At 36.9% G+C, this 118,368-nt stretch overlaps 4 protein-coding genes across 5 annotated transcripts; 3 read left to right on the top strand and 1 right to left on the bottom strand.

The window, feature by feature from the left end:
* Positions 1-43,322: 43,322 nt before the first annotated feature.
* LOC132031615 (serine/threonine-protein phosphatase 7 long form homolog) lies at positions 43,323-44,552 on the top strand. The gene is made up of 4 exons (XM_059421582.1): positions 43,323-43,367; positions 43,460-43,624; positions 43,753-44,190; positions 44,283-44,552. Exons 1-4 carry the CDS (start codon positions 43,323-43,325, stop codon positions 44,550-44,552), a joined length of 918 nt encoding a protein of 305 aa, XP_059277565.1.
* Positions 44,553-44,578: 26 nt separating this feature from the next.
* LOC132069248 (uncharacterized) lies at positions 44,579-45,492 on the top strand. Its single transcript, XM_059462657.1, has 3 exons — positions 44,579-44,899; positions 44,993-45,061; positions 45,339-45,492. Exons 1-3 carry the CDS (start codon positions 44,621-44,623, stop codon positions 45,441-45,443), a joined length of 453 nt encoding a protein of 150 aa, XP_059318640.1. The 5' UTR covers positions 44,579-44,620; the 3' UTR covers positions 45,444-45,492.
* Positions 45,493-66,254: 20,762 nt separating this feature from the next.
* Positions 66,255-73,571, top strand: LOC132069247 (carotenoid cleavage dioxygenase 8 homolog B, chloroplastic). Its single transcript, XM_059462656.1, has 6 exons — positions 66,255-66,618; positions 68,056-68,799; positions 70,055-70,251; positions 72,423-72,612; positions 72,733-72,835; positions 73,279-73,571. Exons 1-6 carry the CDS (start codon positions 66,328-66,330, stop codon positions 73,422-73,424), a joined length of 1,671 nt encoding a protein of 556 aa, XP_059318639.1. The 5' UTR covers positions 66,255-66,327; the 3' UTR covers positions 73,425-73,571.
* A 639-nt stretch (positions 73,572-74,210) lies between these two features.
* LOC132029717 (probable transcriptional regulatory protein At2g25830) lies at positions 74,211-83,598 on the bottom strand. Of its 2 annotated transcripts, none has more exons than XM_059419044.1 (7): positions 83,399-83,598; positions 83,174-83,322; positions 82,261-82,322; positions 81,922-82,078; positions 81,521-81,798; positions 79,988-80,111; positions 74,211-74,778 (listed from the first exon to the last, which is right to left on the bottom strand). In XM_059419044.1, exons 1-7 carry the CDS (start codon positions 83,484-83,486, stop codon positions 74,683-74,685), a joined length of 954 nt encoding a protein of 317 aa, XP_059275027.1. In that variant the 5' UTR covers positions 83,487-83,598; the 3' UTR covers positions 74,211-74,682. The 2 variants fall into 2 exon arrangements, with proteins under 2 accessions (XP_059275027.1, XP_059275028.1); XM_059419045.1 differs by having other exon boundaries at positions 79,988-80,108; positions 83,399-83,597.
* Positions 83,599-118,368: the final 34,770 nt, after the last annotated feature.

The raw sequence follows: 118,368 nt of genomic DNA, 5'->3' as shown, positions 1-118,368 counted from the left end.
TCTTTGGGTTGTATCATTACTGCATATCTCCAAATTTGAAGGATCCTTCTAATGGTTACTGATTCCATAGCACCTGATGAGAGCTTGAAGTGTCTTGAGATGGCATCAAACCAACAGATTCAGCTTGCGTTCTTTTATATATTAGGCACATTTGGCCTTCGCTTTTGCTAGTTTATTTTCATTATGATTTTCTCTTACCACTTTGTGTATAGACTATTTTAGCAATGCATGCACCAATTAGTACTTTGCTACTTGGTTTTGATTTTTTTTTTTTTTTTTTAGTTTAGTAGAAGTGATTTGACTAGAAATAGAATAAGCAATGTGAGTAGTTGATTTTAAATTGGAGCAGAAGGCTGGTAGTTAGAAGTACTTACTATAGTCATAAATATGTTGGTTCTGAGGGACGTGAATATCATGTGACGTCCCGAAATTACTATAGCATATGACTTCCGAAAGTAAGAATCACACCATTTTCTTTTATTTTTAATTTTTTTCTTTTCTTATTTATATTAGAGTCTTTTCCTGTATTTTTTCTCTGATACCAAAGATTGAAAAGTTAGTAGTATTAATTGAGACACTCAATTTACTATGCTATGCACACCATAATGACTGAGATTTCTTGCTCCCTCCTCTCTTTTCAGAAGTGTTTATTCGGTCATGTCAAATATAATTAACTATGATCTACTGCTTTTACCTTAAAGATAACTTTAATGTTTTATGCTTAAGATTTAATTTATCATATAAACATAAATGTACAGTACAATACTTTTAAAGTAATAAAATAAATAAAAGACATAAAATAAACTACAATTGAGTTCCCTAGTCTAATTTTTTCTCCCTCTAAATTACCATCATCAGTTATTAAATATCACATTCATTATCATTATTGTGGCATGTTCTATTTTTTTGGATAGTATTTGAATGAATTTAATTGCAACTTTTTAGTACATGACCTTTTGAAAATCTATACTGAAATTGAAGTGTCTCCCAAATGGTTGTTGTTCAAAAATTTTGCAACTTGGCAAGTGAGTACCATTAGACAATTATAAAACAACTCATGTTGTGCATACTCCTTTATTAGCTTGTCATTTAATTCATTATATGATAGTTTATACTGGTCATTCATTCTATAGAATTGTGAATTGAGATAATTCTCATGTGTGCTCTATAAAGTCTATCAGTTATTTGGTTTTTGAATTTTAGACAAATTCTTTGAAATATGTTTTTTTAACTTTGTTACTAGTTCATGAAACATATACTTTGTTGTGAACTGTAAAGATTGAGGCTTGAATTTCAGTTTGTGACATTAACATTGTGCAAATATAAAAAAGAAGGTAGGAACATATGAGCAAACAAGATCCTTACAGAAAAACCCTGCAAATTTACGTCATTAAAAATCAAAATATATTACTATGAAACCTGCATATTAAACTACTTGCCCTTAAAGGTAATAATATTAACATAACTAAGCACAGGGTAAGAACATTAACGAACACAATCTGCATATTCCCTTCATTTAACAACTATACCAAACATAATAGGAAATAAACTTGACACTTCCTCCTCCAATCTTTTGCCTCTTTTTTTTTTTCATATCGGTTAGTCATCTGACGCTTCTCAAGCCGATCTATTTTTTATTCTCACTAAAATTGTTGAATATTTCCACAGAGTAAGGATAATTAAGTCCCTCAACAATAAGCTTCGTATTCAATTCATGTTGAAGTTCTTCGCCCAACTTTGATATATGTCTGCCAATATCATTAAAAATCATAATAACACGTTCAAAGGGCATATTAATATTTTCTTTGAAAGAAACAATCTTTGACTTCTTCGATAAGTTATAATTACACTTAAAGTCCTTTTTGCAAGACTAGTCTTGGTCTTTTTTAAGGCGCCTCGTACTCTGATTGTCGAGGACGGGAACTAGGATTAAACACAATAGTGAAAGAGCAAACATCTCGCTCAATAAATCATAATCTTGAAATGTATCATCGGACTCTGAACAAAAAAACAAATCAAGCTTTAACAAAATTACACATATAAATTTTCTGAATAAATTAACATCACATCTTACTGTGTTGGTCCTGTAGTCTCATTCACAACCTTCTACTGCTAGAAGTTTAGAAAACATCAGGATGTCCTGTAAAAACTCTTTCACCATTGACTTTATCTCACTTCTGATAATTTTTACATTTGCATGTTTCTACGTGTTGGCAACTAAATTGCCTCATTCAATATTTGTCATATCATTGTTGTTAGCGCAAAAATTCTTTTTGGATGAAAAAATGATGGCACTCCTCCGTGATTGTGCGTCGTGTTGTGAATTGAGAGCCATTTTTTACCTTTTCTGAAATAGACACAAACAATGAGATGACCTTTGCAACTAGATCAACCAACACAAATGTAAAACATATTTTTTTTAACCTTGCTTGGTTGTGATAGCGAGGTGATTGAATTTTCGTCAACTACCTCAAGCAAACGTTGAGGTATAGGCATTATAAATTGTACATATACAACCACAAATGAGTAAATATGCTTTTCCCTTTTTTTAAGACCTGGAATGGAGATTATCAGTTTGAGAATAGAAACTTCTTTTCAACATTTATTTTACCAAATTACAGAGTACTAACTGTAGAGATTGAGTTACATAAATAAACAAACAAATTGACATCCTCATACATATATCAATCCAACATAAAAATAACCAATCAAATTTAAAATTTAGCAATCTAACAAATTTCTAAGTAAGATGGCTTACACAAGAGCAAGGCCTCCAACATTAGATAAAGATTGAGGAATGGATCGTGTGATGTTATTGTTGTTTAATCACCTGTCTTGCTTTACAGTGAAGATACAAAATTAGATTCAAGTTTAGTTTGATAAGAATGTTCCGGAGACAGTGAAGATAAGAAAAAATTTTGAACTCACAAATAATTAAAATTTCTCACGTCTCCGAAAGAAGCTGGTATCTCACTATCAAATTTGTTGTTGGAGAGATCAAGTGCCTGAAGCATTTCTAAATTTCCAATCACATTAGGAATAGGATCATAAATAACATTATCTTGCAGCAATCTATACGAATAGATCAATCCAATATGAATAAAAAACATGACTAGGTAAAATAACGTAAGAAAACATTAAGAGAAGCCTATAGTGAAGAACTTACACATGAATTGTACCTCCTTTTTAAAATTCTACTGGGTTTTAAGTTTTGATATGAATATAAAGACGTATATATAGTAAAATTCTTACCTTCTACCTGTCTCTTCCATTTCACAGCATTAAGATCTTCTACTAGTCTTAGCATTTTCAAATCACCCTTTAAAATAAAATTGTTGGGGTTTGTAGCTCATATAAGTATTTTTCTTTTCTTTGCCTCGCCCGTATAAGGGCGGAATAGCCTGGGAGACCCCTGTACTTATCCAGTTTTGTCATGCCGGTGTTCGTACTTATGAGTTTGCCATCTAAACCCCCTATCATTTAAAACAGAGCATTTTAAACACTTTTCAAGCCCACTCATGATGCGTGTAATACAACCGATACACGTTGGATTCCATATCATTTTTTAATGACACGTAGGAAATGAAATGTCAAAACTTAAATTAAACCTCCACAACTTCATTTCACAAAACATTTTCTCTTTCTTCATCTTCTCCACCCCTTTCTACTTCACGATTTTGCAGATTTCACTGTCATTGAGAGATTTCCAATTTGTTTGAGAGATTTCCAATTTGTTTGAGAGATTTCCAATTTGTGATAAGTTTCTTCACCTCTTCGTAGTTTATTTATGTTACCTCCTTCATTTCCTTTTTGTTTTGTTTGTCATCATCTTCTTTATTGAATTTTAGGATTTAGGGATTTTTTTCAGTAATCAAGAGCCTAGTCAGAATGCAATCACAATATTAGCTTAAGAATCAATCAATACTCCAGATCTGTAACTCAAATGCTCCAGCGAAATTCAAATTTTCAGATTCTACTTTAACTTTAAATGGGTTTTGATGTGTTCTTCCACTTTTGCTTAACCCAATCCCTCAAAAGTGTATGAAAAATCTTGGTGTTCTTTGACAGTGATTTAAGTAAGGATGAGATTCAGATGATGATAGAAACTAAGGATGAGGCGGTGATGACAAAGATGGTGAAAGAGGAGGCAGCAGTTTGAAGATGGAGGGAGAAGACGACTCCCCTATTTTTTCTTCTACAAAATAGGTTATTTGTACATGGAATTTTAGACCCAATTGATTTCTTAGCTTTACAAGCGATTCGAAAAGGCTTAGATGATTTGCCAGGTTTGAATTATTTTTCCGTGTAACTTCGTCGAAGTTTACAGCGATGGAGATAAGTGAGGAGTCCGTTGTAAAATAAATTTTTTCTTTTCTTTTATTTTATTTTCTGCTTTTTTAATAAATTTGTTATTCCAGCATTTCTAATAATATCCATCCTTGTTCCTCCACGTTCTTTAGTACACGCATGTCCCACGCATTTGTACATCTCACTCTTATAAATGCCACATAAGCTACGTCAATGGTCAAAGGGTTTTAAAATGCTCTGTTTTAAAGGGTAGAGGAGTTTAGTTGGGAAACTCGTAAGTACGAACATTGGCATGACAAAACTGGACAAATAGAAGGGCCTCTCAGGCTATTCTACCCCCGTATAAGTGGTGACCTATAAGTGTTCAGTTAATCCAAAATCAAAATTAAATCAATAAAAAGATGGAGCATCACCAGGCTATTCCTAAGTTATGCCTTGTTTGCAACAAACTTTTGATATGTGCAAAAATTACTGCAAATCACAAACAAAATATGTTGAAACAAAGATTTTATTGATGAATATTGTGGGTACAAATCTGTTTATTCCCTTGATTCTTCTCTCCTAAAATTTCTCCATAATTTGAGGGGCGTTAGTATCATATTTCTCGAATATAGTAAGACCTCTTTGTGATGTATTTGATCTTCAAGAACGTCGGGTAGTTTGATGAAGACAGTAATTGATGCCTTGATCTCTTTGTGGTCTCAGAGATTTATCAAATTTTTGAGATCTGTTTTGATCTCTTTGTGAATACCCAAGAATTTATGAGATATTTGAGATGTCTTTTCAAGGGAGCTAGAGTTTAGGGATAGTAGCCTCCCAGAAACCTTAACAAATATTGGGCTCATCTTGTAGAGTCCCACAAAATTTTGATGTCTACAAATGCCCCCTACTTCAAGGCTTATCGGAGTGTAGACTTGCCAAAACTTAAAGACGAGACTTGAAGTACCCATAAAAATAGAGTTTCCATCTTTGTGGCTCCATATTTTATAGATTTGATTTGTGAGAGAAGAGATGAAGGGAAGAAACACATGTTCGAGGACAAACATGTGTTTAAGTGGTGGATGATGTAAAGACTCGTTAGGTCCCTAACAGATATATGACTCATCTTGTAAAGTCCCACTTGATGTCTACATGCCTCTATAAAGATGTTTAATTTATCCTGTAGTTAGGGATAGCAATTTATCCTTTATATTTGTAGTATCCTCTAAAGATTTAGCATAACATTTTTGAAATATAGGTCCTATTTAACTCTTCATTAGACATTGCTTTGTAAATATGTTGGGCACCCTTCAGATTTCACAAAATGTGGTTCCCGGCTGTACCTAACTTATCAAATGAGGGTAAGTAAAAACTATTTAAGTGGAATATGTGCCATGAAATAAAATAGGTACAAAAGAATATTATTTATGAAAAATGAATGTTTAAAGAATGTATGTATAAAGAATGTATAAAAGAGTATAAAAAAATATATAAGAATGTATATTAAAGTATATAAGAGTGTATATTAACAAACAAATTTGGAAAAACAATGAGGCCAATTTGACTTTTATTTTTCGGTCTTTCTAAATATGTAAAAGAAGAATGTTTGTTGCTATTGTAAAAGTAATTAAGGAATGGAGAAAATAATTTTGTATGGCAAAAAATATTATAAAAAGAAAAACATGCTTTCTCCTCTTTTTTAAGACCTACAATGGAGAAATCAGTTCGACAATAGAAACTTTTTTTCAACCATTATTTTATCAAATTTTAGAGTATTGATGGTAGCATATGGGTTAATTAAACTAACAAACAAACTGATATCCTCATACATATATCAATCAAACATAAAAAATAAACAACAAACTTTTAACATTTAGCAATCTAACAAATTTTGAAACAAGATGTAACGACCCGATAGGTCGTTTGGAGGATTTTATCCCTTTTTCCCAAATGACCCTTCTCATAGCTTTATTATGGAGTATTTGACTAGCGGGGGGGGGGGGGCATTACGAGGCCATCGAATAAGTATCGGAGAAGAAAATCCTATTTTTTGAGTTTCTTAGGTTTGGATTTTGGGAAACTTTGACCAATTGGGTAAATATGTCCAGAATTAAATTCCGACAGTTTTATTAGGTCCGAAACGTGAATTTTTGACTTAGTTGGGTGGTTGGTACGTCTCCGAGGAGTTCGGGAAGGTCTTGGTGTTTGGTTGCTAAGTTTTTGTTTATGAGAAAGTTAGAGTGATTTTGTGAAAAAGAGAGCCTTAATGATTTCGGATCAATATTTTAAGAGCATGTAACGTTATAGTCTTTTCGGCATTTTTGCCCTTTCCGAGCATTGGTTAGCTCACTTTTGACCTGAGGGGACCGTTGGCACACTTCTCGAGGTGTCTAGGCTTGATTCGGGAGACGTTTTGTGAAATATGAACTTTAAGCGAAAAAGAATTGACCCAAAGTTGACTTTTAGGTAAACGGACCTTTTTAAAAAATCCATGAATTTCGAGGGCTCCGGAAGGTCGTTTAGAACTTGTGTGTATTAGTCGGTTTCCAATGCACTCGGATGCATTTTGGGACTTGGGTTGGGAAATTGGAATTAAGGTATTGGGGGTTGACTCGGTCAACGAGACCTCCGTTGGGAATTCTGAGGCCACAAGCGCGTTCGTAGAGTGTTTTTATGTATGTCTATGTATGTGATATGTGAGCAGATGGCCTCAGGAATTAGTCAGAAAATCGGATTGAAGCGTGAAAACTTAGGTGGATTCTAGTGTCTGGTGCCCGCTTTGGCGGCACCAGCATCGCGGCAGCGGTGCCACTGGAGCGGTCACCCTACTATTGGAGCAGTCCTGGCCATTTGGGCTTGATCGCTATAGCGGTCAAGGCACCGCTGGGGCGCCTTAGCGTCGCCAAAGCGCGTGACGGACAGTGAGTTCATTTAATGAAGTGTTAAAAGCCATTAGTCTCTCATTTAATACCATTACAAAAATACAAATTTCTTAGGATCCGTTCTTGGAGATTATTGGGCGAAGGTTCTTGGTGGTAAGTTCTCCTAATCTTCTTTACTAATTCTCGATCCTAATCATCATGATTTCTCTCTCCTAGTAATTTTAATTTCAAGATAAAAGTGGAATTAATGAATGTTCAATCTAGGATTATTAATGATGAAATTGATGGAGTTTATGCAAGATTTCGTGAATCTAAGGTTGTTAATCATATATCTTCCATTATTAGAGTTGAATTCTTGAGTCAAAGAGCTAGGGTTTATACCCAAAATTGAGGGTTTTGCTTGAATTTCGAAATTAGGTGAATCCATGAGTTAAATTAGCAATTGGTTGTTGGGTTATGATCACCTAGTGCTTAATTTGATATTTTACTCCCGAATTTCCCGTTTTTACCTTGTGGGCCCCATTTTCCCAAATTCTAGGGGTTAGATTTGACCTAAATTGAATGATAGCAATATTAGTATCGTTCTTCATGATTTCTACTCTATATTTTGAATATTCCTAGACTTCTTTGATATTGAGGCTCAATGGAAAGACAAGTCAAAAGAGTGATTTGTCGGTGTTGCTGTTCGGCCATCCAGGTAGGTTATGACTTACCCTTGGTGAGACTTAGTGTAGCGAAGCATACATTTAGATTATATTGTCGGAGAAAGCATGTAAACCTTCGGGTATGAAGTTGAGTTGGATATTGTCTTAGGTTGGGCCCTGTTGCATGATTGGGGCTAGCCACCCCGTTGTGTTGTGACTTGATTGTTCTATTGTGTTGGCTTGATGCCACGTGCTGTCAGTAGATATTGGAATCTGTGTTTCCATCTTCATTGTGATAATGTAATATGTAATACCTTATAGGTTGATGTTGATACAAGGATAGAGTTCTACATGACTTGTGTAGTCTTTCATGATATTATTGGCGTACCTATGTTGGAACTTGTGGCACTGATATATTGTTGGCGTATCCATTGTTCGTACTTGTGATATTGATCTGATTATTGATGCTGATACATGCATTGCACGCACTCTCATGATATATTGTTGATACATTATTGGTACTTGATGAAACACTGTGATGAGTTGGGCTCGGTTTTTAAATGGGAGTGACATGAGAGTCCGATATCAGATGTAAGTCCCGAAATCGTGGATTGAGTGAGTGCATGGACTCCACGGGTCCCCCAGGGGGTGCCGGTGAGAACCCCGTAGGCAAAGATCCAGGTCTCGTCTGCCTGTTGCGCAAAGATCCGGGACGAGTAGCACTTAGACTTTGCGAGTCACCTTAGGTTGTGCTTTGTTAGATGTCGATATTTCCATCTGGAGTACATGTGTACACAACATTTGCATGGCATTGCATTGCATTCATACATTATTGCATTGCATTGCATCACGACTTATTTTGACATGCTTTGTTGTTGTTACTTGTGATGTTGGATTCGGATTGGTTATATTGAGACTTGGCACATTTGGGAGTAGATGCTCTACCTAGACAATGACGTGTACTTGGTTTCGATTACGTTTAACTTATACTTGTTGATTTATCGACCTATCTTGCTTTATTGTCTGAATTATGTTAGCTATACTTAGTTGGCCTATGATACCTACCAGTAGTGTGGTTTTGTACTGATCTGCACTTGTTGTATTCTTTTATGAATGCAGAGTACCAGGTTGGGTCTTCTTTCGTCTCTCGTGGCTGAGGGTCGCCTTCAGCATTAGCATCGAGTTTCCAGGGTAAGAACGAGTCGTTCGCCGCCTTGAAGACTCCTCTTATTATTATGTCTTACTTTTCTACTCCGAGACATAGGCAGATTGATGTATTATTATATTATTCCAGACTTGTATTATTTCTTAGATGCTCTTGTATGACTTAGATCAGACCTTGGGGGGTGTTTCCTTATTTTCGCACTATTTCTATATATATTATTGTGAGACTTACGTAATTATTCCTTTCTGCTTGCTTGATTTATTTATTCATGTCTTTACTTATCGTTGGCTTGGGGTTCGCTTACCGAGATGAGAAAGGTAAGTGCCCGCACGACTTAGTCAAAATGTGTCGTGACAAGTTGGTATCAGAGCCCTAGGTTACCAGTTTATAATACAAGAGCGTGTTTAGTAGAGTCTCATAAATCGGTACGATGAGCTCCGTACTTGTCTGCGAGAGGCATTAGGACATTTAGGAAATCTCACTTTCTTTCATTCTTTCGTGCTACTTTATTCTAATTGATATCTGGAAAGATCAAATTGGTATCTGACTCTTATCTCTTCTATCACAGATGGTGAGGACTCGAGCTACTATGGCCCGAGGTTAGGTGCTGAAGCCAGCAACTACGGCTGGCACCAGAGGGCGAGCGGCGGCCAGAGGGCGCGGCAGAGCTAGAGGCCGCGGGGCTGCCCCAGCCAAGGGCAGAGCTCCTGCGGTAGGACAGCGGCGTGAACAATCTCCGTCTCCCGAGCCTGAGTATCAGCCGGATCGAGGCCAGGCCGTAGAGGATGGTGTAGCCTCAGCACGGACACGGCCGAGGTTGCCCGGATCGAGTATGCGTACTTCATGGCTAGAGTCTTATCGTCTTGATGCCCGGCGGTACGCCGCTGGTGTTACTACTCCTGGTGGGGGTTCACAGACCAGAGTTGGGGAGCAGACCCCTAAAGCAGGGACCTACTCGGGTATCACACCCCGCTGCGGCTATGGCTCCTCGTATTGATGCGATACCAGCTCCTGGTGATGATCTTAGGCCCATGGAGGGCGCTGTTATGACCGTGTCTGATCAGGATCTTGTTGGGAGGTTCAGGAAGTTAGAGCCCCCAAGGTTTTCGGGTACTGCTTCTGAGGACGCTTATGAGTTCATTCTAGATATGCATGAGTTGCTACATCGGATGTGGATCGTGGAGACCCATGGGGTTGACTATGTATCCTACCAGTTTCGTGGTGACGAGAAGACTTGGTGGAGGTATTTCCTGGCTTCTAGACCTGAGGGTTCTCCTCCCCTGACTTGGACTCAGTTCTACCGGGCCTTCCTTGAGAAGTATGTGCCCTGGTCTTTGAGAGAGGCGCGTAAGAAAGAGTTTCTATATCTTGAGCAGAGGGGCATGTATTTGGAGACTTATGTGACCCGTTTTCTATATCTGGCCCGTTATTCCACTCTTTTGATCTCTACTGAGGCCGATAGGATCAGGCTATTAGGCTATCTACAGATTCCTTGTCTTCAGATAGAGTCTATGGGGGCTTCCTTCCAGTCCATCATCGAGCATGCTTCTACGGTTGAGGGCGCTAAGGCCCGTGCATTTGGTGGCGGTGACAAGAGACCACGTCAGAGGCGGTGGTGGTTCTAGTTCGAGGGGCGCCGGTCAGTTTTCTAGGCCGCATCAGCCATATTCCGACCGTCCTGTGCATTCAGCTTTACAAGCTTCCCCTAGTGAGCCACCCAGACAGAGGGCTCCTGAGAGTTCGTTTTCCAGACTAGTAGACAGGGCTGTTTCCTCCGGTTCTTCAGCTTCAGTTTATCAGCCTTCGTCCCCTCTGATTTGTTTTTCTTGTGAAGAAGTTGGTTATATTACTAGGAGGTGCTCCCGACCCAGATGGGATTATCAGTCACAGAGGACTCTGACATTATCCGGTGGTCGAGGTGGTGCATCTCAGAAAGGCGGCGCTCAGACAGGCCGCGGTGGTTCTCAGAGTTCTAGAGGCGGATCCCAGGCAGCTAGAGGTGGGTCCCAAAGTGCGAGAGGGGGATCTCAGACTGGACGTGATGGGGCCCGTTATTACTCATTTTCGGGTAGGCCCAAGGCAGAGGCCTCAGAAGCTGTTATTGCAGGTACCATTTTTATCCGTCATAAAGCAACATCTATGTTATTTAATCCTGTATCCACCTATTCGTATGTATCTGCATATCTTGTAGTTAGTTGAAATTTTCCTTGTGATAGCCTAGATGTACCTGTTCATGTGTCTACTCCGGTGATTGTTGATCGAGTCTATCGGTCTTGTTTGGTTACTTTTATAGGGTATAACACTTGGGTAGATTTGACGATTCTCGATATGGTGGACTTTAATATTATATTAGGGATGTCTTGAATTTCTCCTTATCACGCGATCTTAGATTATCACGCCAAGACAGTTACCTTAGCCATGCCGGGCATCCCTAGGCTTGAGTAGAGGGATACTCCTAGTCCCGCTCCGAAGAAGATTATTTCCTTCCTTCAGGCTAAGAAGTTAGTAAATAAGGGGTGTTTAGCCTATCTGGCTCATGTTCGTGATACGACTGTTGTATCTCCACCCCTTGAGTCCATTCCTATTGTGAGCGAGTTCGCGGAGGTATTCCCGTCGGATCTGCCGGGTATGCCATCCGATCGTGACATTGATTTTTGTATTGACTTGGATCAGGGCACTCGCCCTATCTCTATTCCGCCATATCGAATGGCACCTGCTGAGTTGAGAGAGCTTAAGAAGCAGTTACAGGAATTATTGAGCAGGGGGTTCATTAGACCGAGCGTCTCCCCTTGGGGTGCTCCTGTGTTATTTGTGAAGAGGAGAGATTGGACCATGAGGATGTGCATTGATTATCGCCAGCTGAACAAGGTTACTATTCGTAACAAGTACCCTATGCCTCGTATTGATGATCTGTTTGACCAGCTTCAAGGTGCTTTGGTGTTTTTGAAGATTGATTTGCGTTCAGGCTACCACCAGTTGAAGATCAGGGTGAAGGATATTTCGAAGACAGCCTTTCGGATAAGATATGGCTACTATGAGTTTCTAGTGATGTCTTTTGGGCTTACCAGTGCCTCGGCTGCATTTATGACTTTGATGAATGGCATCTTTAGGCCATTCCTTAATTCCTTCGTAATTGTGTTCATTGATGATAACTTGGTATATCCTAAGAGTAGAGAGGAGCATGAAAGCCATCTTCGTTCTGTTCTTGGGTTGTTGAAGAAGCATAGCTTGTTTGCTAAATTTTCTAAGTGTGAGTTACGTTGAAGTCTGAGGCATTTTTGGGCTATGTTGTGTCTAAAGATGGGATTATGGTTGACCCACAGAAGATTGAGGCTGTGAGGGGTTGGGCGAGGCCCAGTACTGTTACTGAGATTCGTAGTTTTGTGGGTTTGGCCAGCTATTACCATCGCTTCATGAAGGGTTTTGCTGCTATTGCTTCATCTTTGACCAGATTGACTCAGAAGGATGTCCTTTCGAGTGGTCAGATGATTATGAGGAGAGCTTTCAAAAGCTCGAGCTTCTTTTGACTTCAGCCCCGATTTTAGCATTACCTGTGGAGGGTAAGGATTTCGCGGTCTATTGTGATGCCTCTCGTGTGGGTTTGGGTGCTGTGTTGATGCAAGAGGGTAGAGTGATAGCTTATGCTTCCCGTCAGTTGAAGATTCATGAGAAGAATTACCCTACCCATGATTTGGAGTTATTGGCTGTGGTCTTTGCTTTGAAGATTTGGAGGCACAATTTGTACGGTATCCATTATGAGGTTTTCACAGATCACCGTAGTCTTCAGCATGTATTTACCTAGAGAAATCTTAATTCCAGTGTGGCGGTTCTATTTTTTCCGATTCGTATTTGCACTTGCCTCATTTGAAAAGGAAAATGTCCCGGGGAAGTACGGTTGTCAGTCTTACCGGGAAAAAGAAAAAAATAGTACCGGGAAAAAGAAAAAAAATATACTCCTACGTGGATGGTACTCTAAATGGTTATTATTTTAGAGTCGCCACCTAATTTTAAGGAAATTAGGAAAACCAGTTCGAAAAGGGTTCATTTAAAACGGTCAAATTTTAAAAGAATCCTAATCTAACCAAAGTCCGAGTAAGGGTTCTGGTGATCCCTCAGAAAAGGTGTTAGGCACCCCGGTATTAAGGATCCGTAAAATACGGTTGACCTACGGGTTCTAATAGTGTATTTTTTGCAAATATAAACTGTTTGTGATAAAACTGTTTTTTGTCTACATTTCCGCAAATAAAAGTTAGTCATTCATGCAAAATATCACATTTTTCAAGAAATGAAAATGGTAGAGTTTTGCCCAAAATTAGGCGTTGGCTTTCGGACTAGAACACCTAGGTTAACACCCAAAGGCCTTTAACCTAAGTAGAACACCACGTAAGCCTTCCCATTTTAAGTTTTTAGGTTTTAAAAGATTTTTAAGTGTAGAAAAATTATTTTTTAGGCGTGTTAATTTAGCATTTTTTTTAGTCCAATTTTAGAGCCTGTTTGGATGGGCTTAACAAAAGCAGTTTATAAGCTGAAAACAACTTATAAGCTGCTTTGGATAAGCTAAGCTAAATAGGCCCAATTATTTTTTTGGGCTTATTTTAAGCACAAAATGGCTTTAAGCTGGCCGGCCAAACACTCAAAAAAAAGTGAAAACAGCTTATAAGTTGTTTTCAGCAACTAATAAGCCAATCCAAATGGGCTCTTAGTCTTTTTATATTTTATAGTCCAAGTCTTTAAACAATTCAAAATAGTCCAAGAGAATCTAAATCAGTCCAGTGCAGGTCAATAGTCCACAGGTTTCAAAAATGTTCCAATCCGTCCCAAAAATTTTAAAATTGATCTTTTTCAGTCTAATTTATACTTAATTAGTCCGGCCTTTATTTTAAAATCGTGAGTTATTTTTAATTTTTTTCAAAATCAATTTTGTACAATATAAAAAATTGAATTTTTACTTCTTTAAATGGGGACAATTCTAAAGGTTCCAATTTATAAATAAATACACAAGTAAAATTGAAATTGCATAAAATAAGGATAAGTAATTGGGCTGACCAAGGCCAACAGAAGAATATAAATGCAATGTCCTCGCGATCCAAGCGTATGCTCCATTTTTTTCGCTCCAAGGTTGGTAGACTCGATCTAAAGTGTTAGTGGGCCTCGCAGAGACCCACCAACGAGTTGGATGGACAAAGTGTGCAAAAAGGGTATGAATGACATTAGAATACATCCATGAATTAAACTAAGTACAAGAATTAAATTATTACAAAGCCAAAAATTGAATTACAACATCATTGGGCCAAGCCCTTATAATAATAAATCGCATAGCATAATTTAGACAAATAAAGAGGACTCAAGTTTCAAAGACACGTATAACAGGCCCAATCACGAGCAACAGGCCCAAGCCATTCTCTTTTCTCAAATTTTTTCTAAGTACCAAACTATTACACGATATACCCCTAATATACCTCATATGGAGAGCAAAACCCTTTAAAGGGCATACCCTCCATATACACTAGTATATACTAGGTATTCAATAGCTATCAACCTTCAAGGTACCCTACTTATGTCACACAGAAAAAGCTCAAGTATACCATGACTCCAAACTTAAAGGTTTTAGCCGCTAATTAGGACTAACAAACAATCACAAAGTTTACTACAATTCACGAGTTTCAAGGCCGATCTAACATGTTCAAAACAAGAGTGTCATGGAGTAATTCATCTAGCACAAAAGGGAAAACCAAGCGATCTCAAGCAAACAAGCTACACATGAACCAAGTTCAAAAGCATTTTTCAGAGGTGTTAATGCAGAGGAGTAGCATAGAGATGCATTATCACATTAACTATGTTGCAAATTTAAATAAGAAGTGAAAAAGCACCAGTTTACTCTCAATGTGATTTTCAGTTTTTAGACCTTCCAAAATGTGCACTCAACAGGCTTTTAAAAGACATTTATGCAGCCACAGGTCTAAACTGAATCCCAAAGCCAAAATCCCAAGTTGCATTTTTTTATAGAAATGTAAAGAGGTTGGTAGGTCTTAAAATGATGCACTGATGGGTTTCCCAAACATAAGCTAAGGCAAAATCCCTAGAGAATCAACAATGCCAATTCTGTGAGGTATTCAAAACCTTAATAACTAGGTGATATCAAACAGCCACATAGAAAGTTCAATTTGGGTTTAACTAGGATCAAAATGTCTTATGAGTTCTTATCCTAAGTCAAGAGTCAAATCCAAAGTATAACTAAGTCTAAACAGTTAGCACACAAGCTCAAGTATTTTAAAATGGGCAATGATCTAGACAAGGTTTCAGATCTATAAAACAAACAAGGCAAAATTACGGTCAGGAAATCTCACAAGCAACAGTTTCATATACATAAAACAAGATAAGAGTCCAAATGATAGGGGGAAAACAATATCATAGAGAAGAGATGAGATAAGAGAGTGTCAGTTAAGCCAAAGAAATAAGGAAGGAAAGGGTATGAACACCAAACTATTTTCCAGTTTCAAGAAATCCAAGCAAATAAGGTAAGGTAAGAGGATCAAGTTGACAGGAATGTGTTTTTAGAGCTATCCCTAGATTAAACTAATGTCAAGCTTATTTTTTAATCTTTGATTACCAAAACAAGATACCGCAGAGCAATCATAAGTGTAGGAATCCATGTCAACCTAGTTTTTTAACCTATCACATGATTAAAATGCTCAAACGATACAAGCAGTAGGTTCTGGTAATTCCAGATTCCCCAGTTTCATTGGTTATGGTCAAAACAAGTTCAAGTTCAGAATTTTTCCAGGCAAAGGTTCAACTGCAAATCACAAAGTGTCTCTAACAACATCAGGTCTTATAGGGACATTGGTAAAATCTTCAAATGATAGTCTAACTCAGTTTTACTCCCAGAATCACACAGATGAGCCAAAGGTACAAAATAGAGATCAAGTAGGTACATATAGCAATCAGAACTAGTTATAACCAAAAGGAAATATTAAACAGAGGCACTAGCAGTTCAGGGAATCCAAAGTGAGACTAAAAAGGAACATGATACTATTCCTAGGTGCAATACATTATGTATAGTTCAGTTTGAATCAACAGATAGGGGCAACATAACATAAGAGAGAATCTCAAATTTCTCATATGGACAACAAAGGGTGGGGAATCACAGAACAAGTACCACACTTAGTCTTTTTACACAGTTTCAATCTTGTTTTAGAGTCTATTTACTTAGCTTTAGATGACCACACCAAATCAGAGATCCAGGAGACTATGATAAAAAACTAATATGGATACACAAGTCCCGAAAGGCAAACCACATAGGTGCTACAACCGGATGACCTACATGACACAAGATAGTGATTTAGAACTCATAAGCAAGACCAAACCATCAATTCATTAGCCAATTCTCAGTTCCTCTTATTCCAGTTCTAAAATAAGAAAACAAGTCTTTTACATTTCCCACCTCCTATCCCTTCTAACTGTCCCCAGAAACAAGATCAACGAATACACAATGCGTTCAAAACAATAAACTCTTCAGAGATTAGCAATACAACCTACAACTCTTTAAGTCCTTATTTTAAACAAGCATCCAACCCAAATAGGCTCAGAATTCACTAAACCAATTCAAAAAAGATCATTTTTCACATTTTTGAGTAACTTAGCTAGCCTAGCACACATAGACAAGCAAGATAGGATCCAATATCTCAAATTCAATAGCTTATTCTAAGTTTATTGCAACATTTTAGCAAAAGGTCACACAAAAACAGTTTTGACACAGAAAGCAAGCTCCATTTAGTTTTGAAATTCCAGATTCAAGAAGACAAATTAATTGCAAGTTGCAAGGAAGCACATAACCACAGTTCATCACTCCAAGATAAAAGACAGGTTCATCTATACAGCTTTTAATCCTTAAAGACCATATTTGGTTAGTGACAGTCTCAGTTTTCAAATAATAAGTCTAGGAAGGTGTCAAACTATGAGTTGGAGTAAATAGTGACACTCAGAGGCAAGTTCTTATCCTAAATGGACCATCATGACCCTACATAACACTTAAATAAACACTGCATGATCAAGAAAGCAAACTGCAAACAAGTTTTCCATATCAAGTCACATATCTCAAAATTTTCCACATAATTGTGTCAGTCCACAAAGAATTCAAAGATAAGAACTCACATAGGGTAGATGATCCTATTTTAACATACTGGAATGAGAACATAGCAAGTTATGTAATGACACAATGATAAGGTTCACAATTTAGACTATTCATAAGTGAAAAGAGATTAAACTAAGACTTTATAAGGTTCTTCCTGTTTTAGAGCTATTTTTTCTATTCTCAGATGCCTAGTTATGCAAATTCAATTAAGGCAAGCTGTTTTTTTAGGCAAATAGTTAGCCAAATGATCTAGGTAAGAACTTGGTTATAAAAAGGAAGCAGTTTACACACTTAAGATGTATAAAGGAAGATGAAATCAACTTTTATAAATTCTGAAATTTCACAACAAATATAACACTAACTTAGACCTTTTTGCTTATTTCTTCACACTGGATTCATTTATTCAAACTTATTTGACTTAAGGGGTCTTCAAAACAGAGTAAATGTTAAAATAAAGGAACTTTCCAACCCGTTTTATATCTTCAACTCTCAAAACTTCAAATAAACACACATAAGCCTATAAGAGCTGATTAGTACTTCATTTTAGCCAAACAGGTTTTAATTTGACAACCAGCCTTACACTAGCAACTTTGTGATTCAAAAACCTTACAAACTACATTCCAATTCAGTTTTCCATCTTCTTAAACTTGCTCAGTCAAATTGATAAGGTCAACAAGCTACTTAGTTTTCAGTTTCAAATAAAAAAAATGATCATGTAACAGATTTCCAAAGTTTCAAGTTTACAAGCTGACTTCTAGGTAGTGACTTAAGGTTTTGAAATCATTTTTTCACATAAATGAGGATGCACGATATAAGTCAAGTTAGAGGTCATTTACCCTATCATGTATCAGATTTTTAGCAACTTGACAACAAGAAAATGATAGACATAATCATCAAACTAAAACAGACCCTTCATTCATTTTAGGACCATGTAAAGATATCAAACACCTTAAACCACATCAAGCAAAAAAACTAACAACTACTGTCACGACCCAACCCAGAAATGTGACTAGTGCCCGAGGCCGGGCACCCGTACACACCCATTAACCGAAACAAAGATACAAATAACTTATATATATAGAAAAGTGAAACGTCGCCTGTGTCGTCACATGTATATATATATATATATATATATATATATATATATATATATATATATATACGATCGCGATCCACAACTTTCAAGAAATGATATCGCACACACCAGCCGGCAAGGCTGTCATAATACAGAGGGACGTCCAAAACACAAATCACACAGACACAACTGAACAGTAACTACCCACAACCCACACATATATGTCTACAGACTTCTAAGAGTACTAACAGAATCATATGACGGGACAGGGCCCCGCCGTACCCCTGAATAGACATATATATATACATATATAACGAAAGCGTCTGTACCAAAATATAGGCTCCGGAACAAGGGAGCGCTCCAGAATAGCTGAATGGAAATCCTAAGTTGGCGGATCACCGAAACGAGTATCTGTACCTGCGGCCATGAAACGCGCGGCCCAAGAAAGCGGGGTCGATGACGAAATATGTACTGAGTATGCAAAGCATGAAACACAGTAAACAGGATCATAATCGGAACAAGAAGTACAGAAAGTAAATGCAATATCCAGAATATCAAAATGCTTACTTATTAAAACACAAATCATGCATGGGGCTCAGGAATATGGTCGCCCTCCCGTCGTTGGCGCCATAACACATCATACTCCGGAAGATTTCATATCTCCGTATCCCCGTAACACATCATAACACCATAACACATCATAACATCATAACTCCAGAATATCTACGGTACCCGGCCCTCTAGCGAGGGGCTCGGTGAACCATAAACACATCATACTCCGGAATATAGCATAGTGCGCACGATGACATAACCGGCCCGGGACTCGGCGAAAGATGTAACAATAGTATGCACGAGCAGAGTCGTGAGAAACTATATGCAATTTAAAACATTTACAAAGACTCAATAGAATAATCAAAACGAACCATCATTTAAAAACCAAGACAATAGTCATGCTAAGTTCTTTCAAAAAGTCGTTAGAACTATACGAAGGAAAGTCTCGGGGACCACGGAAAAGTATCAAACCAATCCGAGCCCGCCTATGAAAGTTAGAGACATTACTCGTTATGGAATCTTCTACGAATGTATCGAAGCGATCCGAGCCCGTCTATGAAAGTTTCGGACATTATTCGACATAGAATCCTTTAGGAACAAAACTCTTTATGCAACATTTGAAATCCAATCATACAAAAAATATAAGGACCATAGTTCGACTACATTAACAAGGCCAACATTAAGAAGTGAATAAGAATCGTAGACATGCTCGGATCTTAAGAATAGAGTTACCCCGAGGCTCATATCATAGCCTACTTACCACTAAGACATGCCAAAAGAAAGAAAGGTTAGGCTTTACATACCTGTTCCACCTCTTATTAGCTACGCTTATTCGTCCAAGCTCGTAAGCCTACACTTAAAAGGATTTACACTAACGTTAGACTCTTTATTGCACACTCGTTCCAAATTTCAAATCAAACTGTTCTATATTCGCTACGAAAATCTAAAAAGATCTCCCCGTTTATATGCCTAGCCCAAAATTACAATTCAAAGAACCAATCAATAACAACAATAATACCAACATCAACTACACTATTATTCATACCAACATATTCCATAAACGTCCCACACGACGTTTTTCAACAAACAAAGAACAATATGCACTTTCTTCCATCCCAATCAAGGAGTATAATCTCATCAATACGCCAAAAATGTTAGATACCATTTTTATATGCGTAAATCAGTCCATCCACACGGCCACAACATGTTCAAAACAGTCCATAAACACAACAACTACAATACCACATTCTATGACCTTTTCTCCATAACTAGTTTCATTTTAAAGGCTTGCTAGACCTTCAAATAAACTCAACATAAAATATGGGATAAATAGCATACCTTATACTTGAAAAAAACTCAGCCACATCAACCTTCTCCAACGCCAAACTTAAGTAGAAGCAAGAACAATTACCTTTCACGGACTAGTTTGGCGTAATCTTGTTAAATTCTTGATTTATCGGACTATAATATTTGGGAGATGTTTTGAGAGGCTTCTAGGACTCTTTGGGATGTTAATATGCTGAAAAAAATGGGCTGATAGGGTATTTATAGCCCCCTAGGTCGGTTCCACCGACTTATTCATGTGGGGCATGCGAAGCATTTGGCAGCTTGGGGTCTTGCTCTTAAAATGGTCATAACTCTCGATTCCGACATCGTGTGAGGGCCCACGACCTATGGTTGGAAATATCTTTCAATTATCTATAACTTTTATTCTTGGTGTTTTTCCAAATTCCAAACTTATAATGCCGTTTTTGCCCCTCCAAGTCAGATCATCCGAAAACGTTTCCTTAAATCGTCCTTTTGGAGGGCTTATGTCCATATTTGGCTTATGGATCCTTCTTAGGACTTGCTCAACTTTCCATGTACTACTTGTATCACTTTTAATATATCCTTTATAAAGTCCCGACATGTGAGCCCCACCTTAACTCATGGTTTCGAGGGCTATTATCGAGTGATCATGTTAACCGATTTACTCCATACACTCTCCAAATGTCATGTATATGTTCTTATGCTCAGATAACATAATCTTCATCCATAATCCTGGTGTAACTTTGCTCTCCCCTGAGCTCATACTAAGCTGTCCACAGTCTTGATAACGCGAAATTTTCCAAGGTGTAACAACTACCTTCAGGTATAGAATCAATTCCAGTACAAAAACAAAGAGGAAAAACAAATGAAACTATAAACTCAACACCAAACAGACCCTGTCACCTATCTAAAGCTATTTCCAAAGCAAAAAATCCTTCAAACAACATCATGCCATCACTCATAACCATACTATAACTCAGAATCTACAAGTCCAAGCTTCCATAGTCTAAAAAAACCAATAGAACAGTAAGCAGAGGTTTCAAATAACTCTTCCATAATCAAATAGCCATTTTTAGTTCTAAACTATATTAAACAACACTAGAAACATTCAAACAACTCCATTATCTCATTTTACACACCTAAACAGTTTCAAAAGCTAAAATAGCACAACATGATTCAAACAATACAAATAACAATATAGGCTAGAAATAGAGTAAAGTAGGCTAGAATAGTAGTATTACCTTTTTGTAGGGCAACCTAAGGATCAAAATGGGGATTGAATCTTCAAACTTGAAACACCAACAACCAACAACCTTTAAACAGCCCTTAACTCTGAGATTTTTCCAAAAAATAGTAGTGTTTTCATATGGTCTTGTAGTGTATTGATATGATTATAGTGTATATTAAGTATTATTATATTTGTATAGGTATTTTAGGGGGGTAGTATATTAATATGTGTAAAGCTAGTATAGCAACTTAAAAAATTTCAACCTTAGCCGTGGGAATGAAAAGTTGGGGATCTTTTACTAGTCATGAACACTAGATATTTATAGAACACAAATGAGAACCCTAAAGAGCAAAATGGAAAGTTCTAGGTGTTCCCCCAAAACAGATTTTCCCCCCAATTTCAAAATATCCCCAAATAAATCAGATAGGACAAAAGGATTTTTTTTCAAAATTGTACCAATTCGTACTATTTCCAATCACAATTTCAGATAAATCACATAATACTGTGAACACCTAATTTTTGACCGAACTTAATTTTTTTTTTACACCATTTTAGCATTTAAATATTTCTTTTTAGGTTTAGATTAGATAGTTGATTTTTATGCCATTTTTTAGTAAGTTTTATTTTAAAAATTGAAAACTACAAAAATAAAGTCGCATTTTAGGATAAGTTTCATCTTTTATTTTTCAAAAGAAAAGGAAGTTTACAAAATATATATTTTCTTCCAATTTAGGTTTTGATAAATAAGCTAGTTATTTTTAGTAGCTTTGTTAGTTGCATTTTATTATGGACTAGCTATTTAATTTTACTTACAGTTTGTTAAGTTTAAAATAAATTATCTTTGTGTATTTTGTTATATTTTTAATTAAAGAAATAAACAAAAAAGAAAAAAAAGAAAAAGAAAAAAATTTCCTAGAAACTAACCCAAATCCCCTAACCCTTCACGGCTCACCCCACAAAATATATTCCTTACTCCCTCACGTCTTTTTGCTTACCCCAATCCTAATCCCAATCAAAAACTAACCCCTTAAACCCCTCAACCATAATTATCCTTTTAAAAACCCCTACTCCCTTAGGTCTCTTAAAACCAGCCAACAACATACAACTATATATACTCCCATATCATACAACGTACGGAGACACAAAAAGAAACAGAGAAAAAGGAAAACACAGCAAACAAAAAAAAAGGAGGTTTTCTTGTTTTGAAAAATTAAATTCGAGTTCGAGGTTTTCGATTGAGGTTTCGAGTTCGTGGACTTGAAAGTTAGCTTTTGTTAACTTTGGAAATCAGTAGATTGTAGTTGTCTTCTTGTGGGGAATTGATTTTCGCTAAAGGTAACACTCAATCCTCTTTTGTATGGTTTAAATATCACGATTATATGAGACCTTATTCCAATGTTATGAAATTTTTTCCTCAGATTTTGCACGTGTCTAATTGGTTATTATTCTTCAACGTTATAAGATGAAGTATGTTGAATTTTTGTACCGTTAAATCTAGAGTAAAATTGGTAAAACACATGATTATTTCTTGCATGTTTTTGGTCCATTCTTAAACTTTCTCTAAATATGAGTATCTTGGTTATTTTAATTTGCTGCTCACGTGTTATGATGCCATTTCATTAATATTATCTCCTTTATACGTTTATAGATTGTGATTAAATGCATGCGGTGGTTTTAAAAATTGTTATTAGCTTTAGTCGGGTTTGGATCTGTCTTATTTTAATTTAATGCTTGATGATTTCGAATACTTGAGGTTTAGGATTTGCGTTAGTTATTTAGATAGAAATAGAGAATAGGTTAAAGAAGTATGTGGCGGCCCAGGTCGTGTTTGAATGACAATTTGATTGTAGGCTATCGGTTTTGTTCGTACAGTTTTTTTTAATTTAAGGTTACTTTATTAATTACTGCTTGAGTTACAAATTCCAAATGTAAAAGAAGTACCATGCCGTTTCAGAAAAACTCAAAGCCTACTAAAGTTACTACCGCATTAATGAGTCCCACATTTGTGTAATTTGAAGCTAATTTTCTTTTGTTATTTTATTCAAATTGTACATTTACCTCTTTGTACATAAATATTGATAAAATAGTATTTGATTGTATAAGGGTTAAAATGTCACTCAATATTTGATACTTGCTTAAAATTTTAGGTTGTATATATTTGTTTGATTAAAAGCTTCTATTTGCTTTTCTTTTGCTTTTTTTTCTTCCAGAATTTATAGGAATCAAAGTTTATGTGCATTACTTTAAATCATTTTTGGAGTTTGTTGCACTACATATACCTTGTTTAATGAAAATTTACGTCTCCTATTTTTCTAGTGGGAAATAAATATTCCTTCTATATTAGGTATTGATAATTCCTTGTAATTTTCCTGGTATTGTTCTACATGCGTGATTTGTGTTTCTCTCCTTTCTTGTGCACGGTCCACTGTATCATTTAAAAAAAAAAAAAAGGCTATAGAGAATAGCATGCAGTTAGTTTATTTATTTTCTTTGATCTACTTTTATTTCAAAGTTTATTTAAACTCATGGCTCAGATCAAGGTAGTATAAAATTAATTGTGTTGGATGGCTGCATGCAGTTTTTTTTTTTTTTTTTAATATATAAATTTGAGGGGTTTTAACTTGAGCAAGAAAAGAAGAATGCTTATCTTCAATCTAATATGTTTGTTAAATAGTATACAACCTCAATGCATAGTGTTGGTTTATCATACGACAGTGTAGCTTCATGTTTTAGTTATTTCTTTCCTTGAGTTAAATACTAACCCATTTCATTTAATTAAAATTGGTCGTTGGGTGATGGGTGACTCAATTATATTCATTTGATTAGTATAGATTTAAGTTAGAATCGGACAAGTAGGAACCTTTGTTATGATATAGTAGAATTATTTTGGCCGAATATTAAATGGCTCTTCCAAGTTAGAATTTTATTTTGCTGGTTCAGTAATTGTGATAATTCATAAGATAGTTTTGAATATGTTTAAAACAAATCAAAGAAGGCGGAAAATAAGCATTCTTAAGTTCATAAACACAATGTATCCAAAAAAATAATTTAAGCCGAATATAAGTTGATAAAGCGACCGTCCTAGAACCACGGGACTCGAGGGGTGCCTCACACCTTCCCCTCGGTCAACAGAATTCCTTATCCGGACTTTTGTTTTCACAGACCAATAATTAAAGAGTCAACTTCCTTTTGATTAGGGATTCAATTAGGTGACTTGGAACACCAAAACTCAATTCCAAGTGACAACTCTGTAACAAATAAATAATCCCTTTTCAAAACGTTACTTCAAGTGAAAAAACCCTTTTTGAAATAAATTTAAACTTTAATAAATAATTTACCAATTTGTTTTTATTTTTCGTTAAAAAAAGGGGTGTGACAAATACAACTAAGAATCCAACTAATCGTACCCTAAAAATTCGAATAAAATCGAAAATCCTAGGATAGTATGCTTAGTCACCAATAAAACAAAAACCAGTACGTTCCAACAGCACAATAGTACCAAAATAGTACTCGAATTGAACGGACTCATGGGAAATTATCCCTGGGTCCTTCACTTTGTTGTGTGCGGTGCACAAGATGGCCGAAAGCTTGAGGCTCCGCCCATGCCAACCACACACATGAAGGAACCGAGCAATATCCCAATATACGAGTCAAATTCGAGATCAAAAAATACGAATTACACAAAAATAAACCTGGCAATCATGAGGAAACATGGTAGAGGACAAAAGCCCTAAAAAATCCGGCATAAAACAGCCATGAAACCCCGGGAATTTGATCGCTAATCAAAGCCTAGAAAAGTCGCCATTTTTGCCTGAGAAGAAAAGAGAAGGGGTCGGGGTAGAAATGAGGAAATGGGGGAGGGGGTGAAAAGTTATTTTATTAAACTTTTCACTCCCCCTTTTAATATAAAGCGCCCCCCCCCCCCCCCCCCCCCACCCCCCGAAGTTTTTAAAGTATTTAGAATGAACCCCCAATTTAAATAAAAGACCTTTTCCAAACCTTGTACCTCACTTTTAAAAATAAATACATCTTCTTTTTAAAACGTTTTCGTCTAAAACCCTTTTTGTAAAATGATTTTTGACGGAAACTAAATTTATAATACGTCGTTTTAAAATACAAGCGTTAATATGAGCCCAATATTGACATGGTTCTAGATAATATTTAGAAATGTGAAAAATGCGGTCAAAATGAGCCGTAATTAGTACGTTGTTTCAATTAACAATTATTTCGAGCTAGACGGAGCGGGATACGTATATTCATTTCAAATTATATTTATGAAAGTAAATAACTCGTAATTTTCTTACAATCGTCAATTTTTATGAAATAATAATTAAGATGCCATTTTCTGCATTTTTCTCGGGATTTTTGATTTTTTTAATTTTTTTAAGAGCATCCTTACTCCATCTTGGACTCGGGAACTTTGAAAATTAAAATACGCATTTTATAAGGTGAAAATTAGGTGTCAACATCCAGGCAGCGCCAATGGATGGAGCTCCTGAAGGACTATGACATCTTTATTCTGTACCACCCCGCGAAAGCCAATATGGTGGTTGATGCCTTGAGTCACAAGGCAGTGAGTATGGGAAGTTTAGCTCGATTGATTGTTTTCCAGCGTCCGTTGGCCATGGAGGTTCAAACTTTGGCCAACAGTTTCGTTCGAATTGATATTTCAGCCTCAAGTAGGATTTTGGCCTGTGTAAAGGCGAGGTCATCTTTATTGGATCGGATCAGGACTCATCAGTTTGAGGATGCTCAGTTGCGCAAGATTCGAGATAGAGTTTTGAGGGGTGAGGCCAAGAAGGCCATGATTGATTCTGAGGGCATTTTGAGGATTAACAGACGCGTGTGCATTCCTCGTGTTGGTGATTTGATTCAGTTGATCTTGTCTGAGGCTCATAACTCTTGCTATTCCATTCATCCGGGAGCGATTAAGATGTACCGTGATTTGAGATAACATTATTGGTGGTGTCAGATGAAGAGAGATATAGTTGATTTCGTGGCTAAGTGTGGAAATTGTCAATAGGTAAAGTATGAGCACCAGCGACCCGGTGGGTTGCTTCAAAGGATGCCTATTCCCGAGTGAAAATGGGAGAGGATTACCATGGATTTTGTTGTGGGTCTTCCGAAGACCCTGGGCAAGTTTGACTCAATTTGGGTGATAGTTGATCGGTTGACTAAGTCCGTTCACTTTGTTCCAGTTCAGGTTTTCTATACCGCGGAGAAGTTAGCCAAATTGTACACTCGGAATATTATAAGATTGCATGGGGTCCCTATTTCTATTGTATTGTATCGGGGTACTATCTTCACTTCCCGATTCTGGAGAGCGTTTCATGAGGAGTTGGGTAGCCGATTGGATAGTAGTACAGCTTTTCATCCCCAGACCGATGGCCAGTCCGAGAAGACCATCTAGGTGCTCCAGGACATGTTGAGAGCGTGTGTTATTAATTTTGGTGGTTATTAGGATCAGCACTTACCATTAGTAGAGTTTGCGTACAATAACAGTTATCATTCGAGTATTGGCATGACGCCTTTTGAGGCTTTGTATCATAGGAGATGTAGATCTTCGGTTGGTTAATTTGATGGATTCGAGGCTTGACCTTGGCGTACGGATCTATTGAGAGAGTCCCTTGATAGAGTGAGAGTTATTCAGGCCAAGCTTGCAGAAGTAGCGGCTCGCAGTCGGCAAAAGATGTACGCTGCGTAAGGTCCGAGATTTAGAGTTTGCTGTTGGTGACCAGGTTCTATTGAAGGTTTCACCCATGAAGGGTGTTATGAGGTTTGGTAAGAGGGGAAAGTTGAGCCCCATGTATATTGGACCATTTGAGATTGTTGACCGTGTGGGTGATGTAGCTTATGAGTTGGCATTGCCGCCAGGCTTGGCGGGAGTTCATCCAATTTTTCATGTTTTGATGCTAAGAAGTACCATGCCAACGGTACCTACATTATTCGTTGGGATGCTATATTACTTGATGAGAATTTGACTTATGAGGAGAAGCCTATTGCGATCTTGGATAGGCAGGTTCGAAAGTTAAAGTCGAAAGAGATTGCTTCTGTAAATGTGCAATGGAAGCACCGCCCTGTTGAGGAGGTTACTTAGGAGACCGAGTCTGACATGCGTAGCCGATCTCCCCAGTTGTTCACTGATTCAGGTATTTTTCGCTCCTTTTCTCTTATTCGCTCGAGGACGAGAGATGGTTCAATTAGTATCCGATGTAACGACCCGTTTAGTCGTTAAAGTCTTTTCGACATTTTCGCCCTTTTCGAGCATTGGTTATCTCATTTTTGACCCGAGAGGACCGTTGACACGCTTCCCGAGGTGTCTAGGCTTGATTCGGGAGACTTTTTGTGAAATATGAACTTTAAGCGAAAAAGAGTTGACCCAAAATTGACTTTTGGGTAAATGGACCTTTTTCAAAAATCCATGAATTTCGAGAGGTCCGGATGGTCGTTTAGAACTTGTGCGTATATCTGGTTCGGTTCCCAATGCACTCGGATGCATTTTGGGACTTGGGTTGGGAAATTGGAATTAAGGTATCGGGGGTTGACTTGGTCAACGAGACCTCCGTTGGGAATTCTGAGGCCACGAGCGCGTTCGTAGCGTGTTTTTATGTGTGTCTATGTGTGTGGTATCGCGGAGCAGATGGCCTCAGAAATTAGTCAAAAAATCGGATTGAAGTGTGAAAACTTAGGTGGATTCTAGTGTAGGTGCCCGCTTTGGTGGCACCGATCGCGCGATAGTGGTACACCGGAGTGGTCACCCCATCGGGCCGGAGCGGGCCCCGGCCATTTGGGCTTGACCGCTATATAAGGCGGTCAAGGCACCGGCGGCGGCTTAGCGCTCCAAAGCGGGTAAATGTGCAGCAGTTCATTTAATGAAGTGTTAAAAGCCATTAGTCTCTCATTTAATACCATTACGAAAATAGAGCTCTTAGGATCTATTCTTGGAGATTATTGGTGAAGGTTCTTGGTGGTAAGTTCTCCTAATCTTCTTTACTAATTCCTTGATCCTAATCATCATAGATTTCTCTCTCCTTAGTAATTTCTTAGTAATGGAAGATAAAAGTGGAATTAATAAATGTTCTATCTAGGCTTATTAATGATGAAATTGATGGAGTTTATGCAAGATTTTGGTGAATCTAAGGTTGTTAATCATATATCTTCCATTATTAGAGTTGAATTCTTGAGTCAAAGAGCTAGGGTTTACACCCAAAATTGAGGGTTTTGCTGGAATTTCGAAATTAGGTGAATCCACGAGTTAAATTAGCAATTAGTTGTTGTGTTATGATCACCTAGTGCTTAATTTGTTATTTTACTCCCGAATTTCCCGTTTTGACCTTGTGGGCCTCGTTTTTCCAAATTCTAGGGGTTAGATTTGACCTAAATTGAATGATAGCAATATTAGTATCGTTCTTCATGATTTCTAATCTAGATTTTGAATATGCCTAGACTTCTTTGATATTGAGGCTCAGTGGAAAGACAAGTCAAAAGAGGATTGATTTGCTAAGTTCTTTGCTCGGCCATCCGTAGGTAATGACTTACCCTTGGTGAGACTTAGTGTAGCGAAGCATATATTTAGATTATATTGTCGAGAAAGCATGTAAACCTTCGGGTATGAAGTTGGGTCGATATTGTCTTAAGTTGGGCCCTGCGTGATTGGGGCTAGCCACCCCGTTGTGTTGTGACTTGATTGTTCTATTGTGTTAGCTTGATGCCACGTGTTGTCAGTAGATATTGGAATATGTGTTTCCATCTTCATTGTGATATTGTAATATGTAATACCTTATGGGTTGACGTTGATATGAGGATAGAGTTCTACATGACTTGTGTAGTCTTTCATGATATTATTGGCGTACCTATGTTGGTACTTGTGGCACTGATATATTGTTGGCGTATCCATTGTTCGTACTTGTGATATTGATCTGATTATTGATGCTGATACATGCATTGCACGCACTCTCATGATATATTGTTGATACATTGTTCGTACTTGATGAAACACTGTCATGAGCTGGGCTCGATTTTTAAATGAGAGTGGCGTGAGAGTCCGATATCCGATGTTAGTCCCGGAATCATGGATAGAGTGAGTGCATGAACTCTACGGGTCCCCCAGGGTGGTGCCGATGAGAACCTCCGTGGGCAAAGATTCCTGTCTCGTTCGTCTGTTGGCAAAGATCCGGGACGAGTGGCACTTAGACTTTGCCAGTCACCTTGGGTTGTGCTACCGAGATATCGATATTTCCGTCCGGAGTACATGTGTGCACAGCATTTGCATGGCATTCATACATTATTTAGACTTGGCTCATTTGGGAGTAGATGTTCTACCTAGGCGATGACGTGTACTTGGTTTCGATTACGTTTAACTTATACTTGTTGATTTATCTGCCTATCTTGCTTTATTGTCTGAATTATGTTAGCTTTACTTAGTCGGCCTATGATACCTACCAGTACTCTGGCTGAGGGTCGCCTTCAGCATTAGCATCGAGTTTCTAGTGTGAGCACGAGTCGTTCGCCACCTTGAAGACTCCTCTTATTATTATGTCTTACTTTTCTATTCCGAGACATAGACAGATTGATGTATTATTATATTACTCCAAACTTGTATTATTTCTTAGATGCTCTGTATGACTTAGATCGGACCCTGGGGGGTGTTTCCTTATTTCCGCACTATTTCTATATATATTATTGTGAGACATACATAATTATTCCTTTCCGCTTGCTTGATTTATTTATTCATGTCTTTACTTATCGTTGGGTTGAGGGTTCGCTAATCGAGATGGGAAAGGTAAGTGCCCGCACGACTTAGTCAAAATGGGTCGTGACAAAGTACAAGCAAGTTCGTAGCATTAATTGTACTCAATTTGCACTTTTGATTTGTGTCCAGTGGATTTTGAGCGAGTTTCGGATGGTGGAACGGAGGTTTTTGGGACTTGGCTATGTTCTGGTTATGGTGCTTATCACTTGCGCAGGATTGGAGCGGACCTGCGCGAGGTGGGCCACAGGTGCGAGGAATGGTGAGGCAGGTGAGAGACCGCACCTACGGACAACTTACTACACCTGCGCCTTCGTAGATGCGATGGATTTCCCGAATCTGCAAGGGTGGCTAACTTAATGAGTTTCTGCACCTGTGAGGTTATTTTCACACGTGCGGCATTGAAGATGCGTGAGATATGCCCCACCTGCACATATAGCTTAGTAGAAATCCATTTAATTCCCAACTCCGATTTTAGACTCCATTTTCATATATTTCACGTTCTAAAGCTCGGTTTGGAGTGATTAGCTCGGTTTGGAGTGATTTCTGGTGGGATTCGCTCGTTTAAGCTCGGGAATAAGAATCTAATCCTTATTTTGTTAATCTCTCTTAGTGTCTACTATTAATTAGTTGTTTAAATCATGATTTGAGGTGGGAAAATTGGGGTTTTAGCCCTAAGTTGAAATTGGATTTTCCTTGATAATTAGAGATTAATCCATGGTTAGTTTTGTATGATTTTCTGGGCATAGGATATTAGCCTATGGGTAAACCAATTCTAAAATAAAATTTTAGCTTTACCCTTAGGGCTCGAGTTTGACTATTTTGGGTTTATTTTTTAGTTCCGAGTCTACAGACTCGTGTGTTAATGTAAAATTCGTATTTGATAGACTTTGATCGTTTAGAGGCACTTCGAAAGGGGAAGACTCAAGTTTGAGTGTATGTGCCCGCTCGGCTTTCGAGGTAGGTTACAGTTTACTCTTTACACTCCGATTGGAAGACGTATATAGTTTATAAATACTGAAGGGGTAATTGGCGTGAAAGGGGGTCCTGCCCTAGTGACTGTGATGAGCACTTGGGTGGGTACCAATGTATTTGTAGGGGTATTTAATGTAGAATAATGTGTTGTGACGGGGAATGCATGTTGAGCCTACGAGCATTGGAGGTGGTGATAAATCTACTGGTTTAGTATGGTTGTTATTTATGTGGGCTATGACAGCCATGTTTGATTAATACTTGTGATTTTTTATTCATTTTACCTTCATCACTCCACATCTCGTCTAACTTATGAAAGAGGGATCATTCTTGATATTGAGTTGATATTTTGTAATTACATGGTGAACACATATCCATTTCATACATTCATAATAGAATTGGCATATGTTATCATGCATACCGTATTCATCCATATTTATATACTTGATGGATAGGCTGTGTAAAGGAGATACGAAAAGGTCTTAAAGGCCGGAAAAGAGGTGATTATGATGATCACATTGTTGATAAGATATGGTTAACTCGGGTTGCACGCCTGCAACGGGTATAGGGACCTCGCGATTCCCCATAGGTCATGACTATATGGAATGGCCTATGACATGTGTGTACCAGGATAGATATTGGGCAATGCATTCATTAATTTAATCTCCTACCCTTCTTATTTGATTATATGATTATCTGTTGTCTTACATGAAATATGATTTCAGGTCGTAATTAAGGGGTTGTAACTGTGTTAGCCAATAATTGCTTGTTTTCAGTCTTTATATGCTTTATGCGTGATTCCTTCGTTGTCGGCCTATGATACCTACGGAGTACTGGTGGTTGTACTCATACTACACTTGTTGCACCTTGTGCAGATACAAACCCATGCTCCAGTTCCAGGCCTCGTGGCTGATCCCGAGGTTATTCTATCCCAGATTCTAGGGTGAGCTACCAGTTGGACCCGCAACCCTGGATCTATTTTTATATTATTCTATCTATTTACATTTCAAGACAATTATTTATTCCTATATTTCTAAGACTTGTAATTTCTATTAGAAGCTTTACAAGTTAGACCGGATTTTGGGGTTGTATAGACATATATATATTGGTGTATTTTAATTTTTTCGCATTTTCTTTTCAAATGGTATCACAACTTGGGGATGATTCGCCTACCGGTGGGGTAGTGTAGGTTCCATCATAACCCGCGGATTAGATTGCAACACAAGATGGCTTACACAAGAGCAAGGCCTCCAATGTTAGAAAATAGAGATTGAAGAATGGATCCTGTGAGACTATTGTTATTTAATCACTTGTCTTGCTTAACAGTGAAGATACAAATTAAGATTCAAGTTTAGTTTTGATAAGAATGCATGGGGAACAATGAAGATAAGTAAAATTTTCTGAACTCACAAATAATTCAAATTCTTCATATCTCTGAAAGAAGCATGTATTTCACTATCAAATTTTTTGATGGAGAGATCAAGTATATGAAGCTTTTTTAAATTTCAAACCACACCAGGAATAGAATCACAAATAAAATTGTTTACTAGCAATTTACACGTATAGGTCAATTCAATATGAATAAGAAAACGACTTCACATTAGGTGAAATAACATAAGCCCTAAAAGAACCGTATAGTGAAGAACTTACACACGAATTATACTTCTCTTTTAAAATTCTTATGGGTTTTCAATTTTGATGTGAATATAAAGACATATATATAGTGAAATTCTTACCTTCTACCAGTCTCTTCCATTTCACAACATTAAGATCTTCTATCCGACTCTTTCGTTTCACAACATTTTCATATTGCCCTTCTTTAATAAAGTGGATGAGACTTGTATTTCATATAAGTAATTTTCTTTTCTTTATTGTCTTGCCCGTATAAGTGTTCACTTAAGTCAAAATCGAAGCTAAATTAATGAAATATGAAGCTAAACCTAAAGTATTCCCTTGAAAAGATGTTTACTTTATCTTGTAGACTAGCATATAGGTTTATCCGTTTACTTTATCTTGTAGACTAGGGTATAGGTTTATCCTTATCCTTTAATAATTTTAGTATCCCCTAAAGATTTAGCATAACTTTTTTGAAATATGATTTTCATCTAACTCTTCATTAGACATTTATCCTAATATGAAAACAACAAAAAGAAACATGGAAGAAGAAGAATGAGGTTGAACGGAAGAGAAGAGAAGAGAGAATCACCCATAGAATGAGGTTGAATGGAAGAGAAGAGAAGAGAAGAGAGAATCACCCAAAAAGTGTTACACACTAGGGAAATTTCCCAGTGTTTGGTAACAAATTTGCAGAAGAGAAGATAATGAGAATCAACAAATAAATACTAAAAAATATCATGTGCTAAAGATAACACCAAAAGAATGGTTATAAATCCCATCGACACTAGCTCAGCAACTCTATAAATGTGAGAAAGAGAGAAAATGTTTGAACTAGTTAGGGGTAGAGAGAATAGGGAAGATTGTTTTCTCCATTCCTTAATCACTTTTGCAACATAAACAAACATTCTTCTTTACATATTTTAAACGAAAGAAAAACAAAAGTCAAATCAGCTTCATTCCTTTTCCAAATTGTTTTGTCAATATACACTCACACATTCTTTTCCACATTTATTTTCCAAAATAATAGTTTTTGTACATATTTTATATCATGGCACATATTCTATTAAAATGAGTTTTACCTGCAGCACGAGACCTATTTTCTCTCTACCTATCATCTTTCTCACGTTGTCTCTCTTTCTCACATTTGTGGAGTTATTGAGCTAGTGTCGATGATAGTTATAACCATTTTTTAGGTGTTATTTTTAGAATATGATATTTTTGGTATAAATTTGTTGATTCTCATAATCTTCTCTTCTACAAAGTTGTTACCAAACACTGAATAATTGCCCTAGTGTGCAATGCTTCTTCGACACCCTCTCTTATCCTCCTCCCTTTCATTGAAACCTCCTCCTTCTTCCACGTTCTTTTTTGTATGAAAATAATTTTTGTATTTTTATGGTGGAATGAGTGGTGGTTTCTGATGGTGTTTATGATATTTTTTTGGTGGTTGTCCAGTGGTGGTGGAATATATGTCGTTTGTATGTCGCTGTGTCCCCTATGTGTGTCATGCGTATGAGTATTATATACATGACTTACATACAACATAAAAGTCATATACAATGACATTGCTGCATGTCACGCGTATGTCAAGTGTATATCTAATGTATACATTGATATACATATGGCATACAATGACATAAGATGTATGTTCAGTGTATGTCCAGCTTCTCACTGTCCCTCTACCACTAGGTAAAATCTTCTCCACCACTCACTGGAACCGTCTCACAACTACCTTCCATTATAACACATTTTTCACTTTCATAACATATTCACATCACTCCCCGAAGCAACGATGAACTCCGACTGACAGTGGCAAACTGGCTGAACTTCGGCGACACAAATGGGAGTAGGGATGGAAAATCCGGCGATGAAAAACTAGCAGGACAACAAAGAACAGGGTTTCTGGGAAGAGAAGATGGGAAGAAACAGAAGTTAGGAAGAAAGAGAAGAACGAAAGATTTAAAATTCCAAAATTTGTGGTATTTGTTGGAGGCATATATTTACAAAGAGTTTGTAATTATGTCTTGAAAGCGAAATATTATTGTTAGTTGTTGTAAATATGAATTTATTTTCGTATATGTATGAAAATTCTTTTACAACTAGATGGCGTACGCTTGCAGCCGCGCATGTGCCCAACGCTTTCAATTATACCAGATCAACGCCAGTATTTAGCCGGTTTGGATAGTATATAATATATATATGTATATATATATATATATATATATATATATGTTCAAAACACGATTAATATAACATTATAAATTTGTCCGTATCTAAAACTTTATTATATTAGTGTTTGCTACGAATACAAAGTCTGCAAAAATTTATTAATACTTTTTAAAAGAGAAAACTTGTTTAAAAGGAAACTATTTTCCTCTCTTTGAGATAAAACAATAGCAATATTTAAGCATCAGTTGATACTTTAATTTTAATTCGATTTAAAGGTGTAAAATACTTATTATTTTTTATCAAATTTTGATTTGGATAATTCTAATTCAAATTATTAAATTAATTTTACATGTTTAAAACGAAACAAAGTAGAAATTTGATTTTCTATTTAAACGAAGAACTACTATTTTTTAATTTTTGGTAAATATTCTCAGTTTAGCTCATTTTACTTATCATGTCGTCTACACAATTGTAAAGATTTATGTATTGGGTAGTGATAATATATATATTTTATATTGCTAATAAACATACCTAAAAATCGATGCATATATATAGATGAACATTAATACATATACACAAATGTTATTTGTCTATTAAGTGAAATTATGTGAGTATGATAAAATAGTGAAAAGTATAAAGAGTGTAAAAGTGACACGTGGCCAAAAATATAATTAATACCTGCCACTTGAAATGACATCATCTATTGTAATGTAATTTTTATGAGCAGGGGCAAAATAAGGAAAGTATGAATATATTTAATACTAAGCTACAGTAAGATTCTACTTTTAAGTAATGGAATTATTAAATGGCAAGTGATTTGACCAAATTGCCCTTGGTCGACGATCCACTTCTTTAACTCATGCTTTTATATAGCTTAGGTTTTAAAAAAGGAATTTGTTTATTACAAATTAAAAACTAAAAAAATGGAAGAAATTGCATGAATTGTCCTTCAAATTAGGGGTGGGCGTGGTACGGTATGTACCGAATACCATACCGAACTGAAGTTTTTAATACCGTAATTTCTATATTACGGTATTTGGTATGCATTTTAATATTGTTTGGTATTCGGGTAATTTTATTCGGTATTTATAAAAAGAATACCGAGATACCGTATACCATACCGAAGTTTATACTACATATACAATCCATATATACCATATTTAATACTATTAAATATATAGACCAGTTTTTGTACAAAAAAAATACATCTTATTCAAGTTAGATTTTGGATGTCACTAAATGAAATTTTTGATGTAAAATTGTATAGGACTAAAGATTATGCTTAATTTTGGTTAATGTTGTTTAGACTTTGTAATTTCGACCACTCTATCGTGATTCAAATGTTATTTTTGTGTAATTGAATAACGAAGAAAATTGTTTGTACTTTCTTTTGAATATGTCTACATGTGTAAGGTGTTAGTTTAATATAATTGAGACGTTCCTTGAAAAGTCGAATTCATAATCCTTTATTGTATGAGTATATGTGTAAGTTGAAGTCAAACAAACTATGGTTACCGAATTACCGTACCGAAAAATACCGAAACCGAACTTAGAAATACCGAACCATACCGAATTATTTTTGTATGGTAATGGTATAGTATTTTTAGAAACCGAAAATCGAAGTTTCAAATAACGTACCATGCCCACCCCTACTTCAAATGTGCTGGCAAAAACGCTGCAAATGCAGCGCGTGGTATAGAAATCCAACTGAATGAATTCATCATTATTGACTTAATGGAGGATACTTTAACAATTACATGGATATTGCTTTATTTTTTTAATATGAGGTCTATATTTTTTTTTTTAGATATTGCTTATTTTTTAATATGGGGTCCACGTTTTTTTTTATATTGCTTGATTTTTTAAAATATGGGGTCCATGTTTTTTTTTCAACATGAGTTGGAGGTAAAAAATAGTACCACATTTTTTTAGACTGTCTAAAAAAATGATATATTTTTATGTTTAGAAATCATTTAACTTGGAATTTTTCCTTTTACCTTTAATGAAATTATTTAAATTCACACAAATATCTATGACTTGTTTTAGACCACAAATTAGGACAGAGAGAGTACCTTTTAGTAATATAATTATGAAATTTTTATTACAGAAAATATTATAATTCAATTAATTGAGAATATCAATAAATTATTTTACTTAGTCCGCTTCTCTCATATATGAATTTCCTGGTTTGGTTCTCTATTGAAAGATTTGAAATTCGCCTTTTCTTACCGAGTTTTATGCCATCATCTCTTTCTACTCAACAATATTGAAAAGCGCTTTGATGTGTCAGCATCTGCTGTAGTATTAAAATTTTAAGCATAGACGAACTTCATCATTTTAAGAAAATATGCGCATACGTTTCTTGACCATTTATATTTCGTCTTCTTGATGTTATTCCTCATTATTTGTGTGAGACGTATGTGTCTAAACTTATACCCAAAGGTATAAGTTTTAAATCTTTTGGTTTTATGATTTCTTTAGCGATTTTTGTGTTCAATTTATATCGTTATTTCTTTTTTTCCGAACTTCTCTTAAATATATTTTCTCTAAACGTACCTTTACCATTTTCTGAACTTATTATCATTATTTAAATATCCTATTTTTTTCCTTTATTGCTCTTACTTCTTCACGGACCCCACCTTAATTTTTTTCCTTAGCAATTGTCTCCTACTTCTTCACGCGGATCCCACCTTTATTTTTATTTTTTTGCAATTATCTCCTAATTCTCCACGCGGACCTCACCTTAATTTTTTTTTAATCTCTGCTATTATAGAAGAGTGGGCCCTACCTTAATTTTTTTTTTCATTCCTACTATTATAGAAGATTGGATCCCACCTTTTTTTTTAACAATTTTTTTTACTATTAAGAAGATTGGGGCCCACCTTATTTTTTTTTAATTTTTTTAATGACGGACGACGAAAAAGTGAGCAACTCACTCTTCTATATAGTTACTAGCGGTCTATGCCCGTGCTGCGCACGGGCCCAACACTTTAGATTATAGTGCATCTATATTTATATATATATATATATATATATATATATATATATATATATATATATATATTATGTTCAAAGCACGATTAATATAACATTGTAGTTTGTCTCGTATCTAAAATTTTATTATATTAATGGTTGCTACGAATACAAAATCGGCGAATTTATTAATATTTTTTAAAAGAGAAGACTTGTTTAAAAAGGAACTATTTTCCTCTCTTTGAGATAAAATAATAGCAATATTTAAGCATCAATTGATACTTTTAATTTTAATTCGATTAATTTAAAAGTGTAAAATACTCATTATTTTTTATCAAATTTTGATTTGGATAATTCTAATTTAAATTATTAAATTAATTTTACATGTTTAAAACAAAATAAAGTAGAAATTGATTTTCTATTTAAACGAAGAAATACTATTTTTTAATTTTTGGTAAATATTCTCGGTTTAGCTCATTTTACTTGTCATGTTGTCTTTTGCATGGTTTTTTAAGAAAACGTCGATTAGAATTATAATTTGACTAATTTACCTTATTCATTATTTGATTTCCATTTGATATATATTTTTCTACGACATTAATCTCTTTTCACATTTATTGGAGTAAGAATAAAAATAAAAAAGTAATTAAATTCTATCTTATTTTAAAATATAAATATTTTAAGTATATTTATTTTAGTAAATATAACAAATAAATGACATGGCGGAATAGCAAATACAACAGCTTAATAGCTAGATTAGATCTCGTTTAAATATAAAAAAAGAAAGAAAATTGTATGGTTTGACTACCTAACCTTTTGAAGAAAAGAAATTTCATTTGCTCCCACTAATGGATTGATACGCACGTGGCAATGAATCCATCATTATTGACTTATGGGGTGCACTTTTTTTTTTTGGACATTATTAGTTTGCACTATTTTTATGCATATAATATATATACATATCTTACTATGTTCAAACACGATTAATATAACATTATAATTTATGCTCTGTATCTAAAACTTTATTATATTAGTGTTTGCTACGAATACAAAGTCTGCACTTCTTTTTTTTAATATTATATATTTTTTTTAATATGGGGTTCAATTTTTTTTTTTTTTAATATTGCTTGATTTTATTAATATGGGGTCCACTTTATTTTTTCCCATGAGTTTGGAGATGGTGAGTTCCAATTTTTTCTTTCTTTTTTTTTTAATTGCTCGGTGTTATTTAGTATGGGGCCACCCCCCCCTCCCCCTCTTTTTTTTTTAAGGGACAACGGACGATGAAGCATGAGTCTAAACCCATGCTTTATATAGTTTCTTTTTTTATTTTTTATATTGCTTGGTGTTATTTAGTATGGGGCCCAGCCTTTTGGATATTATTAGTTTGCAATATTTTTATGCATATATATATATATATATATATATATATATATATATATATATATATAGACTATGTTCAAAACACGATTAATATAATTTCAGTAGTTTGTCTTCGTATCTAAACCTTTATTATATTAGTGTTTGCTTACGAATACAAAGTCTGTGACTTTTTTTTTTTATATTGTTTGTTTTTTAAATATGGGATTCACTTTTTTTTATTTTTTTTTATATTGCTTAATTTTGTCAATATGGGATACCATGTTCAAAACACGATTAATATAACATTTGTAGTTTGTCTTTCTCGTATGTAAAACTTTATTATATTAGTGTTTGTTACGAATACAAAGTCTGCACCTTTTTCTTTGACATTGTTTGTATTTTTAATATGGGATTCACTTTTTTTTTTAATATTGCTTGATTTTGTTAATATGGGGTCCATTTTTTTTTCCAGTTTGGAGATGGTGGGTTCCACTATTTTATATATATATATATAAGTATTTTAAGTATGTTGTTGTACAATAATTTCATTTGCTCTCACTAATGGGTTGATACGCGTGACAATAAATCCATCATTCTTTTGATTTAATTGTTTGATTTTCTAAGCATTTTTGTATTTTAAGTATGTTGTTGTGTTTTTTTAATATGGGATTCACTTTTTTTTTTTTTTGATATTGCTTGATTTTGTTAATATGGGATCCACTTTTTTTTTCTTGTGAGTTTGGATGTGGTGGGTTCCACTTGTTTTTCTTCTCTTTTTTTTTTTTAATTCTTGTTGGTGTTTAATATGGGACCCACAATTTTTTTAGATATTAGTAGTTGTTTAAAATATGTGGGCCACAATTTTTTTTTTAAAAATATTAGTAGTTGTTTTTAAATATTAGCAGTTGTTTAAAATATGTGGGCCCATATATTTTTTTTTAAATATTAGTAGTTGTTTAAAATATGTGGGCCCACAATTTTTTTGCCCACAAACGGACGAAAAAGTGTCCAAACCCACCTTTCTATATATAGTAGTAAAGTAATTTTGTCATATGGGATGATATATGTTCAAAAACAAGATTAATATAACGTTGTAGTTTGTCTTCCGTATTTAAAACTTTATTATATTAGTGTTTGCTACGAATACGCATCGTGTTTAATATGGGGCCCACATTTTTTTTACAGTGTTTGTTTTTTAAATATGGGATTTACTTTTTTTTCAATATTGCTTGATTTTGTTAATATGGGGTCCACTTTTTTTTCCCATGAGTTTGGATGTGATGGGTTCCACTTTTTTTTAATACTCGATGTTGTTTAATATGGGGCCCACAATTTTTTTTTTAAGTTTAATATGGGGTCCACAGTGTTTGTTTTTTAAATATGGGATTCACTTTTTTTTTTTTTCAATATTGCTTGATTTTTTGTTAATATGGGATCCACTTTTTTTTTTCCCATGAGTTTGGATGTGGTGGGCTCCACCTTTTTTTAATACTCGATGTTGTTTAATATGGGGCCCACAATTTTTTAAGTTTAATATGGGGCCCACAATGTTTGTTTTTTAAATATGGGATTCACTTTTTTTTTCAATATTGCTTGATTTTTGTTAATATGGGATCCACTTTTTTTTTCCCATGAGTTTGGATGTGGTGGGTTTCACTTTTTTTTAATACTCGATGTTGTTTAATATGGGGCCCACAAATTTTTTTAAAGTTTAATATGGGGCCCACAATTGTAAAATTACATTTTTTTTTTTTTTTAGGGGGGTCCACAACGGACGACGAAAAAGCACCCCAACCGGTGCTTCTAATATAGTAGAAAAAATAAAAAATAATTGGTGAATTTAATTCGTCTTTGATGATTCAATAGGCCATACCATAATACCATATGTCCAGTGGCTAGCTAGCCTCCATCACTTTTACGCACTAAAAAGTTGTCAAGCCAGCCCATTGTAACGTGTTTAATAATGGGTAAATAATCACTGAGGTCAAATGAACAACAGAAAGTGGAAGATGCCTCTTCCCTTTCTCTTCAACTAGAGCATCCTCTCGTCAGCCATTACCATATTTAGCTCTTCGAAACTGTTACATTATCTTTGATTCAAGATATGCTTTTAAACTGACACAGCAAATTACTGCCATAGTAACTAAATAGTAGTATGTACACGAGAGAACAAAATCAGGTAGCAAATGTACTAGCAATTGAAGGTGTCATGTTGCAGCAGGACAATAATTTTGAATACTTGGTAATTCCTTTGTTATTTACTTTAGATGTTCTAGAAGCAGATAAATTAAGAACTTAGTATTTTTGTTAGGACCTATAAGGATTTGTATGTCCCCAACAATTCTAGTGATACTACTAGCACTCGAGTCCGGAGCTAAAGGGCACAAAAATACACAAAATAAACCAAAAGGGGGGCTTCCTTCCACGATATACCAAAAGGGGTATAACGTGGAGGGGCCAACGTTATACCCCAAATTTTTTTTTCCCAATGTCAGACCAAACCAAAACAAAAAAAATTAAGAGTATAACGTGGATCAGTCCATGTTTTACAATATATATGTTGTAAAACGTGGACTGATCCACGTTATACAAAATTATTTGTATAACCTGGATCAGTCCAAGTTATACAACATATATATTGTAAATCGTGGGGCTGTCCTCGACTCATGCAACAGATACCCAAAATTTTTGCCCTAATTTTTCTCATCTTTCTCCTCCGCTTCTTCCTCCATTCTTTTCAACTTACAGAATTTCTTATCCTTCTCCTTTTCCTTCTTCTTCTCCTCCATTTATTTTCTTTTTAAACCTTGCATTACAGTCTAATTTTTGGAGCAACTTCTTCATCAAAAACCTTTTGTTGCTATCTAAATTAAGGTATTTTTTCTAACTCATATAATATTGTATATTTATAGTAGATGTAGGGTATCTGTTTGTCTTATATATCTTGATTATATGGATTCTTTAATTTTTTATTTGTGTTATATTTATCTGAACTTTAGACATGATTGTTAGAGGCATTGTTATACAAAAGGTCTGATTTGTTTAGTAGCACTTTTGAAGAAATGTGTTCTTATGTTACTGTTATTTTTGTGGATTGTTATATAAAAGGTCTGATTTGTTAAGTTTTTCATTGTACCTTTAATGTGATATTTATATAGCCAGAAAAGTGAAACTTAATTGATACCTCACTAGCCCCGAAAAAGGATACTTAAAATGTCATGATAATGCTTTATTATATGGGACCTAAGTTTAAGTGGGTGGACAATTATTTTCTCTATACTTTATAGGTATTAATGTGGTCCACTATCAGTGGTTTCTAAATAAGGCGTATGGAAGTTGGCTTTATCTAGCCAGTGCATATTTATTCTGCTAAAATTGGAATAATAATTTTTTTTTTAATAGTAAGTTACTCCAAATAGCTTGATCTTGACTTCAATTTTTTTTTTTTTTTAAAGGTATGGAGCTTCCACGGGTACCCCTACATCCGGGGCCAGAAGTGTACGATGTGTTAACACCCCAGGAGAAGCATCGATCACAGGCTGTGTGGGATGGGGCCCTGAGAGGACCGACCGGATGCCTATTTCCACGCTGCGCGAATACCGAATTTTGGAAGCACGTGAAGCGTCATCCTTTTCATCCTCGCATCCTTGACTACTTTGGCTTGTGTGGATTTAGGGGAGTAGTAGAGGTAGGATGTGTATCATATGATTGGGCAGTCATCACTGCACTTATAGAGAGATGGCGTCCTGAGACGCACACCTTTCATCTGCGTACGGGTGAGGCGACTATCACATTACAAGATATTGAGCTCATGTTTGGCATGGTTGTTGATGGTAATCCCTTGAATGATCTTAATGCTAGAAATATAAATATTGTTGGGTGGCAACAGTTGATCCATGAGCTTACCGGTTAGGCACCCGGTCTGGATTGTTTTAATGGTGTTAGTAGGTTGGAAATAAATAAATTAATTGAATATATTATAGGCTTGGATGCCATTACAGATCAGACCCCAGAAATTGATGTGCAAAAGCGGGTTAGGTTGTACTTGCTATGGCTTTGTAGCGGCACGATATTTTCGGATAAGTCCGATGACTTACTTAATTTAGACTATTTGCTTGACATGCGTGACCTTAGAGCAATGAGTAGACAAGCTTGGGGAGCGGCTGCATTGTCATATGTGTATACTTGTCTATCTTAGCGCTTCGATGAGGAAAGCCAAGGATGTGTGTGGATTCATTTTCTTATTGCAGGTACGTGACCTTTAAAATTATATAATTTTATTTGGTTGTCTTATTTGATAGTTATAAGCTTTTTATTTATTTATTTTAAATTTTTAATATAGGTTTGGGCTTGGGAGCGAATTATACCGATGCAACCACCACCCAGGGCCCTTCAGCCACACGTAGCTCTTGCACGAAAGTGGACTCATCGTAAAGCTAGTGAAAATAAGGCACGTGTTGTGCTACCCATATGTAGGGATGTATTGGACAACCTAACAGATGGTCAGGTATTTTATCATAATTATGGTTGTTAATGGCGTTTTGATATAATAGTTACGCTTATGTGTAATTTATTTATTTTATTATCATGTAAATTATTTTATTATAATGTAATTTTATGTTCTTTTTATCGTAGTTTGTGTGGCTGCCTTATTCAGAGGCTATCATTAATGGACTCCCTGAGTGGTGTCGGCATGGCCTAGGTATTTGGATGGCGCAGGTTCCCCTTATTTGTGGAATCTATCGAGAGTGGCACATGGTAGACCGCGTTCTCAGACAGTTTGGTAGGAAGCAACATATTCCGGGACCATGTGTTGAGATTGATCCTTTTCATTACAAACGTGACAAGCGGTATGCTATAACAGTGGAGGATCAACAAAATTTTATACGAAAGGACTTTTTTTGGGAAAATCGTCGACAAAGGGTAATTCGGGCCGAGTATGAAACTCAAGACCCAGAGTCATTATCAGAGTATTTTTGTTGGTATCGACGTCACTCGCGCACTTTCATAGGAAATCCTGCGCATAATGTGGATAGAGGATACCAACACATGGCAGGCAGGCATGAGGCACTGGTACGTACATTACATTGCATTAGATGTTTGATGTCTTTATATGTGTCTTAGACCACTATCAAATCTTATAATTTAATTTTTTTTTTTTTTAGGCTTTAGGACATCAAGAATCGTACAGGTTGGCTCATGAGACTATCCAAGATCCAACCATGTTTAATGAAATGAAGGAATTAACAGAGAAGTTTAGCCACATTAATACAGAGTCCATTGCTGCTGCCTCTCTGGGGACGATGCTGAGTTTCGCTCCAAATTATACACCACCGACGAAGTATGTTGAGCCGCCTACTGTGCAAATTCCTCGTCGTCAACGTCCTAATGTGCGAGACACAGAAGTGCATGGTAGAGGACGTAAGCAGTGCTAACGAGATGGGGTCGAGGTCCCGTGGAGCACCAGTTGGTTGATGAGGATGAGGTTCGTTTTGATTAAGATATGCCCAGCTCATCGATGCCTGCAGCTGATGATGCATATTACCCAATAATAGATTTTGGCATGTCCAGCTCATCGACATCTGCTCCCGAGGTCCAAACACCGGCCGTAATCACATGTGAGGGGCCTTTTCAGGCATTCGCATCGTCTGAGCCTATTAGCCTCGCAGTTATGGCCCAACAGTATGGTGTTCAGACAGGCACCTCTTCTGGGATGACAAATGATTTTCCTGCATTCACTGGACATAGCTCTTCAATTGGGAGAAGACTGAGTTTTACCGACGTGAGTATTCTAACCACTCAAATAGCTTGTATCTTGTTTAATTTCATTAATTTAATGGCTACCTTATGTGTCTATATTATTTATTTTGCATAGTCTCCCATGAAATTTGATGTTGGATCCTCACACATTCCTGTGCCGGATGTACAGACCTTAGAGCTACAGGTTCGCTTTTTATTCAAAGTATTTATCTATTAAATTAGATTAAGAAGTCTTTAAGGAGTGATATGGTGACTTGTGGTTGTTATGTGGTGCCTTGTTGGTGATGTTCATTGTTGTTGGATTGCTTTGGTTGTTTGTGTTGGTATATGGTATTGGAGGAGTCCTTGTTACAGGGGAGATGCTGTCCGATTTTACGTAGACAATTAAAACAATTGCTAAGAAAATTTATCCAAGGATCCAATCGTACAAAAATAACTTCTATTTTTTATGGCATTTACAGGATGAGGGTGTGATACAAGAGGAGGTTCACCAACGTAGATCAAAACGAGAGCGCCGGCAAACTACGTGTGGCACAGGGGGAAAAAAGGGACAATGTAAAAATTGAATTTTTATTAATTATTGAATTTATCTCAGATCTCAATTCTTATGTAATCTTTCAAGAATACATAATATGTCTTGTGCTTTTTCTAGTTAATTATTATATGACTTGTGTAAAAACTACATTATAAGATGCCTCAACCTGAAAATAAAGGTCACATATATTCATTGAAAATAGAAATATAGGCAGGTTCAATTTACTTCAAAAGGAAGTTACGCAAATTAAAAAAACAAGAAAGAACAAAACGTTTCCAGCCAAAGATTTACAACAAAATCAATTATTGCAAAATGTTGGCCTGCCAACGTTTTACAACAAAATCAATTGTTGCAATTGCATGCTTGATTTGACGATTGCATGGCAGATTCGACGACTGCATGCATTTTCAACTTTAACAAAAAAAAAAAAAAATTAATTTACCATTTTGCTTTTACGACTGCATGCTTGATTTGACGACTGTATGCTTGATTTGATGACTGCATGGATTCTTAGCTATGACTTCTCTCTTGTATTCTGCATATCTCTCTTGTAGACTCCATTTTTTCAAGAATTCTCCACTTCTCTCTTGCATTCTTTCATTCATTTTTACATTTGTATTCTCTTGAAAATAATATGGCAGAAAATTATGTAAGAGTTAATTTATATTGGGAAGTGGTGAAGTTGTGTACGAAGAAGGTTGATGAGATATAACCGTCGTCAAGGAGCCGTACAAAGGTTTCCAATCTCCCTCAAATGCGATCGTCTAGAATGTGTTTTCATAAGCAAAATGGCCATAACTGATCCTAACCTTTCAGTGGTTATCATTGGACGATATCCAACATCAATTACGGCTAGGGGATTTCCCATTTACGAGGAAACTCTTATTTCGGACGATGATTCCTTATCGTTATTTCTTCGAAGTCCTGATATATTTAGCAATCATATCAGCATAGCGACACTTGACATGTATGCAACTATTGAACGCTCTACCAATGTTGAAGCACCCACTGACGATGAGTTTGATATTCGAGGTACTACGTATCTTCCCGCTATGAATATTGGGCTTCAAAGAGGTACACTTCAACAAGAAACAATGCTAGGAGTTGGTAGCCAGTCACATAACTTTGGTTGGACTATGTAGATCTGTGATATTCCTAGACCGAGTAGTGCTCCAGATACAAGTGAATTAGGTGGCGGGAGTATAGTTCGATATCGCCCTACTCAAGTGGAGTCATTTACGGAAAGGTAAATATAACGATGTTTTGTTCGCTTAAACTAGGAGACTTCTAACTAATTATTTTTGAGATTTGAATGCCTTGAATTTTCCTATGTTTGTAGGTGTAACGATTTTGAAGAAAACCCCGTATTGACTCAGCTCACACAAATTGTGAGCAATAATGATGTAGCTAATGATCACTTCGATGAGTCAGATAATGATATCCCATTAGATCACGCAGAAACAGACGATGATCACTCATCTGATGATGATGGTCATTCTTATGAAGACATTACTGCTCGAGGTGATGGTAACGTTAGCTATCATTCTAATGCAATTCCATATTTGGATAACACAGAAGAAGGCCCGGATGATTTTGCCTTCATGAGAGATGACGGTCCAGTTCGACCTGCACTTTGGGATCGTAAAAAACCTGAATTTATCAATTCAGGTTAGTATGATGGCAATGAATATTCTTTTTATTTGTTGGCCCATTTTTAGGGGGTTGATAGTTTTCCTTGTATTATGCAATTAGGTATGTTATTTCAGAACAAGCAGGAAATGAAAGGCGCAGTGAGACTATATTGTCTCAAAGAAAAGAAAGAGTTCATTTCTAATCAGTCCAAAGGTAAATTTTGGAGGGTTATTTGCAAGCGTCATATGTTGGGATGTGAGTGGATGATCCGTTTTAGAGAAATTTCAAGCGGTATGTGGAAGGCAGGCAAAACGGTTCTCCAACACAGTTATCTCGCGGATGATTACAGGAAGGATCATTCCAATTTGAACGATCGCCTAATTCTTTACTACGTTGATACCATATATTATGGTCTATCCACACATCGATATTAAGTCAGTTCAGGAAAAAATAAAAGGGTTGCATACGTTTACTCCTAGTTATAGAAAAGCACAAAAGGGGCGTAAGAAAGCTATTGAAATGGTATTTGGAGATTTTGAAACCTCTTTCAAGACATTGCCCCGATACATGGCTGCCTTACAATATTTCAATCCGGGGGCCGTTGTTGAGTGGGAGCACCAATCAACTACAATACAAAATGAATACATCTTCAAGTTTCTTTTAAAGGGCTTATAAACCAAGCATCAATGGATTCAAAAATTGCAGGCCTGTCATCTCAATAGACGGCACTCACCTGTACGGTAAGTATGAGATGAAACTGTTAATTGCTGTTGGAATTGATGCGAACAATAACATTTTTCCACTTGCATATGCTATTGTTGCACGCGAGAGCTTTGAGTGATCTTGGACGTGGTTCCTTGTGTTGTTGTGGAGACATATTGTTTGTGGGAGACAAGGAATTAGACTTATTTCTGACCGTCATCAGGGCATCTTGCAATGTGTCCAAACACATGATTGGTTACAACCACCATCCACACACCATAGGTTTTGCGTTCAGCATTTGAAAAGCAACTTTAATAAAAAGCTCCTCAACAGTGACCTTTAGAAGCTAATGTGGTTGGCGGCTACAGAACACCAGAAGAAGAAATATAAAATGAGGATGGAACAAATCAAAAGATTGTCACCTCCAGTGCATCTGTGGTTAAAAGCTCTTCCGGAGGAGAAATGAACATTGAATAAGGACAACGGTCATAGGTGGAGGGCTATGACAACGAATGTCTCCGTGTCTTACAACGGTTTATTGAAGAAAGCTCGTGGATTGCCCGTTACTGCCATGGTTCGTTGTACGTTTAAAAATCTTGTTGATCGGTTTGTTGAGAGAAGCACCTTTGCTGATTTGTTGATTGCGGATAAAAGTTTTGACGCTACATTTGTTGAAAAGAAGTTTGATGAATACTTTTGGGAGAGGTCCCTAAAGCACACATGAAGCAATACAATACGGTTGAAGGGTCTTTGAGATTCGACATTTGCACACAAAGGTAAGGGCGGAAATATCCATAAAGTCTGTAGCCGGGGAAAAGTGTTCATGTGGGAAGTGGAGAAACTACCATATGCCATGTTCACATGCCACTAAATTTTGTGATATCCGCGGAATTCAACCAAAGACCTATGTTAGCAAGTACTACAGTTACAGGTATTACAAGCAAACGTACAGTAGAAATTTTTCACCGTTGGGTGATGAGGCATATTGGCCACTTTCTCCTTGGTTTAATTGCAAACACCGAATACGAGCGAACTTCCGAGCGCGAGTACAACTAGAAGGAGGAATGAAATGGATATAGCTCATCCGCTCGCATGGCTAGAAAGTGTAGTACGTGCAAGCAAACATGTCATAACAAGAATCGCTGCCCCGACAGAAATCAGTAGTTGTTGTTGCTTGTTGGTTTTTATGTTTTTTCTTAAGTTGTACGATCGTTGTTTCCTTAGGTAATCTTCCAAGAATATATAACATGTCTTGTGCTGTTTAATAACGTATGTAATTTAACATTTACTACTCAGTTAATGTGTAACGTTTAGTTAACTTATATTTTAGTATTTTTTATTTATGTTCGCATATATAACACATATTTAATTATTGTATGTGTTAAAATATTTGTTTGAGTTAATCACTGAAATTAACTGTATGCGTTAAAATATTTGTTTGAGTTAATCACTGAAATTAACTGTATGGGTTAAAAATTAAAAAATCACTAAAATTTTTTTATTAAAAAAACAGTCGGATATGATTTAAATTTGGCCAACGTCTTACAAACTATTTTTGTAAAACGTTGGACGGGGAAAAATATATATGTTGTATAATGTGGACTGATCCACGTTTTACAACATATATATATATTGTAAAACGTAGACTGATCCACGTTATACAAAATTATTTGTATAACATGGATCAGTCGTTATACTATTATTTGGTTTGTTATTTTTGTTTTGGTCTGACATTGGGAATTTTTTTTTGGGGTATAACGTTGGCCCCTCCACGTTATACACCTTTTGGTATATCGTGGAAGGCAGCCCCCCTTTTGGTTTATTTTGTGTATTTTTGTGCCGTTTAGGCTCCGGACTCACTAGCACTCTGTTTCGTAATGATATATAACTACTACATTTATAATATTTCACTTTTAACCACAAAAAGAAGTATGCAAATGAGGGTGTATATGGGTTAGCGGGGAGACAAGCAATAGTGGAACCGTATGTAGCATAGCAAGTGGGGGTTCAATTGAACCCTTAACTTTCGTCGCGGAGCACAAGTTTATGTGTAAAAAATTATTTGAAATGTAATAAATAATAGATATGAACCCATAACTTTAAGAATATAATGAGTTCAATACTAAAAATCTTAAGATTAAACCCCTAGAATTTAAAGTCTGGATCCGCCTCTGAGTGGAAGGACACAAAGGCATAAAAAATTCAAAATATCATTCGTCCCTTCATATTTTTATTTCATTTGAAAAAATCGCTAAATAGTCTATTTGCACAAAAAAGTAACAATGAATTTATTTTATATAGACTGACAATGTAAAGAACATTTATTTTTATCAGTAGCTTTTTTTAAAATTTGTTATAACAAATTATCTGACGTATTTTATAGATCACTAATCACATCTAAAATGAAGTCAATCACTCAATGTGTAATGCATCTTATTCATTTAGAGACATAACGTGTCGAGATTGAGAACAAAATTTTACCTCCTCCTCCTCTAGAGAGCATCTCCACAAAGGGAGCTCTTCATTAGCAAATTAGCTATTTTTAGTGTTGCATCAAATTGATTCTTTGTCCACTTTCGTTTCACTAAGGAATAATAATCTACTGCTTATTTGACTTTGGCTTTGGCTTAAATTCTTCGGGAAAATCAAGCATCTCAATCGTAGTCTTAATCTTAATTAAATAACAAAGACCGATTACACGTAAGTGTATAATCATCAAAACAATTCAATACCAATCAAACAAGTTGCAGTGACACGTGAGTGCAACATTGGGACAACTTACCTAATCATGGTTTTAGGGAAAGCATAGTACTCCATTGATTAAATGAAATCTTCAATTATGAGCTGAGGTAATTCTTTATTTTGAGCTTATTTAGTGTTGTCTTTTGTGGGGAAACCCTAATTTTGTCTGCCACCATTGAGAGAAATTCCATGATGCTTAAAATTTGGGGGAATCAAAGGAGGCATGTAGGACAGAAGCAAATGAAAAGGGGGAAAATGGTTATAGAAAAGGTACAGTGCTCCCTTCGTCCCATATTACTTGACTACTTTCCCTTTTGTACGCCCCTTAAAAATCATAAATAAAAAATGTGTTTTATTATCTTACCCCTATCTCCTCCAATAAATATATTCTAATTAATATTGACTATTTTCAAGAACAATTAATACTAAGGGTAAGATGGAAAAGATTTAACTACTTTTATCTTGGTTTTGTAAATGAACAAGTAATTTGGGACATATATTTTTAGTAATGTGGCCAAGTAATATGGGACGGAGGGAGTATTTAGTTAGTATAACTATTTTAAAGTGCAAGTTGGGAGATGACATTAATTCATACGACTCCCTCCGTTCCATAATAAGTGGGTTTTTAGACTTTTCAATTTTTTTCAAAATAAGTGGTGCTTTAGAATTTCAAGAATACTTTGGACAGATTCTTTCAAAATTGATCTTATTTAAAGAATCAAGATACATTAACTACTTTTTCTTTTTCAAGAATACTTAGCTGTAAGTTAGTAAAAACACTCATAATTTCTAGGAATGAGCAATTTCTTAAGAAATGTGCATGAGCTAAAAGAACCATTTATTATGGAACGAAGGGGGTAGCACATTGGGTCACTAATAGTTTCACTTCTATTTTAGCCCTTCAACACGTTGGAGTTCCCACCATATCGATCTTCTCCCATATTGCTTCCATTAGGTGCAATCACAAATGTCATTTAATATTTGAAGATGTATAATATTTCCAAGGAATCTTCGATCTGCCACTAGTGTAAGCAATTTCCCAAATGGCAACAAGTGATATCAACGATAGGTTAAAAAATAATGTACTATAAGGAATATGATTAAACGCATATAATCTTTGTATTACCATTGCCTATACGAAAACAAAGTAGTATGTGGTGTGTGTAAGAATTCAGGATCTTACAAAAAAAATTAGTTTATTTGTGGAGGTTGAAAGTTGCAATTTGCGGGGTTTTAGCCTCCTTTAGCAAATAGCGGAGATTAAAATCCTCGCGAATTGCAACTTTCAACCTTCCCAAATTATCCATTTTTTTGTAGTAGCAGATAGCTAAATCGTTTCCATTTAATTCAAAATAATTAGTAATAACGAATGCATTGATATATGGTTTAATTAGCTCGTGTATCTTGATCTAAACCCCATAATACATACTCCCTCCATTCCAATTTAAGTGCCTTAGTTTGACTGGACACGGAGTTTAAGAAATAAAGAAAGACTTTTGAATCTTATGGTTTTAATTAAAGTTGTGTGTAGTCCTTAAATCTTGTGGTCTTAAACTTGCCATGTAAAATCTTGAAATAGAAAAACTTGCTAAATATAGAAAAAAACACTATTTTTGAAACAGACCAAAAAGATAAGTGAGCTACTTAATTGGGACGGAGGGAGTGGTAGATTTCTTTTCTCCTCCCTCTAATATTACAGTTGCAAATTGTCTTCTGATCAGTGATCTCTCTATAAATACTTAGGCCCCGTTTGGACATGGTTTGAAACCATGATTTGAAACATGGTTTGAAATCATGTTTGGACATGCAATTTGAATATTTGAAGGAGTATTTTCTCTTATAGATATAAAAACCCCACAAGTTGTGAAAACTATCAAAACATTCTCAATTCTTATACAAACATACCAAATAAGCAAGTCATAGTTCATAACAAAATTAATACGCTAATTCATAACAACCGGCTCAAAATTAATACTAGAAGACCTTTCTAAAAATACAACATCAATTGATCAAATTTTAGTTCAATAAATAAAATTAAACTATGGGTCTTTTTTTACAAAATTAAAAGGTTGGTAGACATAAATAAAATTTGGTGGAAGTTAATGAGATTGGTAAATGATTGACGGGGGTAATAGTTAAAAATATCTACCAACTTATAGATCTTTTTTTACAAAATATAAACTTATGAAATTAAATTTTATATTTAAAAAAATTGAAACTATAATTTCAAACCGTAATTTCAAATGCATGTCCAAACGCTAATTTGAAATCATGATTTGAAACTTCATGCCCACACGCCCACTTAACCACTTAGCGGACAAGAATCATTAGATTTATAAACAAGTGTTCTGGTACACACTCGTCCATGGCCCTAGCCCCGAGGAATTAATGAATTAAAACCCACCGAGATACTTAAAAAATTATACTGTGTCACTTTTTCTTCTGTGCCGACAATTAAACTAGAATTAAAAATTTCAAGTTGGATCTAAAATAAAAATAAAAATGGGGGAATTAGAGCAAAATAATGTTTTGTTTGCCACTAAAACGTTAAAAGTGAGGTTTTAGATTCATGAAATTAAAGAGAGAATTTTGTGAAGAGAAGGAAATTATCTTTAGGTGGCAGACAACATGTCCCAGATGGCAATTCGTAGCAATGACACGTCCGCTATTATAGTAGCAGCATAATTTAAAGCAAGCCAAGCATAAGAAGAAACTTTCCCGAAGAGGAATGGACTAAGAAAGAATGCTGGAAAATTATTCAAGGGGTGGCATTATCAACGCATTGGACTTGAAGTGGACCAACAAGAATAATGCTCGTCTCTTAACCGCTTAGAACGGCCAGATGTACAAATTTGTCATTTTGATAAATAAATGGATCTTAAATTTAACTCAACTCTAAAATTTAGTTCATAAGGTGATGATTGTCCAAGCCAATATCAAGAGATTAGTTACACCATTCCGACAGCGATCTGGGACTCAACATTTCTCCACATGCCAAGGATTGGATATCTTGAGTGTGGACAATAGAAGATGGGATCCAACATCAGGTAAATCACAAAATTGGGATGGATCTGCCTTTAATATCATGATAAAGAAAGGGTGATTTGCACAATTAGGATCTTTCGCTAACATCGTTTAAATTTTGACTGAGTTGAGAAAAGTCTTAGGAAATGGCCTCCACGCCAAAATCAATTGATCAGGAATGCTAAGCAAAATCTTAGAGATCACTAGAATTTCTTATTTGATATTGGTCGGGACTTATCTTAACAACAAGTTATGGTGAATCCAAATCAACTCTAAATGACTTCAAATTTGATATACAACTTTCTAATAGTAATGCCAACAATTTTTGGTTAGATTGAACCTAAACTTTCAAAAAATAATAGTTTGTCTTCTTCAAAAAATGATTTTTCAAGCTCAACAAAACCCAACAAATATTTTTTTAATTTATTACATCCAAACCAATCCCAATTATAAGAGTAGATAATATAAGCACAATGAAACATTAACCTCTCAATTCCAACCACAAATAATCAATGGAAGGAGAAAAGATGAGAAGAATTAAGAAGAAGGAAGTGAAAAGGAAGAAGAGGGCGGAGGCGGTTCCGGTGGAAGTTTTTACTAACTTTTCAAAATCAAACACCGATCCTTTGGTTAGCTATACCGTGTAAATTCTAGATAAATGAATGAATTTGAGGCTTAATTGAATCTCAAAAGCTAGACCACGAAGTGAGAATTGTCTAAAATCCTATAAAGAGATCAATTGCACCATCCCACTCTGATGTGGGACCCAAGACATTTCATTTTTTGTTTTTCTTCAAATATTATAAGTTTTTCTCTGCTGTTTCGTTAAATGCGGGTCCATTCCTAGCAACAATATTAACGAGTAACAATTGATTTTGTTGCAAAGCACACTTTTGCGATGAAACTTATAAGTTTACTTTTTGGTGGTAAAATTATACAATACATTTAATTTGTGTCACTACTAGAAAATCGTCATTTTTTTACGAAAACTGTTAGAATGCCATCGGAATTTATAGAGTTTCGACTCAGTTTAGATGATTTTCAGTCAGTAAGAAAACAATTTGTTGGAAAAAGTTCCCGACGGATACAATCATAGATGGCCGATTGCATCTGTCGGAATGTTAAAATTGAAAAACGACAAATATACGTTGTCAATATTTTGATTGCTTCAGTCGGAAGATTAGATAGTAATTTTTGTTTTAGGTTTTCGACTACATTAGTGGGAATGATTCTATACGAGGATGAGCAGGTTCTAGTTTTGGCTTTTCAGACATGCCAACTCAGGTTCTTGAAGGCTTTATTGCTATGTCTCTGCTGTGGGACATCTTGGTTTGTATTACAGGACTTTTCGAGAGTATGGAACATGTTATGTCGAACTTCAACATATGAGACTTATCCTTAATATACCTCTACAACATAAATACATAAAATAAAGGATGTACTGTTGTCATACCTGGTGCCAAGGCAAGTTTGTAGGTCACCTCCTCAACAAGCTCCAAACCTTAAACAAGCCTATGAACCTTAGACTCAACTCGACTTTTCTTCCCGAGATGCATCACACCATTCATAGATGAGACCTCTAATAGTACTTTTACCCTCCAAGAACTCCAAATGACAAAGTTTGCAGTTTGCGTAACTCTTTTGCCTGTTCTGACTGTACGAAGTCGCTCTTAAATCAACTTAACCATTTTCAAGGCATGCTTTACAAAACCTGTGTCTAATAGCCTAGCCTAAGGGTGTCAAGTGGGCCGGGCCAGCCCGAACCCGGCCCACCACCGGCCCGGCCCAAACCCACTAAAAAGTGTAAGGGGGGCTAGGTGAACTTTATTAGGGGTCTGGGTAGGACAAGGTGGACACCCACCAAGCATGCCGGTTGATGGCCCACGGGCACCGCCGCCGGCCCCACTTCAAATTAAAAAAAAAAAAGAAAAAAAAAAGATAAGTACTACATTTATTACTAATAATAAATATTTTAAAAACATTATATCCTAATAAATTAGGAGTCTCTTTTTACGGAGCACTTTAGTTTTCTTTAAAATTGTATTTTAAAGCTAGACAATCTTGTTTTCTCAACAAATATACCTTTGATACATTTCAGTAGATAGTATGTATTAGATTGTGATAGTACTTATCTCAACAAATATACCTTTGATAAATCATTCAGTTCAATTTCATGCCTTTTCACAAGTGTCTACGCAACACACCGGTACCCCCTCCACCCCCCACCCCCCTAATAGGATAATACTCGACGCTCCAGACTTGTGGAGATATATGTCACCATAATGTTGACATTTAACATGTTCCTCATTTACTCGCTCAAAATGCATCCACACCGCACTTGAAGTCTTCGAACTCGAGGAGAAGGTGGAGGTAAAGTAATGTACACTAGTTGAATGACAAATTTAGATAAAGAGAGAATTGTGGAAAAATTGTGTGAAAATGAAGAAGAATGGAGGGGTATTTATAGTTTGAAAATATGACCAAAGTGAAGTTATTCATAAATTTAGGGGTTCAAATAAAATTAGCAACGACTAATTTTTAAATTTACAACGGCTAGCTTTTTGAATTTGACGACGACTAAATATTTTTTAATTTAGCAATTTTATCATTAGATGTAAATGTTAATTTTATTATTATTAGTAAATGTAAATGTCTATTTTTGTATTAGAACTTAAAAAAAAAAAAAAAAAAATCCCGCCCACTAACTATAACCCGCCGCCCGACGATTAGCCCGAGGTGTAGCCCCTATCCGGGGGTGGGCCGGACTTACACCCTTTTCCTCCAAGCCCGGCCCCCTAACTTATGGCCCGGCCCGTCCCCTTGTGGCCCACCTTAAAATGGCCCGGCCCGGCCCAACCCGGCCCACTTGACACCCTTAGCCTAGCCTCACCAGGATCAAACCAACTAATTGGAGAACAATACCGCCTACTATATAAGACTTGTAACAATGCCATCTGAATACTGGACTGGTAGCTATTATTTTAAGAAAACTCCGCCAGTGGCAAGAATTGGTTCCAGTGACGTCCAACGTCAATCTTACATGCTCTTAATATGTCCTCAAGGATCTGAATAATACTCTATGATTGGCCATTAGTATGTGGGTGAAAAATTATGTTAAGCTCCATCTATGCACCCAACTCTCTGTTTACAAACCACAAAAAATGAGCAGTGAACTATGTCCTCCGGTCAGAAATGATAGAAAGGGTGCCCTGTGCAACTGAACTATCTCCCCAATAAAAACCTGTGTTAGCTTCTCCGAAGAGTAAGTAGTTTGTACCTATATGAAATACACATACTTAATTAAACAGTCAGTAATGATATAGACTACGTAAAACTTCCTCTAGTTATGTGGTAAGCCTACCATAAAGTTCATAGTAATACGCTCCCACTTTCACTCAAGAATAACCATGTTTGGAGTCAAACCACTGATTTCTTATATTCATAGTTGACTTGTTGTCAATTCAAACACCGTGTTGGTCGGCAATTTCCTTCTTCATCATACGCTAGCAACAATATTACTTCAAATCACGATACATTTTTGTATCCTCGGGATGAATATAATATTGCGAACTATGAGCCTCCTCCAGTATCAATTACCCCAAATCACCATCATTAGGCACACAATTTTAGCGAGAGGCTGCATAACCCCATCATCATCAATAGTAACCTTCCTAGCACCGCCTCGCTACACCATATATTTAAGCTTAAGTAAATAACGATCCTCATACCAGTGAGCTTTTATCTACTCAATCAAGGACGACCGGAAAACAACACAATTCGACCAAAATATTTAATCTCGAAGTAAGTTTTGTGTCAAAATCGGGATGAATATAATATGGTCGAAAGATGCTCCTCAACCGATAAAAGAGCAAGCTCCTCCAGACTCCGGGCATCTAACGTTACCCCTCGAATGATACAATATAGTGATATCATAACCTTTAAGAAACTCATTATTCAGGCAATATGTACAATTTGTAAATCTCACTATTATATATCCCATACAGATAATGTCTCAAAATCTTGATGCAAATACGACTGTCGTCAACTCCAAGTCATATGTAGGATCTTCTCAAGAATCTTCATCAAGACTCAATAGTAACCTTCCGCATCAATATACACCGAGACTAACGCGCGAAGCATCACAATATACTACTTAACTCCAGAATCTGTAGGTAATGTCAACTTGTGAGATACTCAATGAAGTCTTGAACTTTTGAAAGCTCTTTTAATATTCACTGGGCCATTTGAACTGAACACTCTTCTGCCTTTGATACCCTTACTAGACATGATGTGACCCAAGAATGCAAATGAATCGAGCCAAAACTTGCACTTGGAAATTTTTGCATAAAGCTCTCGTTCCTTTAGAATCTGAAGCACAATCTTCAAATGTAGCTCGTGCTCTTCCATACTGCGGTATATGTCATCTATGTACACAATGACAAAATAATCCATATATGGTTTGAACACCATGTTCATCAAGTCCGCGATTGCTGTTGGGACATTAGTCACCGAATTCATATAAAAATATTAAACTCTAAACATGATATACACACTATAAAAATACTTGTGTTAGAATATGTAATTCAGTAATATTTTGTAATCTTCTATTTTAGGATAGCATATGTTAGTATTATTTAGTGAAATTAGTTCCAAAATTATGTTGTAAATCATGTATATCAACCCATTCATGGGAGCATTATTCAAGGAAAACATTCTGTGTGTCAAAAACCCTAGCATCCTAAAACCCTACCCCTATGGCCGACCCCTCCCCCCCCTCTCTCTTCGTTTTCCTCCTCTTCTCCATGGTCGACAGATCTCTACCGCTCCTATCAAATCATGCATTCCTATTGTGCTTGACTACGAAGGAAGCCAATACAATAACCGGGCTACCCTCTTCAAGCTCCATTGTCGTGTCCATCGACCATATCCTACCTCACCGCCTTCTCCCACCGTGCCACCACCCATCGGCACCCGAGAAACTTCCAAGGCCCTATGTGACATTGTTCGCAATGGATTTATGGCACCATATCCAATGATCTTCTTAACACGATCATTCATCCGAGAGGAGGACACCGCCAAGCCGAGGCTTTCGGGAATTGTTCATCTTTTTCGGGACAATAAATATAGGGCTCTCGCTCTTGATGCGAAGTTCACCAACACCAAATTTGGATTTTCCGAATGTGAAAGCATCTTGCACTGTGCTCCAGTATAAAGTTCAGCTCTTCGCCCTTCCGCGAGGTTGTCGGAGGAATATAAGACTTGAATATGTTCACATTCTTGTTTCCACAATGTTACTCCTCGGCATTTCTCGGTAATGGATGGACGGAAAATAACGCCAACAATTCTGCAAAAGAAAAACAATCGTGGAATGGGCAAGAAAAACAACCGCGGTCGCGGCTATGGACAAAGCGGCGGCGGGGGCAGCCGCGCCACGCACTCACTCGGCGCCCGTCGTTATATATCCCATACAGATAATTCTTGGTCTCAAAATCTTGATGCAAATATGCGCCCACGAGATATTGATCAAGCTACACACAATGTCGTTGAATCCGCCCGATGACGGAATTGGTACATGGACACGGAGCCACATCTCATAACCAACTCCCAAGGTACTCCAAAAAATAATGGCATTGTTGTTGGTAATGGTAGCATGATTCCAATTCGTGGTTATGGTCGATCTTCCCTTCAAGTAAATCCCTCTTTAAAACTCGAAAAATGTCTTACATGCACTAAACTCATCAAAAACTGATAATATGGTTTCCCCTTTGGTTTTAATGTGAAGGATTTACGGACAAACTCATGAGATGTGAGAGTTCGGGTGATCTTTATCCATTCTTCCCAAATTTTCGAGCCATCTCGCCATTCGCACCATCTCGCTTTTAGCATCTCTCCTCATATACACTCCGTTTAGGTCATCCGTGATGTTATTCTTAGTTCTTTACGTAGTAGTAATTTGATTGAATGTAATAAGGCTCGAAACAATGTTTGTCATTCTTGCCCTCTGGGGAAATTAATTAAATTGCCTTTTTATGACTCTCTTTCAACTACTACTATGCCCTTTGATATTGTTCACAGTGATGTATGGATCGCAGCTCATCCGTACAATTACACAAATTTTCTTTGGACTTTTCCAATCAAAACAAAGTCCCGGGTGATGTTTTCTTGTCGTTCTAATATTCGCACTCAATTGAAAAAGAAATCAAAAATTTTCAATGTGACAACGGGCGTGAATTTGATAATGGTCCTTTTCATAAATTTTGTGAACAAAACGGGATGTGTTTCCGCTTTTCTTGTCCCCACACTTCCCCCAAAATGGTAAGGCGGAACGGAAAATAAAATCGATCAATAATGTTGTTCGTACACTCCTTGCCCATGCATCTATGCCCTCTCCTATTGGCATCACGCTTTGGCCATGCCATTATTCTCCCTTCTAAACTCTTAGCATATAAGACACCCACTCACATTCTTTATCAAAAGAATCCATCCTACTCTCATCTTCGATTTTTGGTTGTCTATGCTTTCCTTACACAAATTCATAAGCTACATCTAGATCCATGTGTCTTCCTAGGATACCCAACCATCGACAAATGCTATGACTTATCGAGCCGAAAAATAATCATTGCACTGTGGTTTGATGAAAATTCCTTTCCTTTTTCACAAATGCATACTCTTTCTCCTACCTCATATGATTTTTTGGATGATGATAATTCCCCATTGAGAATCCACAATCCCTCTCGTGCAACCCACCACCCGATCTCCCCTACCTCTTCTCCTTCATCGCCGGCTACCGCCCCCCAGCTTCCCCGTGCTCTTCCATACTGACTACACGTAGTATGGGATTTTTAAGCCCAACTCAAAGTACCATAATCAAGCCTTAAGTGTCACCACCAATTCCATCTCCCCGAATCCGTTGGTGCCCTTAATGATCCGAATTGGAAGAATGCTATGCAAGATGAATATAATGGATAGTAAAACTGGGAGTTGGTCCCTCGTCCTCCAAATGCTAATATTATTCCATGTTTTTCATCAAGTCTTGTAGGTGATGGCGTGTCTCATGTTGATTGTGACTGTTGGGACATTACTATTGCTTTATCTCGTCATTCCCGACTTGATGTAAAGAATGCTTTCTTGCATAATTTGAAAAATATGTATCAACCTTTGGGGTTCGGGATCCTAAACATGATCCCGATCATGTTTGTCTCTTGCGTAAATCTCTTTATGGTTTGACTATAAAAACCATTGGTTTCTCCCATAGTACATCTCGACAACTCTCTCTTCATCTTTTGTCGTGGGAAAGATATTGCTTATATTTTGTTATATGTGGATGATATTATTCTGCCTTCAGGATGAGTCCAAATTAGAGGATGAAAGACTTGGGTCCGTTGAGCTATTTTGGGGGATTGAAGTCTCCGGGGACAACAGCCTTTATGTCTCGAGTTCTTATGCGAGAGACGAGCAGAGAGAAAGTGGTCGTCTGGCGGGTGCTTTGCAATACTTGACATTCACTCGGCTTGACATATCATACGCCGTCCAACAAGTTTGCTTGTTTATGCATGAAAGACTTTGGCACACATTTATACAAATCCCTCTCACTCCATCACTCATATCTTATACGGATTGGGGGGAGGATGTCCGGACCTGACGCTCCACGTCGGGTTATTGTGTCTCTTGGGGATAACTTGATAGGCCATACCTACTCTATCTAAGTCATAGAAATATAAGGGGTTGCTAATGTTGTCTTTCCGAGTCTTGTTGGATTCCAACTCCATTGTCCTATTCGTAAAAACGTTGGTCTATTGTGATAATGTAAGTGCCATTTACTCCCTCAACGTACCAAGCATATCGAAATGGACATTCACTTTGTTCGCGAAAAGGTTAGGAAAGTTCGTGTCCTACACGTTCCGTCCCGTTAAATTCTTGACATTTTCACCAAGACTATTTGATGATTTTTCGCGACAGTCTAACCGAAAACCTCCCGCTTCGACTGCGGGGGTGTGTTAGAATTTTTTTATATATTTTGTAATATTTTGTAATCTTCTATTTTAGGATAGCATATGTTAGTATTATTTAGTGAAATTAGTTCCTAATTTGTAGCCTACAATTATGTTGTAAATCATGTATATCAACCCATTCATGGGAACAGATTATTCAAGGAAAACATTCTCTTACAACTTGTACAGCCATGACCCACTGCCCAGGATGAGATGAGAGGATAAGAGAGTTGATAAGCCGCAGAGAGGAGCAGAGAGAAAGTGGGAAGAGAAAAGAAAGAAATAACACAAGTGAGCTCTTTATATAGGATAGGTATAGAAATATAAAACTTTCCGACTACCACAGTCAAAAAATTTGTCATCAATCCCTTAATATTTGTAAAAAATTTTTTTATTTGTTTTCCGACAAGCGTGTCAGCAGCGGTGGTCAAAATTGCTTTGACGATGACGCCAATTTAGAAAAGGAATTGACAAAATTATACGAGTCTGACAATATTTGTAAAAAATGTAAGCGAAATTTACGACCAAAAAAATTTAAGATAAATAAATAAATATTTTTACTTTTGACTACGTCCGTCAGAAAGGTAGTCGGATAAGCGACAACTTTTACAGTAATCGGAATCTGCAATCGAAAAAGATTAATTTTCAAGTTGGGGGTGTTGGTGTTTGCCTCTTCATAGAGTAAGAAAGAAAATGTTTTGGAGCTTGTAATTTAAATCTCCAATGGCAATTTGTGGCTATAAAAGCATGAGATAAAGGATAAAATTTAAAACTTAAAAGTTACTGTTATTTTCAAACATAGAAAAATGATATTTCTTTGGAACAGACAAATAACAAAAATAGTGCCAAGTATACTGGGATGGACAGAATATACATTTACATGTTAAATAATCTACTAGATCACTTGCACAATATGTGTGTGGCCAATTATTATATTTGCAGTGTACGATAGGAATCAATGGGTGATTGTTTTAGTTGTTATTGTGATTGTTCTACTTGTAAATTTGCGCACTAATATATTGTTTACGAACAATTGCGTACCAACTTATTCACTATATCACATATAAAATGGGGCCATTTTTTTTAGAAATCTTCATGATGCCATTTCCTCATCATTTCAGTTTGGAAAAGTATATTTCCCCATTTTTTAATTACTTTGTCTCCTCTTTTCTACGTAGAGGAATATAAAAAAGGTCTTTTGTCCCTTTTCAATTCTCACTAATTGCTTAGTGCAATAATTCTTACATAAGCAGTCGTGTCAGAGTAATTTTTATCAAGACAAATTAAATCAAATTGTAATCGATCGTCAGACCACATTTCACTTTCTCCTTGCTGTGAAGCACATTGCTGTTTTTATCTGATATGACGAGATAGTGTTTCAGCAATATCATAAAGCAAGCCATATAGTATGTATATGAATTGTTATTAGCAGTTCTAAGGATGAATTGCGTAGTGAAAAAGAAAATATTTGGTGCTTAGGTTAGTTGCTTATTGAAAATATAGCTTAAATCAAGCACCCATCTACGTGTATAAATGTCCTAACATAGGCAACCCCACACCTGAGAGAAATAAAATTTGTTGAACACTGAACTAATTAACTAAAAGAATTGATGCAGATCAGTATCGCATATATAGAGATGGAATATTCCTATAAAAGTTTTCTCTTTCTTTCAAGGCTTTTACACTTGTCCTTGTTATATATAGCATAAGGAAACCAAAATGAAAGGTTGTCATCTAATCTAAATTTATTGTAATACTTGGAAAGGTGTTATAAATTAAATAAGCAAATATATATATATATATATATATATGTATGTATATATATATATATATATATATATATATATATACACACACACGTTTGTAATTCCCGACATCTAAGACAAGGAAGAAATTTAAAAGTATCTTTTAGTTCAAGCTTAATAGCATTTGGCCAGAATGAATAAACGATGGTAAGACAAAAAACAAGTGTGTGTCACTAGAAAACAGGAAAGTACACGTTTGCCTTTCGGATTTTATTACTGTACCTTCAAGCATCCAACCAAATAGAAAAGGTCCTTTGATCAGGAGAAAGCTGTGCAATTATCTCTATTGTTACCCTTCAGTTTTCACACTCATCAAAAGAAACAACACTAGCCAAGCTAACCTAAAATCACCCAGTCAGTATGACAGTATATAAAGCAATTGATACCCAAACAGTTTCGCCTTAGTTTTCATGCACTTGGAAAAACATCGTGACTTCTTACTATTTAAATATTTACAAATTACACTTCTCGTGGTTCTTTAGATGTTTTACATGGGGACTGTGTAATTAATTTCTTTATATGATTTGAGCAATTCTTATCTCATGAGTTAACTTTTAAGATAAATTAATTTCTTTATTTGATTTGAGCAGTCCTTATCTCATGAGTTAATTTTTAAGATAGAGTTTGCAAGTTCCACTTTTTTTTATCACGGTTAACAAAATGATCATGAGTTTAATTTCTTAGATAGAGTTAGCAAGGTCCCTTTTTTTTTTTTTTTATCATGGTTAACAAAATGATCAATATTATTATAACAATTTAACTGAATCTTGCGTCGTAGCTATTTAACTTAAATTCAATGGCATTGTTAAAATTTCGTACTTCTAACTCCGGTTATAAAACTTGTTCAATTTATATATGTGTAGTCTGTGTCGGCAGTAATGTGTGTGTGTCAGTGTGTGTAGATGTGCTGCTAATTTAATCATCTATATCAAAATATTAAATCGAAGTGAAAGCTATATAAATGCCAAACTGCGTTGAAACTCAAATACGGGTGACGTAATGCTTTTCTTCAGTGGATAGCTACAGCCGACCATGCTATGAAACAAACAGAAAAAGGTGGACGCAAGCTCATCGTTTTTTATGAAAATACTCCTCCACATATAGCTTAAATTCCACATCAATTAAAAAGTTAATTACAGGTAAATCTGTTTAATAAGCATTCATTAATAATTAAAAGATATCATCTTCGTCTCATTTGATGTGAAGGTGTTGCTGATATATATTAGAAGTCAAACAATTTTTTCTTTGAGTATAATTTTCTCAAAGTTTCTTTTAAATATTTTGAATGATTAACTGTGCTGACTTATAGCAATACTTTTGGTGTATTTTTCATATATATATACCCGAATTCATAACTAAAATTAAATATTTTAACCCGAACTCTTTCACATAAATAGGAACAGAAGGAGTAGTAACCTGTTAACATGTTAATTGCACCAATTATATAATTTTTTTAAACACTATCCCTTATAATGGGCAACAATAAAAACAAAAACCCAATGCTATTTTTCAGGTAAAGGAGAAAAATACAAAGACACGTGCCTTACACGTGCTTCCAAGCTAATAGGTGCATTGCTTTTTTGGATTTCTTGAAACGGGAAAGGGCCTAAAATGCCCTTGAACTATGAGATTTGGTACAAAAATGCCTTCTATTTACTTTTACGCTCTAAAATGCCCCTGCCGTCAATCTATTGGGCCTAAATTGCCCTAATTTTTAACGGCAGGGGTATTTTTGGCCCAATAGGTGGACGGAGGGTCATATCCGCACCAAATTCGATAGTTCAGGGGCATTTTAGGCCCTTTTCCGCAAAAAGATTTAATTTTTTTATTTATTTCGTGGCACGTTTTAATTGGTTAATTTTAAAATTACCCTAAACTAATTATATCCCAACACAAATTCTGGATCCACGTAACCCGCCCCGACTTAAAATGGTGATTTTAGCAACATTTTAGGTAATTTTAAATGTTTCAGAACTCATTAAAAAGTAAATTTCAGGAAAAACTCATTTTATATCAATCTGAAAAGACAAAAAAACACCTCTAGCACGACCGACTAATAAGGGCATAAAAAATCGAATTATTCTCGAGTTTACTTCTAAATTGAACAAAGAAGATTTTAGATGTAATTTTATAACTTATTTAATAAACATAAACTTAACTAAATTCATAAACTTAGCACAAAATCCGAATCCACCTAAACCACCAGCCATGAATGAAAAATTGATATAGGATGAGCGGGGTTTTGGACATTCTTGGTTGTGGTGGCTCGATGGGCCATTTGGATGAGCGGTGTTACGGTCGTGATTTTAATGGAGGTTTTGGGCTGTTTCAATAGAGGAAAGAACGGTGGAGATTAATGATGGCTCACCGGCGGGGACGGATGTTGCTATAGTCACCATTTTAAGTCGGGACAAGTTAGGTGGATCTGAAATTTGTGTTAGGATATAATTAGTCTAGGTTAATTTTAAAACTAACCACTTAAAATGTGCCACATAATAAATAAATAAATAAAAAGAAATTCGGAAAAGGGCCTAAAATGCCCCTGAATTATGGGATTTGGTACAATATTGCCCTCCGTCCATCTATTGCCAAACATACCACTGCCGTTAAAAATTATGGGCAATTTAGGCCTAATAGGTTGACGGCAGGGGCATTTTAGAGCCCAAAGATAAACGGAGGACATTTTTGTACCAAGTTTCATAGTTCAGGGGCATTTTAGGCCCTTTTCCGTTCTTAGAAAATTAGTAGTCCTTAAAACCTATATACATAAATAATTGTTTAATTTAATTTGTAATCATAATGCAGTAAGCATGTCTTCTAGTGAGAAGGAATTCCACCAATCAAGATTCTAGTTATATTGAACTTGCCTATAAATCTACGGTTCTAACTTAATATTTCTCACCACTCTCATCATTTCTCTTAATATTTCTCACCACTCTCATCATTTCTCTCTTTTTTTCTTCTACAAAACATAGTTGATCATAAGGAGAGAGTGCTCTAATATTAATTATTCACATAGATGGCTTCTTTTGCTTCTTCAGCAACCAAAATTTACTATACTAAAAACAGGTTTGATCATGGCAAAGATGATCAACCTTATTTTGGAAAGGTGAAAATCAATGAAAAAAACAAGAAAAATCTGGACTTGAAATTGGTTACAAACGTTGCCGCCAGCCAATTGCCTGTGATTGTTCCACCACCAGACCAACAGGTGATTAAGGAGGAGAAGAAGCTAGCAGCATGGATTAGCGTCCGCCAAGAAAGATGGGAAGGAGAGCTCATCGTTGAAGGCGAGTTACCATTGTGGCTGGTATGTTCATATTGTTTAACCCGAATTTAGGTAATCAATTGAATTTGTAAGTGAGGTATAGGATATGTGGATGAACTTTAATCTATTTTGGGTTTATGAGATACAATTATGGATTTGCGTGCTATAGCATGTGTACGTGAATATATACGCTAATGATTTAAATAAAGATATAGATGTTTACGACTAAGCCAACTATGTTAAATGGATAAGCATAAAATGCCACTGATCCGGACCAAAAGAGAGAGAGAGCGCTTAAATATATTTTCTATTACAATGTTCTTGATCTCAAAAAAGCTAACCCTTAAAAGTAGGGAAATGCCTCCTATTTATAGTTTTGCCTTATGGGCCTTGCATACAACATAAAGCCCCTTTAGAATAAAGAAAACCCTAAAAGGATAAGGTTGGGTCGTACGGTCGACACCGTACGATTGGCGATCTGATGTGGCGAGAATGGTCTTGACGTGTGGCAATTTTGTAACTGATCACCCGGACTAACGGCCACGATCAACTTGGCCATAGAGAAACCGGACTAACGGCCACGATCAACTCGGCCATGGAGAAACCGGACTAACGGCCACGATAAACTCGGCCATGGAGAAACCGGACCAAACGATTTCCTCTGCTTTCTTCTGATCAACCACTTCTAGTGCAATATCTCTGGTCCGAAAGAAAGTCTTCATGCTCGTGCTTGTTTCTTTCTTCCCTCGATTCCCGGTCTCACCGATCTAGCATAAATCCGATTTTTACCGTATCCACATATCGTATGATATATTGTTAGTGTCAGTGTATAGAAGTTAAATCCTTAATATGCATATGGTACTAACGTTTACTGTTACATGCATTTCTTCATTTTGTACTGGAAGGTTAATTTTCTTTTTGTTGAATCATTTGTTATAAGTTTTTTTTCTTCTTCTGAAGTTGAGATCAAAGATGTGTATAAGAAATATATCTCTCAAGAAAATATAGAAATTTACATGAAAACAAAGGTTTCTGAACTTATTTTGCCAGACAGTATGAACACTCGTCAAACAGTTAATAAGAGAAATTTAATACTTAGCAATCTTGTGATTGATGATCTCATGGTCCTCTCTTACTATATTTTTATACGTAATAAGTAGATTCCACGTCCAGCAAAGGATATTCTCTTCTTTCAAGGTGATAAAGAATGTTATATAGTATTAACACGACAAGAATATTTAAGATCTGAGAAGATAAAAATAAAATTCTTTTCTTTGTATGTTTGTTAGGAAAATAAAATAATCCTTTGCTTTATCTTTTGTCTTTAATTCATAGAATAGCAGATAAAAGCTCATTCCACACGTCACATTCCAAGTCCAAATCCCAGCGCATACAATTCTTTTATTTACTCATACCAATAAATAAAAAGAGAGACAAAATAAGAATAAAATTAATGTACATATTTTCTTGTCTATGTAGAACGGCACGTACCTGAGAAATGGTCCAGGACAATGGCACATAGGGAATTACAATTTCCGGCACCTATTTGACGGCTACGCCACCTTAGTCCGACTTCACTTCGAAAACGGACGGCTAATAATGGGTCACAGGCAAATCGAATCTGAGGCATATAAAGCAGCAAAAACCAGTAACAAAATATGTTACCGAGAATTTTCAGAAGTACCTAAGCCAGACAATTTCTTATCATACATTGGTGACATGGCAAAACTACTCTCCGGTGCTTCCTTAACCGATAACGCGAATACTGGAGTCGTTAAGCTCGGTGATGGCCGAGTAGTTTGCCTAACGGAGACCATAAAAGGGTCAATAGTGATCGATCCAGACACACTCGACACGTTAGGGAAATTCGAGTATAGTGACTCGTTAGGCGGGTTAATTCATTCAGCTCATCCAATTGTTACGGATAGGGAATTGTTGACATTGATACCAGATTTGATTTACAATGGATATGTAGTGGTGAGAATGGAAAAAGGAAGTAATGAGAGGAAGTTTATAGGGAGAGTGAATTGTAGAGGAGGACCAGCACCAGGTTGGGTCCATTCGTTTCCAGTAACGGAACATTATATTATTGTGCCGGAGATGCCGCTAAGGTATTGTGCACAAAATTTGTTAAAGGCTGAGCCCACACCACTATACAAGTTTGAGTGGCACCCTCATTCCAAAGGCTTCATGCATGTTGTGTGTAAAGCTAGTGGCAACATTGTAAGTCCCCTCTTTCTTTCTACATCTTTTCACATTTGAGTTTAAGTTATATATATCGTAGACATGAAGAGTTTTTACACAATTAATCAAGTCATTCTTACCTATTATAACATGTTATCTGTCTTATTTTCAAGAATAAAAATATCACATTTTAAGGAGAATTACTTGTAAATATCACTTACTAGTGTAACAAAATACTTTTCTGATAGTACGTATATAATTTAAACTCGATTATTAACGTGTTGTTTGTCCAGCTTGAGCTACACCTAAAATTGTTTAAAGAAACTTAGCAAAACTTACATGTTCTTAGTACTAATTTGGAACTTTCCTCTTTATTCATATGCACTATCTTTTTTTTTTCTTTCTAATATTCAAATTATTTTAATGGTATGAAATAATTGAGTTAGAAGGTGTTTGGATTGGCTTAAAAGTGGGTCAAATGAGCTTTTAAGCCACTTTTAGCTTATTTAGGTATTTGACAACTTTAAAAAGTGCTTTTAAGCTAAAATAAGCCATATCCTTTAGCTTATATTTTTTATGATTCCCCAAATATCCTTTAAAATAAAAGCCCTACCAGCCCTCTTTTCTGATCCTTTCCTCCATTCATGCTTTTTCTATTCTCCATCCTTTCTCTGCAAATTTCTCTCACCTTGTTGATTTGATTCTCTTTATTTGTTTTTTTGGACGTCTATTTTGTTTTTCTAGTTCTTATTTTTTGTTGATACCATTATCTGCAAATTTCCTTCACCTTGTTGACATTTGTTTCCTTCACCTCTCTTGTGCGATTTTCTTTGTCAGATTTCTTTCTTTTGTCTTTCATTTGTTTGATACAACAATCTTACTATTGTTTTGATTACTGTTGCAATATTTTAATCTTACTGTTATTTTAATCAATATAGAACTACAAGTGAATTGAAATGTAAATTAATTTTTGTTTGAATCAATTACATTAAAATATCTTGGATAATCAGTTTATCTATAGTGCTAATAACAACAAGGATATTTCAGCACTTTTTTACCAAATACCTAACAGCTTTTTTTAAGCTCCAACATTTTATCCAAACACCGCAATTGCTTATTTTAAAAATCAGCTCAAACACTTAAAAATAGCTTTTAAGCACAAGCTATTTTTTTTTAAGCCAATCCAAACGGGCTCTCACATAATAAAGAAAAGTTTTTCAAGTGGAAAAAGGATTTTGATATCCCATTTTTTGAAATATTTTGGGGTTTTTATTTTCTTGTGAAATCTGAAAAGGTGGCAAGTGTGGAAGTGCCATTATTCGTGACATTCCACTTCATCAATGCATACGAGGAAAAAGACGAAGATGGTAGAGTTACTGCTGTTATTGCAGATTGCTGTGAACACAGCGCCGATACCACTATCCTTGACAAGCTCCGTCTTGAGAATCTCCGCTCCTTCAACGGCAAGGACGACGTCTTGCCGGATGCAAGGTACAATAGTATAAACTTGACCAACGGTTTTCAATTGTGTTTATGATGATGCCACTTTAATATAAAGTCAAACCTCTCTACAACACTATCGTTAGGTCCGAAAATTTTTCAACTATTATAGAGGATGGCTGTTATACACCTATAACACCATTGACAATTAAATAATATTTCACTGCTATAGGCAAAAAAGATGCATAAAATCTAATTTTCATTTTTAATTGCCAAATTCTAAGCTTAATCACCCTTTGTATAACAAAGAACAATCGTTTAATGATGAAAATATATATATTCATATAATATTTTTTATTGTAATAGTTTATTAAATGATTAAATATTTGGTCAAAATCTCTACACTTATTATTGGTAATCATAGCTATTTCATTTTTATAAAGATGTTTAATTATTATATTACCATAAAAAGAAGATAACTGTTATATGGGGGGTAATTTTACAAAGAGTGTGCTGTTATAAAGTTGGTTGTTGTTGTTATAAGTGAAATGCTGTTATAGGGAAGGAAAATATAACATAAAAAATCGGTTCCGAAAGAAGTTGGTTGTTATAGAGAGGTGTTGTTATATGCGGGTGTCATTATAGAGAGGTCTGACAGTATGTATATTTACTACTTCTCTATAAATTAAAGCGTAAAAAGAATATTTACGGTATCAAAAAGGGAGCCAGAACTTGAAGTTTATGGGTTCAAAATTCTACTTGTTTTAAGTAGTTGGTTCTAAATTGGAGTAACAATTTGTACAAGTTTAATGGTTTTCTTAGGACAACTACAAGATTCAAACCAAAATTACTGGGCTCGGCTGAATCCGTAACATACTCTAGCTCTGCTCATGTACGTTATTATCACCTAAAATATAGCTATATGTAATCTCGCCTGTGTAGTGGAATTAACAACTTAGAAAATAAGACATAACCGTCTATAACATATCAAAATGAATAGTGAGGTTTTTTTTACACCACTAAGAATTATGCCAGATGTATATATAGGATCCCTCCACCCTTAATAAGGTTTTGAGCTTGAATCATGGGAATGAAACAAATTCTGATGCAAAGCATTTCCCTTTTAATGAGCCTTACGTGATGCCAATCCGAATTAATTGGGGCTATAGCAGGTACCAGATGAGAAACACCAAAAAAAAAAAAAAAAAAAACCTATAGTATTAGCGTACAAAAGTTAAATCTTTTTCTAAATAGACAAGTATTAGAGCATGTCGTCTTTTTGGATCAAACAAAGAAGAAAGACGTCGTGAAAACTACCTGTTCTGATTAATCTATTTGCATCATTGCATGCACGGATAGCAACCATTTTGAACATTTTAGTATTATACTAATTAAGTCAAACATCCTACAATCCAAGAAAGGTCTACGGGAAAGGGAATTTAATTGTTGTTTTCTCATGTAAAAAATACAAGTTCCGATGATGTCAAGAGGACTATCTTGTACTCTTTTCTCTAACTTTTCTGAACGTAAGAAAGGATTGTATTTGTCCTGTACCCTGAACCTGAAGCACAAGTTTTGAAACTTTTAAGATACCTTATTCTTTTGATTACCGTTTTGCACGTCATGAGGTCCATATAATTCTTATATTTAAAATTTATGATCTCTATATAATCGATCTTATAATTAAGTTGTCCTCGTTTGGAAAAATTTGTTACAATAAATAAGCCTCGCGGGCAGTGATCCGGTAGGCATTATAACTAGTAGGAGTACGTAGTACTTTTCTTTTACTAATAAACACCTTGTTAACCCGATAGTCCTTCCACGGCAAAATTTGGTAATTTTAAAAAGTCTTGAATTTTGAGCGGACTTGATACATAGCATAGGTGTCTTAATAAGTGAAAGCTCATTACCAAAAGGTGAGAAATATGATGAGATGGCTAAGAATCCCTTCACTCTTAATAAGAGGTCTCTGGATCAAGATGTGCGCAGGGAGAAGCTTCTGGTAGGCACATTTTACCCCTTAGTGAGCCTACTAGAAATTAATTCAGATTAGTCGGGCCAGTGAACTTCAGATTGCAAATGGTTAATATCCAAACAAGAACAACTGAAAAAATCTTTATAAAACCCTATATTGGTTTCACACAACTGTCTACTGGGAGAAATTAAAGCTTAATCTCTAAATAATTAGAAAAAGATTTTTGATTAATGGTTTTTGGTGATAGGGTTGGGAGATTCAGAATACCATTAGATGGGAGTCCATATGGAGAACTAGAAGCAGCATTGGACCCAAATGAACATGGAAGAGGCATGGATATGTGTAGCATGAATCCTGCTTATTTAGGCAAGAAATACAGATATGCTTATGCTTGTGGTGCTAAGAGGCCTTGTAATTTCCCAAACACCCTCACTAAGGTCAGTTTATTCTGCTCTCTTCTATTTTTCTTTTCCGCTAGTGCTTATAATTGGTATTGTTCCATGAGCATTATCTATTATTTCAAACGATAACTAATTTGAGGACTGAAAATTTTGCAGATTGACTTGTTTGATAAAAAGGCAAAGAATTGGTATGACGAAGGTGCGGTGCCTTCTGAACCCTTTTTTGTGGCTCGACCTGGTGCAACCGAGGAAGATGATGGTAATTAATCAATCGATATATCTCGTTAGATTAACATGTTCCCATTCATATTTATGCATCTAAGTAAATACTAATCCAAGCCTAAGTAAAATAATATAAAACACAAGTATTCCCTCCGTCCCAATTTATATTGCACAGTTGGAATTTCAAGAGTCAACCAAGTTTTTCTTTGACCAAAATTTCTTTATATGCCTTTTAAATATTTTAAGTTTTCAATTATTATGCTTTATAGTACTTTTTACGTAATTTCTAAATATATAAATTTTATTTCAAAAAACTTAAAGCTTCTATGTCCGAATTCACAGTCAAAATTTAGAAGTTTAAATCTTGAAATTCAAATTGTACTACATAAATTGAGACACAGGGAGTAATTGAATAAATTGAGACAGGGAGTAATTGAATTGCAGCATCTTAATAAGGTGTAACATTCTTGAATTGTGCAGGAGTTGTAATATCAATGATCAGTGACAAAAATGGAGAAGGATATGCTCTAATACTGGATGGATCAACATTTGAAGAAATTGCAAGAGCAAAATTTCCTTATGGTCTTCCCTATGGGCTGCACGGTTGTTGGGTTCCAAAGAAATAGTATCACCCACATCCCAAACAGTGTTACTATATGATAGCCCAATATACCTTATAAGTCAATAATAAGATAGTGAAATTTCCAGTTCTTGAATAGCTAATGCAGTATTTTGTGCATATTCGCTCTCAGTAATAGAACATTTTACCCATATTAATAGTATATATGAATGCATATGCTCTAAAATGATCATTCATCAGTAATTCACACGAGAGTTCTTAGATTAAAACATCAAGATTCAACAAGGAAAAACCAAGAATGTGCTCTACCAATCAATGAAGTGAATAAAAACCATGAAAAACTATGGTTGAAATCCTAACATAGACAAAACATTAGGTGATTTCTTCCCATCTACCCGAGCCTTAGTGGACAAAATGACCAGATAGATGTAAAGGTGAAAGATAGCAGGTATCCGATGGAATATTCAACGTGCACGCAAGCTGACCCTGACACCACTATTATACAACGAAAAAAAATTGTCTTCTGAGATTGAGGAGTTGCAATCACTGATGGTCATTTTATCAGATCGAAGTATTCAAACTAACATAATCCACTAAGCCAGCATCAGTTCGAATCGTTTTTTCCAAATCGAAGTCACAAAAACTGACATGCATCTTAATGCATTAAACAAGATGCTTCAAAGTTCAAAACTTGCATTTCAAATATATATAGGAGATCAATACGAAACCCCATCTCCAGAAACAAGTTCCCAAAAGGAGATTCAGCAAAAATTGGAAAATGGGTATTAACTTTAACTATAACATAGAAACATTAGTCTTTCTGACAAGTCCATGTGAAGAAATAAGAACTTTGGTAGATCCAATTCAAGTCCAACTTATACAAATAATTCTGCAACTCAGCTCTCACTTTACTAGCTGTTTAAGAGATACCAACAGTATTTTATTGCCAATATGACTTACAACATCAGACTGTACTTTTAAAGAACAGCTGTAACAAGGTGAAGCACATTCATTTTACAAATACATGGGAAAGCAATATTGTTGGGTTAAGATGTCTAAAAATTGCATCTAAAGATTCCTTCATCAGTTGAAAGATGAAAACCCTTTGATAAAATTGGGCCAAACAGCAATGTGTTCCTAAGATGAGAAAATTGGTATATTCTTTGTAGAAGTAAAACAGCTAGGGTGACGCCGACTATGATTTACTTGACTACAGGATTCTATTGTTCTGAATGTTGCTATCATTCTTCAACAGCCTCAACAACCAGCTGTTAGGTGTTGCCACTGTTAAGTGGAATAATAACCTAATACTTTTGATCTGTATACACAGCATCAACATCATCAAGTTCAAGTAATTTGGACATTAGTTCTTTGTTCAACTCCATAGCTTCATCATCTACCTGCAGCCCAAAACCAAAGTAATAACTATAACAAACATAAATATATATGTAGTAATCATTGGAAAGATCAAATTCAGCTTTTAACATAAATTGATAGTTGAAGCATTTGAGCTGCATTAATTTAAAAAACCAAGTTGTGGATAAAAGGTCCAGGTGGTAATAAACCTAGAAAGAAGCTAAAGTACATTACATTTTAAAGTTTGTAAGACAGCAGAGAGAAGAATGAACTAAGCTATTTATCGTTGATCAACCGCTTGCACCTACGCCATCAGTCTCAAATGGTGAAAACCAGCCAACCCGAGCAAATACTTCATGGCCTCAGGTTGGCTTGACTAAATCACTCTAGACTCGAGGAATGCTTGAGATAAACCAAGCGAAAAAGTTAGGAGTGGCAGCTCATATAAGAAGGAGCATCAGGATCAGCTCGATCAAACTCGAACAAGGATGAAACATTCAAACATCAGTTATGGCCTCCACCCATACCAAATATCCATACTATAAACAAATGTTCAGGACAAGCATGCCTCAATCAAAAATACACCAATCGTCGCTAATTCACTATCCATTCGCTCTATTTGGACCCTTCTTTCTGGTATTAAATGATTTGAGGTTGTCTAACACGAGTTCTTTACATTTCTAATGACATATAGATTCCTAACGCTAGACCTAATGTAAGCATAGCTAACAAAAAGACCTTAATCCAAACTAGTTCATATCTTCTTAATCAAAAACTAGTTGATATATTTTTTTGGAAGGGAAGCCTTGGCGTAAGCGGTAAAGTTGCTTGCATGTGACCAGGATGTCACGGGTTCAAGCTGTGGAAACAACCTCTTGCATAAATGCAGGGTAAGACTGCATACAATAGACCCTTGTGGTCCGGCTCTTCCCCGGCGCCGCGCATTGCGGGAGCTTAGTGTACCTGGCTGCCTTTAGTTGATATATTTTTTGTGTTCAATTTTTGGAGACAACTTCCTTTCATGTGATTTTAGGTCTATCTCCTTCCCTTTTAATGCATTCAACCATCATATTTCACAGACTGCATTTGGAGGTCTACCTCAGACATGACTAAACCATCTTAAATAACCTTCGCTCATTTATCTTCTACATTTCCTACTTGCACCTTTTGGTGACTGATTATTTCTCATCTTATGTATTATTGTATGACTGCGCATCCATATCAACATCTGTATTTCTATATTTTGTATATGTAGGACCTTAGAGGCCCAACAATCATTTTCCATATAACACTGCTAGCGTTACGATCATCCAACAGAACTTGCCTTTCACTTTGGTAGGTATCCTTATATCGCACAACACTTCAATAGAACTTCTTCAGTTCAACTATCGTATTTTGATTCGATATGTTACATCTTCATCTATCATACAATTCAATCAGAACATCATGTCTAAATATCTGAATTGTTTGCATCAAGAAACCACAAACCATCAAAGCTCACCTGAATTTCAGCCTTCTTATGATGGCTATATTGGCAAAATATATATATTGTGTCTTCCTTCTAATTATCGTAAAACTCTTAATGTTTAGAATGCTTCTATAGAGTTAAAACTTTTTACTAATATTATTGCTAGTTTCGTCAATTAACACAATATCATCTCAAAATAACATACAACATGAGAACCACATCTTGTATATTGTGTTTTTTCTTTTTGACAATGACATCTTGTATATTGTTGGTAAGTTCTTCCATAATTAGGGTAAAAATGTAAGTGGTCAATGCAAATCTTTGGTGTAAACACAGTTATCAGAAACTTATTTATGTCCTACAATTTCTCACATTTATGACGGCTCCTTGATACATAACCTTTATATCATATATATTTGATATGATTTCTTTTCCACACCAATCAAAGAATTTTTCTTTGGCACTCTATCATACACTTTGTCTAAGTTAATGATTACAATGTGCAAATCCTTCTTCCTCTCCCTATAAATTACCATCTATCTTCTTAGGAAAAAAAAAAAATAGCCTTATTATAAATCTATCAAGCAAAAATCCACATCGGTTCATTGTCACATTTGTAACGTTCCTATGTCTGCGCTCTATCACTCTTTCACAAAGTTACAACGTACGACTCATAAGTTTTATACCACAGTAGTTTGCACAACTTTGAATATTTCCTTTGTTCTTTATATTGGAATAAAGGTACTCTTTATCTACTTGGTCGGCATCTTTCCATTCTTTAACACAACATAGAATAGCTTGATAAATCGTACTCCAAACTCTCCAATGGTGTTTTGAAAGAGAAAAAGCGCAAAACCAAAAAAACCATAAACTACATGGTGCTTGAAGCGAAAAGGGATAGTGAAGCGCATCATTTACCAAAAGGCATGCAGCCCGGTGCACAAAGCATCCCGCATTAGCAGGGTCCGGGGAAGGACCGCACCCCAAGATAAGTGGAACTAGCATTTTTTATTTTTGAAATTGGTACCTGAAGTGGAACTAGTATTTATATTAATCAGATTGCAACTAGAATTACTACTAAGCGTCCAATATACCATAATGAGGATCTCAGTTTAACTCAAAGTAAGCATCATTAAATACATATTTCAAACAAGGCCATCAAAAGATAATAATTAAAAAAAAAAAAAAAAAAAAAAAACCCACCAAAAGAAATAACTTTTTCTCAAAAACTAAGAGAGTAGTAGAAGGACGCAAAAGAGAAGCCACCAAAAGATAATAATTATAAAAAATAAAAAAATTAACCAACCATAAAAAGAAATAATATGCAACATCCTATTTCATATTTGATTACTTTACTAATCATATTAAGAGAGTAGTAGAAGGACGCAAAAGAGAAGCCTAGAATCAGAAGTACTGAAAAGAGGACTTGCATATTAGAAGAAAAAGAAGAATCGTTTGTTTGAACTAGAAAAAGATTGCAATAATGAAAAAAAAACGGATAACGCAAATAAAAAAGGGTAAAAGAAACCCTGCTGTCATGTCCCCTGCCCAATATTAGTAGAAAAATAGATGTTACGAACTCGAGCAGGAGAAGAAAAAAGAAAAGAACAACAAAGAGAACATTAAAGCCTATTTGGAATAAGTGATATAACTCAAACAGCAAACGGTCAATTTTTTATAATCGAGAAATCCCGATGACCGGTGGCACACGATTCGGAACTAGGTGAACAATGGAGCTGCCCCTTTGTCATTCTCCACTTAAACACTAGGCTTTTTCTAAGAAAAATTCGAACCCGTGAATGTGCCTAAGCCACACATCACATATTGTGTTCTTCCCACTAGATCAAAGCCTCGGGGGGCAAATAACAAGTAGTTATTAATCCTTCCTTTTCCCTTTTATTTTCTCATCTTTTAAAACAATATTCAAAGAATCGATACCTTCTCCTTGATGAATTCGCACCTCACTGTCCAAAGCATCCAACTTCATCCATGAAGCAACCCCTCAGCCCTCACTCCATCACTTTAAGCAACAATGCAATGACTTTTTATACACTACTTCTCAAGGCGCTTCTGCTTCTCTATAAGATACATCTGGACCACATGTTTTTCCAAAAATCCTTACATTTTTCATGGGATCCTATACTACTGCATGACTAGTACAAGTGTAGCTACAGTTTCTATTTTTTTTTTTTTTTTGGTAGCTACAGTTTCTATTTTGGACAGATGTATGGAGATTTCTAGGTTTATCCTTGTCCACTGAGTTGAAACATCAGTCAAAATTTCTCACTTTGATCATATAAATAGAGAAGCACATTGTATTTGAGGAAAGAAATAGTCCTTATGGTTAAGCTCATGAATGATTATGACATTGACATTCAAATGCCATGTCCATATAGTAAGCATACATGTAATACTAATTATTAGATAACCCTTTTATTATACTCCCTCCATCCCAAAAAGATTGTCCTAGTTTGACTTGGCACGGAGATACATCTGGACCACGCTTTAAAATAATAAAGGAAAACTTTTTTTTTTTTTTTTTTTTTTTTTTAAAATGTATGATCCAAAATAAATCTTAGATATTTGTATTGCTACAAATCATCCCATAAAGTTAAATTATTTTTAAATATGAAAAAGTGCTAATCTTTTTGGGATAAACTAATAAGAAAAGTAGGACAATCTTTTTGGGACAGAGGGAGTACAAATCAAGACCACTGAAAATTAAACAAGGACACTTCCATTACTTAGTTGAATAGAAGGGGTGGCTCAATGAAATCAGTAGCCTAAAACCAAACTTTAATAAGAGGCACTAAGTTTATTTAATAAAAAATGTATACATATATATATATATATATTTTATTTTATTTTATTTTTTGGAATTTTTTTATAAAGGTGGTATTTGCACACCCCTCTACCATTCACCGACTACTTGCGACCATTAAGATAATGTTTTTTTTTTTTTTTTTTTTTTTTTTCAAATTTTCGTCATCTAATGATCTTAATTTTATTGCTAAATAGAACGTCAAAAAATAATTCCATATATTTTGAGTAGTTCAAACATATTTTGAAGTGAAGAAATGGTTTAATCTATTATGTATGAGGAAATAGTTATTTCTAAAAGATACTTCAAGAGACTTTGTAGTTTCATAATCAACATTGTATCAAGTTGCTTCTTTCCATATATTACATGCTTTTTACGAAATTCAAGTTCACTCATCCGAGTAACCCCAATCTCATTCAAGAAAGGTATAAAATTTGAAACATATTTTTAATAATAATTGTACATATCAAACAAAACAAAATAAAATAAATAATACTAGTAAATTTGAGACCTTCACTTTTGGGGCCTAACTAAAGCAATTGTTTTAGTGGATTTACACTTGATTCGTCCTTGTTGAATAGTATAATCAAATTAAATGAAAACAGCTGGACCAATACTTCTTTTATCGGATAAGCACAAGTTGATCTCGGATGTTGAAATTGGGATGTTCAATATTACATCTATGAGATTTTGGATATTCTTATGTTTTGCAATAAAGAATAGCCTTTTTGAAGAGTTGAATTATCAGAAACATAACGCTACATGCTATGCCTAAGTCTCATAACCACAACAATTTAATGGACCATTCTATGATTATATTTACATTACAAAAGGTCAACGATTCACACATCAATTATTAAATTTCTTTTCTAATTTCATAGTTAAAACAGTATTATCCTCTCAAAGATAGAGATCAAACTAGCGCTTTAGAAGAAGAGAATTCTGATATGTTGTACTCACGGACCTCAATTGGAGTTGTAGGAAGTAGCTCAGATCCGTTGTCAGGTTCAAATTTTATTCCTTCCTCTTCTAGCTTTGATAATATTACTGGATAGTTCTCCGCTGAAGACACGACTTTGTAAACCCTACTAAAGAAAACCAAAAAAAGCAAATAATTAGATGTTCTGATGGTAGTTCATCCAGAGTAACATTAGTCCATCAGCAGACAAGAGAGGGTTGCTTTAGTGGTAAAACTCAAACTTCCAACCAAGAGGTTGGAAGTTTGAGTCACCCATGGGAGAATGGAAAAACCATATTGGCCCATGGGGAGAAAATAATTCATCAGCGACCAAGAAATTGCAATTGAAATAAAGTAGGTATGCTAAATCAAGGCTGCAATAGACTTCGCAATAAATGTAAAGGGTTATCGGAATTTATTGACTGCACTGAAAAAGAATCAACTCATGAAGAAAAAGTCCTAGAGAGGTTTCTTTGACAATAACAATATATATGCCTCAAAGAACCATAAATGCAAAATCAGGGTCCAATTGCAAGAAACAAGATAGCAGTAGAGTATACTGTTTTAGATTGAAGGTCTCAATATCTAAAGCACTCCGGTTAAAGCCATCACACAATTTGAAGTTTCTGATACAATAATTAAGTTCATACAAAACATTGTTTCATGAAGTATGCCAAAAGTCAGTGTCCCAATGAAAAAATAAGAATAAAAAAATCCAGAGCTCACTAGTTTCTCTTTTAAAAATAAACGGCAGAATTTATTTGAACTTGCCCCAGAAGGCTGATTTCAGCTAAATCCTTGCACGATCACGGGATCTTTGTATTCTTTCTATCTTCGTTAAGGTTCATATGCTGGTGTAGGGTAACTCACACTTCTAAGTTTCAGTTAAAGCATTATTTCTTGAATTTTTGATACGAAGGTTATCTCCATGATATTGTGCTATATCTTTTTATATAAAAATAAAATACGTTTGCAGTATCAGGAAAAATACCTTTTGGGTTCTGGATACTCTCCTAAGAAATATCACAAAGACAATCTTGAAATTAAGGAAAACAAGACCGTATAGGTAATATGATGAATGAGGCTGAACAAACTCTCTCAATTATTGATCTACAAATAATTGAAGTAGAGCAAATTACAAATTACTTTGTTCACAATATATTGACTTAAGAGAAGGCTCAATGACAAGAGCAAAATATAGTAAAACTCTGCAGCACACATTTGCAGTAATTAGATTACAGTAAGCAGAGCTATCAAAGAAAATATGACTCTGCATAATGGTTTGCCGCACACAACTCTTCTTGTAAAAGTATACCAAACAGAGAACATTAGTTATGTCAAGAAGATGTGCAGAAAGCTTAAAGCCTATTACTGCACATTTTTTCACTTTTATGTCTATCCAGAGAGTAAAAAAAAATTCAGTATCCATCCAGAGAATCTAACAGATAAGAAGATAATCATTGCCAATGGAATTTCATAAACTAACAGACACTTTAATTTCTCTGCAACCAAAACAGCCAGTATACTTTAGATACGAACCTCTCAGATGAATCTGGTTCTGTATCATATTCATACATTGAGGGTTCAATGATATCTTCAGCACCAGCATCTAAAGCAATTGTTAGGAGCTGGTCCCGGTCTACATCAGTGACTTTTACATTAGCAACCCGAGCACGTCTAAACTTGAACATAATGGATCCTGGATCTGCCATCTTCCCACCACAGTCCTTCACCACCTCTCGAACTGCTGCCACTGACCTGTTTACTTTATCGGTTAAGACCTCAATGATGATACCAACTCCACCATAACCATACACCTGAGTATAGAACATGGATTCAAAGTTCACTGAATTGCAACAATCAAGAGAGTTAACATAAAGGTAAATGTGTAAACATTGTTGATTAGGTAACAAGTGTATATAAGTTTAAATGTTCAACACCTCATAGATCTTCTCTATAAAAGATTCCTGTCCCTTTTCTGAAGCTCTCTTAATATTGCGCTCAACAATGTCTTTGGGTATATCAAGCTCCTTAACTTTCTCTATCAGAGCAGCAAGAGCCGTATTAGATATTGGACTGGGACCACCTTTCTTAACCCTGGTCATTCAGGAAAGAGTACTCATTTCCACCAGTTAATCATAACAGTCACAGAAATAGATGTCTGGACATTTGCTCAAGCTGGCAACAAGACAACGCTCAAAAGTTCAAATAGAAGAGAAAACTTCCATTCATGTCAAGATTCATTAGAGGAATAACTATTTTTCTGTTCCATAACTTACGCAGAAACAATTTCCTTCCCCATTTTTGAGAAAAGCTTTGCCTTCTTAAGATCCTGAGCAGTCTGCGTATAAGAAACATTGACTTAAACAATATCCAAATGCTAGAACTGTGCTAACTCCAAACCCCGTTGCTGGACAATCAAGTGAACTATAATGATATAATATACTCCTACATCCCGATTTATGTGACACTCTTTCCTTTTTAGTCAGTCTAAAAAAGAATGATACATTTCTATATTTAGAAATAATTTAATTTAACACTTTCCCTTTTACGCTTAATGAGATGATTTATAGCCACACAAATATCAATAGCTTATTTTAGACCACAAATTTCAAAAATCTTCCTTTATTTCTTAAACTCTGTGCGCAGTCACAAACACCTTCAAACTTCATCACGGAGACCTCAAAGTCACACGATCAAATATTTCTCAGGATGCTGACACTACATAACAATGGAATCACAATGCTCCCACAGATCGTAACTACGAAATTTCTGAACACTTCAGAGTTAGGACAGTCCAGAAGGTTACGTTTTTCTTTAATAAACATTTTCCTTTGGTAGATGATATCAAGTTGGGGAGTAAGATTCACCAAAGAAAGATTTAAATTTGACTTAATCATAAAGAGTCAAATTTGAGTTAATCTCTATAATCTCAATACATTTCAATTGGACAGAGTTAACAGACTTTTTTAATTTTTTGCTCAAAGAAAAAGAAACTAGAACTACTCGATCCGTCCCAATTTATGGGATATCGTTTGACTAAGCATGGAGTTTAAAAAGAAATGAAACTTTTGAAAGGGAATGCTTTAAGTTAAATTATTTCTAAATATATCATTCTTTTTGGGACAGTCTAAAAAGAGAGTGTCACATAAATTGGGAGACAGGGAGTATATGATTTAGATGTAAACATACCTTTCTGCCAGCAATTTTGCAGGCGCGCCTGCCCATACAAAGAGGAGAGAAAGTCCAAATCTTTCTCACTGATTGAACTTCCAAAGGCAAGACCCCTTTATCTGAATACCATGAACAAGATGAAATTTTCCCACTCAACAAAAAAGCACCTGCAACAAAATAAACAATCCAATATAATTCAAATTTAGGAAAATAAAACAAGATTTGCTTTTTGTTGATGTATACTTTTGAAAGAATGGTGGGGTTTAAGATAAACCCCATTTGACAATCTGCAGATAAGTGAACCAAAAGCTCGAAATGATGAATAAACCATTCTTATTGTTATTCTATACTGAAAATTGGGTCTCTCAAAATTTCTATTTTCCCATCAGATCAGAGTTTCAGTGTATACGAGGATGCTGCTACAAAGGTTTCTTGAATAGCCAAAGAGTGTCAAGAGGAATAAAGAGTTATATAAGCAAGTAGTGTTATAACCCCTATTGTTTGAGAAATTACACAATCATACCTCAAAAAGAAAATTTCTTACTTTGACCTAAGGGGTTCAAACCAAAACCGAAAAATCGTATCAAATCGAAAAGTTAAATCAAACTAACTAAACAAAATGATTTGATTTGATTTGATTTGATTTTATATTGACTGAGGAAAAATCAAGTCAAACCAATATGTTAATATATGTTTTGAAAACTTTATATATGATTTTCTCTAAGGAAAATATGTTTAGGGATATTTGTAATTCTCTCATGGAATGTAATAATTAATTGAACTGTATAATATATTTATTTTATTTGCTTTAAATGATATGATTCTGACGTGTATTATCACTTTCTTAGCAGATGTTGCTAAATTGCGTCAAACTCATATGTTTTCCAAATTTGAGATAGTGTTTTATCAATAATTTCTAACAGAGCATAACATGAATTAGGTTTTATATTAATTTTTGTGTTTAATTATTAAAATTGGTTAAGCTAGAAAGCGTACATCAATGAAAAATATTATTTGACTAACAAAATAATTCTCAATAACAAAGATATCAATGTAATCTCACAGGTGAGATCTGAAAAGGATAGGATGCACGCAGGCCTTATCTTATCTTTATGAGGTAGAGAGGTTGTCTCTGATAGACCCTCGGCTTGAAAGAAATGAAAAGAATTCGAAGCATGGTAACAAAAAAATATGACATCAAAATATTAAGATACAAAGCAAACGAAACAATTGATAGTAATACACATTGGAGCAAAGAAACTACGTGGTTACTATTGAAAAATACGACCAATAAGGAGAAGTGGAGAGAAGGGTATCCCCTGCCTCTCTCACATAAAGTGCGACAACACTCGGCTATGCACTAACCTTCTATATCTTAATTCTTGACTCTCATGTGTTTTTTTAAAAAAAAAAAACCTTATAAGTTATTTTAATAAATGATATGTTTGTCAATTTTTACAGTTACTAGACGTATATTAACTTATTATTATCAACACTTTATCTATAACTCAAACAGAGAGATTACATTATTAGTAGGCCATGCGTTTCAAACCATGGTTTGAAATCATGACCCCAAACCAGCGTTTGGACATGCGTTTTTACTCATGGTTTCAACATTTTTAAATATAAAATTTAACCCATAAGTTTATATTTTGTAAAAAAAAGACCCATAAGTTGGTAGATATTTTTAACAATTACCCCATCAATCATTTACCAATCTCATTAACTTCCACCAACTTTTATTTATGTCTACCAACCTTTAATTTATGTGGGGGGATTATATTAAAGAGTAGTTACTATTCATGTTAAATTTTCGTTTTTATTGAACTAAAGTTTGATTAATTGATGTTGTATTTTTTTAGAAAGGCCTTCTAGTAGTGTACTAATTTTGTTATGAACTATGACTTGCTCATCTGGTAAGATTGTATAAGAATTGAGAATGTTTTGATAAGTTTCACAATTTGTGGGGTTTTTATGTCTATAAGGGCTCGTTTGGTTGGGAAACAACTTATCCCGGGATAACTAATCCCAGGATTAGTTATCCCGAATTTTTATTCCAACCAAACATAGGATAAGGAGGCACTAAAATTTTATCCCGAGACTATTTTTGCTTATCCTTCACACCAAACGACCCCTAAGAGAAAATACAACTTAAAATATCCAAATTGCATATCCAAACATGATTTAAAACTATATTTTCAAATCATGATTTCAAACAATATCCAAACGGGGCCTTAGCATTCATATGACAAAAAATGTTGAAATCCTGATGAAAGCGGTTTTGGCTTTGATAAAAAACAAACCAAAACAGACTTACATACACCCTTATTTGACCACTGGTCAAGAGGAATATTATTACTGATCAAAGTGTGATTGTTCGACTTGATGGGTCGGATTGTAAAAGTTATTTTGATTATTTTAATTAGTTATTTAGATTTCTTTAATTAATCAATTTTATTAGATAAATATGCGGGTTATTAATTATAAAAAGCCTTCCTCTCGTGATATTAGATAATGACTCTTTTTAATACATGATTGATCAAAAAGTGATTTAATAAAGTAAAATGTAATTATCGTGTTTTTCACTTACAAATTCAAGGAGTTTTTTCAGAATAATACATTATGAAGTGCAATTTGATATGATTTTTTACTTTTATATTTGATAATACAAATATTATTAAGTTTAAACAACCCTATTCAAAAAATTACTAAAGCAAGGAATTACCAAAAAAAAAAAAAGATTATCAAATATGACTCACCAAAAATCTACTATTTAAGAGAGTCGCGATTACTATTTGTAGCTAACAAGACTTTTACGGAAGATGATCAAGCAATTATTTTAATAAAAGAGAAAAAAATAAAAATAAAAAGATTTTTCCGGTGAGGGTGGATGTTATATGACATGTATTACATTATCAAAGGTAAAATTTCGGGGGGAGGGGGAAGGTTCAGTCCATGCAGGGCTTTTTTGATGATTTAGAGTCCGTTTGGATTAGCTGGAAAAAAGTGGCTTTTAAGTATAAGTGCTTATAGTACTTTAAGTGCTGAAAGTTATTTTATAAATAAACAGTTACGTGTTTGGATAAAAGTGCTTAAAGGGTTTTTAGAAATAAGGGTAGTATTTGAATTAATAGAAAATACAAGGGATAAAAGGATAAAGTTGTTGGTCAAACCAAAATGGCTTTTAAACCAAAAAAAAATAAGTTGGGATTTAGCAACTTCTTGATTTTGGCTTATTTAAGCACTTTTTAACTTATTCTAAGTTGTTTTCTATTTTTGCCAAACATCCAAATAAGTTAAAAATGGCTTATAAGTTAGTTTGACCAGCTGATAAGCCAATCCAAACGGGCTCTTAAGCGCCAAGGGAATAAACAAAACGGGGATTTTGAATTAGAAAGGAGAAAATGAGAGAAAAAATAAACTTCATATACGTAATGCAAGAGCAATAACTATTAAAACAAACAAGTAGACTTGTAAAAATCTTATAGTTGGAGGAATTGGTATTTCATAAAACGAGTTTGTACAAAATGTACGGGTTTGTAAATTATCAAGTGAACGTCTTGAGAAAGAAAATCTAGTGGAGTCCGTATGATCGACATGAATTTGTTCTAACATACAATTTTCAAAATAAGTCTCCCAACAAAAATTGCTAGGTTTTGACTTCATCATTGTGGGTCAAGAAAATATATCTAGCCAAAAAGACTCATTTTATCTCTGTTAGGGGTATTCAGCAATCATCAGCATCTACTAATATAATATGAGCATTGAGACAAGCGGATTAAAACTTAGCCTGTTATTTTTCCCTTATGTAGGTATAATTAAAAGTTTTTGGTTAATCAAGTGATATTGAGGAATGTGAGGCTCAATGCAATTACACGAATATACGTGTATGCTTTTTTATGATGAAAATGTTGTAGGAGATTACTATTTAAACTCCGCTAGAATGCAATTTTATTGTTGGATTTTGTTGTTCCAGAATTGTAAAGGTGACTAAAACAAATTAGCGGCCTTAAGCCAATTTTTATAAAAGATTTTTTTTTGTTTCATATACTGTAGTATCCTTAAAGACATAATTTTTTTTTAATTTTTTTTTTGATAAAGTAAGGTGTGTTCATTCACAAAAGTGCATCAAGAAGATGCATTTACAGCCTACAATGAGAGAAAAATTGATAAAAGAACTGGAAAAAAAAGTCCCTTTACAGTATATCAGTTTAAGACAAGGGAACTAATAAACTCCAAAAATTGTTCAGTGCTAGATACATTAATCAACTTAGACCAGCGAAAAAAGTAAGAGTAAGCATCTAGTTTTGAGGGAGTGGTATGGATTTGAAATTCCATCAAAACACCTTTTGTTCCTCTCATTCCAAATACTCCAAAAAATAGCAGCAGGGATCATTAGCCAGATCTTTTTATGGTTTCATCAACTCTCCACAAGCTCCAATTCATATGTGCCTCTTTTATGGTCTGTGGCATCACCCATTTTAACCCAAAAATGCAGTAGAACATGTTCCAAAGATTAGTGTCCACTTCACAGTGCAAAAACAAATGGTTCACTGTTTCTAGATTTCCCAAACAGAATTAGAATCTATTTGCTAACTGGCAGCCTTTCCTATTGAGGTTGTCTTGCGTCAAGCAAGCTTCATAAGGGAAATCTAGTTAAAGCAAATGATCTTAGGGGGTAGTTTTGTCTTCCAAATTAATTTACAGGACCAATTGTCAACTACTTGGTTTTGAGTACCAATCTTCATGTAGCATTCTTTCACGGTAAAGATGCCTTTCCTCCCCCAACACAGCGTGTTTCCCTTGGTCATGTCAATATTGACCCTTTCCACATCTGTTAGCAACTCCAACAGTTGGTCTATCTCCCAATCTGGAACTGCCCTTCTGAATTGGATGTCCCAGTAGTTCCCATTTCTGTTCTGTGCTATGGTGGAATTCTGTCACGACCCAACCCGTCCTGATGGCACCCACGCTAACCCCCCGGTGGGCAAACCATCCCCTTAACCAATTCCTTATTCATTAAATCAATTATAAATTAATCACAATTAAGATAAATCATAAACTGTTTAGTCATGCCATAATAAGATAAAAGTGCGAAAATCTAAGCTATTATAACCCTAAAATCTAAAAGACATCGTACAAGGACTCTAAAACATAAAGCTGTCGAAAGAATAACTAACTGTCTGAATAGAATAAGTGTCTAGAAATGAAATAGACATCAATAAAGAAAGATCTTCAGGCGGCATGGCATGGATATGAGCTCACCCTCTGATCTGATTGGAAAATGGCCACAGGCTAAAGGTGAGGTCTGGACGAAGTCTCTGGCACATTCTCAAAAAAGGTGCAGCTAGGTAGTATCAATACAAACACTATGTACCGGTAGATATCATAGGCCGACTAAGATTAGTATCATGCATACGTTCATAAAATCAACAGAATGGGCAGATAGGCACAACAAAGACAATAACCAAAATAATCAGCAACAATCATCAGCCCATCACAAGAATAAGATAAGTCCAATGCAATGCAATGCAACCAATGATAGTATCTCAACCGTACACACATGCTAAAGGCAATTTTCGCATAATAGTCATGACCTGCAGGAAACCCATGGTGTCCATGTACCACTCGCTCCGGAACTGACCTTGGATCACGAGCCCATAACTAGGCCACATCCTCACCCCTTGTCAAATGTGCCTTAAACTAGGCCATATCCTCTCTCTCTGTCAAATGTGCCTTATATGTATATTTCTGTATCTGATCACAAGATGAATCTCAACGTACTTCCAGTTCAACACTCAGTATGAAACATGATCAGTCCATAATATCATTGTCAAGGAATACAGAGCACCATGCTACAAGTCACAACAAGACTCAGATAAATCAACTCAACAACGTCAACTCAACAACAAAGATAAATGCATAAGTCATCTCAATCAGCAAGAAGTGTGTGTGTGTGTGTTCCTTCCCATATCACAACAAATACCTCAGGTTTTAGTACATAAAGTAATGGCGACAAGCCCACATAACCAGCAATCATACCAACCTAAGTAATATCCAACCAGACGTCATGTCCTAAAACCTAATCATGTTTTCTCCCGTCAATTCTACTACATATACAATCAACTAATCAAAGTCTAACTCAAGTAAACCATAACCTACCTTAGATGCAAAACTGGAACAAATGCAAGTTACTCCGCTATAGCTTTCCCCTTTCGTGACGCCTCGGAACGCTCAAAGTCTAGCAATATAATGCTAAGTAAGCAATATACCATCTAATCAACATAGAAATCAACATTGGGAAAGAATACCCCAAACCACCCATAACCATTCGAATGGGCGAAACTAGCATTTAAGGGTGAATTTATCCTACGCTCAGTCCCAACAATCAAAAAAATCCTCTAATTTATAGGTTCCTAATCAATTTAACCCTTTTAAATTAGATTTTAGGCAAAATCTCCATTTTGGGTGGAACCTTAAGTCTCAATATATAATTCTCACAATAATTAAGCAATTTCCATCCTAGAAAGTGATAACCTACACTTCTAGATGATATAAACAGTGATATAAACAATATTCCACAATTTTCAATAAGGGTTTCATGCATTTAGGGTTCTAGAACTTTCATCCACCATTAATGAACCTTAAAACTAACCATGGGAACTTAAAGGAGAAAGGTAAAGGAATGGACTGGTCGTTGTTCGTTATAATTATTTTGGCACTTTCGCCCGTTCCCGAGCATTGGTTGGCTCACTTTTGACCCGAGGAGACTGTTGACACACTTCCCGAGGTGTCTAGATCGGAGTCGGGTAACTTTGGTGAAAATATAGGCTTAAAAGTGAAAGTGGTTGACCCAAAATTGACTTTTGGGCAAACGAACCTTTTTCGAAATTTCATCAATTCCAAGAGATTCGGGTAGTCGTTTAGAATTGTGTAGGCATTTAGTTCGGTTCCCAATGCATTCGGATGCATTTCGGGACATTGGATGAGAAATGGGAATTAAGGCATCGGTGGTTGACTCGGTCAACGAGACCTCCGTTGGGAATTCTGAGGCCACAAGCGCGTTCGTAGCGCATTTTTATGTAGGATCAGGTATCTGGTATATGAGCAGATGGCCTCGGGAGTTAGCCGAAAAATCGAATCGAAATGAAAAACTTAGGCCAAGTTCTGGTGTCTGGTGTCCGCTTTGGCGACACCAGCACCGCAGCAGTGGCACCACTGGGGCGGTAGCCCTGCCGCTGAAGTGGTCCCATCCATTTTGGCTTGACCGGCCGAAGCGATCGGGGCCGGCCGCCGGGCGGTCCGATTGCAGCATACGGCGGTGACGGGCGATGATCGTTCATTAAATGAGTCTTAGGCCCTCATTATTTCATATCTCGATATTGAGGGTTCAGAAAGCTGTTCTTGGAGACAAATTGAAGGAATTCTTGGAGGTAAAACCTTGTCTAATCCTTTTCTTCTCTTTAATCACAATCATCTTAGACTTTGCCCTTCCCTTTTCAACCCCTTAGAAATGGAATTTGAAGGAGGGTTTTGGGAGATTTTTCTCTAAGATTATTCTTGACAAATTGAGGATGTTAATGTTAAAATGTGATGAATCTAAGCTTAGTAAGCCCATAGCTTCCACTTTTAACGTTGAATTTCAAATTTGGAGAATTAAGGTTCATACCCAATTTGGGGGTTTACTTGAAATCAGATTTAGACAAGTTCTTGAGCTAATTCAACAATTAATTATTGAGTTCTGATTACCTAGGAATCAATTTGGTGTTTTACCCACGAATATCCCGTTTCGCGGGTAAAATGGACCTAATTGATATCATAGTAATATTAGTATCGATCCATGATTTCTAACTTAGAATTCGATTCGGCAGTCCAGGTAGGTTATGGTTTACCTTTGGTGAGACTCCGTATAGCGAATCACATATTTAGATTCATGTGAACCTTCGGGTGTGGAGTTGGGATGGATATTGCCTTAGGTTGGGCCCTGATGTGTATTGGGACTAGCCACCCCGTTATGCGTGTCGATTGTTCAATTGTGTTAGCTTGATGCCATGTGTAGTTGGTAGATATAGAATTTGCTCGTTGTCCTGATTTGGAATAGGATTGACACACCCGTTTTTAGTACTTATACTTGATATATTGTTGGCGTACCCACTGTTGGTACTTAAGTTATTGATATATGTTGGCATACCCACTGTTGGTATTGTGATGCGATACGTTGTTGGCATGACCTTGTGGTATTGGTGATATTGAACTCGACTGTTGGTGATTGACATATGCATTACACGCATTCTCTCATATTTATCATGCATGGCCGATATCCGGTGATGATTCGGTATCGTTGATTGAGCGAAACTGATATTTGATAAACTCTTTTACTTGAGTGATTGTGAAAAAGGTCGATGTTCGAAGATCCATTCCAGAATCGTTGTTTATATGAAATTGACACTTGATAAACCCTTGTACTTGAGTGATTGTGAGGAGGCCGATGTTCGAGGTTCAATTCTGGAATCGTTGATTTATGAAACTGATATTTGATAACTCTTTTGAGTGATTGTGAGGAGGCTGATGTCCGATGGTTATATTCGGGCATCGTTGTTGCATGGCCTATTCCGATGTTATTCCCAAATCGTTGTTAGTGCATGGGCTCCGCGGGTTTCCCAGGGAGGTGCCGGTGAGACTCCCCCTCTGAGCAATTAGCCAGGGTCCCGTCTGTCTATTTGGCAAAGATCCGGGACGGGTAGCACTTAGACTTCGCGAGTCACGCTGGGTTGTGCTACCGGGGCGTCGATATTTTCGGCTGGAGTGCATGTGTACACCTCATTTGCATAGCATGGCATGACATCACATTCATACCATTATTGCATTGCATTGCATTATGACTTGAGTGAGATGTCGTGATGACTGTATTGTGACGATTGTGTTGTTGATGATTGGACTGCGATGATTCTATTGTGGTGATTGTTTCAAGATTAGATATACTCAGACTTACTATATTGGGGTTAGATACTTACATAGGTGTTGACGGATACTCGGTCACGATTATATTTTTTCATGCGTGATTGGTTTACTTGTTTATCTACGTTATTTCTGAATTGTGTTAACTATGCTTAGTCGGCCTATGATGCCTACAAGTACTGTTGTTTGTACTGACCTGCACTTGCTGTATTCTTTTATGAATGCAAGTATCAGGCCGGATCTACTTCTCTGACTCGTGGATGATCGACTCTTCAGCTTCCAATTGAGTTTTCCAGGGTCAGCATGGCATCCGCTGACCTCGAAGACTCTTATGTTACTTATGTCTTGCTTTTCATTTAGAGACATGATTTGAGACAACTTATGTATTATTATTTAGACCCTTAGTATTCGGATTTAGATGCTCTTGTATGACCAGACCAGATACTGGGGTGGATTTCATTTACTTCCGCACTTGTTAACATTATATTATGTGTGAGATTTATGTTATTTTACTCTCTTCCGTTATTTTCGTTTATTGTGAATGTTGAGTTAAGGGCTCGCCTACTGAGGTGGGAAAGGTAGGTGCCCGCATGACCTAGGCTGAAATAGGTCTTGACAATAGTTTAGAACTTACTCTTAAGGATGATTCCACCAAGATATTGAATAATCGCCTCTTCCTCTCTTGGGAATTGTTTTTGGAGTTATGTGACTAATGACTTGTAATTAGAAATATAAAGGGAAAAGGGTTAAATTTACCCTCCAAGTATGGTTTATAGTTTAAATTTGCCATCTGTCAAAGTTTGGGATCAAATTTGCCCTTCCTGTTAGGATACTTGATAAACTTGTCTTTTATATGGATGGAAGTGTGACTTGGACTCCACAACACAAAAAAAAATAAAAATAGCCACATCGTATCCATGTAGACTCCTAAACCTAATTCTCTTTTTAACCCGTAATCCGTTTTCCAATCCCAATTCTCTTAACCCGTCTCCACAGTCCATGATACTATGTGCTTGTATAACCAGTATACGGATGCTCCGGTGAAAAATGCAGCATTAAATGTTTCAATGAAAATACTTGCCATTAAAATTTATCTTAATCTTACTTCTATTAAACATATACAAGCCATTAAAATGTTTTTATAACCAGTATTTATGTTTGTAATATAATTGCTGCTCTCTTCATTTGTTTATTTTAAATAATTGAATAGATATAAGGATGAGGATTAAATCATTTAATTTTATTTTAATAATTGTGGAGACAGGTTAAGAAAATTGGGATTGGGAAACGGATTACAGGTTACGGATTAAAAAGAGAATTGGGTTTGGGAGTCTACGTGGATCTGATGTGGCTATTTTTTTTTTAATTTTTTTTTTTGTGTTTTGGAGTCCAAGTCACACTTCCATCCATATAAGAGCAAATTTATCAAGTATCCTAACGGGGAGGGCAAATTTGATCTCAAACTTTGACGGAGGGTAAATTTAAACTATAAACCATACTTGGAGGGTAAATTTGACCCTTTTCCCAAATATAAAAGTGGGTTTCTGCCTCCCGTCAACCGCTTCAGCGGTCACTAGATGCGCTGCAACTTTGTCGCTATAGTGGCCTGACCCACTGCTACGGTGGACCTCATTAAACGTTCTGACTCGCCATAGCGGTCAAGACCGTGCCGTAGCGGTCCCGCTATGGCGGGCTCTCCCCAAGACCCAATTACCCACTGCAGCGGCTCCTTGCCCATTGCGATAGTCACACCAGAACCAGAATCCTCTGGCTTTTCAACAAGTTTACCCAAAATCTCGACATCGATCTGAGGCCTCACATACATAAACCAGATATGCATACATATGTAAAAACAAGCTACGGACTCACCCGTGGCCTCAAAATTCTCAACGGAGGTCTAATTTACTAAGTTGGCCCCCAAACAGAATAAAACAAGTCATCAAACAAGTGCACCAAATAAAATCAAATGCCTTCATTTTAGAATTCTAAATCTTTAAGTTTTCACTAGGCTCGCTCCTAGTCTCGGAATGAACCAGCAAGTGTAAAATGATCAAAACGCACATAACGACCTAGCGGGTCGTTACAAATTCTTATTCACATCAATGCGGTACATAGAAGGGAACTTCTCCATGGGGGTTGAGCCATTAAGCAAATTGTCCTTCCAGAACCTAGTGTGAGCTCCATTACCAGGTTTGTAGTGAATGTTCTAGAATAATTCAATTCCTCACTTGGTGATGAACTTCCAAAGACCCACTCCATAAGGATCATTGGAGCTTCAAGTGCTCCAGTGATGATGTTCACCGTGCTTAGCCTTGACCACCTCCTTCCAAAGACTTGTTTCACCAGTACCATACCTCCAAAGACATTTCATTAAGAGGCTCTTGTTGTGTTAAGCCAAATCTCTGACTCCCAGACCTCCCTTGCGTTTTGACAGTATGACCATTTCTCATTTAATCAAGCGAAATTTGTGAGTGCTATTGTTCCCCTCCGAAGAAAGTCCCTCTGGATTTTTCTAGCTTCTTTAGAACATTATTGGGTATAGGAAGCAAAGACATGTAATAAGTTGGCAAGTTTTCAAGTACACTATTAATGAGAGTCACTCTTCCTCCTTAGATAGATATTGCAATTGCCATGAGGCTACTATCTTTTCAAATTTCTCAATTATACCATTCCACACCTCAAATTTCTCAATGGTAAGTCAGGGTTTCAACTGAGAGAGTTAGCTAGAGAGAAAAATATTGAGAAAGAGAGAAAGAAAATTATATATTCATAAATGAGTAGTTTGTATAGATTACAATGTATAAATGGATTGAATTTACTCATACATTCACTTAATAGTTGCTTCCTAACAGCTGTAACTAACTCCGAAACTTAACTAACAATTGAAATGTAACTAACTTCCAGAACTAACCTTCTAACTAACTGAAATGCCAACTCAGATAATCCATATATAATATTGAGTTAATATTGAACTAATAACCATCTAATATTGCATCAATACCTCCTACAGAAGAACAGTCTTGTCCTCAAGACTGAAAAGCAGGAAATCTGAAAGATATTCCGAAGTAGCTTGAGATGGATCAACATCTGTACACTTCACCAGCACCTAAGTAACTGCCTTGTTTCCCCTTTTCACAAGCCTTCTTTCTAACACCATCTTAGGTAGAGGGCAGTAAGGACTACAAAGGTGAAAAACTGGAGGATGTTTGATGACATTAGGACTATAAGAACATATGGCTGAAAGGTCTTCCTTTTAAGATCTCATTCTGCTTATGGAGGTTATGGAAATTCAAGTTACCTGTGGATGAAGTTATAGCAACTATTGGAATTAATATAGTTTCTGAATCTTTCTTGTTATAGAACCTAGACGGGAGACAATAGACCATCTGTCTCTAAAAGGAGATTTTGCTACAACTGTATGGAATTGGTTTAGCAGTGCTGCAGGAATATTGATGAACTGCTGTCAAGTGAAACATGCAGTGAAATTATGGTGGAATGCAAAGTGTCATTATAAGTTGAGACCAATACAAAAGGCAGTACCTGCAGTCATTCTTTGGCAGATCTGGAAGTGGATAAACACAAGGCTACATGGGGGCAATATGTTAATGTATAAAGTTTTGCATGAGATCAATCAAAATATTCATCTGCTATGCAGGCTAAGATTTCCTTCAATGCAGAATATACCACACAAATGGCCTGATATCGTTGACTATTTTGAATCATTTAGACCTGTTATCAGGACACTTGTAGTGCAATGGCAATTACCAGCAAGGGGTTGGTTCAAATGTAATACAGATGGTGCTGCTAGAGGAAATCCAGGCCCTAGTTCAATTGCCTTTTGCGTTAGAAATGAGGAGGGTAATCTCATATATGCAGCAGGACAAGCTATTGCAGATGGCAATAATCTCATAGCGAGTAAGCTTTGCCGTCAAGAGGGAGTTGACTACGCATTTCTCATCGGCTTGTTCCTCTAGTTGTGAAATCGACTCTGTTAATATGAAAATGTTCATTTCTGGAACATGGGAGGTTCCGTGAAGCATTACTTTGGTGGTTCAAGAGATTAACAGAATAAGGAGGGGAAATATGGTGATTGTGGAGCACATATACAGAGAAGGAAATGGCATGGCAGACTTTTTAACTAACTATGTTTTTGATTTTGCAGGTACACAACATTTTCATAATTTTCAGGATCTTCCAATCAAAGCTAAAAGACTTCTCAACATGGACAAAGCTCAGATTCCTAATCTTAGGATCAGACATGAGATGGATAACAAATTACAGGAGCTATAACTTGAATCAGACATTTTTATTGATACTGATAAGAGAATGAAATAACTGTGTTGCATGTCTAGGCCATATATACTTCATGTGTTGAAATGGAGATGAATTGGTGAGGAATCTTGTTATGGGTGGTATTAGTGTGCATGCATGCTCATTTCCATGCAAGAAGTCTCAACATGTTCAACAAAGCTTCAACATTTTCCAGGAAATGGCAACAGGTTGGATCAGTGACCATTAGAGCAAACATAGCATAGTAAGCTGATACTGTCCTAGATGTCTGAAGAAATTTCACCTGACTGAAGTCCATACCACCGGGTGAGAGCTTGGAGGTGTGAAAAATGGATACAAGTCAAGACTATAGGACCTCTAGCAGCTTTATTTATGTTTGATGTTGTAATGGTTTTACTTTTATGCTCTAGCTTACTTTTATCTTTTTTCATACTAACCAATTGGTTAGTTTTTGTACAGTTTGTTTGATTTCTAATAAAATGCCACTATTTTGGTGGTTTTAAATAAAAAATAAAAACTACCCTTTAATCCCAAAAAAAAAAAAAAAAACATTAGGAACTTCATGTCACTTCTTCAACTGTGACACATGAAAGGTGTGGTGAATCAAAACATCAGCTGGAACCCCGACGATGGTGATCGAAGTCATTCTCAGCACTGGTGATTAGGCCCCGAGAACCCCGGGGAAACAGGTGGATCATTCCTTCTCGAAATAGGCGAGATGAGTAAGTTGCATCAAATGGTCAATGTTAAAGGCTAGCCCGGCACGGTCGGCTAAATGTTGGATACAATAGATTGTCCTCCGCAGTTGAGGAGCAAGTTGACCGAGGCATACTTGATACCGACGACAGAAGTTTTCCAAAATACGGGGAACCGGAAGCGTAAACCCTATAGTAAACGGGTAAGTATGAATCATGATGTAGCCCTCAACATGATGAGTCATTCGACCTTCCGCACCAACTAGAAAGGCCACAATTTCAGGGGCCTGGTTACAGTCCGAATATACCTTGGGATGTTTTCACTAGTGATTAGTGAACTTTTATCTCCCACAGATTCGTGATGGTTGTCAATACAGAAATCTCCTTGGTATGCATAGTTAAAAGGGAGGATGTACGTAACAAGTGAACCCAAGTCTACTCCTGAGTAGTTGAATTCTCAGGGACTTTCCCTTGCCTCTGGGATGGAGAACCAATGTTTTTAGAAAGATTTCAAGGGGAGGAGGAGATGCGTGGTGGGTTAGGAGAGGTCATGATTGAAGTTGAAACTATTCCACAAAAAAAGAATAGGGTTTGCAATAAAAACAAATGTATACAAAGAAAGAAATAGGGTGAATATGAGTAAAAGATAATGGAGGGGATTTTGAGTTTATATAGGGAAAGAAAATCTTTTGATTTCACTAAAATGAGGAGCCGCAAATCATTATGAAGCGTCAATCGTTGTCGCCTTCAATGGGCAGTGACGGCTCTTGCAGTTGTCGCGTCGATTGATGTGATTGGTCGCTTCCATTTCTCGCACAAAAGGGTTAAGCATAAACCTCTTCCACTTCCTGATTACACTTGTTCGAGTTACCAGAAAGTGAGGGGACTATCTGTATTGGGTAAAATTCGTAGAACACAGCTGGAAGAATGCTGTGCTAACACGTGTCAGCTGGTGTGACCCAGACACAGGTCAGCATACAAGGCCCTAGAGGAGACCTAATAAATCTGATGACCTTAAAGGACTGGGATGCTCGTTGAAATAAGTTGACACCGGTTGATAGGCAACAGTCAACCGTTACCAATAGACCATAGACCTTCCACGGGACATTAATGAGCTTTATTGTTTATCATTATGGTAGCATTAATTCGTGTTATTAGCAAAGGCACAATTCATGGAATTTTTTCCCCTTTATCCCAAGTATAAATAGGACTTATCATTTCATTGTAAAAGACACAATATTCAAGAGATATATACAATGCAAATACTCAAATACTCGTTTAGTTTATTACTTCTTTATATTTGGCTAAGTTGGCATCGCAACTCGTAGTCAGCCCAGAGGCTCTAGCTCAAAGTGTATATAAGACTCAGGCTCTTCTTAACTCTATTCTTTTTCGTTTACATTAATTTTAACTGCATATTACATTATTTTTTGGGTCACTTTAGTCCACGTGTCCTTGACCACAACACAAATTCAACTAAACCGATTCCCGGGTAAACATAAATAATTAGTTATCGCAAACAAATAAATGTTAAGCTTTGTTCAATAAACTGCTTTATATATTTTTTCTACCAATGATACAACAAAACTACATCTTTTTCGAGACATTTTTTCGAGTATTAAATGACATAATATTTATTAATAATCCAATCTTCATTCATATGAGATCAAAAAAGTTTTGGTGTTTCTACAACACTAAAAGTATTTAATATGAGCAATTACTAGAGTCTAGAAAGGTGATGCATGTCTCAGTGCTTGAGATAGAAAGGAAGAAATGAATATAATATATATCTTTAAACTTTGTAGACTATAAAAAAGGGGCGCAAAATCTTTTTCCAACTAATCGTAGAAGAGAGGGAGAAAATGAAAGAAGGAAGAAAATATGTAATTTAGGAATTGGCAATAATAGGGGTTTATTTGAAAGATCGGAAAAGGGCCTAGAATACCCTTGAACTATTAAAATTGGTGCAAAAATACCCTTCATCCATCTTCGGGGCCTAAAATACCCCTGACGTTAATCTTTGGGGCCTAAAATACGCATGGCGTTAACCTTTGGGGCCTAAAATACCCATTTCAAAACCCAATTAACAATTTCATTTATTACGTGGCAGCTTCTCACTGGTTAATAAAATAATTAACTTAAACTGATTAATCCCCCCTTTAACCCGATCCAACTAATAAGTCCTACCCACCCAATTAAATCCCCTTTTGTCCATATCAAAAGAAACCCTCGAACCCATTCAACTAATAAGCCCGACCCTCGAACGGTGTCGGCATTTGAGTGGTGATTCAACCAATACATGAAACACGGAAAGAAACAGTGTGTTTCTGTCTCATGGTTTGTTTCTTTCACTGTTTCATGGTCGTAATTTCAACTGAAAATGACGTATTTAATTTCCTTTAACAAGAAATCTCATGTAATCAAATTTTGGTAAGTCTTCAAGTGTTTCAACGTAAAGGTTTATCAATCTAACTGATCCATTTAATTATGTTGAGTTATTTATTGGTAAATCATGAATCTATGAAGCAACATATATATAGCAATGCAAAAAAAAAAAAAAAAAAAAAAAAAAAAAAAGAATATTACTTTTACAGGGTGGTGTTTGACTAATTCTACTTTAAAAGTTTGAACTAAAATAAAATAGAAACAGTGTGTTTCTATTTCATGGTATTTTTCTTTCAGTGTTTCATGTATTGGTTGAATCACCATTCAAATGTCGACACCGTTCGAGGGTTGGGCTTATTAGTTGAATGGGTTCAAGGGTTTCTTTTGATATGGATAAAAGGGGATTTATTTGAGCGGGTAGGACTCATTAGTTGGATCGGGTTAAATAGGGGATTAATTAGTTTAAGTTAATTATTTTATTAATCAATGAGAAGCTGCCACGTCATAAATGAAATTGTTAATTGGGTTTGGGTCCGTTAAAAATAAGAGTATTTTAGGCCCCAAAGGTTAACGCTAGGGGTATTTTAGACCCCAAAGGTTAACGTCAGGGGTATTTTAGGCCCCAAAGATGGATGGAGGGTATTTTTGCACCAAATCTAATAGTTCAAGGGTATTTTAGGCCCTTTTCCATTTGCAAGTTGGAGAATAGACAAAGATTAAGGAATAAAGAGAGAACGAATCATCTATTAATATCCCTGACACTTTGACAATAAAATATGCGGTTCATCTTGACTCTAATTCTACTAAATATATTTATACTTTTGTATATTATTATATAATTTGATTTCCCATACATGCATATTGTATACGATAAAAATCGGGTCAATGTTTGACCCGTTAACCCGGAGACGAGGGTATGACCAAATGAACAAGAGCGTGTTCGGTTTTTTCTTCATACCAAGGTATCGCGTCGGATGCAATTGACCCGAGACAGGGAAAGCGTGTCCGTTGGTCCGGTTAGCCGATCCAAGATCATCGTGGCCGTTTGTCCGGATAGCCGTTGCGGAGCTGCCACGCGTCAGAAACCGTTCTGCCAGTTTGTATTGATAAACGTACGGGTGTCAGACCGTACGGTCCTACCTTATCCTTTTAGGTTTTCTTTATTCATAAGGTCATTTGTATTGTATTCAAGGCCCATGAGGCATACCTATAAATAGAGGACATTTTTCCACTTTTGGGGGTTAGCTTTTCAGATCTAGAACATTGTAATAGCAAAATATATAAAAGCTCTCTCTCTCTCTCTCTCTCTCTCTCTCTCTCTCTCTCTCTCTCTCTCTCGAATCTTAGTGTTCTTTAACTTTATTCATCCGTTTAATATAATACATTGCCTAGCATATATATTCAGTTTAAATCACCAATCTCAATATACTTAACTCACAGTATATATATATATATATATTATAACAAACAAATCCACACGCATTTCGTACCAATCAAAAATAGATTAAATCCCACATATCCTATACCTTACTTACAAATTCAATTGTTACCGCAATTCGGGGCATACAGTTTGGCGCCCACCGTGGGGCTAGGATAATAATGATTTTTTAATCTTTGCTTCTACCTCCTTTACCTGTTGATTAAGGAATCTTCTGCTAATTTTTGCGAAAAACGGACCAAATGGCAAGCAGCGGACAATACGTCATGTCAACAACAATGAAATTGTAGCTGAAAACAAGAACAGTGGGTTACGAAACCTATCAGCCGATCCAATCGACCCAAACTCTGTTGATTCAAGAGAAGGCCTCAACCGGCAGAACACCGTGAACCAGGAGAATGCCACATTACCGGCCACTGATCCCTTGAATACTCATAACTCAATTACTTTATCTCGGGCTCAAGGCGGAAAGCACGGATACTCGAGAATGAGATTAACTTACGTTTAATTTTTGAAATGGTTGCGGGAACGGGGGGACCGCCATGGCCGAAACGGGGAATTACAATAGCTACATTAGAGCAAAAATGATAAGGCCGACTCTGGAAGGTCAAAGGGGTCACCGAACAAAGGAGGGATGAAACACGGAGAGTCGAGAGCAACGGATCGGGAGCGGGCTCATCCACCAAAGTTCTGAAGATGCTCGAGACCTTGGCAAAGCGGGTAGATTCAACAGAGAAGAGGGTGGAAACATATAACTCTCGGGTGGATCAGATCCCGAGAGCTCCGCCGATTCTAAAAATGTCGGATTCAAAGAGGTACATTCAAAGGACTTTCCCTCCAAGTGCGGCTCCGAAGTTGATCCCGAAGAGGTTCAAGATGCCGGATATCCAGAAATACCACATTGTACACCTGTGCCATAAAAGGCAATGATGTCGAAGAGGATGAAATTGAGTCTGTGTTGTTGAAAAAATTTAGGGAAACACTATCGAAAGGAGCGTTGACCTGGTATGACCATCTGCTCGAGCATTCAATCACTTCCTTCGAAATGCTCGCAGATGCATTCATAAAAGCCCATGCCGGAGCTAAAAAGGTGCAAGCACGGAAGGCGGACATCTTTCGTATAGCCTAAAGGGATGATGAGTTGTTACGAGAATTCGTGAATCGCTTCCAAAGAGAACGGATGGAGCTCCCTCCGGTTCCGGAAGAATGGGCTGCACAAGCTTTCACCAAAGGGCTTAATCCTCGGAACTCGACTGCCTCATTCAAACTGAAAGAAAACTTGTTGGAATATGAGGCTGTAACCTGGGCAGATGTTCATAACAGATACGAATCAAAGATTCGGGTAGAGGATGACTAACTCGAACTTCCCCCGGGACCCATAAATATGAGCAAAAGCTCTGAGAGGTCGAGGAAAAATTACGAGCCGGAGACGCGACCATAGAGGTAAAGGTACCGTCCATACTCTCATTCAGAAAAGTCGAGCATCAGGTCGAAAAAATCAAGGGTTGGTCCCAGTCACTTCTCGGGTAGGGGCGGTAAACGGGCCGAACGCCCGTCAAACAGTCGAGGCCTCTCATTTAGGAGTGATGCCGGAAGCTTGGATAGCAACAAAGACTTACCGAGAATATCAGAGTACAACTTCAACATCAACATCTCGGACCTCGTCTCGGCTATCAGCCGTATCAAGGAGGCCATTGAGGTCAGACCCGAGTCAACGGGACCCGAGCATGATGTGTGAGTATCATGAGACTCATAGGCACAGAACTAAAGACTGTCGACATTTAAGGGAAGAAGTGGCTCGTTTATTGAAGAATGGCCAACTTCGAGAATATCTAAGTGAACGGGCCAAAAATCACTACAAAGAAAGGGAGAATCACAAATGTGCGGAGTCGGTGGAACCTCAACATGTAATTAATATGATAATTGGGGGAACGGATGCTCCACGAGGGCCAGTGATGAAACGAACAAAGGTTTCCATTATACGAGAGAAGCGCGGCCCGGGACTATGTACCCGAGGGTTCCATCTCCTTCGATAACGAGGATACGAAGGCATCATTCAACCGCACAACGATGTGTTGGTAATTTCTATCCTTATTTTCAAATCATAAGTTAAACGAATATTGATTGATCCGGGTAGTTCGGCAAACATCATCCGGTGAGAGTGGTAGAACGACTAAAATACTCGGATCGAATTGTGCCGGTAGCCTGAGTACTCAATGGGTTCAACATGGCAAGCGAAACCACTAAGGGTGAAATTTATCTGCCAGTCAACATTGACGGCACCATACAACAGATGGTGGTATTCTACGTCATCGAGGGAGATATGAAGTATAATGCTTTGCTCGGCCGTGGATTCATAGCATGAGAGAAGTACCATCGACACTACATCAGTTGCTGAAGTTCCCAACCCCGGAAAGGATAAAAACTGTCCGAGGGGAACAGCTCGTAGCAAGAAAAATGTTTGCGGTCGAGGAAGCACCTCTCTTTCCGAAGAAATCGGATCAAAGAGATGATAAATCAGCCGAAGACAAGGACACCAAATAGCAATTAAAGGAAATGGGTTCGAAAGCGGAACACAAGGAATCCGACCCGGTTGGTGAAGAGGACGATTTCGGTGTACCCAAATCGTTTGTATTACCGGACGACTCGAATGCAACCAAATCTACCGTGGAGGAGCTGGAGAAAGTCATCTTGTTCGTATATCTACCGGATAGAAAGGTATACCTGGGCACGGGGTTGACCTCTGAGCTCAGGAACAAATTAATTAAATTTCTTCAAGCTAATGTCGATTGTTTTGCGTGGTCCCATATAGACATGACAGGTGTACCACCAAAAGTCACAACTCATAAGCTCAACCTCGATAGGAAATTCCCCCCGGTGAAGCAGAAAAGGAGACCAATGGCCGAGTCAAAACATGCCTTCATAAAAGATGAGGTAATAAAGCTTTTAAAAATAGGCTCTATCCGAGAGGTAAAATACCCGAATTGGCTAGCTAATGTAGTGGTAGTGCCAAAGAAAGGTAATAAATTTAGAATGTGTGTTGACTATAAAGATTTGAACAAAGCATGCCCGAAGGATTCATTTTCGATGCCTCAGATCGATCGAATGATCGATTCAACGGCTGGGCATGAGATGTTAAGTTTTCTCGATGCTTACTCCGGGTACAACCAAATCCGGATGCACCCGGAGGATCAAGATAAAACATCTTTTATTACCCGATACGGGACTTATTGTTATAATGTCATGCCATTCGGGTTAAAAAATGCTGGGGCAACTTATCAACGCCTAGTTAATGGAATGTTCGAAGAACAGATAGGGAAAACAATAGAAGTTTATATTGATGACATGGTAGTCAAGTCCCTGGAAACAGAGGACCATTTAAAACATTTGCACGAAACCTTTGATGTACTTCGCAAATACAACATGAAGCTTAACCCGGAGAAATGTGCCTTCGGTGTCCGATCAGGCAAATTTTTAGGTTTCATGGTGTCTAACCGGGGAATTGAAATTAACCCGGATAAAATCAAAGCCATCCAGGACATTGAGGTGGTGAACAATGTCAAGGGAGTGAAGAGGCTCACTAAAGAAGATAAACGACAGCGACCATTTCATTTCGAGGTCTTTGGATAAGAGTCACCGTTTTTCTCACTATTGAGAAGAAGAATGACTTCGTTTATGGACACCGGAATGCCAAAAAAGGCTTTGCGGAATTAAAAAGATATTTATTGAGTCCGCCTACACACACCGAGCGGACGAACAATTGTTTTTATACCTTCTTTATCCGAGATAGCGGTAAGCGGTGTTTTGGTCCGAGAAGAAGCAGGTATGCAATTTCCCATATATTATGTAAGTAGGACTTTAGGGGATGCGGAGACTCGTTATCCACACCTCGAAAAGTTGGCCTTGGCATTGGTAAGTGCATCCAGAAAGTTGAAACCCTACTTTCAATGCCATCCGATATGTGTAGTAACTACTTACCCGCTGAAAAATGTCATGCATAAACCAGAATTATCGGGTAGGCTGACCAAATGGGCCGTAGAGATTAGCGGATATGATATTGAATATAAACCTAGGACGACAATTAAGTCTCAAATCTTGGCCGATTTTGTGGCAGAATTTACCCGCCATGGTTCCCAGGTCGAGAAAGAACTTTTGCTAACCTCGAAAAGGCTTGGGTATACGGTCTATGCACACAGATGGGGCTTCGAACCTAAAAGGTTCCTGGTTGGGCATTGTCCTTAAAACCCCTGTCGGTGATGCCATTAGACAGTCGATTAGAACTATTAAATTAACTAACAATGAAGCTGAGTGTGAGGTTATGATTGCAGGTTTGGAATTGGCTCGGAGTCTGGGGGCCGAAATAATCGAAGCAAAATGCGACTCTCTCTTGGTCGTTAACCAAGTAAATGGCGTCTTCGAGGTCAAAGATGAATGTATGCAAAGATATTTGGAGAAAACTTAGGTGATACTATACTGGCTTAAAGATTGGACCATGCAGCATGTACCCCGAGAGCAGAATAATGAAGCCGATGCATTGGCCAATTTGGGCTCTTCGGTCGAAGCGGAGGAAATCAACCCCGGTATCATAGTGCAGTTGATGAATTTGGCGGTAGAAAACGTGCAGGCCGAGATAAACACAATGGGTCTAACTTAGGATTGGTGCAACAGATACATCGACTACTTGCAAAATGAGAAGCTTCCGAGCGACCCAAAAGAATCACAATCACTCAGGACCAAAGCAGCATGGTTCTGCTTCATAGACGGTCAATTGTATCGACGGTCCTTCTTCGGACCCCTAGCCAAGTGCTTGGGTCCCGGAGAGACAAATTATGTGATGAGAGAAGTCCCACGAGTACTGCGGTAATCACTCCGGTCGAGAGCCTTGGTTAAAAAAATCATCGAGCCGGTTATTACTTTGAACCGGATGGAGGATGATGCGAAGAATTTTGTCCGAAAAATGTGACGGGTGTCAAAGGCATGCCCCGATGATTCATCAACCCGGGGAGTTGTTGCACCCGGTGATATCACCTTGGCCGTTCATTAAGTGGGGAATGAACATCGTTGGTCCTTTGCCATGGGCTCCAGGTAAGGCTCGTTTCATTTAGTTTATGACTGATTATTTTTCAAAATGGGTTGAAGCGCAGGCCTTCGAAAAGATTAGGGAAAGGGAGGTTATTGACTTCATATGAGACCATATTATCTGTCGTTTTGGCATCCTAACCAAAATAACTTGTGATAAAGGCCCCCAGTTCATTAACAGCAAGGTCAATAATTTCCTCGAAGGGTTGAAGATCAAGAAGATTGTATCGACTCCGTATCACCCGAGTGCAAATGGACAGGAGGAATCCACGAACAAAATAATAATTCAAAATCTAAGGAAAAGACTCGAAACATCGAAATATCAATGGAGGGAAGTGCTACCGGAGGTATTATGGGCTTACAGAATGGCGTCAAAATCAAGGACGGGAGAAACACCTTTCTCGTTGGTCTACGGGGCCAAAGCTCTGGTTCCCGTAAAAATTGGCGAACCGAGTCTCCGATTCAAATATGCCACCAACGGGTCCAACGAGGAGGCCATGACCGTAAAACTCGACCTGGCGGATGAACAACCCGAAAATGCGCTGGTACGTTAGCAGCTCAAAAATAGAGAATGCAGAGGTACTATAACCGGAGGGCCAATTTTTGCCATTTCCAAGTTGAGGACTTGGTACTCCGAAAAGTTAATTTGAACACCAAGAATCCTAATGACGGGAAGTTGGGTCCGAACTGGGAAGGGCCGTACAAGATAACCGGAATAACGGGCAAAGGATCGTACCAGCTGGAATCCATGGACGGACAACGGTTGTGCAATAACTGGAATGTGGCTCATTTGAAGAGATACTATTGCTAAGGTATGGATGCCTGCCCTAGTTATCATCTTTTATTAACCTATCCTTTTTGCAGAAGTAGTACCGAATAAAGTTAGGTCTGAAAACACGTGTTGCACTCTTTTTCTTAGTACGGTTTTGTCCCGAAGTGGGTTTTCCGACAAGGTTTTTAATGAGGCAATAAGTACAATGTGTTACTTTATGAAAACGAGGCAAAGTGCCCGGGAACGAAGGGTCTACCCCATGAGTGAGGACTTGATAATGCTTACCCGATCATGCAGCTCGGATAAACACTAAGGGACTATCATACTCACATCGAGGTTTATCCCGGAAAGGTAGAATGAGTTCAATTCACTAAAGCAGATGAAGAAACACTGTAAAGTGCTACCCCGAATAGGTCCTCGAAATTTTGTTTCTCCATTTTTGTCTAATCCCGGACCTTCTGTATAAGGCTTCGATGTAAGGACCAAACGATCAAAAATGAATCGTGTCCACTTAGTATTTGCTACGGCAAAAACAAAAGGAAACGGATGAAGTCTTTATTATGTACGTGCAAATACTTGCAATAAAGAAAAAGTTATGAAATATTCGTCTCGGACATGTCTTTTTGTTAAATACTCTATACCAGGGACTACCGTCGAAATTCGACTTCTTTTTAATAAATACCCTATACCGGGGACTGCCATCAAAATTCGGCAAAGGCAACAAGGTCACGTTGAGCCGAGCCAACATCTTTTAACACCCTCGAATAGGGATTGCCGTCTCGAAATTTGACAAGCAGGGATTCAGGTATTCGAACCTAATCTATTATAAGTAAGCGGTCGAAAAAGGTTCGAATAATATAAAAACCTCGGCCCAAAATGCCTAACGTGATTCGGAGACGTACAATTTACGAAGCATAAATAAGCCCCGCGATCAAATCACTCGATCAAATTACTCGATCAAATCACTCGATCAAGTTGCTTGATCAAATCACTCTATCAAATTACTCGATCAAATAACTCGATCAAATCCTCGGTCAAAAACGTCCCGAACGAAGAGAAAAGCCAACACTTAAGATAGGCACGATTTGAAAAAAAGAGGTGACCCCGAACCTTTGATTATTCCTAATGGGGTAATCGATTAAGGCAAAAGTCATAACAAGCATTCGGATAAAAGAATGAAGAAAACAACCAAAAGGGAAATACGCATTTCATATATAAAGCTAAGTCTTTACATTTGGACTTTCCACAAGTCAAAAAGCAAAAAACAAAATAAAGGCTCGTGCAGGCCCTGATCTACCCGGTATGGTTGGAACCGGAGTTCTCAGAAACCGTACGCTCGGAATCATCAGACTCAGCATCAAGAGATTTCTTGGCCTTCTCCTTGATTTCCTTGGCTTCGAGTAACCGAGCCTGGAGGTCCCCTTATCCTTTTTGGGCCTGTTCGAGGGTAACCCTCCGGGATTTTCACCGCTCATACTCGACCAAAATCGTAGAACGAGCCTCGGCAATCTCCATATTCTTAAGAGACTCTTCCAAGTAGGCCTCGTCTTTTTCCAATTTTGCCGCTAGTTCGGATCTCTCTTCGAGAAGAACTGTTTGAATTTAGTTAGCCGACTCAAGCTAGGCCTGAAGCACGTCATTGGCCTCGGCTGCCTCCTCAAACTTGCTCTTGAGCTCGTCACTAATCCGGGCTCGAGCCTCGGCCTTTTGTTCGACCACCCTCAACTTATCCTTGTCATTAGTACTCTCGGATTCAAGCTGCCAATGCCTTTCTGCCATCGTCACGGCATCGGCCTTGACCGAATCAAGTTTATTTCGAAATTGGAAAATAGTGGCCTCGAGTTCACCGAGCCTTGAAATGAAATGGACATTGTCTTCGTTAAGGCCGACATTATCCGCTTCAAGGAGCCGGTTCTTTTCAACCATATCGGCCAACTAAGCCTTCAAGCGAAGATTTTCGGCCTTTGCCGCCTCGAGCTCAGGTTGAAGGTTGGAAAAAGCAGCGGCCTGGCTCAACTGGTCTTCTTTTTCCTGCAGGAAGAGTTGGTACTTCTCCGTTTATCGACCCTGGGCATCCAGCTGGCCCTTCAAGTCATCAACCTCGTGTTGGGCTCGGACAAAGCCCTCATTAACGAGCACAACACTCTGCAAAAGATGAAACGAAATTAAGTTAAGGAATTGAATAAACGGAGTGGAAAATCGCACATCAATAGTATGTGAGGATGAACGTAGAATTTACCGGTTGCACGTCGTACGATGCTTCGTTAATAAAAGCAACGCCAAGGAACCCCGGCCATCTTCTCCTTGTCAGAATCTGAAATAAGGGGCCTTAGATAACTTGCGATCCCCACAGGATGGGATAAAAAACTACAATCCTCGGGGACGATGATCACCGCTGACCTCATCCTCCTCGGCTCTACACTAGGGGCTGGGAAAATACCTACAAGGTTGTTCCTCGCACCCGTTTCTGTGGATCAGCTAGCCGCCCTCGTAGCCCGAGGAATGGGAAGATGGTCAAACCCGGCAGCCTCCCCGGTTGCTGGAGGGGTATCCGAGAACATGTCATCGAGGTTATCAGACCTCGGTGCAGGAGTAGAAGAAGCCGGAACAACTCTAGCAGCCTCGGTAGGAGTAGGGGCCTCGGATGTAGTAGCTTGGTCACCATCGGGCAGTGGGCTGGTATCCATTATAGCCTCGGTATCGGAGGCCGACTCTGCTCTTTGTTCGGCCTCAATATCCGAAGATGGCCCGGATCTCCTAGGCCTTTTCAAGGGAGCCTCTTCGGGTGAAGCATTACCTAAAATGTCAATGAATTCAATTGACCTTAGAGGAATTAGAAAAAGAACATCTTCTTCCCCACCTGTGTGCAGAGCCGGAATGGAAGGCCCTCCCCCAGTTGTAGGTAAGGGCGGAATAGTAATTTTCTCCTCCGGAACAGAGGCGACGGAGGGGCCCTCACCAACCCTTCGAATAAGAATGTCGGGCTCTGTTTCATCCCTCAGGGTCCGAACAACAATCCTCGCCCTTTTTTTTGGTTTCTGCCCTTTGGCCGAGGGCTTTCTCTATCTCTTATCAGCTGCAGCAATGAGCCGGGATGACCCTGTCGTATCAAATTCAGGAGCCGGTGCAGCAGGATCGGCCGTTGATTCGGGTCTCGGCTCCACCGAGCCCTTGGGCAAGCCTGAATACCGAAGGAGTTAGAAAAAGAAAAGGGGAGAATTCAGTAAATACCGAATCAAGGAGAAGATTACCGTGATTTTGGGCAACCCATCGACCACGCGATAGGTCCCCTCATGTCCGTTTTTCATGAGGTTATTAGCTAAGGATTGCTCCAACCTACTCCGTAAGGTTCTGAACAGCTGAAGGTATCCCATGCCTCGGCTAAAAAAAAAAAAAAAAAGAGAGAGAAATCATATATGTATGTAACGGAGCAAATTTTGACAAAGCGTGGAGGAAGGATAATTATAGAAGGGAGAACTGAAACTTACGTCTATCGTTCCACTTCTCCGTAAAGGGCATGTGATCGGCTGGAATAATGTCCGTAGTCCTTACCCGAACATAACTTTCCAGCCATCCTCGATCTCTATCCTTGTCGAGTTTGGAAAACTTCGAGTTCTGACCTCACTTGGCGACCTTTATCACGCCCCCTCAGAAGATTCTCAGAGAATACAACCAGATGAAGTGCGCCAACGTGAATTTCCTGTTAACGTTATTGGCCAGTAAGCAGAGGCAGGCCACGGTCCTCCAGATAATCGGCCCGATTTGGGCCAAGGTTACGTTGTACGTCCGGCACATCTCCAAAATAATCGGATCAATTGGAGGATCGAGTTTGAGCGTGAACGGATACGTGTAAACGTATAGGAAACCTTCTCTGTGATCGGTAATGGACTCGTCGGGTCCGGGGGCGAACACTTGCACCAGATGCTTATCCCGTCCATATTCTTCCCGGACCCGAGGTAGGAGATCCTCCGTAATAGATGAAGGGTATCGCCTTACGTCGTAACCCTTATCCGTGACTGGAGATGGTTTCTCGACGTCAAATTCATGGTTGTAATTGGGTTTGGACGGTATTATGTCCATAGCAGTCGGTTCCACGAAGGTTTTACCTTTGGGCTGTGAAACAAGCTCGGCCCCCGAAGAAGAAACCGAGGGAATGTCCAGGGAAACAGATTCAGTGTTGGCAGACATTTTGAGGATGGATGTGAGAATTTGGGAATTTGAAGTGGCTGATGAAAATTTCATGACAAGAACGAAACAATGAAAGAATAAATATTAGGAATGGAGAGCCAATTCAATCTTTGATGCAAGAAACTTTCGAAGACAGTTAGCAAACAAGAAGATAGCAAAGAGGCTTTCACGATCAAGAAGCAAGAAGAAGAGAATGTGAAGTGAAAGAGAGTGAAAATGAAAAAATGAATCTGTTGTGAGCCTTATATAGGCGTTGAAATGCAGCAGTTACAGACAGTGGTCAATCGAGAAATGACACCTGTCCCACATTTAATGCGACGTGATATGAAGAGATGTGGGTTTAGGCCGTTCCCGAGGTCGACCACTTGGGGCGAGACACATGGCCAATATCAGAAGGACGTGACATAACTGTTCCCGCCAAATTTGAAGATAAGAGCGAGCTTATGGAACCACCGATTTTGTGACTTATCCACTTCCCGTTACTCCGGTAAAACTACGCTCCGAAAAGTGTGGGGACTATCTGTATACGATAAAAATCAGGTCAATTTTTGACCGGTTAACTCGGAGACGAGGGTATGACCAAATGAGCACGAGTGTGTTCGATTTTTTCTTCATACCAAGGTATCGCGTCGGATGCAATTGACCCGAGACAGGGAAAGCGTGTCCGTTGGTCCGGTTAGCCGGTCCAAGATCATCGTGGCCATTTGTCCGAATAGCCGTTGCGAAGCTGCCACGCATCAGAAACCGTTCTGCCATTTTGTACTGACAAACGTACAGGTGTCAGACTGTACGGTCCTACCTTATCCTTTTAGGTTTTCTTTATTCAAAAAGGCTTTTGTATTGTATTCAAGGCCCATGAGTCATACCTATAAATAGAGGACATTTTTCCACTTTTGGGGGTTAGCTTTTCAGATCTAGAACATTGTAATAGCAAAATATATAAAAGCTCTCTCTCTCTCTCTCTCTCTCTGATTCTGGTCCGAATCTGCAGTGTTCTTTTAACTCCATTCATCCGTTTAATATAATACATTGCCTAGCATATATATTCAGTTTAAATCACCAATCTCAATATACTTAACTCACAAAAGATTAGCGCATATATATATATATATAAACAAATCCACACGCATTTCGTACCAATCAAAAATAGATTAAAGTCCCACATATCCTATACCTCACTTATAAATTCAATTGTTACCGAATTTAGGGGTAAACACATATACTTAAGAAACTATCTATTTGATCCCAATAGAGTTTTTAGGTTTTTGCATAAACATCGTTTCATCTTAGAATTAGTGGGATATGTAAATATGTTTATCGAATGGTAAGACAAAACTAATTAAAAGAAGAGTCATATGCCTTTACTATTTTGTACGCATAGTATTTCCTTCTTCTTTTTTTAATATTATCCGCGCATTGCACTGGTACGTAATCTAGTAAATTTTTCAAAAATTAAGGAAAAAAGAAGAAAAACATTAAGCTGAGTACATAACTCTTACATTGTGAAGAACATATAATCTAATCTAAATCACGAAAAGGAGAAAAGAACAAGGCATAGCTCATGAAGATTGGGAAGGTAAGCGATGGAGAGAATGAAATTTAAAATTTCAACTGTAAAATCTTACTCCATTTCCATTTACGTGACTTGTTTAATTTGATATTGATCTAAATAAAGATATTAAATATGCCATGAAATTTATGTTACTAGAAATTGAATTATTAAAGGTAAAATATAAAATTTAAATTTAAATTATTTCTAAATATAGAAAAATTTACATTCTTCTTGGAACAACCCAACAAGAAAATATAATCCCAGATAAAATGGAATAGAGGAAGTAATATTTTGATGATTGGTATAAAGGGCATTGTACCCATTTGAAAAGTCCATAGTCCCTAAATATTTTCTAAGGTGAACTAATAATGTTATAATATCGGATTAACTCTTGCCCCGGTTTCCAAATTTGATCATTATATTTACCTTTTGCTTTCTTTCCTCAATATTATTACTTTATTTAAACCCCCAAGAGCCCTTACAAAAGAAGAATACCAAAAGTTTGCATCCCTTCCTGGTAGTAAAGAAGCTTTGCACTTACAAAAGTTTCTCAACATCTTTTTAAGGTTTGATCTGCACACACTTGCACCTTTATAATTATACTTTTCCATTTTGTGCCTTATTTGTTTGTTTGTGTTCCTAATGGGTGACGAGCAAGAAAAAGTTTCTAATTTTCTCTTGATATATTCATTTATTTGAAATTTAGCGCTAGTTTTTTTGTTTATGTCCTCTACATTTTCATAGATTATCTTCTGTCTCTCTGCCTTCCTTTAGTAAACATCTTATCTAGTTGGAGATGGAAGATGGAGGATTGAAGAAAAATACAAACATCTCCGTCCCAAGGTATGTATGTATGTGTTGATCATAAAACCAACAAAGTGGAGCATTGAAGAAAAAAGATAGCAGGAAGTTTAGATTCATATATATTGGACCATAGGAGTTTATTTCTTTTAAGGGTTTACTCCTTTCTTTTAAGGGTTTAAGTAAACATACAATGGAGATGCTTTTTTCTCTATTTTCAGTTTTCTTTTTGTTTTACGATTTCACCCATAAAAGAAAATGGGGATACCATGAACTTCTCAAAATGTATTGAATGTCCATTATACCTTTCGTCAAATATTAGTAATATTCAAGGGTTAGAATTCTTGATTTAATTCATTCTTCAAATAACAAATGTTAAGCTTCCCAGCAGTTGCTACTACTTCTTTCTTCGTAGTCTAACTGTTGATCAGCTTACTGTTTTTCTTCTCTTTCTTTGGCTTATCTTTTTTTAATTTATTTGTTAAGCTTGTTAATCATACATTTGTATATATACATAAATAAATTCGTTGTGTGTTGCCAATGAAGGAATGCTATTTAATTTTCCATGTTATATTAAATTCCTTTTTTCACATTATCTCTTTTATAATTAGTTGCTATTTACCTCACAGTATCATTAATTATTAATTAGAGAAAAATAAAGCATAGTTAATTCAAGATACTTGTTTTTCGGTGAAAACGTGTCAGTACGGAATGCCAGTTAGAGATTTGTTTTAATAGGGTTTGAAGACAAGCGGATTGAATCTGATCCCGAAAACCCCTCCAAGAGTCCGGTTATGGTTTGTAGGCTATGTAAATAACAATGGATATAATGATCACGAAGAAAAATAAAGAATAAGTATATGATAATTATCCACAAGAATGGTTCTTGCAAGAATAAAACTTAGAGAGAAAAAGATGGTTAGGGTTACAAAAATATTGAGTATCAAGATGATGATGCCTCCCTTCTTTCCTGAGCTATCCTTATATAATCCAAAATGAGACTTTTCTACCCTAAGGCAAGGGTGATGTGACGTGTCTGCGGTACCCACGTGGGTCTGTGCGGCGGCGCTCTGATACTGATTTAACCTCAATTCGTAGGAATGGAGAACAGTTGTACATATCCACCGGTTCCCCCCAAATGTCCGGGAATCCTTGAATATCCGACTGCTCAAGTGCCCTCCGGATATAGGTTTTACCAATGCAGATAGTCTCCCACCTTCGAGGGTCTTTATTTCATAAGCCCCGGAAGTGGAAGAGTTTGTGCTTTTCTGATTCCACGTGGGAAACTTTTTCGAAACGTTGTAACACTTTCTCGGGATTCGACGCCCTATCAAAAATTCGGTAAATGTGCCCCTTCGCTTATTCAGCGATGTCTTTTCAGTGGCAGTGATTGACATTTTAAGAGCAGTCACGCCACTTCGCCAATCGAGGCTAATGATTACCACCTCCACTATTTAAACCGCAAGTTCAGCCACTTACTTTCCTTACGAACTCTCAAAACTCTATTGCCCTAAATTCTCAATAATTTCTTACCGTCTTCTGCTTCCAACTCCCCATTCTCCTGTTCCTCAAAAAACATGTCTACCTCTTCATCTTTCTCCGAACATCAAACCCAGAACAACTGGATAGGGCTTTTAACACCACTTCCCATCATGGAGACCTCGGCTCGACTTCATATGATACCCAAGAAATCGATTTAGGATCACATACCACTGATATCATTCCCTCGATCTTCAATTTTTCCAAGGACTTCTGCCCCAGTCATCAACTAGAATCTGTACATGGAATATGTTCCTTGATTACTGATTCCTTCCTTCACCAAGTGGGTCTTGACTACTAATGGGGACCTGAGGTTAAGGTTTCCCCACCTCCTGAGAATGTTAATATTTCTCTGTACTCTGCCAATATGTCCATGGTCTATACATATACTTTCACCATCGGTTTCTCTCTTCCTGTTCATGAGGTGATTGAGGCATTCTGCCGCCACTATCAAGTTTGTGTTGGGACAATTGGCGCCTCAAATATGGAGGATAGTCCAATGTATCCAACATCTAGCTGACCTAGCCAGACTCCCCTTTACTTTGGACCATCGGATCCACCTGTACTCCCCTCGCACGTTCCGGGGGAATGATACATTTGGCCTCTCGAGGCTCCCAGGGCCTCATTACCAGTGCTGAGGATGATTTTGATCGTGGTTGGTTTGACCAGTTTGTGATGATACATATCGACCTTCTGTATCATGCATCCTCTGAGCCATTCTCAGAACGATGAAACCCTGCTCGTATGTATTTCTTTCTTTGACGACCTTTTTCCTCCTTCTTTAATTACTGTCTCTAACCTGTATCTTTTTTTTTTTTTTTTGCAACAACCCCGGTAGAACGGGACTTTATGCCCTGCCTCTTTGGCTGGCTGATGGATATTTTGCGCTCGTATCATGGGGTTGAGAAGACCTGGAGGAATATTTCTGCTGACCGTTGGAGAGGCAAGAGCCACGGTAAGTCAAAGAGCCTTTATCTTACGCCATTTTCCTCTACTCGTCTCTCCTTATGGTGTGATTCCTATGCATTTTTTCTTCTGCAGGCATTCCCGTTGGGGGATCTTCATCTCAGGCAACCGCAAGCGAAGGCCCTCGGGCGATGCTGGTGCTTTCATCTATGAGGGGATAGGTTCTCGGGTAAGAACACACAACAAGCTTGTTTAGTATTGGAAAAAAGTTATGCAGGGCGTGGTGAACGTTGATGAAGGTGAGGAGGAGGGAGCCATCGGTGAAGGCATTGGGGTCTTTCTAATGTCACTGCTGAAGGCATAGTGGTTTCCCCTGGGGAATGCTAATCCCAGGGGCGCCGAAGATGTGTCCGGTGATGCGGGTGCCGGCACCTCAGCTCCGCCACCCTCGTTTGGGGGACCCAGCCCTAGTTTGGAAGCGTCTCTCTCCTACTTGGCTGAACTATGGGTATGCTATTAACCCTTTCTCTTAATTCAAAGGTCTTTGTCGTGCTTTATCAGGGTTTTTATGTTACCCTTTCTTTTCCTTACGCAGGGTCGTACTGCCACCCCTTTTGCTATCGAATTGGTCAAGAACATGCCGCCTTCTTCTTCTATAGATTTAGGGAGGCCGGCATCTGAGAATCAGTGCCTGAGGGCTGACTTATCAGCATTTCAATCTCGCGAGACTGCCCTTGTCTCCAAGTAGCAGGAGGTTAAACGGGTCCTGTCCGACCGCGAGGGTACTCTTTAGCACCTTACCACTGCTCATCAATAACTTTAGGAGGGAGTGGCTCCGGCCGAGGCGGGGCAAGCAGTTGCCCAAAGGCGAGTGCAGGCATTGAAAGCTTCTCGGGCACGACTCTAAGCTCGTAACAACCGGCTGAGACTCTGCTGGTTTGCTGACTAGAATGTTGCTAACATCATCAAGGACTTTGCCATCTTGAAGACCCTTGCAGATATCCTCCAGGACGTTCTTGAGGGTCGTATTGACGATGTCTCTTCAGCCCTGACGAATGCCGAAGTGGATGTGGCGGCCGCCGAGATAGCTTTGGATATCCTCCGTGATGAGACCGCCTACTCTTCTGATAATTCTGTAGACCCTCCCGATGAGGGAGTTGTCCCCCCACCCCCCACCCGTTGTGATGTTTGATGGCCTGCGTGCGCATCGTAAGCCATCTAATCTATTTTACTCTTTTTGTTGGATATTTGGACATTTGTGTCCTTCGTGAGCTTTATCTTGAGTCTCCGAGCTCTTTATTTTAATTTACTTTTAGCTATAAATGGCATCTGCTTTTTATCATATCGCCTTTTTTTTTTTTTTTTTTTTTTTTTGCTTCTGTTGATAGTTTCACGCTTTGACATATATTTTGTTTGCAACGGTCATGGTTGAGAACAACCTATTGGCTTTTCTTTTATTTTAACACTTAACCATCCGGGCGTGATAGCTATGCCCGTCTTTCGGAACTATATTCATATTCGAGTGTTTTGGTGTTTAGGTTAAAAAATATTGACCGATTGTACGCTCTTTATCTGTGTTTTGAGTTTGAGGTCATCATCTTTAATCTAATCCTGCATGTCACTTCCGGAAACACTTTTTGCGATCGGGAATTAATCGTTTGATTCGCAATAAAGGAGGGCCCTTTGATTTCGGTGCTGATGAGGAGGAGGTCACGACCTCATTTAAAGGCACAAAGGTTCGTGGGGCCGTGTTGTTTGTTAGAAGCGATTTTTCGGAGCTTGATGCCCTCCTTCGATTTGCTCCGAACCTTTTGAGTCTGGAGATTGTTTTGCAAAAAATTGATGGGAAATAAGTGAGGATTTTTTATTCTACTTTCAAAGTTCAAGGAACGTAACGTCCTATTGACACATGGGCCCTTTTGGGGGGCTTTTTACAGAACCTTTCAGAAATAACCGAAACTCTCATAGGAAGTATTGCATAACTGTTTTCCAATGATCGTCATGGTTGTTGTCCTGTTTTGGTTCTCTGTCAGCCCCTCTTCCCCTCTCCGCCAAGCACTGGAATGCGAAGGGTCGAGGATTCGAGTATTGGGCGCCTTCTCTCGGAGTCCCGGTACTGGGTGGCGTAATACGCTTTTCAGTTGTTGCCTCGTTAAAAACCTCATCGGGAAAACCAATTGGGGATAAAACTTTAGTCAAGGAAAAGAGTGCAACATGTATTTTCAGTTTCTTGCCTCCTTTCGCTGGCATACTTCTAACGGCAGTCCCTATCTGAGAAAGCAAGCGGGTTAGGAAAAAACAAAAATCAGTTTTGTGTACATACCTGTCATCTTCTTAAAAGTAGAACTGCCTTCAAGTTGCTGACGTACCAGCTATTTTTAGTTCTTTACCACATTTGTCCTTCAATCGGTATGATCCCTTGCCTGCGATTCCCACTATCTAGTATGGGCCTTCCCAATTAGCTCCCAATTTGCCTGCATTGACGTCTTTTGTTGCGAGCATGACCTTTTGAAGCACATAGTCTTCGGTCTTGAAATGCCTCAGATTTGTATTTCTGTTGAAGCACCTTTCGACCCTTCTCTTTTGCGCCCTATTCATACAAGGGCCATC

Source organism: Lycium ferocissimum, chromosome 9 (assembly GCF_029784015.1).
Source record: "Lycium ferocissimum isolate CSIRO_LF1 chromosome 9, AGI_CSIRO_Lferr_CH_V1, whole genome shotgun sequence".
In the NCBI taxonomy this organism is placed as follows: Eukaryota; Viridiplantae; Streptophyta; class Magnoliopsida; order Solanales; family Solanaceae; genus Lycium; species Lycium ferocissimum.
The sequence above is the reverse complement of the archived record's forward strand: the minus strand, read 5'-3'. Positions and strand labels throughout refer to the sequence as shown.

Coding starts and splice junctions, on each gene's coding strand:
- LOC132031615 (XM_059421582.1), top strand. CDS start 43,323: ATGAGGAAAGCCAAGGATGTGTGTGGATTCATTTTCTTATTGCAG. Junction 43,368..43,459: donor GATTCATTTTCTTATTGCAG/GTACGTGACCTT, acceptor TTTTTAATATAG/GTTTGGGCTTGGGAGCGAAT. Junction 44,191..44,282: donor CAGGCAGGCATGAGGCACTG/GTACGTACATTA, acceptor TTTTTTTTTTAG/GCTTTAGGACATCAAGAATC.
- LOC132069248 (XM_059462657.1), top strand. CDS start 44,621: ATGCCCAGCTCATCGATGCCTGCAGCTGATGATGCATATTACCCAATA. Junction 44,900..44,992: donor GAAGACTGAGTTTTACCGAC/GTGAGTATTCTA, acceptor TATTTTGCATAG/TCTCCCATGAAATTTGATGT. Junction 45,062..45,338: donor TACAGACCTTAGAGCTACAG/GTTCGCTTTTTA, acceptor TGGCATTTACAG/GATGAGGGTGTGATACAAGA.
- LOC132069247 (XM_059462656.1), top strand. CDS start 66,328: ATGGCTTCTTTTGCTTCTTCAGCAACCAAAATTTACTATACTAAAAAC. Junction 66,619..68,055: donor GCGAGTTACCATTGTGGCTG/GTATGTTCATAT, acceptor TTGTCTATGTAG/AACGGCACGTACCTGAGAAA. Junction 68,800..70,054: donor GTAAAGCTAGTGGCAACATT/GTAAGTCCCCTC, acceptor AAATCTGAAAAG/GTGGCAAGTGTGGAAGTGCC.
- LOC132029717 (XM_059419044.1), bottom strand. CDS start 83,486: ATGGTTTATTCATCATTTCGAGCTTTTGGTTCACTTATCTGCAGATTG. Junction 81,799..81,921: donor TTATAGAGAAGATCTATGAG/GTGTTGAACATT, acceptor TTCTATACTCAG/GTGTATGGTTATGGTGGAGT. Junction 80,112..81,520: donor GAACCAGATTCATCTGAGAG/GTTCGTATCTAA, acceptor GGTTTTCTTTAG/TAGGGTTTACAAAGTCGTGT.